The 141,087-nt window shown below is 44.7% G+C and overlaps 5 protein-coding genes across 10 annotated transcripts; 4 read left to right on the top strand and 1 right to left on the bottom strand.

Moving 5' to 3' along the window:
* Positions 1 to 11,656: 11,656 nt before the first annotated feature.
* LOC117346562 (loricrin-like) lies at positions 11,657 to 37,505 on the top strand. Its single transcript, XM_033916338.1, has 10 exons — positions 11,657 to 11,834; positions 13,647 to 13,691; positions 20,514 to 20,591; positions 22,194 to 23,051; positions 27,857 to 27,937; positions 28,095 to 28,175; positions 30,136 to 30,420; positions 31,266 to 31,454; positions 33,080 to 33,164; positions 36,774 to 37,505. Exons 1-9 carry the CDS (start codon positions 11,759 to 11,761, stop codon positions 33,115 to 33,117), a joined length of 1,731 nt encoding a protein of 576 aa, XP_033772229.1. The 5' UTR covers positions 11,657 to 11,758; the 3' UTR covers positions 33,118 to 33,164; positions 36,774 to 37,505.
* On the bottom strand, positions 34,562 to 75,076 carry VARS2 (valyl-tRNA synthetase 2, mitochondrial). Of its 4 annotated transcripts, none has more exons than XM_033916335.1 (30): positions 74,953 to 75,076; positions 72,425 to 72,669; positions 71,317 to 71,398; positions 70,934 to 71,034; positions 68,776 to 68,897; positions 68,492 to 68,558; positions 67,615 to 67,712; positions 67,370 to 67,451; positions 65,779 to 65,898; positions 65,564 to 65,675; positions 64,980 to 65,068; positions 64,737 to 64,827; positions 63,459 to 63,586; positions 59,673 to 59,776; positions 59,503 to 59,584; positions 58,499 to 58,575; positions 58,287 to 58,374; positions 58,091 to 58,196; positions 54,906 to 54,976; positions 54,212 to 54,337; positions 53,301 to 53,405; positions 51,670 to 51,738; positions 51,035 to 51,113; positions 48,159 to 48,286; positions 47,472 to 47,624; positions 45,510 to 45,719; positions 44,816 to 44,927; positions 42,335 to 42,516; positions 41,639 to 41,788; positions 39,099 to 40,327 (listed from the first exon to the last, which is right to left on the bottom strand). In XM_033916335.1, exons 2-30 carry the CDS (start codon positions 72,653 to 72,655, stop codon positions 40,238 to 40,240), a joined length of 3,255 nt encoding a protein of 1,084 aa, XP_033772226.1. In that variant the 5' UTR covers positions 72,656 to 72,669; positions 74,953 to 75,076; the 3' UTR covers positions 39,099 to 40,237. The 4 variants fall into 4 exon arrangements, with proteins under 4 accessions (XP_033772228.1, XP_033772226.1, XP_033772225.1 ...); XM_033916334.1 differs by having other exon boundaries at positions 71,317 to 71,401; XM_033916337.1 differs by lacking the exons at positions 39,099 to 40,327; positions 41,639 to 41,788; positions 42,335 to 42,516 and adding an exon at positions 34,562 to 35,016 and having other exon boundaries at positions 71,317 to 71,401.
* Positions 75,077 to 75,209: 133 nt separating this feature from the next.
* GTF2H4 (general transcription factor IIH subunit 4) lies at positions 75,210 to 94,645 on the top strand. 3 transcript variants are annotated; one of them, XM_033915903.1, is made up of 15 exons: positions 75,210 to 75,486; positions 76,228 to 76,321; positions 78,093 to 78,227; positions 81,040 to 81,144; positions 81,279 to 81,410; positions 81,706 to 81,802; positions 82,701 to 82,789; positions 84,857 to 84,965; positions 85,720 to 85,788; positions 85,930 to 86,013; positions 86,133 to 86,265; positions 87,637 to 87,767; positions 88,812 to 88,859; positions 90,946 to 91,024; positions 92,995 to 94,645. In XM_033915903.1, exons 3-15 carry the CDS (start codon positions 78,109 to 78,111, stop codon positions 93,165 to 93,167), a joined length of 1,368 nt encoding a protein of 455 aa, XP_033771794.1. In that variant the 5' UTR covers positions 75,210 to 75,486; positions 76,228 to 76,321; positions 78,093 to 78,108; the 3' UTR covers positions 93,168 to 94,645. The 3 variants fall into 3 exon arrangements, with proteins under 3 accessions (XP_033771794.1, XP_033771793.1, XP_033771796.1); XM_033915902.1 differs by having other exon boundaries at positions 75,210 to 75,478; XM_033915905.1 differs by having other exon boundaries at positions 75,210 to 75,415.
* A 528-nt stretch (positions 94,646 to 95,173) lies between these two features.
* LOC117346401 (heat shock 70 kDa protein) lies at positions 95,174 to 97,518 on the top strand. Its single transcript, XM_033915901.1, has one exon. The coding sequence runs from the start codon at positions 95,329 to 95,331 to the stop codon at positions 97,267 to 97,269; it is 1,941 nt and encodes a 646-aa protein (XP_033771792.1). The 5' UTR covers positions 95,174 to 95,328; the 3' UTR covers positions 97,270 to 97,518.
* A 24,411-nt stretch (positions 97,519 to 121,929) lies between these two features.
* On the top strand, positions 121,930 to 136,252 carry LOC117346085 (cell wall protein DAN4-like). The gene is made up of 3 exons (XM_033915413.1): positions 121,930 to 122,161; positions 133,915 to 134,033; positions 135,332 to 136,252. Exons 1-3 carry the CDS (start codon positions 121,939 to 121,941, stop codon positions 135,335 to 135,337), a joined length of 348 nt encoding a protein of 115 aa, XP_033771304.1. The 5' UTR covers positions 121,930 to 121,938; the 3' UTR covers positions 135,338 to 136,252.
* Positions 136,253 to 141,087: the final 4,835 nt, after the last annotated feature.

Consider the following 141,087-nt stretch of genomic DNA (forward strand, 5'->3'; position numbering starts at 1 on the left):
CAAAGAGAGGGCGCAGTGACAGCGAAGTTGCTGGATCTCAACGTGTTAATTAGGTTTAATGATGGTAGAACGAGGAGATTCTGTGATGTAGAACGGAGAGATTTAGTGTGATAATAAGGAATTAGGAGTCTGTCAATGAAACTCTGGTTGATTATTTGAGCGAGTTGTAATTTATTGGCCTTAGGCCGGGAGTAAGGTGAAGAAGTAGTAACATAGTAACAAGGTAAATGACGGCAGATAAAGACCTGAACGGTCCATCCAGTCTGCCCATAAGTTATACCCATTTTTTTAAAATACATGATTAGATTAACTTATCTCTTCTTTGATATTTCTGGGCCGTAGACTGTAAAGTCTGGTATTGTCCTAGGTTCCAAACGCTGAAGTTGACGTCCCAGCTCACTCCAGCCAACCAACCATCCCGTTGTATGCAGGACATCTACCATAAAGTCTGGCCAGTAACAGCCTCATGTTCCATATTAGTGGCGTTCCCATTGACGCCTACCCCAGCTCATCCTACACCAGGGATCTCAAAGTCCCTCCTTGAGGGCCGCAATCCAGTCGGGTTTTCAGGATTTCCCCAATGAATATGCATTGAAAGCAGTGCATGCACATAGATCTCATGCATATTCATTGGGGAAATCCTGAAAACCCGACTGGATGGTGGCCCTCAAGGAGGGAGTTTGAGATCCCTGTCCGACACCGAATCACCATATATGGGACACAGACATAAGAACAGGTCTGTCCGATACCGGCCTTAGTTCTTTACTTTACATCCTTCATTTTCTAATTAGAGATCCTCTATGTTTATCCCACGCTTTTTTGAATTCCATCACCGTTTTCCTCTCCACCACTTCCCTCGGTAGGGCATCTACCACCCTCTCCGTGAAGAAGAAATTCCTAGCATTGTTCCTAAGTCTTTCCCACTGTAACCTCAAATTATGCCCTCTAGTTTTACCATTTTTTCTTCTCTGGAAAAGATTTGGTTCTATATTTTTATTGGTTTCCTAAAGTTCAGTCCTTCAAGAGATCTGATCTGATCAGTGACTCGGTATGAAGTGGGAGTAGGAACGTCATTTGGAGGTTCGCAGTTGAAGGGCACGACCAGGAGGTGTTTTGAGACGTATTTCATCCTGGGAGCGGAGGGACCTGTTCGGAACGTATGGAGAAAGCTTAGTTATCATGGAGAGAGAGTGGTTGATCATTGGAACAAGCTTCCAGTGCAGGTGATCGAGGCAGACAGCGTGCCAGACTTTAAGAATAAATGGGATACCCATGTGGGATCCCTATGAGGGTCAAGATAAGGAAATTGGGTCATTAGGGCATAGACAGGGGGTGGGTAAGCAGAGTGGGCAGACTTGATGGGCTGTAGCCCTTTTCTGCCGTCATCTTCTATGTTCTATGTATGGAGCCTGGCGCCATGTCACGCAAGGTTTTGGATGCTAGCATCAGGCCCTCGAAGACACAACGTCTGGCTACAGGCCGATGATAGAGCCAGGGAGACTGGGTCACAGGCAAGGAAGGGGTTTTTTTTAGAAGTCTGATGGCCGTGTTTTGTACACGCTGGAGACGTTGTATATTCTTTGCCGTGAGAAGAAACGCCAGTACGCACACACAAGTAGACACAATTACTTTTTGAGTATCTGGACCAAAACTTAGGAACTCTTTGCCTGCAGACTGATGGAAAATGCAAAGTGTTGCAGATTTTAAGAAGAGCTAAAGACCTTTTATTTTTCCCAAAAAGTATTAGGGGGAGGAGTGAAGATACATGCTGATTAACTGTTTTTGCAATCAGGTTTCTGTTTTGATAATATAATATGTTTGTGTGATATGTTGCAATTTATATCAATGTATCATTGCGCTCCACTTAGAAGGTTGTGATAATGCAGAACAATAAATATTTTAATTAATTAAATAAACACAAGTACGTACACGTACGAGGAAGAGTCCAGATATCTTGGTGGTGAAGGAAAGCAGTATTTCAGGTAGTACAACCTCATCTGCCTCTTAAAATTCAGCTTGGCTTCACCCAAGATCCCTAAGGAGGAGGGCGTCCCCTGAGCTCTCTTACCATGCCAAGAAAAGAACACAGTTTAGACATGCCAAGGAAAATTATAATGAAAAACACAGAATCAAAAGGGAAAAGAAGATAAGAATACAAGAGTTGCCCTACTGGGTCAGATCGAAAGGTCCATCAAGCCCAGTATCCTGTTTCAACAGTGGCTAACCCAGGTCCCAAGTACCTGGCAGAAACCCAAAGAGTAGCAACATTCCAGAGCTGAGATTGTGATGTCATAATGCCTCATTCCACCAATGCCTAAGAGCCAACCTCAGCAGTGATGTAACAATGGCTTGATTGGCCTATACTTGGCTCACATAAGAACATAAGGGCTGCCCTACTGGGACAGACCACAGGTCCATCAAGCCCAGTATCCTGTTTCCAACAGTGGCCAACCCAGGTCCCAAGCCTGGCAGAAACCCAAAGAGTAGCAACATTCCAGAGCTGAGATTGTGATGTCATAATGCCTCATTCCACCAATGCCTAAGAGCCAACTTCATCAGTGATGTCACAATGGCTTGATTGGCCTATACTTGGCTCACATAAGAACATAAGGGCTGCCCTACTGGGACAGACCACAGGTCCATCAAGCCCAGTATCCTGTTTCCAACAGTGGCCAACCCAGGTCCCAAGCCTGGCAGAAACCCAAAGAGTAGCAACATTCCAGAGCTGAGATTGTGATGTCATAATGCCTCATTCCACCAATGCCTAAGAGCCAACTTCATCAGTGATGTCACAATGGCTTGATTGGCCTATACTTGGCTCACATAAGAACATAAGGGCTGCCCTACTGGGACAGACCACAGGTCCATCAAGCCCAGTATCCTGTTTCCAACAGTTGCCAACCCTGGTCCCAAGTACCTAGCTCAGTGACATAGCGAGGGTGAGTGGCACCTGGGGCAGTGGCACCCCTCCCAGACCCTCTTCTCCGCCCCCCCCCCCTCATTCCTTCCCGCCCCCTCTGTCGCACACACCCCCTTCCCCCATATCACTTTAATTTTCCAGGCGTGAGCAACATTACGAACTTGTTACCCTGCATCTTGTCGGCCATCCCTCTGATGTCACTTCCTAGGCGCAGGGCCTGGAAATGACGTCAGAGAGAGGCAACACCGACGCGGGCAGCAAGTTTGTAATGCTGCTCGCGCAGGGCAAATTAAAGGGGTGCGAGGGAAGGGAAGGGGGCGCGTGTGTGCAGCAGGAGGGTCAGGAAGGAGCAGGAGGGCAGAGACGAGGACAGGTGCCGGCACCCCTACAAAGACTGGACCCGGGGTGGACCTCCCCCCCACCACCACCACCTTGTTTCCTACGCCACTGACCTGCCTAGATCCCAGGTAATAAAACATTTTACGCTGCATTTTTTTTTTAATTGAAATTTTATATGGATATGGGAATTTATAAGAACATAAGCAATGCCTCCACTGGGTCAGACCTGAGGTCCATCATGCCCAGCAGTCCGCTCACGCGGTGGCCCAACAGGTCCAGGACCTGTGCAGTGATCCTCTATTTATACCCCTCTATCCCCTTTTCCAGCAGGAAATTGTCCAATCCTTTCTTGAACCCCAGTACCGTACTCTGCCCTATTACGCTCTCTGGAAGCGCATTCCAGGTGTCTACCACACGTTGGGTAAAGAAGATCTTCCTAGCATTCGTTTTGAATCTGTCCCTTTTCAACTTTTCCGAATGCCCTCTTGTTCTTTTATTATTCGAAAGTTTGAAGAATCTGTCCCTCTCTACTCTCTCTATGCCCTTCATGATCTTGTAAGTCTCTATCATATCTCCTCTAAGTCTCCTCTTCTCCAGGGAAAAGAGTCCCAGTTTCTCCAATCTTTCTCTCTCTATATATATATTTCTGTCTCCCTTTCTCTCTCTCTTTCTTTCTATCTCTCTCTATATATATTTCTCTCTGTCTCCCTTTCTCTCTTTCTGTCCCTCTCTACTCTCTCTATGCCCTTCATGATCTTATAAGTCTCTATCATATCCCTTCTAAGTCTCCTCTTCTCCAGGGAAAAGAGTCCCAGTTTCTCCAATCTTTCTCTCTCTATTTCTGTCTCCCTTTCTTTCTCTCTCTCTCTCTCTCTATTTCTCTCTGTTTCCCTTTCTCTCTCTCTTTCTGTCCCTCTCTACTCTCTCTATGCCCTTCATGATCTTGTCTCTATCATATCACCTCTAAGTCTCCTCTTCTCCAGGGAAAAGAGTCCCAGTTTCTCCAATCTTTCTCTCTCTCTCTTTCTGTCTCCCTTTTTCTCTCTCTTTCTTTCTATCTCTCTCTATATATATTTCTCTCTGTCTCCCTTTCTCTCTCTCTTTGTGTCCCTCTCTACTCTCTCTATGCCCTTCGTGATCTTGTAAGTTTCTATCATATCTCCTCTAAGTCTCCTCTTCTCCAGGGAAAAGAGACCCAGTTTCTCCAATCTCTCAGCGTATGAAAGGTTTTCCAAACCTTTTATCAGACGTGTCGCTCTCCTCTGAACCCTGTCGAGTAACGCCATGTCCTTCTTAAGGTACGGCGACCAATATTGGACGCAGTACTCCAGATGCGGACGCACCATCGCCCGATACAATGGCGATGGTGCGTCCGCATCTTTCGTTCTGGTTGTAATACCTTTCTTGATTATGCCTAGCATTCTGTTTGCCTTCTTAGCGGCCGCTGCGCTCTGTGCCATCGGCTTCATTGTCATGTCCACCATTACCCCCAAGTCCCTTTCTTGGGTACTCTCCTTCAATAACATCTCTCCCATCGTATAGCTGTACCTCAGGTTCCTGCTACCCACATGCAATACTTTACATTTCTCAACGTTGAACTTCATCTGCCATCTCGTCGCCCATTCCCCTAGTTTGTTCAAGAACAACGTTACTCGTAATACAACTTAAGTCAGTCATAAAAAAATAAATCCCATCAAGCCCACCTTATTGGGGAGAAAGCTTTGCATTACATAAAGGTAACCAAATTTAGGTCATCAAGGAAGGATACGCATACCCTTCAAGATTAGAAGGCTTAAAATTTTAAACTCCTTATTCAGAAAAAGATTCAAATTATGATACAAAAGGGGTTATTGAGAAGGTTCAAGAAAATACTCTCGATTAGTGGTCTCCAACTCCAACACTTTGCAGGGCCACATTGTGGATTTGGAGGTATTTGGAGGGCCTCAGGAAAAATAGTTTAGTGTCTTATGAAAGAAATGACAGTTTTGCATGAGGTAAAATTCTTTATAGTTTATAAATCTTTCCTTTTGGCTAAGTCTTAATAATAATATTGTCATTTATGGCTAAAGAGACGTATGATCAAGAAACTGTTTTATTTTACTTTTGTGATTACGTTAAACATGCCGAGGGCCTCAAAATAGTACCTGGCAGGCCGCGAGTTGAGACCACTGAGTTAAGGGGAACGGTTCATCTGCTGGCTGGGTTGGAGGGCAGAGGGGAGAACAGGACAATCAAGCCATTGTGACATCACTGATGAGGTTGGCTCTTATTGGTGGAATGAGGCATTATGACATCACAAGCTCAGCTCTGCTTCCCAAAGACAAACGGGATGTCATGGTTACAGTTAAGCCACTGGTCTCCAACTCAAAGCCTTTGCAGGGCCACATTTTGGATTTGGCGGTACTTGGAGGGCCTCAGAAAAAATAGTTAATGTCTTATTAAAGAAATGACAATTTTGCATGAGGTAAAACTCTTTATAGTTTATAAATCTTTCCTTTTGGCTAAGTCTTAATAATAATATTGTCATTTATGGCTAAAGAGACATACGATCAAGAAACTTTTATTTTACTTTTGTGATTACGTTAAACATGCCGAGGGCCTCAAAATAGTACCTGGCCGGGCCACAAGTTTGAGAACACCGCTCTAGTTGAATCGGATCAAAGAAAACAATAATCCTTATCATGAAAAGTTACCAAAAGTTTGCATGGAAATTTCAAGAAAAGCCTGGCGCCAGATTCCACTACCTTAGGTTTCAAGGCAAAGAAAAAGGCCTTTCGTCACGTAGGGTCGATCTCGCTACATCAGGAAATGTTTGGGATTCTAGCACCACAGAACATTGCTTGTTTTTTTGGTTTGATTTGGGTTTTTTAATGCTGCTTATCCTAGGAATAAGCAGTGGATTTCCCCAAGCCAGCTCAATAATGAAGTTGCCTCCACTGGGTCAGACCAGAGGTCCATCGCGCCCAGCGGTCCGCTCCCGCGGTGGCCCATCAGGTCCATGACCTGTGAAGTAGTTCCTGACCATTTTTATAACCTACCTCTACTTCTATCTGTACCCCTCAATCCCCTTAACCTTTAGGAACCTATCCAAACCTTTCTTGAACCCCTGTACTGTGTTCTGGCCTATCACAACCTCCGGAAGCGCGTTCCATGTGTCCACCACCCTCTGGGTAAAAAAGAACTTCCTGGCATTTGTTTTAAACTTGTCCCCTTTCAGTTTCTCTGAGTGACCCCTAGTACCTGTGGAGAAGATGTTTCGATCCCAGGCAGGAATCTCCTTTTCCACATGGACTAAACTGTTGTTACTCTCTGATTGGGGGGGGGGGGGGAGGGGGGGTATCCCTAGAGAATCTTTGTCCATGAATTGACCTTCCTGCCACACTTCTTGGTTGAAAGCTACCAGCCTGCAGCTCAGCCCAATCAAGTCTCTTGGTCTTTTTAAGTCAACAGGCCCTTGGAGTACTGTGACTGCCCTCTGGCTCATAGGGTGCAGACAGGGCTCGGGCCCTGCTCGGTGTAATTAATGCAGCAGGTGTGCGTTAAATTAAAAGGTCAGGGCAGGTCTGTCGCCTTGGTATGTGTGCTATGATGACTTAGAATAGATCACCAAAATACTCATAAACACAAAACACCTCTTTCTGATCCACGGTATTAAAAACCCCACCCCCACACATGGGAAATGATTCCTTTTTTTTGTTTTGATCCGGCAGCGTCCTTCTGATGCTTTGGGCTTCCAGTTCAATTAGAACCAGGACCTGGGATCTGTTTCACGAGCCCTTGTTCACAGGGATACCATATGGCTCCAGAAAAAGGAGGACGGATTGAGACACATGAGTTTGACTTCCATTGCTTTTCAATGGAAGTAAAACCCAGATGTCTCAATCAGTCTTGTTTTTAGAGTAGAGGTCTGCACGGGAACGGGGATCGCGGGAATCCCATGGGTCCTGCAGGGGTCCCGCGGGAATCCCCCCTAACCCACGGGACTCCCACGGGGATCCCCCCTATGGCCCAAAGGACTCCCACGGGGACCCCCCTCTAGCCAACGGGACTCCCACGGGGATGGAAGGCTTTGGAAGCAGGGTTCGTCTATATAATATAATGGACACGTCAGCCTTAGTAAAAGAGGGGGTTTATAAGTTAATTACCTGAACAGAAAACAAAAAAAGGGTTCCACCAAAGAGATTCCACAAGGAAAACAGCAGCACAAACACAAAATAAACTGTGGAATTGATGATCCTGTCAGAAGTAATTGCTGCTTTTTATGGGGACGGATGGGGATGGAGGTAATTCCTTGTGGGGATGGGTGGGGACGGAGAGGATCCTGACGGGGACGGGTGGGGACGGAGAGGATCCTGGCGGGGACGGAGAGGATCCTGGCGGGGACGGGCGGGGATGGAGGTAATTCCTTGTGGGGACGGTTCCTAGAGGTTTAAAAGCAGCAAGACTAAAGATTAGCATCTCCCTAAAAAAAAAAATATCATAGTTTTGAACACTTCCTCCTTAGCTGCTCCCATTGTGGCTAATGAGTAAATGAGGGATAGAACTTGAAAGATCATCCTCAGAAAATCCTCATGCTGCTGACCCAACAGAAAGCATGAATACAGCACAGACAGCTGAAGAATAGATCTTCAGCAGTTTTCACACATATTCACTCAGGGGGTCCTTTTATTAAGGCGCACTAATCGATATAGTGTGCGATAAATGCTAATCTTTAGCACGCCTTAATAAAAGGACCCCTTCAAGAGTGAACGCAGCACTGACAGCTGAAAAACAGATCTTCATCACAGTCCTCTGCAGACATCACACTGAAACATGTAAATCCAGCATGGATGGCTGAAGAATGGATATTTTGTGGGTTTCACACTTATAGGCATAAAGCACGAATACAGCACTGACAGATGAACTGTAAAGATCATCCTCAGAAAATCCTCGTGCAGCTGACCCATTCATACACAGAAAGCATGAATACAGCACAGACAGCTGAAGAATGGATCTTCAGCAGGTTTCACGCGTAGTTACTTAAAGAATGAATACAGCACTGACAGCTGTAAAACTGATCTTCATCACAGTCCTATGCAGACATCACACTGAAACATGTAAATCCAGCATGGATGGCTGAAGAATGGATATTTTGTGGGTTTCACACTTATAGGCATAAAGCACGAATACAGCACTGACAGATGAACTGAAAAGATCATCCTCAGAAAATCCTCGTGCAGCTGACCCATTCATACACAGAAAGCATGAATACAGCACAGACAGCTGAAGAATGGATCTTCAGCAGGTTTCACGCGTAGTCACTTAAAGAATGAATACAGCACTGACAGCTGTAAAACTGATCTTCATCACAGTCCTAGGCAGACATCACACTGAAACATGGAAATCATACATGTAAATACAGCATGGGTGGCTGAAGAATGGATATTTCGTGGGCTTCACACTTATAGGCATAAAGCACGAATACAGCACTGACAGATGAACTGTAAAGATCATCCTCAGAAAATCCTCGTGCAGCTGACCCATTCATACACAGAAAGCATGAATACAGCACAGACAGCTGAAGAATGGATCTTCAGCAGGTTTCACGCGTAGTCACTTAAAGAATGAATACAGCACTGACAGCTGTAAAACTGATCTTCATCACAGTCCTCTGCAGACATCACACTGAAACATGTAATTCACACATGTAAATACAGCATGGATGGCTGAAGAATGGATATTTCGTGGATTTCACACTTTAAGGCGTAAAGCATGAATACAACACTGACAGAAGAGTGAATCTTCATCACAGTCCCATGTGGGCATCACACTGATACATGTATTTTATTTATTTCCATTTCTCACACCTTTCCACCAGTAGTCCAATGACATTTATTTCCAGGTACAGTGGGTATTTCTCTGTCTCTAGAGTGCTTATAGTCTACCCCCCCCCCCCCCCCCCATATACAAAGGTACAGTAGCAGCTGCCGCACTGCAAACTCTCTAATGTCCATTGAATCCCTATGGGTGTCGGAGTGATTACCATGGCCCACCACAATAGTCGCCTTTGTAAAAAGAGGGGCCTAAAGTTTGTGCCTCAGACAAATTGAGGGTTGAGCGGCTTCCTAAGGCCTCAGGGAGTGTCAGTGGAATTTGCACCCTGGTCTCTGACTCAAGCCTGCCGTTGCAACCGCCAGGGCACTTCTGCAGAGCTGAAGAACGAATCTTTAGCAGGTGCTGCACGGATGCCCGTTAAGCATTGAACACAGCACAGATAGCTGAAGAATGGATCCTCACCAGAGCCCTTCGTTTAGCTCCATCTCTGTCTTCTTGCTTGCCTTCCTATGTACATGTGACACTTTTGCCACCCCCCCCCCCTTCCCATCGTCTGCAGCGATGCCTGCTCCCAAGTTGGAGATTTTCTAGAGCTGTACTATATAACGTATTTTATACAAATAATTAAAAATATTATTTGTAATTGTAATTGTAATTTTTGGGGGAGGGTAAAGTGGCTTCCCTATCCCCTCAGAAGCCCACTGAAGTCACCAACCAGACCATATAGTTAATATACAATCGATGTGCTCTGTATTTATGTCATGAAATATTGTTTGTTTCTTGTTATAATCAGCTATCCTTGATATGTGCTTGATTCTCTCTCCTTAGTTGTGGACTGCTATCATGGTATTGTATAAGTAATATTTAATATCTTATTACCTATTGGATATTGTTATGTTTCTTTATCAAAGAATTTCTTTTGATGTAAAATAAAGGTAAATAAATAAATTTTAAAAATATATATATGGTGTCAGGTCAAAAGCGCGCCGGGACAAAGGCGCGGGCAGACAATTGTGCGCAGTGTGGAGGCGCGCCCCGCAGAAAATTACTGTTTTTAGGGCTCCGACGGAGGGGCGTGGGGGGGAACCCCCCCAATTTACTTAATAGAGATCGCGCCGCGTTGTGGGGGCGTTGTGAGGGGTTTGGGGGGTTGTAACCCCCCACATTTTACTGAAAACTTCACTTTTTCCTTGTTTTTAGGGAAAAAGTTAAGTTTACAGTAAAATGTGGAGGGTTACAACCCCCCAAACCCCCCACAACGCCGGCGCGATCTCTATTAAGTAAACTGGGGGGGCTCCCCAACAAAAACCCCCGTCGGAGCCCCTAAAAACTGTAATTTTCTTCGGCGCGCGCCTCCGTCTTGCGCTCAGTTGTCGGCGCACGCCTTTGTCTTTCGCGGGGTTGTCTATGAACCTATATATATATATGATTTGGCCAAATACAAACATCAAATGCCAGTGTCGTAGTAAGGGTGAGTGGCGCCTGGGGCGGTGGTGGCCCTCTCTCGCCCTCTTTCCCGCCTCCCCTGCCACGCACGCGCCCACTTCCCTTTTTCCCGTACCTTTTTAACTCCTCCGGCATTAGACACATGCCCACGTCGGTGTCGGCTCGCCCTCTGAAGTCGTGTCCTAGGCGCGGGTCCTGGAAGTGATGCCAGAGAGAGCGCCGATGGCCGACGCTGACGTGGGCAGCAACCTTGCGCTGGAGAAGTAAAAAAAGGTACAGGAGAAAGCAAGGGGTGCGCACATGTGGCAAGGAGAGAAGCGGTGGGCTGCGCCCTTAGCAAGACAGCGCCCGGGGCGGACCACCTCCCCTTACTAAGCCGCCGCTGATTACAAATAACGGGCGTTGAGCTTACAACATATTACATTACATTAGTGATTTTTATACCGCCATTACCTTGCGGTTCAAGGCGGATTACAGAAGAGGATTTCTGGACGTGTCCAGAGATGTTACAGAGTAGAGCGGGTTGGTTCAGAGGATTAAAATGTTTCATACTGTGTTAGTTAGTCTTCATGGATTTCTTGAATAGCAACATGAAATCAGAGATCAAGTGTTTATTTTAGTAGGATACAGCGCAGAGCCCTGGATTATTTAAAATTAAATCACTATTTGGATAATGTATTTGAGGCACTCCATGGGGACCGAATCAAACTGAATACAAATATTCGATCCAGTCCTGGTTTTGAATTTACATCCCAAGGCAGTGTGGGATTTGTAGTGTCTGATCCCGCTCATTGAAATCAGTTCTGCAGGTCTCATAATGCTCTAGGATGGTGTGTTCAGAAATCCAGGACTGTCCCAAAAACCTCCAGCCTGGAACTGGATACCTCGGTGTCTCTGCATCTGTCTCCATTTCGTTCCCTTTCCGCGTTTTTTGCTTTTCCAGGGCGGATCACATCACAGGCACCTGGAAAAACGAGTCTCATGTAGGAAGCATAGGCAAGGTGACGGGGCGTTACACCCCATGGTGTTTTCTGAAATGTTTTTCCACCCACAGATGAGGAATGGTGAGAGAGCTCACCTGGATCCCAGGAGCTGCACCACGCCTTGGATGCTCCCTCCCAGCACATGGTATATATATATATCATTAAGGGTGAGAGACTTCAAGAGAGTGAAGGCTGCAGACACATACGCCGAGAGGACCAGAAGAGAGGGAGCGAGGATTCAACCAGGACCTCAAGGATGGAGAGCAAACGCCCTCTTTTCAAAGCGATCTCCTATTACCTTATAATTCTGATCCCCTGTTTCCAGCTTTCCTGTAAGTGTTCTTAAATATGAAAGCAATAGACACCCATTGATGTCTCTTATGCTAGGTTAGTCGTCACCTCTCGCTGGCTGCTTTTGGATGCTTTATGACAAGTTAGCAGGTACTAAAAGGGATGTCTCTTATGCCGCAAGAGTTTTCGTATCTTGCTAGCTGGTTTGTCAATATTTTATAATTAGTAAGTACTACAAGGGATGTCTCTTATGCTGTAAGAATTGTCTCCTCTTGGTGGTCGGTTCGTGAGTGCTTTATGATAAGTTAGCAGGTACTAGAAGGGATGTCTCTTATGCTGTAAGAGTTGCCGTCTCTTGCTAGCTGGTTTGTGAGTGCTTTATAATTAGCAAGTACTTCAAGGGATGTCTCTTATGCTGTAAGAATTGTCTCCTCTTGGTGGTCGGTTCGTGAGTGCTTTATGATAAATTAGCAGGTACTAGAAGGGATGTCTCTTATGCTGTAAGAGTTGTCGTCTCTTGCTAGCTGGTTTGTGAATATTTTATAATTAGTAAGTACTTCAAGGGATGTCTCTTATGCTGTAAGAATTGTCTCCTCTTGGTGGTCGGTTCGTGAGTGCTTTATGATAAGTTAGCAGGTACTAGAAGGGATGTCTCTTATGCTGTAAGAGTTGCCGTCTCTTGCTAGCTGGTTTGTGAGTGCTTTATAATTAGTAAGTACTTCAAGGGATGTCTCTTATGCTGTAAGAATTGTCTCCTCTTGGTGGTCCGTTCGTGAGTGCTTTATGATAAATTAGCAGGTACTAGAAGGGATGTCTCTTATGCTGTAAGAGTTGTCGTCTCTTGCTAGCTGGTTTGTGAATATTTTATAATTAGTAAGTACTTCAAGGGATGTCTCTTATGCTGTAAGAATTGTCTCCTCTTGGTGGTCGGTTCGTGAGTGCTTTATGATAAGTTAGCAGGTACTAGAAGGGATGTCTCTTATGCTGTAAGAGTTGCCGTCTCTTGCTAGCTGGTTTGTGAGTGCTTTATAATTAGTAAGTACTTCAAGGGATGTCTCTTATGCTGTAAGAATTGTCTCCTCTTGGTGGTCGTTCGTGAGTGCTTTATGATGTTAGCAGATACTAGAAGGGATGTCTCTTATGCTGTAAGAGTTGCCGTCTCTTGCTAGCTGGTTTGTGAGTGCTTTATAATTAGTAAGTACTTCAAGGGATGTCTCTTATGCTGTAAGAATTGTCTCCTCTTGGTTGTCGGTTCATGAGTGCTTTATGATAAGTTAGCAGGTACTAGAAGGGATGTCTCTTATGCTGTAAGAGTTGTCGTCTCTTGCTAGCTGGTTTGTGAATATTTTATAATTAATAAGTACTTCAAGGGATGTCTCTTATGCTGTAAAAATTGTCTCCTCTTGGTGGTCGGTTCGTGAGTGCTTTATGATAAGTTAGCAGGTACTAGAAGGGATGTCTCTTATGCTGTAAGAGTTGCCGTCTCTTGCTACCTGGTTTGTGAGTGCTTTATAATTAGTAGCTACTATGAGAGTTGTTACCTCATGCTGGCTGGTTTATGGGTGCTTTATGATAAGTTGGTAGGTTCTAGAAGGGATGTCTCATCGACGAGAGTCGTTACTTCATGTTGGCTGCTTTATAAGATAGCTAGGAGATACTAGAAGGTGATGTCTCTTATGTTATAACACATAAGTTACTAGCACAGAATATGGTGGAGGAGATGGCATTTTACCTCATTTGGGAAATAGATGGAAGAAAGTGATTTTTTAGAGGGGAGAAGGAACAGTACAGTTTTATAATTCACTAGATTCCTACCTAAATTAATAGTTTTCCTCTCCTTTCTATCCCCACAGACTCGAGTCCAGTCAGTGTGAAGGTGCTATGCCGGGATCCCAACGGTAAGCAAATTCTCTTAGGGGGGGGGGGCAAGAAAAAAGCGCACCCCCTTGTCACCCCTTGGTTTCATCATTTAGCCAAAGGCACAGATCCATGCAAACCATTCTGAGCTCCCCTGGAAGAACGATATAGAAAATTGAATGAATGCAGGGCCATTATTGGAGTTGCTAAGACCCCCCCCCCCCCCTTCAAACTGTTCTTGCATCAGATTGAGGCAAGCTTGGGGCCCCTGTGGCATGTGGTTCCAGGGCATTTGCCCTGGTGGCCACCCACTAACGCTGGCCCTATTTCTAGACCAGGGGTGTCAAAGTCCCTCCTCGAGGGCCGCAATCCAGTTGGGTTTTCAGGATTTCCACAATAAATATGCATGAGATCTGTTAGCATACAATGAAAGCAGTGCACGCAAATAGATCTCATGCATATTCATTGGGGAAATCCTGAAAACCCAACGGGATTATGGCCCTTGAGAAGGGACTTTGACACCCCTGTTCTAGACATTCTGGCTCCCTGTCCCACAAAACACGAACACCTTCCAGCCCCTGAGGAAGGCTTTTGGGTTTTGAAAGTTGGCATTAACAAGGCCTATGAACAACCTGTAAGTATATTCATATAAACTAGTATTGGAGTGCCTGGGTGGTTCTATATCAGCAAAAACAGGTTAATCCAGTCCTGCTTTTACCCTCACTGCATGCTGGGACTTGTAGGCTCCTGCTCTTTCTAGAGACTGATTTGCATGTCCTACTTCCATTGCATGCAAATACATCTCATGCATATTCATTGTGGCCCTCGTGGACCTTGGTTGCCCACCCCAATTCTACAGAAACGTGGACCACAAGTTCATCAGTGCAACGAAGGTAAACCCGGGACTGGATCGCAATATTCTGGATAACCCAGAACCGTACTCTTTTTATTGCGAACAAAAGTCACCCACAATTCTACAATTCGCTCTTGCGTGAAAGGTCTGGCTTCCCCGTAAATCTCCATCTTTTACCGCAAACGTCGGCTGCTGCTTGTGAAAAATCTGCAAGAAAAGGAGGCGGGGGAGGGGCACCAACGGGCAATCAGTCCAGCGGCATCCTCCTGGTTCCCTCAAGTTGTGGGGCGGAGATGCCGTTTTTGAAAACTCCTTTAGGACGGCTAAGGAATTAATGAGCACAAATTTGGATGTCAAACACTACTTGTGAGTTTGGGCAAGTCGCTTCAGCTCCACTTGCCTCAGGCATCCACTTAAGATGATAAATTCTTTGGGGCAAGCTATTATGTATAAATATTTATCATCGGCATAAGACGCCAGAAAAATAGTCAGTATCCTTATTAGTAATGAACGCAGGTGTGGTTGGGCAAGCCTCTTTTAATTAGTCAGCCTGCTATAACGAGTCTTAGAGAGATTCCAGCTCTCCCAGGACAGGATCCAATGTTCTGGTCTAGAAATTATCAGTCAGGTTTCCAGGTTAGCAACAATGAATATACACGAGAGAAATATGTATGCCCTATCGCCAATATGTACAAAACTATCCCTTGCATGTTCATTGTGGCTATCCTGGAAACCTGATTGGCTGAGTGTGTTCCAAAGGACTGGGTTGAGAACTCTTGATCTGGACAAAATTATTCCCTATTCTTCACTGTCATCATAAGAACATAAGACTAGCTGTACTAGGTCAGACCAATGGTCCTTCTAGGCCGGTATCCTGTTTCCACAGTGGCCAATCCAGGTCACAAGTACCTGGCAGAAACTCAACAAGTTGCAACATTCCAGAATCTCAAAGAGTATGCAAGATTCTGGAACCCCAAATTGTAGCAATATTCCAGAATCTCAAAGAGTAAGCAAGATTCCGGAACCCCAAATTGTAGCAACATTCCAGAATTTCAGAGAGTAAGAAAGATTCCGGAATCCCGCAGCGTAGCAACATTCCAGAATCTCAAAGAGTAAGCAAGTTTCTGGAACCTCAAATAGTAACGACATTCCAGAATCTCAAAGAGTATGCAAGATTCTGGAACCCCAAATTGTAGCAACATTCCAGAATCTCAAAGAGTAAGCAAGATTCTGGAACCCCAAGTTGTAGCAACATTCCAGAATCTCAAAGAGTAAGCAAGGTTCCGGAACCCCAAATTGTAGCAACATTCCAGAATTTCAGAGAGTAAGCAAGATTCCGGAATCCCACAGCGTAGCAAAATTCCAGAATCTCAAAGAGTAAGCAAGTTTCTGGAACCCCAAATAGTAATGATATTCCAGAATCTCAAAGAGTATGCAAGATTCCGGAACCCAAATAGTAGCAACATTCCATGTGGAATCCCCAAAGTAGCAAGATTCCCCGCTACCAATCCCAGAGGAAGCAGTGGCTTCCCCCATATCTGTCTCAATAGCAGACTATGGACTTTTCTTCCAGGAACTTGTCCAAACCTTTATAAAAACCAGTCATGTTAACCTCTTGAAAGTGATTCATCCTCTGTTCAGAGATGCCTTTCCCTCCCATTGCACTTGCTAATTTATTTATATTTTGAATTTTGTATAGGGCTGTACACATTAAGGGCCCGATTTCTGTATGCGGTGCCAAACCAATCAGCGCTGACTAGAACGGGGCTTAGTGCGATTCTACAAAAGTTACATGAACCTTATAGAATCATGCTTAGTGCCAGTGTGTGTCATAACTTTTAGGTGATTTAGGCCAGTGATCTTCAACCGTCGGTCCGTGGACCGGTGCCGGTCCACAAGGCCGGCACCTCCATCAGGCCCAAGACAGTGTTCTTCAGCCGCTGGTCCACGGTAAGATCAACGCGGCGTCTTCGGGCCAGCCCCCTGAGTGCTGCAGTGAACAAAGCCATGGGAAAAAGCTCCTGCGTGTGTCCTGCGCCTGAACCGGAAGCCTTCTCTCTGACGTCATAACATCAGAGGGAAGGCTTCCAGATGAGGCGCGGGACGCGTGCGAGGAGCCGCTGCCCATAGCTTTGTGCACTGCAGCACTCAGGGGGCCGGCCTGAAGACGCCGCGTTGATCGCAACTTGGACAGGCCCAAAGATAACACCGGGGGGCAGGCCAGAAGGCAAGGCACAGCATAGAGGGAGAGAGACAACAATGGTAGGGGGGGAATGCTTTTATTTTTTTATTTAGTGATTGATTTACATCTGCTGTCTGTTCAGGAAAAATGCATTTGTTTCTTTTCCTCTGGGGTTGTACTGCTTGCAGTCTTGCATCTTAGGGTTTGTTTGTGTATATTAGTACTTTTAGTTTTTGATCCTACATTTGCATGGGGTTATCTGTTTTCTAGTAGGAATGAATGTTGAGAAGCATACAGTGTGCTTTGTGTATTTTAATTGTGTGGTTAACCATTATGTGTTGTTAATACGATTATATTGTGTGTGTGTATATATGAAAAATGAATGGAAAAAATGGTGTTACAATTAGTACTTTTATGGGGGCGGGGTCTTGGGCGGAGATTGGGCGGAGATGGGCGGGGTCTGGCCCACGACTTAGCCCAGTGTTCTTCAACTGCCGGTCTTCGGAGCAGTGCCGGTCCATAAAATAATTCTTTTATTTCCGCCGGTCCATAGGTGTCAAAAGGTTGAAGAACGTTGATTTAGGCCAGGGGTGTCCAACCTTTTGGCTTCCCTGGGCCGCATTGGCCAAAAAAATGTTTCTGGGGCCCGCACAAACACGCAAACGCTACAGCAAGACAGAGGAGGGAGCCGGCAAGACAGTAAACACCCGGGGACAGCAGAGGAAAACACTGCATCGCCCTCAACCGGGGCCACACAAAATACTTCACGAGGCCGCTTGCGGCCCTTGGGCCGCAGGTTGGACACCCCTGATTTAGGCCAAGGAAAACCAGGCCTAAATGCCCGTGCCTAACTTGTACGCGCATTGGGTGAATTCTATAACAGTGCGCATAAATTCTAAGAACGCATATGATCCACCCATGCTTCTCCCCTGGCCATGCCCCCTTTCCAGATTTGTGCACTAGACCTGGTGCACAGCAGAATATTTAATTAGCACCGATTAATGTCAATTATGAGGTGTTAATTACCAATTATCAGTGCCAACTAAACTTGTTAAATTGTGCATGAAAATTGGCTGTGCGCACTGATTTGCACATACAGCGTAAGGCGCCATATACAGAACTGGGGGGGAGGGTAAAGCGATCTAGACACCTGACTTACGGCCTCTTTTATAAAGCCGCGCGGCAACGGCCCCCGAAGCCCTTTAAATCTCTATGGGCTTCGGGGCCATTAGCGCAGGGCAGCCGATTGCGCGGTTTTGTAAAAGAGGCCGTTAATTTTTTTTTAATTGGCTTAATGAGCACTGATCATTGAAAGCACCGTTAAAAGCCAATTAGGAAAACATTTTTTTAAAATTAATTAGCCGGTAAGCGCATACCATTTCGAGGTAAGCATATACACCGAGGCACGTACCGGCAACTAAGCATGATTTTTTAAATATATTTATATTCACACAAAGATGATATTCTTGTATTTTCTTAATAACAGAAACTATATGTGCCTTGCCTCTTATAACGCAGAAAAAGACCTCAGTGTTTGTCAGAGAAATATCTGGGAAACTTTCTATAGCAAGTACTTAGTTGCCACAGAGAAATACATCCTTGGTCTCACAGAAAAAACTCCATTGTATAGCTTTAGAATAGTCGTAATCACAATTAGAGCATATCTTCAATATATTTCAACAGAGAAAAACGAGCACTTATCTTATTTTCTTCTGGTATTAAGCAAAATGTCTGCAGTTTACAGTTGAAACCAGGTGCAAATCTACCGCACTCAGGATTTTTCTTTGATATCCCGACAGGCCCTGTTTCGCGCAGCTGCTGCATCAGGGGAATATTTTTTAAATAAGAGCTACCACTTCAATGATTCTCTCCTTAAGATTCTCTCCTTCAATGATTCTTTCTTAAGGAGAGAATCATTGAAACGGTAGCTCTTATTTAAAAAATATTCCCCTGATGCAGCAGATGCGCGAAACAGGGCCTGTCGGGATATCAAAGAAAAATCTAGAAAGGAAAAGTCTAAATGAATTCCCTGAGTGCGGTAGATTTGCACCTGGTTTCAACTGTAAACTGCGGAGATTTTGCTTAATACCAGAAGAAAATAAGATAAGTGCTCGTTTTTTTCTGTTGAAATGTATTGAAGATATGTTCTAATAGTGATTGCGACTATTCTAAAGCTATACAACGGAGTTTTTTTTGTGAGACCAAGGATGTATTTCTCTGTGGCAACTAAGTACTTGCCATAGAAAGTTTCCCAGATATTTCTCTGAGAAACACTGAGGTCTTTTTTCTCCGTTATAAGAGGCAAGGCACATATAGTTTCTGTTATTAAGAAAATACAAGAATATCATCTTTGTGTGAATATAACTATTTAAGATATTCAGCTTGTATTGAAATATCTTTTTTTTTATATACCATTTAAGATGTGTTGCCTTTCTTTTAGAATTTTTTTCATTAGAGCTGGATATGCCAAGTAGGCACACACTTGTACATGTATCTTTATGAGGATTAACCACACTAACAGGTGAGGCAGGCCAGGCGGATATGATTTAAACAAGAAGTCAGGATGCGGACCTGGCATAATTTAGAGATTACTAGTTTTTTAGCCCGTTACATTAACGGGTGCTAGAATTAATTCCTCCCCAGTCCAGCAGCACCCCTTACCTCATCCCCCTGTCTAGTAGTACCCCTTCTCCCTGCCGGGATAGACTCGAAAGAGGAGCTCCACCCCCTTCCAGCAGTCTTGCTGAAGATTTTGATGCAGGCACGTGGTGGTCTGTTGGCGGGCCGGGCTGCTGTGTTCTAGGCCGCGGAACCTTTCCTGCGGGGACAGCGGGCGCCTCGTCTCTGGCCAGCGAGCTCATCATGCACATCTTCTTCTCCCAGACTGGCTGCGGGCTTCAGCCACCTGCTCGTGCCAGCGCGAGCGCCTCTTTCACCCAGCGCGAGCGCCTCTTCCACCCGGCGTTCTGGCGCCAGCTGGGGGCTCATCATGCGCGTGTCATCTGCACCTTGATTTCCTCACGCGAAAGGGCGAGCCTGCGGGTCGAGTTTGCCACCAAGAACAACCTAAGTGCCAGGCGGCGGCCGCGGTGACAGGAGGCAACGCGGAGCCCGAGGCGGGTGCCGGTAGCCCCTCCTCACGCTGGCTGGATGACCTGCGCGCTTCCCCGGTGCAGGTGCTGTGTGTGCTGAGCAGTCCGTGAAGCGTAAGGGATCCGGAGCCGGCAAGCCTGCACATCTCCTTGGGGGGGTCTGCGAGAGAGAGATGCATTGTAAGCGCGCATGCGCACTCCTGCCGACCACGGAACTACAGATCAGGGATCAGGGAACAAGCCGGTAAGAGCATTTTATTATAGCAGATAGGAGGTCCTAAGATTTGATTATTTACAACTATGATACGCCTGTCTCCCATTTCAATTAGCTGTTTAGAAAAAGTACATATCGGATCACAATTTTAAAGAAATGTACATAGCTTTTGAATAGAAGTTTCTCTAAAGGTGAAAGCTCCATGTAGCCTTTGCTAGTTATTTAGGGCTCCTTTTACGATGGCCGCACCAGATTAGCACGTGGTAGCCCCAAAACTACCGCCTGCTCAGGAGGAGGCGGTAGCGGCTACCACACGCTATTCCACGAGTTAAGGCCCTAAGGCACCTTCATAAAAGGAGCCCTTAAAGATAAAAAATTTTGTATTTAATCATCCACGTTATAACCCCTGCCCCTTTTTTTTTTTTTTTTGATCTATCAAACATACTTGTTTGGATAGGATGTTGTCATTTTAAAAAGCCCACTTTCTTTACATTTCTGTACAAACCTATCTCATTTTTTTAGCAGTGGGAAACGTTGATTTGAGCCTGCCGCTGTGCGAAAACGTCCAGATCATGCAGGTGCAGGGTTCCAGTGGCTCAGGTACGTTTTATCCTTGAAGTAGGGAGGGAAAGGGAAAAGGACGGCGGGTATCTGGGAGCAGACAGTAGTGTCGAGGACGGCAAAGAGGGGACGTACCTGCATATAATGTGTACAGCACTAGGTATACCAGTGGTCTCAAACTCAAACCCTTTCCAGGGCCACATTTTGAATCTGTAGGTACTTGGAGGGCCTCAGAAAAAAAATAGTTAATGTCTTATTAAAGAAATGACAGTTTTGCATGAGGTAAAACTCTTTGTAGTTTATAAATCTTTCCTTTTGGCTAACAATAATATTGTAATTTATATGATCAAGAAACTGTTTTATTTTACTTTTGTGATTTTGATAAACATACTGAGGGCCACATAATAGTACCTGGCGGTCCGCATGTGGCCCCTGGGCCACGAGTTTGAGACCACTGATGTATACCTAGTAGCACTAAAGAAATTAATATTAATAGTAACATAGAAACATAGAAATAGACGGCAGATAAGGGCCCACGGCCCATCTAGTCTGCCCACCTTAATGTCCCTCCCCTACCTTTGCCCTGTGAATAGATCCCATGTGCCGATCCCATTTTGCCTTAAAATCAGGCACGCTGCTGGCCTCAATCACCTGTAGTGGAAGACTATTCCAGCGATCAACCACTCTTTCAGTAGTAGTAGTAGTAATCTTGTAACAGGAAAACTAAATTAGATTCCTGGAGGGCACATAGTAGGAGCCTATTCTGTAAAGGAAAGTAAGTGCCAAATTTCCTCTATTAAATACTAGTGTAACTGGGTATATATAGGTGTGAACATTTACATGAACCATAGAGCTGGGGATAAGCACCTAAGTGTGGAAGCTACCTGCATAACATTCTGTAAGCTTATTTGCATAAGTAGGCACCCTGACTATGTTCGGCCCCTGTGTATGTCCCCTTTCAAATATGTGCTAGGCAAATTACATAGAAACATGATGGCAGATAAAGGCCAAAAGGCCCATCCAGTCTGCCCATCCGCAGCATCCATTATCTCCTCCTCTCCTTATAGGCTAAGGCTCTTTACGCCTGCATTGTGATGTCATAGAACTTTATGGTTATAGAAACATAGAAACATGATGGCAGATAAAGGCCAAAAGGCCCATCCAGTCTGCCCATCTGCAGCATCCAATATCTCCTCCTCTCCCTATAGGCTAAGGCTTTTTACGCCTGCATTGTGATGTCATAGAACTTTATGGTTATAGAAACATGATGGCAGATAAAGGCCAAATAGCCCAACCAATCTGCTCATCTGCAGTAACTATTATCTGTTCCTCTCCCTAATGGCTAAGGCTCTTTACACCTGCATTGTGAGGTCATAGAATAAAGGCCGAATGGCCCATCCAGTCTACCCATCCATATCATCCAATATCTCCTACTCTCCCTAACAGATCCCACGTGCCTGTCCCACGCTTTCTTCTGGATATTTGTAGAATAGAGCTTAGGCAGCATGCTAGCATATACATGTATGCTACTAGTTTAAACATTTACATGTGTAACATCTTTGCCAATGTTAGCACCCATTTTATAGAATTGTCGAGTAAATCCTTTTTCTAATTCTCTTCCGTTCTTCATGGGTTCTGCAGGAGTTTCCGGTGGCTCCGCCGGGTCTGTGATGGTGTCTGGAAGCAGTGGTGGATCTCATGGTTCCTTTTCTGGAAGCAGTGGAGGGTCTTCGAGTTCTTCATCACAGTCCATTCAGATAAGTGGTGGTTCATCCTCAGGCTCGGCACAGTTCCCCGGAGGCTCCTCTGGCTCATCACAGGTTATCCAAATCGGTGGTGGATCTTCCGGTTCCTCTGGATTCCAGGGAGGATCATCAGGTTCACAGTTTTCTGGGCATGGTGGAAGACCACAGATTGTCCAAGTTGTAGGTGGATCATCTGGTTCCACTGGAAGCTTTGGAGGAGGATCTTCTGGTTCCTCTGGAAGCTTTGGAGGAGGATCTTCTGGTTCCTCTGGAAGCTTTGGAGGAGGATCTTCTGGTTCCTCTGGAAACTATGGAGGAGGATCTTCTGGTTCACAGTTCCATGGACAAGGTGGCTCAGCACAGGTTATCCAAGTTGTAGGTGGATCTTCTGGTTCCTCCGGAAGCTATGCAGGAGGATCTTCTGGTTCACAGTTCTATGGCCAAGGTAGCTCATCACAGATTATCCATGTTGGTGGTGGAGCTTCTGGTTCCTACGGAAGCCATGGAGGAGGATCTTCTGGTTCACATTTCCATGGCCAAGGTGGAAGACCCATAGGCTCATCACAGTTTATCCATGTTGGTGGTGGATCTTCTGGTTCCTCTGTAATCCATGGAGGATCGTCTGGTTCACAGTTCCATGGACAAGGTGCAAGACCCATAGGCTCATCACAGATTATCCATGTTGGTAGTAGACCTTCTGGTTCTGGATCATCTGGTTCCCAGTTCCCAGGATATTCGGGTGTAGTACACTTGGGTAAGCATTGTCAGAACATATGAGAATGAACAATTCCCCACCCTGGAAATTTTCCTCTTTGGTATTTGAATGAGGAATCTTGCGTTGATGTAAGATTGGGGTGGAGAAGAAAGACAGGGTATATAAATGAACAAGGTGTACAGAAAGCACAAAAATCTCGGGGACTACAGAGTGGATTGGTGGCGGCAGGTACTGTTCCTAATAAAGGGTGGGAGATAAAAGGCTGAGACATCCAATAGAAAAAAAAAATTTAGATGACAAACTTGCACACTTTATAAGAATTCTACTAGTGATAAGGATTATTTCCAATATCAACCACCCAGTTGTTCTGATAAACTGAATATTTCTAATGCTCCTACATGCTAATAACATGCTTGGATAGATGAATAGAAAAAAAAGTGTAGTTACTTACCTGTAACATAGGTTCTCCGATAGATGAATAGAAAAAAAAGGAAGGAAGTACAGTAAGAAGGGGAATTTCATTCTGCTTCTTTCATGAAGGTAAGAGGTCACTAGTGGGGTAACCCTAATTAAAAGGGAGATCCTGATAATAACCAGCATAGGGCAGCTCTCGTGACAGCTACCAATGGTCTCTGCAAGATGAAGTTCAAAAAACATAATAATCATAATAATAATAAACATTTTAACCCACACCTATACCCACAGATCAAAGCAGCTTAAAAGATCAATATAAAATAAAAAAGAAGGGGATTCTAAGGGATAGGTTTTACGTTTTTCCAATAAACAAAAAATTCATGGGGTCTAATAGGGGACATGGGCTGTTCTTGTCTGTTCTGCCCTGTAGCCCTATACATTTATTGGCTCCTTCTTTTGATTTTGCCTTCATTTGGTTCGATTGGGGTTCTTATGCCTTTTGACTGCGCATACTCTAGTCTTTACACCATTATTGTGTTCTTTGATGGTGCGGTTGAGTCTATTGTATTGCACTGTTCACAGCCGCATTGGCTTGCCTCTGTATTTCTTGTATGTTTTTTCTTGTATGCCCTTTGTTCCTCTGGTTGACCTCAATAAACATGATTTTAAAAAAATAAAATAAAATAACAAAGCATCCTAAAAATCCCTAACACATCATAAAGCAATTTACAGGTTAAATATAAAAACATAATGAAAAAAATTGGAAAAAAAATAATAAAATTTTCTCAAATATCAGTGAGTACGTTATAAGAACAACCTCCTCAACCATAGGAAACGGATCATCCTAGCCTTTTAAAGGAAGCCAATGAAGTAACCTCAAAAGTGGTGTAGCCCTATCAAATTTAGACCCTCTTATACTAAGGTGTGCTAAGCGGTTTAGCGCATGTTTAGTGCATGCGAAATCAATGTCTGTGCTAACATGCACACGTTAGCGTATAGCGCGTTATTAGCTCACACTAGTTTCAAGTTTTTTTTATTTTTGATATACCATCTATCAAATCAAATGTCTAGACCAGTGATTCCCAACCCTGTCCTGGAGGAACACCAGGCCAATCAGGTTTTCAGGCTAGCCCTAATGAATATGCATGAGAGAGATTTGCATATGATAGAAGCGATAGGCATGCAAATTTGCTTCATGCATATTCATTAGGGCTAGCCTGAAAACCCAATTGGCCTGGTGGTCCTCCAGGACAGGGTTGGGAACCACTGGTCTAGACCAGGGATCTCAAAGTCCCTCCTTGAGGGCTGCAATCCAGTCGGGTTTTCAGGATTTCCCCAATGAATATGCATGAGATCTATGTGCATGCACTGCTTTCAATGCATATTCATTGGGGAAATCCTCAAAACCCGACTGGATTGCGGCCCTCAAGGAGGGACTTTGAGATCCCTGTACGGTGTACAATGTAAAAAGATTGTAAGGGACAATTAAAATAGGTAAATAAAAACAATGTTTTATCAAATATTAAATACCAGACGAATTTGGCATATCGTACATGAAACAGAAGGAGGTTAGGGGAGGGAAAGGTTGTTTAAAATACATCGAAGTAAAAATTAATAAAATGAATAAAAAAGTATGGTAAATGGGGAGTGGCGAAAAGCATTAGGAGGGGAATTGTCTCAAAAGAGATATTAGATATTGTAAAGCTTCACATGAATGAAGGGGTCAAGTGACTGAATATATATAGTATTAGAGAGAAAAGGCGTCTTTAAAAAGGAAAGTTTTAAGTTTGGCTTTAAATTTTTCCAGGGAGTTCTTTTATCGAACATCTAAAGGAAGGGCATTCCACAGGGAGGGGGCGGTGACTGAAAAAATGGATTTGCGGGTAGTATCGTAAAATAGTTCCTGTATAGATGGAATGGAGAGTAAATTTTGATTATTTGGATCGAAGGGTCCTGGAAGATGAATAAGGTATTAAGAGTTTATCAATGAATGCTGGTTGGTTAAGAGTTTTTAGTTTTAAAAGTGAGGAGGAGTATTTTATAGGAGAGACGATGAGTAATAGGTAGCCAGTGTGCTTTACGAAGAAGAGAAGTGACATGGTCAAATTATTTTTTTATCGCGCGCTAAAAAGCATAGCGCATCTTAGTAAAAGAGGGGGTTAGATTTTCTTTGCCACTGGATTTTGCAATAGTTGAAAGCCGAACCAAAATTTTCTTGAAAAGCCCAAGGTCACGAATGTTACAGTAGTCCAGAAAGAGATAACACAACAGCTTGGACTATCTTGATATATGCACCCTCTACTTGCAAAATCCACCTTAACGAATGTAGAAATTCAGTATCTTATATTAGAGGACCTCAATGATGGAACTTACTTCCAGAGCCAATTTGAATTATATCTGACCCCCAAAACATTTAGGACCAGACAGTGACTTTGTAAGGGGGCGGGGCGCTCTGTCCTGGGCGTCGTATTGCTAAGGGCGTAGCACCCTGCCTCCTCTCCGCCACCCTGCTCCTCTCCTTGCCACGCACGTGCCCCTTGCCTTCCCCCATACCTTTTATACTTCCCCGGCAAGAGGTCGCTGCCCACGTCGGCATCGGCGCTCTCTCTGATATTGCTTCTGGGACCTACGCATAGGAACTGACATCAAAGGGCAAGCCGACACCGACGTGGGCATGCCGCTTACGCCAGAGGTTAAAAAGGTACGGGAAAAGGGAAGGGGGCACGCGCGTGGCAAGGAGGCAGGGGTAGGGGCGCCACTGCCCCAGGCACCGCTCACCCTTACTACGCCACTTGGCCCAGTCGATATCGGCACGGGATGACGCAGTTGAGAGAATGGCTCCTCTAGGACAGATAGGCGCCGGAAACGTAGGCCAGGGTTTTCCAGGCCTACGTTTCCGGTTGCCTATCTACACTGTGAGTCGTGCCTATATAGGTATTTTATGGTGCCTGATGCCTCTTCCGGCGTTAACCACACCCATAGTGGCGTTATGCACAACAGAGCGCCTACATAGACACAATTGCGGTACCTTTTATTTAAGTGCTGGTAGGCGCTTTAATTTTAACATTTTTCATCATTTTAAATGGCGTTTCTCAATTAACTCAGGCGCCGGTAGGGGGATGGGTGCTGCCTAAGGTGGACTTCCCCCCACCCTACCCCACTCTCCCCTTATTACGCCACTGATAGACAATATTGTTATGTCTTATTAACCGATAGCGCAGAACACAAATATCATAAATAAATCTTTTGTAAATCCTCAAGTGAAACAAAAGATCACAAAGCATGCATAACCCCACCACCACCACCACCACCACCACCACCACCACCACAAAACAAACAAAACATTTTTTCCAACTGTCCAGGCTGAAGATCCAGATTTAAATTTGAGTCAAGGGCTGCTCCACGACTTTAAATACAGGTCTTGTAAGGCGATATTGTACCTCCCATTTCAGGGTCCTTCTCGCCCATAGTCCAAGCCTCTCTTCGATCCTCCAACCAAAATCTGCTTTCAATTCCCTCGTCAAGGCACATCAATGCCACGAGAACCAATATCTTCTCAGTTACGGCCCCCTCACTTTGGAATTCAGCCCCCTGCTACTTAAGAGAGATTAATTCCCTAGACAAATTTAAATCCAGTTTAAAAGCATTTCTTTTCAAAGACGCTTTTGAAATTCGGTCGTCCCTTTAAGGATGTTTTGAATTTTTTATATTAGTTATGGCCATTCTGACCTTTCTATTTCGTTTCCCCTCCCCTTTCGTTTTTCCCATTTTTATGTAGCTCCTCTCCATCTCCCCTCATTCCAGTATGTCATGTATACTTGTTTGTCTTTGTTTTAATGCCCTGTTCTGTTTTCTTTTATATAATTTTAATTGTTGTAAACCAAAACAAAAAAAAAAAAACGCTTTGAATTTTGATAAGGCGGTATATCAAAATTTTAATAAACTTGAGACCTAATGTTCCCCTCTAAGTCTAGTTTGAGACAGTGAGCATTTAACCACTCAAGTATTTTATTTTAATATTTATTTGTAATATCATAGAACTCCCTTAATGTAAAGGGATTATCATTTGAACTATCACCCACATAGATAAAATAAGTAACTCCTGAGGCTTATAAGAACATTATGCAGTGATAATTAAGGGCTCCTTTTATCAAGCCGTGCTAGCGGTTTGACGCGCGTAATAGCACATGCTAAACCGCGGGATGCGTTAGCCGTTACCGCCTCCTCTTGAGCAGGCGGTTTCTGGCCAGCGCGGGGGTTAACGCGCGATGAAAAAACGCGCGCGTCAAACCCGCTAGCGCGGCTTGATAAAAGGAGCCCTAAAATTTGAGGGAGGGAGGGTGAGTGGGGAAAAGAGATGGTAGAATTCTGGAAGTCTCCGGGAGGTAAAGAAATGTGCCCCATTGATGCATCTCATTCTTTTCATCTAGGAAACATGAAACTGGAAGATGTTCCCGTCTCTATAGGTTGTGACAAAGTGAAAACATTTTCTCAAGGTTCATCTGGCACAGGTATGTTTCTGACCGGGAATGGTTGACCATGAGGTGACTGCTCTGCGACTGTGGTCCTGGGCCTGGCCTGGGAACGGTTGACCTGCCATTATGTACTAATGCTGTGACGGAGCTGACTCACGACATCCCACAATACTCGGTATTCTCTTTCTTACAGGCGTTGCTGGAAGTGGGGGCCCTCCACCCTGCCTGAAAGATGAGAAAGATGAGAGTTCCAGCAGCTCAAGCTCCTCCTCAGGTAATGGGGTACCTGCTTTGCATAAGTACTTCTACTACTACTATGAATTATTTCCAGAGCTCTACCAAACATACGAAGCACTGTACAGAGTCAGGAAGGAGACAGTCCCTGCTCAAGAGAGCTTACAATCTAAACAGACAGGACAAACAGGATGTCATGGTTTCTGTTAAGGGGAACGGTTAATCTGTTGGCTGGGTTGGAGAGCAAAGGGGAGTACAGGACAATCAAACCATTGTGACATCACTGATGAGGTTGGCTCTTATTGGTGGAATAAGGCAGTATGACATCACAATCTCAGCTCTGCTTCCCAAAGACTGAAACTTTTCACTCTACTACTATGAATTATTTCTATAGCGCTACCAGATGTGCACAGCGCTGTACAGAGTCACAAAGGAGACAATCCCTGCTCGAAAGAGCTTACAATCTAAACAGACACTTACAGGCAAACAGGATGTCATGGATACAGTTAAGGGGAACAGTTAATCTGCTGGCTGGGTTGGTGGGCAGTGGGGAGTAGGGTTATAGCAAAGAGGTGGGTTTTCAGTCTGCTTTTAAACAAAGTAAGGGAAGGGGCTTGGCGGACAAACTCTAGTAGTTTATTCCAGGCATAGGGGGCAGCTAGCTGAAAGGAACGAAGTCTGGAATTGAAAGTGGAGAAGAAGGGTACAGCTAAGAGCTGAGAACAGAGTTTTCTGGGAGGTGTATAAAGAGAGAGATTGAGGGGCAGCAGAATGAACACACTTGTAAAATAGTCCTGTCACTTTTAGTGGGGTCAGAAAGCAAGACAAGCAGTCTAGTAGATCCAGTACGGAGGAAGGAATGGGGTAGTAAGGGGAGGGGGGGACCATCCGCCCCAGGCGCTGTCATACTGGGGGCACTGGCACCCCCTCTTCCTCTCCGCTCCCCACTCCTCCCCCCTGCCACACGCGCACTCCTTCCCTTCCCCCCGTACTTGTTAAACGTCGGCGCGAGCAGCCACCAACTTGTTGCCCGCGTCTGCTTCGGCGCTCTCTCCGACGTCATTTCCGTGGCTCGCGCCTAGGAGGTGACATCGGAGGGAACACCGAAGTCGACACGGGCAGCAATTTGGTGGCTGATCACGCCGAAGTTAAAAAGGTACAGGGAAGGGGTGTGTGCATGAGGGGGGGAGGGGCGCTGCTCATCCTCGCTACACCACTGGGAGGAAGATAAAGAAGTAGACTTTTTAGAGTCCAAATACATCTTTATTTGTATATATATAGTCCTAGGTATTAAAAATTGATGCCGGACATGGCCATGCTTCGCTGTACATAGGCTGCGTTAGGGGCAATGAAACCACAGACTTCACCAACTGGCAAGCAATATTTCCTCTCCTGGGTCAAAATGTGCAGGGAAATGGGAACGATACCTCGAAGCTCAGAACTTAACGTTGGCGTTAGTCGGTGAGCCACTCTGCGCAGAATGTTCAGCGGGCTTTAGCATGGGAAGCAGCACGCGCACCAACGGTGGCTGCAAATTAACATATGCTAATGAGGTCATTTGCTGTTACCCTCCAATGCTCCGAGAACAGTGCACAAACGAACCTGCTCTTAATGCTGAAAACCTACTGGCTCAGAGCTGGCGTTGGACAGTTTGAAGAGACGACTTCTTTTGATTCTCAGTTTAAAATCTGCTGGTTTGGATTTTTTTCAGACAGTGGCGCCCCCCCCCCTCTGCGCCCTCCCCCCACTCTTCCATGCCCCACACTCCACACTCTCCCTTCCCTTTCGTACCTCTAAATCTTCGCCAGCCACAAGTGGCTTTTCTCCAGCATGCTCTTTGCGCCAGCTTTGGATGTTCCATTTACAGAATTTGGGCTTTAGTGCACATAAATTCCACAATTTAATTTTCAGTTAGTAAAATTACCCTGTGGCCTTTCAAATGAAGTGGTCTGTTTGAGAAATACCACCCAGAAAAACAAACTCTCCGTCTCATTACACAGGTTCTTGGGGAGGTACCGGTTCCTCATCTGGTTCCAGGATTATCCAAGGCTGTGGTGGAGTGTCAAGCTCCTCTGGTGGATCGTCAAGCTCCTCTGGTGGATCGTCAGGCTCCTCTGGCGGATCCTCAGGCTCCTCTGGCGGATCCTCAGGCTCCTCTGGCGGATCCTCAGGTTCCTCTGGCGGATCCTCAAGCTCCTCTGGCGGATCCTCAAGCTCTTCTGGCGGATCCTCAAGCTCTTCTGGGGGATCTTCAAGTTCCTCTGGGGGATCCTCAAGCTCTTCTGGTAAGTCTAGTTCATTTCAGATTTCTGGGGGATCCTCTGGAATGAACCAAGTCTCAAATACATTTCCCATACTAGGATCTTCCCAAGTCTCCCTAGCACTCATTGATAGACCTTAATACTTTTAAAACCAGCCCAATGGATTCTGACAGGCTTCATCACCTAGCATATCCCCTTCTCTATTTTCCTCCAGGAGTTTAGCATTGTTCCTTCCCAACTCCCACCACCACAATTATCGCCACACCACCACCATCACCTGCTTTCTCCATTCAACCACTACTGGCTCTCTCCTCTGCCCTTGTGTCCTACACCCCCAAAGGCAGTAGCGTACAGAGTGGGTCCCTTAAGCACCAGCCTCCTCCAACACAAACTTCTTGTCGGATGGGGGAGGCACATGGCAGGCCTTTAGCCCTTGCAGGTGGTTTTTTGAGTCCTGTGCAGCAGCTGTCTTGTTGGCTGTGCTGCCCTAAGCAGATGCCTAGTGTTGTCTAGATCAGTGGCTCCCAACCCTGTCCTGGAGGACCACCAGCCAGTCAGGTTTTCGGAATAGCTCTAATGAATATGCAAGAGAGAGATTTGCATATAATGGAGGTGACAGGCATGCAAATCTGCCCCATGCATATTCATTAGGGCTATCCTGAGAATCTGACTGGCTGGTGGTCTTCCAGGACAGGGTTGGGAACCACTGGTCTAGATGTCTAGTGCTCTACTGGGTGTACAGTAGACACTGCTGAGGAAATGTCTTTACCAGTGTAGTTATGGTGGCAAGTTCTAGGAATCCAGCAGGCAGTCAGGACCTCCCACATAAGCAATCCTTACAGTTCCAAATGTTCTATCTCCATACACAGGTTCCTGGTCTGGAGGATCCTCTAGTTCATCCGGAGGATCGTGGGGTTCTAGTCAAAATTCCGGTGGATCGAGTCAAGTCCACATCTCTGGTGGATCCTCTGGCGGTTCCTCTGGCTCTTCTGGTGGATCAAGTCAAGTCCACATTTCTGGTGGATCAAGTCAAGTCCACATTTCTGGTGGATCCTCAGGTACTGTCTGGAATAAATCACGTCCCAAATATTCACCTTTGTGAAACACTAATTTTTTCTGTACAGAATTTTGCCTTAGGTGTGTAGTATCGGGAGCAATCGTATCTTAGTTCCACCAAATTGAATGATAGTTTTCTAACATGCTCCCAAGATCTTTAAGATTAGAGCTTTATAATGTGTATCTATGTTCTTCTGAGGGTTCATGGGCTGCGTGGTAGGAGTTGCTAGTAAAGGGGGAGGGACAGATTACCCCTGGCGCAGTCTTCCTAAGGGCACAGCCCCTCTTTTCCTCTCTGCCCCCCGCTCCTCTCCTTGCCGCGTGTGCTCCTTGCCTTCCCTCGTACCTTTTTTTACTTTCCCGGCACGAGGTCACTGCCCGTGTCGTCATCAATGCTCTTTCTCGCATCACCTCCAGGACCCGCACCTAGGAAGTGGCGTCAAAGGGCGAGCCGACACCGACGTGGGCATGCTGCTCACACCTGAGAAGCGGGAAGGGGAAGAGTGCACGCACGTGCGGCAAGAGGAGGGCGGGGGAGGGGTGTCACCAGCCTGGGTGCCGCTCACCCTACTACGCCACTGCATGGTAGACCTATAATGTTTATCTAAGATTATATGACACATTTCTTGCGAATGTCTAAGGCTTCCGTGAAATTAATTCTGTTTTTGTCACTGGCGCCGACAGTCCAACAGCCCAGAAAAAGGTTTACAAATCCTGCTGATTGTTCCTGCTCTGATCGCTATTACTCTGTTTGCATTGTATTCTTATTGGATTTTATTATTAGGTGTCATTATTGATCAGAAGCTTAAGTACCATGATCAAATTAGTGCGGTAGTAAGAGGTTGTTTTCATAGGCTACATATGATTAGATTATTAGCTCCTTTCTCGATAGGTCTTCCTTGAATAGTCTAATTCATTCACTGGTAATATCAAAATTAGACTACTGCAATTCGTTATATAAGGGAATTACACTGAAAGAACTAAGGCGACTGTAAATAATTCAGAACATAGCGATAAAAATCATCACTAAAACTAGAAAATTTGATCACGTAACCCCTTTCCTTCAAAAAGCTCACTGGTTGCCCATAACATACAGAATTACCTACAAAATAGCTTTATTAACTTTCAAAGTTCTAACCGGCAGTGAAGGGCTTCGATGACGGTACCGGAGTGAGCTTTGATGGAGACTCCAGTAGATGCAACCTAAGCACAGTACCGGGCAGAGCTCTGGGTTTCTGGCCCAGAAATATCTAAGAAAAGGGACAATTTAAATGATTAATTTTATAGAGCATGTATGCTTCGGAGACAGGATGAACCATTCTGGTCTTTATCTGCCATTATTTACAATGCTTACTGGGGGGTTTTTCCTGCTTCATATTCAGCTCTGAATTTTTTACTTTTGCCTACTAAAATTGTTGGGTTATTATTCTTCCTCCATTGTGTTTTGATTTATTTTATAGTTTTAGAATTTTTGGTGATCTAGTAATTTTGTTTCTAGTTTGTTTGATAGTTTATCTTACCCTAAATGTTTTTTTTATGGTTACCTATCTAGAATTTCAGATAGTGTGAGAGAAAAATTTGTAATAAAACAAATAGAAACAAACTTTGTCTTATTTTATTTCCACAGGGAATAATCAGATACAGATATCTAGAAACCGTCCTTAGGTCAGCTTTGCTCCTTCAGGACGCCAGTGCTGACTTTCAGAGCTCAGGTATGATACTCCTCCAAAGCATCCAAGATTCAAATATCGTGTGACAAGACATGGACTGGGAACATTGATCATGAATGGGAAATGAATGACCGTACACCAGGCACACAGGGGTGGGCAACGAGGGCGGCAATCCAGTCGGGTTTTCAGGATTTCCTCCAATGAATATGCAAGAGATCTATTTGCATACAATGGAGGCAGTGCATGCAAATAGATCTCTAATCTAATCTGGGATTTATGGGTCACACTATGCTTACATAGGTTCAAGGCGACTTACAAAACAGAATATGGAGAACTGTTTAGTGCGATACAAGGATGCTTAGGTATACCTTATAGCATTAGGACGCTCTAGAGATGCATGAGGCTAAGATCTTTGGGAATTATTGAGATAAAGATGACATATCATTCAATTAAAGGGGAGTTTGATACAACTCCAAGATGTTGCGGGAGGTACAGCAAAAGAACATTTGGGGGAGGAACATGTGCAGCGAAAGAGCATGCATGGTTAGAAGCAAGTCATGTGGTAGGTAGAGTCTGTTACAGTCATTCTCCAGTGTTAGCAGAGTACTTGGATTCTGTGGTGATATTAGGATGAAGAGCGGTACCATGGGCCTATTTCTCTGAGAGTCGGTTGTGTTTGAGTCTTGTTTGGCGTTGATGGATGTTGGATTTAGTTGCTGGTAGAGTCGAAGAGAAGGGTCTTTAGTTTCTTGCGACACTTGGTGTACTTAAATGGTGGTTGGGAGGTCGTTCCAAGCTTTCACACCAGAGAATGTGAACATTGAGATTCTCTTTCTCAAAGGACCCTCAGCCACAAGAGGGCATCCGCTCAAACTCAGGGGCGGGAAATTTCATGGCGACACCAGGAAATATTTCTTCACCGAGAGAGTGGTTGATCCTTGGAACGAGCTCCCGGTGCAGGTGATCGAGGCAAACAGAGTGCAAAAATTTAAGAGCAAATGGGATGCCCATGTGGGATCCCTTAGAGGGTTAAGCCAAGGGAGCCTGTCACCAGGAGTGGGATCCCTAGGATAGTAGACTTGGGGGGTGGGTCAGTAGAGTGGGCAGACCTGATGGGCTATGGCCCTTATCTGCCGTCATCTTCTATGTTTCTATGTTTCTAATATATGTTTATGCTCGAGATTTTTTTTTTTTAATTCTTTATTCATTTTCAAATTTACAATAAGTGTAACAATATATCCAAACAAATTAACAATAAATATAACACTTAATAATCATCAATGGTACAAATAATATGCTCTTATCTCCCACCCTTCCCACCCTTTCTTATCATATAATCAATACCTTATACAATATGTAACAATAAATTTACCCTCCCCTCCCCCCTCACAATCAAACTTGTAAATTTAAGGGAAAAAAAAATAAAATAAAATGTCATCTAATCGGTACAATACTTTGTAAATGGCTCCCACACATCCTGAAATTTCCTGAAAAAACCGCACTGTATTGCAATAAATCTTTCCATTTTATAAACATGACATAAGGAATTCTCTAAGTTAGGAATATAGTCCACACAAGCAATTTAATCAGCGAGAAGCTTCTTTTGCCCGCTTAAATCACTTTAAATATCCAGCTGCAAATTTATCTACCGAACCACTGTTTTGTTGCTGTGTGTGGCATCTGCCCGCCTACTGTGTTTAAACCTGTGATAATGAAAACAGAGGAACTGAAAACCTTTAATACTACTTCCACCAAAGAATATGTCATTTTAAGCGCTTATTGAAGAGACGGTTGTTCTGTAAGATGAAAATATGGAAATGTAAGCCCATTGTAGATGTTTGAGTGCTGGTCGCTGATTTGTCTCTGTTTTAAGTGTGGACTGCGTATGCATTTGCTGTATAAAGTGGGATACAAATGAACAAACTCATGAATACACCGAAAACTTCCACTCTCATTGCTCCTATTACCATAAAAAATATCCCTCTACAATTAGTTAACAGTATAAAAATTTTAGGGGTGACTTTTGACACTAAACTTTACTTTCATGATCACATCAATAGCATTGTTAAAACTACCTTTTATAGACTACGTAAGATTCGAGCAATTTCAAAATTTTTATGTCCAAAATCATTAAATATTCTTATCCACTCGCTGGTGATTTCTAAATTGGACTATTGCAACGCACTCTTTAAAGGATGTTCCGCCACTTATTTCTGTCAAATGGGATGATCAGTGACACTCAGAAAAGCACATAGACAATATAAAGCATAAACAATAACACTTTATTATACTTATATATATAGATGAATATAATAATAGAATAACATCACCGAATCTCAGGCAAACACTCTTCCTTCACAATTGGGAATCCTGCAATTGATAGGCGAGTAGACCCGGGAGACTGTCCCTTTAGCCATCTTGGATTTTGTCCCTGGAGATGTCTTGGATTCTAATGTTAGGGTCAGAATTCCGGTCTTATATAGGATACAAACTGCGGAGTTCATAGTAAAAGCATAAACAGCTGGCCCTGCTATTTTGTTCTTTGTTTTGACAACACCTAGGTCAAGGAGGTGTTGAAGAGACCGGTTTTCCATCTGTCCTTTTGATGTTATCAAGGAGGTGTTACAGAGACTTGTTTCCCATGAGACTGGTTTCCCATCTGGCTTTACTGATGATATTTGAGCGACACGCAGTTAAAGGAAGTCAGGATGTCAGAGAAGCAGGGAGGTGTTGAAGAAATCAGTTTCCCATCTGGTTTTCCTTTTGATGTTGTTTGGACAACATTCAGGTCAGATAAGCAGACTTGAGGAGACATATTACGTAGTTTCAATTACCCCCTGGTCATAGGCATAACAAAGGAATATCATTGAATGAAATCAAACGTCTTCAAATTATTCAAAATGTTTCTATTAAACTTATAACTAATTCTAGAAAGTTTGATCATGTTACTCCTCTTTTAAAAAGATGCACATTGGCTCCCAGTCACTCATCGAATAACATATAAACTTTGTTTGCTTACTTTTAAGTCTCTTCTCAATAAAACTCCAGCTTTTATATATAAACTATTAATCCCCTATAATCCAAGTAGAACTTTAAGATCTAATGAGCAAAATTTACTAACCATTCCCTCGCTTAAGATCATCAATACAAGACGGCAGTTTATCTTTTCAGTTACTGCCCCTCAGATCTGGAACGCCCTTCCAATTTTTCTACGAAATGAGCATGATCTGGGAAAATTTAAAAGTAATCTAAAAACATTCCTTTTTAAAGACGCCTTTGGTATTTAATCCATTAATCCTTAGACCGATGTTTTAATTATTATATTATTCTATTATTTGTCTTCCTCATGTTTTTTTCCCTTTTTTGTTCTACTTTTCCATCATGAATTGTATTTCACACCCCTTTTTTACCTTATGTTACGAATATGTTGAACCGTTTTTAATACTATGTTATTATTTAAAGTTAGTATGGTGTTGTTTCCCCACTGAATGTATTTTAAATTGTACATCGCTTTGAATTATGATTAAGCGATTAATCAAAAGAACCATTAAACTTGAAACTTGAAAACTGAGCAAGGCCAGCTCAGCCGCTTGCTCAAATTGAACCAGACATATCGCCTTCTAATTATGTTATTTTCTTGTCTCTCCGCAGGGTTTGCGTAGCTCCTCACAGACTCTTTCCACCTAGTCTGCTGCTAAGTTTAAAGGAAGGGCTCTGAAAAAACAGAAAGGGGAGCTGGCACGCCTCTTTTCTTTGAAGAACAAAGTTTAGATGTTAAATACAATTTTGAACAAAAGGATTTGGGGGGTTGGGTGGGGGGAGGAGGGGTTTCTTTGCTTGATCAATGCTCCCTCAGTTGGGGGGAAGGATGATAAAAATGAATGATTCCCTTAAACCCACGAGCGCTCCCCGTCTTCAGCCCAAGCATCCCTCCCACCCCACCCCCGCCCTATCACAGAGGTTTAACTATGCTCTTGATCCCTGCTGCAGTGCCAAAAAAAAGTCTGCAGAATAGGTGGGAGCAGCGTTGTGGGTTTCCATGGACCACTGAAGCTCTGTGAGCTGCTAGCAGATGCTCGTGGTCAGAGAAGGGGGCAGCCCCCTGCATTGAGTTCTGTTCTTTTGTACGTACACAAATATCGAGTTACACTGTAATTCAGCTTTATAATCAGCAGGAGGCGCTGCTTCTCGATCCTCTCCTACAAGCAAGACCTGGCGAACCAAGCTTTCAGGGTTACCAGCTAGAGAATGACACGGTGACAAAATTCATCACTGTTCCCGTCCCCGCGGATAACCACGGGAAATAATCCTATGTCATTTTCTAGTGTTTATTTCAACCTCAGTCCTTCTACACCAGCATTATTCAAAGCAAAGCTTGCGGGTCAGTGGTTGTGGCCATTCATACTCTGATTCTTCCCTCTCTCCTTAAAGAATGACATGAAGATGGTTTCCCGCGGTTATCTGCGTGGACGGGAACGGTGATGAATTTTGTCACCGTGTCATTCTCTAACCAGCATGAATATTTATTTATTTTAAAAATGTATAAACCGTCTACAAACGAGGCGGTTTGCAGAGTACGAACATAAAAACTTAGGAAATGAACATCACAAAGCAAAATCTTTAAACTGCGGAGTAATAGCAAGCTCAGGGCCCCGTCTGCAGGACCTCCGCCCAGGCGTGGGCAGCGCTGTGATGACATCACACGGGCGCGCGACGCCACTGCGGCGACATCCACGCCCTCCAGACACGGCCCCGGATTTACTGTGCCACGGCTTCAAAACGTTGGTCGACACACTGGCCTACAGCACAGAAGCACTGCACCGTCGATCTGTCTCTCAGGCGCATTATTCGTGGTGGTGATCCTGAAAATCAGACCGGCTAGGCTCGCTTCCAGGAGAGGACGGAGAAGCACCGATTAAAGGCACTCAATGTGCTCCCTATAGCCCAGGTTGTTTGGCAGTGTGCCGCTGCCCAGCGGCGCAGTAAGGGTTAAGCAGCGCCCCTCCCCCACTGCATGCGCGCCCCCCCTTCCCTGTACCTTTTTAACTTCTCCGACGTGACCAGCAAGCCCACGTCGGGGTCAGCTCGCCCTCTGACGTCACTTCTTAGACGCGGGCAGCAACCTCAAGCCAGGGAGGGGACGGCAACGGGTGAACGGCAAGGAGTGGAGGAGGGGGCTACACCCTTAGGAAGACCACACCCATGGCGGACTACATCCCCTCCCCCTACACCACTGCTGATGCTCCGGTGAGGGAGCATGGCTTTCTACAGACTTCACCAGCGATTCCTCCCACATGGTCGCCCACAGACTCATTAGCATATGTCACACCTAAACTGAGTCACTTTCCAGCTCATGCTAGGGCAGATTTGTCCTTAATTGTCAAAGGTCTGACCGACCACACAGCACAATCCAAAACGGTTCATAGACAACGGCGCGAAAGACAAAGGCGCGCCCAGACAATTGAGCGCAGCGCTGAGGTGCGCGCCGCTCAAAATTATTGTTTTTAGGGGCTCCGACGGGGGGGGGGGGGTTGTTGGGGAACCCACCCCCACTTTACTTAATAGACATCGCGCCAGCGTTATGGGGGGTTTGGGGGGTTGTAACCCTCTACATTTTACTGTAAATTTAACTTTTTCCCTAAAAAAATGTGGGGGGTTACAACCCCCCACACCCCCCACAACGCGGCGCGATGTCTATTAAGTAAAGTGGGGGGGTTCCCCCCCCACGCCACCCCGTCGTAGCCCTAAAAACATTAATTTTGAGCGGTGCGCACCTCCGCGCTGCGCTCAATTGACTGGGCGCGCCTTTGTCCCGGCGCGCTTTTGACCTGACACCATCCAAAACACATACACACACAAAGCTTCCCTCCTACCCTGCGCTACCCATGGTGTCGCTTCCATCCAAAGATGCGTGTTTTTGCGCTTTGGGTCAATTTCTTGTTAATAAAAAGATTTTTTTTTTTTGCTATTTTCAGTTTGTCAGGAATCTTATTTTTATTTAAAAAAATGATGTCTTTATACACAGTGATAATTCTTTGCACTCCAGACATACAGAACAGGAAGTATATAGCACACACGGCTTTAAGCACAGTGTAATTCAGTCCTAAAGCACTCCACAAATTTTATTTATTAAAAAAAAAATGTATCAACCCCCTAGATCCAGGCGGCATTGCAATAATAATATGCACAGAATATGACAAACGGGACTTTTACAAACATGTTGGGTTCCAGGTGAATAATCGCATTTTAAACAGATCTTTACACTACAATTCATCTTATAACCAGCATTCAACATTTCGACTTTATTGAAATGCTTCTAAAAATAGCGTTTCAAACGAAGCCAAAAAGGACTACTTTTTGGATACATTAGGTTAGTGGGGGGGGGGGGGAGTAGTGGAACCATCTTCTGGCCACCTTATCCGTCAGATGGCAAGCATTCTCAGTGGTAAGAAAATTGCAGACCGAAGGATCACGGGATGGGCAGGAAAAGGGGGAAAGACTCGAGCACAAGACGGCAAAGTAACTTTTCACAGAAACAGGGAGTGACAACCTGAAACAGCCTCATGGGTGGGGTGGGAAACAAGTATTGCATCTGGATTCAAGGCATCCTGGGACAGGCACCGAGGATCCTCAGTGGTGAGAGAGTCTGGGATGGGCAAAGCGGTCGCTTAGCAGCGGGGGGAGCAAGAGGTAAAGCTGGAAATCCTACAAATTTTGTAGGACTGCAGGAAGGAGAGACCTAATGAATCGAGGCGTTCCTTTTACTACGCTGCGAGAGTTTTTAGCGCGCACTAAACCCGCGTTATGCGGTTAGAACTAACCCCAGCTCAATGCAGCTTAGTAAAAAGAAGCCCTAGGTTTTTGACTGCACCCACCGTGTGCGTGTCCACTAATCCCCCCCTTTCATTTCCCCTTCAATCTTCTGCCTGAAGAGATCAAGTCAAAGGAGAAACTGCTATCCAGAATACGTAAAGCGCCCCACAGCCGAGCTTATGACGCCGCTGTCCCCGTTCTCTCCTGGTCACTGGCCTAGTCCGCAGCCACCTCCAGGGCGACTCAGAGCTCCAGCGGAGGGAAAGGGATTTATGGTTGCATCTCGCTTGGATGGCCATCGCTCACGTCTTCTCTGCTGTGGTGGCCGCCGTCAGAGCCAGAACCTCGATGGCCCGATCCAGTCTGGTCAACTCTGCCTGCAGCGCTGAAATCTTAGGAGGAAATAAAGGGGGCAGAAGAAAGGGGAAAAATGATGACAGATAACTATTTAAGAACAGGTCTCATTTTATGCATTGACTACTATTATTTCTATAGCGATACCCGCTGTACAGAGTGAGAAAGGAGATTATAATCTAAACACACAAGACAGATAAACAGGATGCAAAGATACAGTTAGGGGGAATGGTTAATCTGCTGGCTAGGGCAGGGGGGAGTAGGATTATAAATTGAAGTCGACATCAAACAGGTGGGTTTACAGTCTGCTTTTAAACAAGGTAAGGGGGTGTGGCGGACAAACTCAGGTAGTTCATTCCAGGCATAGGGGGCAGCTAACTTCCTCCCTCAATTGAAGAAACCTTTCTAGCAATCAAAATGACTGCTCTATGCAGTAAAAAGTGAGCCAAGTATAGGGCAATCAAGCCATTGTGACATCACTGATGAGATTGGCTCTTATTGGTGGAATGAGGAATTATGACATCACAATCTCAGCTCTGGTTACAAGAGACTGAAACGCTTCACACTAAGGGAGGAAATTATCAGTAGGGGCTACTGTTAAGATGTATTGTTTTAGCACTAATTGTCGCTTTTTTAATAAATGAGACCCTGTGCTAAAGTAGCATGACATGGTAAAATAACCCGTCTTAATGACAGCCTATGTTGATAACGTCCCCCCCCCCTTAATTAAAGAAAAAAAGGAATGTTTCTAGAAATCAAAATTACTGCTATATGTAGTAAAAGTGAGCCAAGTATAGGGCAATCAAGCCATTGTGACATCACTGATGAGGTTGGCTCTTATTGGTGGAATGAGGCGTTATGACATCACAATCTCAGCTCTGGTTACAAGAGACTGAAACGCTTCACACTAAGTAGAAATGTTATCGACATAGGCTACCGTTAAGAAGTTATTAGGTTCTATTTTATGCAATGAGGCCTAGTTACTAATAACTAGAACTGGCAGTAAAAACAATTTTTAGCAGGAGCCCTTGCTGCTAAACAGAAGGTTGAGGAGAAGAAATATGCACGAGAGGGAGTGGCACTGAACATCTCAAAGTAACATAGGGTAGTATAATTCCCTCGTCCCACACATACCCCAAAAAATACTGCAGGTGCTAATGCTGACTTGGTCCCCTCCCCCACTGTCAATATGGCTGCTTTACCCCTTTGCCTCCCCCTCCCACGCCCTCAAGAAGGCAGTGAGTGCACACAAAATTGTTATAAAGCAGTCAAGTCTGACTGGAAATCTCTCTTGAATGCAAACAGCCAAGCGCCCCCTTTCCCTCAGACCGCCAACGCTTCCTGCTTACCCTCTGTTCATACTCCGCCTGCACTCCTGATGAGGTCTTCTCGCTGCAGCCCTCCTTCTGCGTCAGCACTGTAACCTCGGCCAGCTGGCGCTCTACCTTTTTCCGCTGGGACTCCAGCCTGGGGAGTTCCTGCTGAGGGTCCACCAGCCCCTGTCAAACAGCACAACCAGGTGGAGGCGTCAATAAACTGGCCAACAATCACCTCAGGCCAGGCCAAAATAAATCACTAATCCTTCCCCATCCTTCACCCTAGGGGCAGCCATGTTTGGCAAAAAAAAAAAAAAAGAGATGCAAACTATTTCACATGTACGCACACTTGAGTCTGACTGGTTCCAGACAGTATTGCCCTTTGTGACATCACAGCAATGAAAGCCAATCAGATGGCAGAGGGTACAGCACTGCCCTTTGTGACATCACAGCAATGAAAGCCAATCAGATGGCAGAGGGTACAGCACTGCCCTTTGTGACATCACAGCAATGAAAGCCAATCAGATGGCAAAGAGTACCACTGATAAGACCTCTAAGGCAAGATGACCACAATCAAAGATTAAAAAAAAGAACTGAGATGACAGAGAGGAGACATATAAAAGAGACCGACTGAGAGAGACGTCCTGATGCCCATGGATAAAAACAGGTAGGATACAACAACCAAACAAGTCCTTCTGGAGAATCCACACAGCCCTGTCTCACACTGACCTGCAAACCAAGGAAGACATGCGTGTCTGCATTCACCACACCCACCGCACAGCCTGCAAGAGCGGTTGCCTCTGCCGGGTCTTGGAAAAGCTCCAGGGCCCCCGACTGCGAGAGAGTCAGCAGGGGTGTCTGATACTCCTGCAGCACCCTGAGAGCGCTCTCATCAGAACAGGCCACGAATACTGGGGGGGGGGGGGGGGGGGATGAGAGAAAACAACCAGAATCAGAGCTGCCAACTTCCAGCTTTAACTATCGGCAAAAGGAAGCGCCAGGTGGCGCTTTAACAGAGAGCGTATGGCATCACTGGTTGTGGTTGGCGATAGGCACAGAATATTAGAACAACAGATTTCTGGGAGTTATTCAGCAATTTCTAAGAGAGGACGACTGTCAAAAGTCATTTATAGAGCTAAATCAGCTGAGATGACTAAGTTACCCAGTTCCAGGCTGGAGACATTTTGGCCAGTCCTGGTTTTGAAAAAACACGCCAGATCTGTATGGGATTTGTAATGTCTGACCCTGTCCATTGAAATCAGTATCACAAGGCCCATGATACACCAGGATAGGATGGTCAGAAATCCAGGACCGTCCCAAAACCTCTAGCCTGGAATTGGATAACATGGTGCCGCTGAATCAGCCATATGGGATACACATGTGGGATCTCTAGGGGGGTAAAAATGTAGATGGGATACACATGTGGTATCTCTAGGGGGGTAAATTCAAGGGGGTGGGGTGGTTAGAGTGGGCAGACTTGATGGGCTATGGCCCTTTTCTGCAGTCATCTTCTATGTTTCTATGTGAAAAAAACTGCCCTCCGCTAAAAAAAAGGGTGCAATTTGAAAAATGCACATACATTCAGATATTATTAGGAGGCGGCATTCCAGTGACCTATTGAAGCTGGGGGAGAAAAATAATATGAATAATGGCATTACACTTCTCCCTCAATATTCGCAGGGGGTTAGGGGCAGAGCCGGCCCGCGAATATTAAAAAACCGCAAATAATATTTGGGCCGGTTCTGACCGACCCCCCGCCTTCCCCCGGAATCCCGGACCTCACCTTAAAGCCCCCTGAGACTCCCCGGAATCGTACCTGGTGATCTAGCGAGCTTTCGGGGCAGGAGCGATCTTCCTACGCTCCTGTCCCGTGCAGATCACTCATAGGAAATGGCTGCCGTGAGCTCCCGTTGTAGTCTCAAGATATGTTACAGTAGTCAAGTAGACTCAGTACGAGGGATTGGACTAGGGTTCTGAATGCCGCTGTATCGAAATAAGCTTTAATGGATCTGAGTTTCCAGAGAGTGAAAAATCCCTTTCTGATCAAGGAGTCCACCTGGTCTCTCGTGGTTAGGCCATGATCCAAAGTTACACTTAGTATCTTTAAAATCAGAAAAAGTTCTGTTTTCTCTATAATGGAGGTTTCCAAACCCCCCGAACCCCCCTCCAACAGCAGCGCGAATACTAACCAATAAAGTGGGGGGGGGTTGCCACCCCAAACCCCCCCGTCGGAGCTCTTTAAAAATTACTTTTTCCCCCACGCACTTCTGTCTTGCGCCAAATTGTCGGCGCTGGGTTGTCGGTGCGCTGGCGTCTTGCGCGCCACTGACTATGAACCAGTCATGCAGGTGCTGGCACTGGTTATCGGCCTTCCTGCCTCACTAAAACAGCCCTTCCCTTCCCCCCATCATCAGTCAAAACCCCCTTCCTCCCCAGAACATCCCTCCAAATTCCCCGCCCCTCCCCCCCCCTCTTCTCAGATTTACCTCAGCTCCCTGGTGGTCCAATGGGGGTGTTGGGAGAAGGAGCGAAGCCCCACTCACTCTTGCTCTTTGTGACTGCTACAAGAGGTCGTGTCAGTCATTTTCTTCAGTCAGCCACAAAGGCTTCACGGACCACCAGGGAACAGAGACGGGCCTGGGAAGGCCAATCTAGATTGGAAGAGGTTCTGTCATGGGCTGGGGGTAGGGAGGTGAAAGAGAAGGAAGGGACTCGGAGATTTCCGGAAAACCTTTAAATATGCAGGCCCAACTGATATTCGGCCGGGTCTCACATAACTGTCTTATGCAGACTCCAGTTGAATATTGGCCTAGAACTGCTAGCAGATGGGTACATTAGCCCTAGATATTCAGTGCTCGTGGTCACCTGTTGGCCAGCACTGAATATATGGGGGAGGGGGGTCACGTAACCAGCGACAGCATTTTTTTAAAAACCCTGACCACCACCAGCCAAATATTGGGAGGTAGTACAATGGCCAGATGTCAATACCGCTTCCTTATAAATAGGCATTACAGAGAGATACCTGGATTCTGACTCTTTTGCGAGCTCTTCCAGTCCTATTCCTCGCTCTCCTTTCTTTTCCTAATAAACTAAATACCCATTTACTTTTTCTTGGTTCGCAAATATGGGAGTCGAGCGTCCCGCTAATATGTCATGCCAACGAGACAACTGGGACAGCGCAGAAGGGCTAAGCACTCCTCTCATACTCACACGGCGGCCGTGCCTTTGTCAGCCGAAAGGTGGCCCTCAATGACCTCACCACGCGAACCACTTCCTGGATCAGCTGGAAATCGGCCTCCGTCTCGGGTCTGCACCAGTGGACCTTTCCAAACACACAACATAAACCACAAAGCGTTCTCAGCACGGCAGAAACCCAGCACAGTTGTAACAAAAACAGAGCAGACACAAAATATCAAAGTCGGCCCTGGATTTGCCACCAATATTTCTATGAGACCCCATAGTTCAAAGATATATTGTTGTAAATCTGTATGTCAATGCGGATCCTAACCTAATTGATGTAAACCGCCTAGAACTCGTCGGGTATGGCGGTATATAAGAATAAAATTATTATTATTAAATTATTATTATTCAGTTACAATCCCTGGCTTTAAACTCCTTGCATCTAAGATGCTTACTCAAGACAATAAACTCTCTGGGGCAGAGATTCACTTTACCACGCTATTATTTAAGGGTGCCCGATACTGCACAGTGAAAGGCTGTTGTATTACGGTGTCTAGCACCGGGGTGGATGCTCATGGGCTTTGAGGGTCACAGCCTAGCTGAGTTTTCAAGATTCCCACAATGAATATGCACGAGACCTTTTTGTAGGGTTACCAGATTTCTAAATGAAAAAGAGTGAACAGGCAAACAGGACACTGGATATGAGTTCTCGAGGGATAGTTACCAGTTGGCTAGGACTGGGGTACTGGGCCACACAGATGCTGGGGGCGACGTCCAAGCCCCGCCGTGGAAGGCGCTGCCACAGCTCCTCTGTCAGGAAAGGCATGAACGGGGAAAGAAGGCGCAAGCCAAGCTCCGTGCACCAGTACAGGACCTGTCGGGCCTCCTCAATCCGAGGGAGGTCGGCACCCTGCAGCACTGGCTTCACCGACTCCTGAGAGCAGAGCGGGACAAGACGGAAAGACGAGAGAGGGAAAGAGTGAGACAAGAGAAAAGAAAGGGAAAGAGTGAGACAAGAGAAAAGAAAGGGAAAGAGTGAGACAAGAGAAAAGAAAGGGAAAAAGTGAGACAAGAGAAAAGAAAGGGAAAGAGTGAGAAAAGAGAAAAGAAAGGAAAAGAGTGAGACAAGAGAAAAGAAAGGGAAAGAGTGAGACAAGAGAAAAGAAAGGGAAAGAGTGAGACAAGAGAAAAGAAAGGGAAAGAGTGAGACAAAAGAAAAGAGTGAAACAAGAGAAAAGAAAGGGAAAGAGTGAGACAAGAGAAAAGAAAGGGAAAGAGTGAGACAAGAGAAAAGAGTGAGACAAGAGAAAAGAAAAGGAAAGAGTGAGACAAGAAAAAAGAAAGGGAAAGAGTGAGACAAGAGAAAAGAGTGAGACAAGAGAAAAGAAAGGGAAAGAGTGAGACAAGAGAAAAGAGTGAGACAAGAGAAAAGAAAGGGAAAGAGTGAGACAAGAGTAAAGAAAGGGAAAGAGTGAGACAAGAGAAAAGAAAGGGAAAGAGTGAGACAAAAGAAAAGAGTGAGACAAGAGAAAAGAAAGGGAAAGAGTGAGACAAGAGAAAAGAGTGAGACAAGAGAAAAGAAAGGGAAAGAGTGAGACAAAAGAAAAGAGTGAGACAAGAGAAAAGAAAAGAAAAGAGTGAAACAAGAGAAAAGAAAGGGAAAGAGTGAGACAAGAGAAAAGAAAAGAAAAGAGTGAGACAAGAGAAAAGAAAGGGAAAGAGTGAGACAAGAGAAAAGAAAGGGAAAGAGTGAGACAAGAGAAAAGAAAGGGAAAGAGTGAGAAAAGAGAAAAGAAAGGAAAAGAGTGAGACAAGAGAAAAGAAAGGGAAAGAGTGAGACAAGAGAAAAGAAAGGGAAAGAGTGAGACAAAAGAAAAGAGTGAAACAAGAGAAAAGAAAGGGAAAGAGTGAGACAAGAGAAAAGAAAGGGAAAGAGTGAGACAAGAGAAAAGAGTGAGACAAGAGAAAAGAAAAGGAAAGAGTGAGACAAGAGAAAAGAAAGGGAAAGAGTGAGACAAGAGAAAAGAGTGAGACAAGAGAAAAGAAAGGGAGTGAGACAAGAGAAAAGAGTGAGACAAGAGAAAAGAAAAGAAAGGGAAAGAGTGAGACAAGAGTAAAGAAAGGGAAAGAGTGAGACAAGAGAAAAGAAAGGGAAAGAGTGAGACAAAAGAAAAGAGTGAGACAAGAGAAAAGAAAGGGAAAGAGTGAGACAAGAGAAAAGAGTGAGACAAGAGAAAAGAAAGGGAAAGAGTGAGACAAAAGAAAAGAGTGAGACAAGAGAAAAGAAAGGGAAAGAGTGAGACAAGAGAAAAGAAAGGGACAACAGGAAACAGAGGTGAGGGAGAAGGAAAGAAAAGTTATAAATAGAAAATAAAAAACAAAACAGAGGTGAAAAGAGGAAACCAGTTAAGATTCATTTTAGATCAGGGGTCTCAAAGTCCCTCCTCAAGGGCCGCAATCCAGTCGGGTTTTCAGGATATCCCCAATGAATATGCATGAGATCTATGTGTATGCACTGCTTTCATTGTATGCTAATAGATCTCATGCATATTCATTGGGGAAATCCTGAAAACCCGACTGGATTGCGGCCCTCGAGGAGGGACTTTGAGATCCCTGTTTTAGATGATAGGCGAGAAACGCAAAATGACAGTACACAGTCTTCCTCCCTTTCCCCACCACTTCTTACCAGATACACATCACAGAAACTCTGCAGCCAGAATTCACGAATGGCAGAAGTGACCCCCTGCAGCTCGAACTCTTCAAATTTTTGCTGGCACTCGTCCACCGCATGGTACAGCCGACTGCACACCCAACGTTCAATGGGCGACTCTGGCATCAACTGGTGGGATGGAGGACGAAGAGACAGAGAGATAGGATTGAAGTCTACAAAATGCTGAGTGAAGTAGAACAGGTACAAGTGGATCGATTTTTCACTCTGTCAAAAATTACAAAGACTAAGGGACACTTGATGAAGTTACAGGGAAATACTTTTAAAGCCAATAGGAGGAAATTTTTTTTTCCGCTCAGAGAATAGTTAAGCTCTGGAACGCGTTGCCAGAGGATGTGGTAAGAGTGGATAGCAAAGCTGGTTTTAAGAAAGGTTTGGACAAGTTCCTGGAGGAAAAGTCCATAGTCTGTTATTGAGAAAGACACGGGGGAATCCACTGCTTGCCCTGTAACGGTAGCATGGAATATTGCTACACCTTGGGTTTTGGCCAGGTACTGGTGACCTGGATTGGCCACCTAGGGAACGGGCTACTGGGCTTGATGGACCATTAGTCTGACCCATTGAGACTATTTCTTATGTTCTTACACTCTCCTGATCAGTGAACAGAAGCAGAAGTGCACGTGGGGGGGGGGGGGGGGGTCTCACCTGCTCTATGGGCCAGGGCACGAACCCATCCCCGAGAGCTGCCAGGGTAAACCTCAGGGCATTCCAAATCTTGTTGCAGAAATGCCGGGCGGTCTGGACCCTAGAGATGTCCAGGTTAATCTCGTCACCTGAGAAATGAATATGGAGAGTCATAGAGGTTTCATTTCTCTGTACCAGAGGTTTCTAAATTACAGCCTAAAGAGCCCCCAACCTGCTTGCACCTCTGACCCCGGTGTCAGGTCAAAAGCGCGCCAGGACAAAGGCGCGAGCAGACAACTGAGCGCAGCGCGGAGGCGCGCGCCGATGAAAAAGACTGTTTTTAGGGGCTACGACGGGGGTATGAGGGGGGAACCCCCCCACTTTACTTAATACAGATCGCGCCGCGTTGTGGGGGTGTTGGGGGGGAAGTTTGGGGGGTTGTAACCCCCCATATTTTACTGAAAACTTAACTTTTTCCCTAGGGAAAAAGTTAAGTTTTCAGTAAAATGTGGGGGGTTACAACCCCCCAAACCCCCCACAACGCCGCCACGATATGTATTAAGTAAAGTGGGGGGCTCCCCAACAAAACCCCCCCGTCGCAGCCCCTAAAAACAGTCTTTTTCTTTGGCGCGCGCCTCCGTCTTGCGCTCAGTAGTCGGCGCGCGCCTTTGTCTTCCGCGTTACTGTCTATGAACCCTGACCCCTGGTGACCCTGCATGGTGACAGGCCTATCAGAGCGAGCCTTAAGTTTCCTACCTCACCTTCTTGGAGACTGAGAAAGACTGGTTTAGGAGAGGGAGCCTCAGCTAATATAATACAACCAAAGGTTTTGGTCTCAGTATCCACCTGCTGGTCATAGAGAGAGTGTGGCGCAGTGGTTAAAGCTACAGCCTCAGCACTGTGGAGTTGTGGGTTCAAACTCCCGCTGCTCCTTGTGACCCTGGTCAAGTTACTTAATCCCCCCATTGCCCCAGGTACATTAGATAGATTGTGAGCCCACCAGGACAGACAGGGAAAAATGCTTGAGTACCTGAATAATCTCATGTAAACCGTTAGAGCTCTCCTGGGAGAACGGTATAGAAAATTGAATAAATAAATAGTGAGATATAACCCATCAGTAAAGAACTGTACCGGTCTAGAGGGTGCTATAGCACACTAATTCCACATGGTGGCAGCAGCGATCTTGCTGCCATGACTTTAGAAACATGGGACAAACGGAAGGCAAGAGATTTTTGAGAGCCCGGTTCATCAACACCCACCATGGGGGGAAAAAAAAGTGAGATCCAAAAGAAAGGGTATATAAAAAAGAGCCCATGTTTATTGCAAACAGATCATCTAATCAAGCTCAACACTGCCTCGGTGTGTGTGCATGACTCGACATGGGCCCTGTTTTGTCAAGGGTCTCCGTGCATGCCCTTAGTGGAGACGGCGGAGATCATATTACTAGGGATACACACAGGGGGGGAGGGAGGGTTCGATGATACTCGGGATAGGCTGGATCAGCCGACTGTGGCTCGCTTTTGGCAGAGTCCAACTACACCCAATTTGACCTTCATGAGGGAGAAACTAGGCTGGGTGTGTGAGAGGCCTTATTGACGCGGAAATGGCAACAATATCTTGATATTTGGGGCTGATACTTGGAAGCGGAGGGATTGGATTTGGGGAGTACTATTCTGGAATGATTTTGCTGGATTTGGGGATGGTTTGGGAGCAATACCTGTTCCTGGGATTCTAATATCTCCTATTTTTATATTTCAATGTTTCTTTGGTTCTCTACAGGGTTGCTGTACTGTTACAGTTATTGAGTTTTTGAAGCCATTTGTCTGCTGTTAATTGGGGGTCGGGGGGGGGAAACATTTTGCAGTGTATTTGAGGGTTGTTTTGGTTCATCATTGGGTTTGAAGGTTCTTCTGTCGCGTATCTCTTTGTTTTTTTGCTGTAATGATGATTGCGTGTATTGTTTCTTATTATAATAAAGAATTACAAAAAGAATCTCCATGCACTAGGATGATGTTGAAAAGAACATCAGCTTGAGTCCAGAAAATACAGCCTGCTACTACAGGGTCATACAGTAGGCCTGGGGATGGGGGAGGGTGCAGTGGGAGCTATCTGTGGTTCCAATGTAGGGTCATGAAATAGTTAACTGTTGTTTAAAATATTGCTCTGGCCTACATAGCTGAAAACAGTGTATAATCTATTGACTGCATCTGCCTGAAATGTATGTCCCTGCCTTACCACATTGTAAGCTGAATAGATAAGAGTTTGAGCCATGATGTGCCCTGCCCTTCTGTACATGTAACATTTAGACCTGTAAGATTTAGATAAGCAGAGAAATGAGTTAGTTTCCTATAGGACTATAAGTTGTACCCCTGAATCTATCATAAGTGCTGGCTTAGGACCAATAATAACTGTAGAAAGTTATAGAAGTAACAAATGAAAATTGTAGTTTTTGCATATATTAGTTTGCGAAAAGGGCATAAAAGTCCATGTATTTCCTGTTTCTGACACTCTAGTAGGCAGGCTATTAACTGCACTAGAGTCCCGGCATGTTGTGAATAAAACTCTTGCACTTTCTTCACGCCTCTGACTTTGTGTATCCAAGTGACCTTTCACCAGGAACGGGCTTCCTCGTGTCAGGCAGGGGAGAGGAACGTTCATGTTTGCAATCTAGGCCAGTTTCGTCCAAAACCAAGTAGCAAATTTTGACTGTCGTTTCGGTTTTGGCCGAAACTTGAGGGGGTGGAGAACCCTGGTTTCGGTCACTCTCTAATGAAAATCTCACAATGAGAATGTTCTTTCCCTTCAACAATACTTTATGAAGACGAACAGTTCATTTCTGAACATTACCATTCAGGAGCTCTGCAAAATTTTCGGCCTATAGTGAACGCTGCCCTTACCTTGGACCTTATGGGTGCAGAGGGCAAATCTCAGCGCATCTGTCCCACACTCTGGAAGCCCATTTGGGAAATCTTTCCGCTACAATGCAAGGAATACCAATGAGGGTGTTTTCCAAAACGTTTGAGTAGCTTTGCATCAAAGAAACCCTTTTTTTGGTGAGAGCCGAGTGTTACGATACACTGGCATACAGCAATGAACACCATAGAAACATGATGGCAGATAAAGGCCAAATGGCCCATCCAGTCTGCCCATCTGCAGTAACCATTATCTCTTCCTCTCTCTATTGGCTAAGGCTCTTAACATTTGCATCTCCTCTTCCTATAGGCTGAGGCTCTGTGCACCTGCATTGTGAGGTCATAGAGCTGCCCATCCGCAGTAACCATTATCTCTTCCTCTCTAAGAGATCCCACATGCCTATCCCAGACTTCCTTGAATTCAGACACAGTCTCTGTCTCCACCACCTCTTCCAGGAGATTATTCCACACATCTACCATTCTTTCTGTTAAAAAGTATTCCTTAGATTACTCCTGAGCCTATCACCTCTTAACTTCATCCTATGCCCTCTGGATTTAAGGAGACAGCTTGCCCTCTGCACAAGGAGATTTAAAGGGAAAAGACAGAAAGGCAAACTCACCTGCCCTTTTTCAGCTACTGCAATTTCCCGGGGATCTAGGTTCCCATCACGTAACTTGTCCTGCAAAGTCTGCAAAAGAGAGCCGAGATAAGGGTCCTAAAACACGCTCTGCTCACAGGAGATGGAGCAGATAAAGAAAATCCTCCATGACACTGGAGATGTGCAAGGAATTGATCTTCTCCATCGACAAGCAGGATGAGTCAGCCAGACCTGGTGACATCATCTGACTGCGCCATGGAAGGAAGTGGCTTTCTTACAGCTCAGAAGGGCCTTAATTAGCAATTCTGATGATGTGTTTGCCCCTTCTCTAGGCTGGTCCACCCTACCTAGGGTTAAAAAAACATGACACTTTGGGGAGGGGTGAGGGGGGGATTGTTCTCTGTTTTGATCTTGTTTTATACCTTTAAGTCTCCATGAAGGAACCACGCGTGTGACTTATATTGTCTGTTTTATCCCTGATTTTGTTGTTTGGTTGTGTTTTGTTTTGGAAATTCAATAAAATATATATATTTTTTAAAAAAGGACACCTGGCTCTGCCCCCCTCTGCCCCCAGCCTCCACACGAACTGCGTGCCTGCTTCCCCGAGCTCAGGGCCATGTCTGGAAGGGCCTCTGCGCATGCATGCGATGTCATCACGTCAACTTGTGCACAGAGGCCCTCCAGACGCAGCCCCAAGCTCAGGGTCTTCCAAACCTGGACAAACTGCAGAGTTTTGGACAGCCTTCCAGGTTTTCCCAGACATCTGGTAACCCTAACCCTCCCTGCTCTGTTTCATTTTTTTTCTGCCCTGCCTAAGGAGCAGAGACAAGTGAGCCAGCCTAGAGAAGGGGTTAGTACAGGATCAGAAGGGCCAATTAGAGCCCTTCTGAGCTATAAAAGAGCTACTTCCGTCCTTGGCAGCGTCAGATAACATCACCAGGGGCAGGATTCATTAAACCTCCAAACTGTGCACGATCCGTTTCCTATTGTATGCCATTGTTTTGGCTAATCAGAGACTTTCCTAGACTCCTCCCTAAGGAAGTCCCTGATTGGCTGAGGTGCCCCGGCCCCTCCAAAGGGAGGAGCCTGAGGCGCATCAGCCAATCAGTGCCTTAGGCCTCTCCTTGTGCATCAGATGATGCGCCGGGGCGGGGCCTAAGGCTGCTATTGGGGCGGCGGCTGAACAGAGAACAGGAGGACTTTCCTCCTCCTCCCGAAGATTTTCAGCAGCGTAGGAGCAGGAGGAGGATCCGGGCACCCCTCCTGCTCCCGAAGATGGGAGTCTGCCTCAAAGGAGGAGGGACCGGGCACCCCTCCTGCTCCCAACAATTGTAAAGGTACCTCAGCAATTTTTTTTAAATGTTTCATTTTTTGGCCACTGTTTGCCGTTCCCAATACTTACTGCTCACTGCTTTAATCACACTGCATCCGTGGATTTGTCATAAGCAGCAATTTAACCTGTTCCCGAAACTGGCTGACAACCCCAGGGAGTGAGGGTAAAATATTTTCTAGCTATCACGGACAGGCCGAGACAGCCCTGCTTTTAAGCTCCACATTGCACAATGCATGGGACTGAAATTCCCGCTTTGCTTAGAAAAATTAAATTACAGATCGAAAGTCAGGCAAAGCACCATATAGCAGCGACTGCGTACCTGCAAGGAGACCCCTGAGATCACATCAAGGGGGTCCACAATGTTCCCCAAAGACTTGCTCATCTTCCTGCCATGGGAGTCCCGGACCATGGAATGCAGGAACACCTTGTAAGGAGAGAAGGAGCAGGGCAGGGAGGGAGGGGAGGGGGAGAGGGATGGAAGAAGGACGGGAGAAATGAATCAAAATCATGGAACAGAAAAAGTCCGACATGAAAACACTGGATCAGACTAAAAGGTACACCACGCCCAGCATCCCATTTCCAACAGTGGCCAGTCAAGTCACAGGTTCCTGGCAAACTGGAGCAACATAATTTTGCAAAATTAGAAACTGTTATACAGTAAAGACTATGGAAGGAGAGGTTAATATGCGGCGTGTTTTAAGTGGCTACGAGTCGCTCCATCCTGCTTAAATCACGCTGAGCAAGCCGTCCCAGATTTTCAACAGCAATTAATTGCACTGTGCTGCTGAGAATCTGATGGGTCCTCCGTGGCATTGTCCGGTTAGTATCAGACAGAGTTAGGGCAGAGCCAAAAAATATGTGGACACCAGCAATATGACTTGCTGGTAATCCACATACCTAACCAGGCAGATAGGACTGCATAAAAAAAAAAATCACCACATCTTTGTCTGGTTAAGTGTCTGGGTGCCAAAGTATCCAGTGGCTTTAAAATTGGGCATTAAAATAAGAGACCTTATTTTAAAAACAGGTATGATCAGCAAAGGTCATTAAAAATGTAAAGACTGCGTGTTTAATAACATTGTCAGGGGGTGTACATGCTAGGAGGGGAGGGGTGGGGTGGGAAAGCCTGTCAGGATTTGTGCGTGCTGTTCTGGGGCGAGATTTTCACATATCAACATTGGCTTTGATCAACACTGGGCTCACTGCTCAAGTATCCCTCGGTTGCTATACCTGAGTAAAGGGTAACTGCCCCGTCAGCTGCTCCCCCAGCATCACCATTCGGGCCACCCAGAAAAAGAGCAGGTCACTTCCTGTCTCCAGCAGGCTATTAGGATAGAACGCTCTCATGTCAGCTGTCTGCAGAGAGAGAGAGAAGAAGAAAAAGTACCAAGAGCTGTGACACCTGCAGATTCAGGTTCCAATTCCACCCCTGCCTTCGATTCTCACTGGAAGGCACAAAAGGAACAGGATTCGGAGTATGCAGTAGTAGTGAAAGGTCCGGTCCCTGGTGACAGAGCAGTGGCGAAGTAATGGGGGAGCAGGGGTAAACCATGGGTGCCATCTTGGTGGGGGCGCCAGCACCGCCCCTCCCAAGCCACACTTGCACCCTTCTCCTCCCTCCCCCCCGCCTCTTTAAATCTTCACCAGCACGAGCAGCTTTTCCGGCCTGCTGGCCTGGCTCCCTTATGAAATCACTTCCTGGTCACAGGGCCAGGAAGTGACTTCAGAGGGAAAGCCAATGCCGGTGCAAGCAGCAGGTTGGAGAAGCTGCTTGCGCTGGTGAAGAGGTATTGGGGGGAGGGAAGAGAGGGCGTGAGTGCGATTGGGACAGAGTGAGCAAGGGCTGATTTTTGCCTTTTTTTGCGCCTTTAATTCTGGTGTATCGAAGAAGATGGAAGAGGATACCACGCTGGCTAGTACTCACCGCTTGAGGCCAGCCAAGCATTGCGAAAGGGAAGAGCCCAGAGGAGAACCAGGTGTCCAGAACATCCGTGTCTTTCATGAAAGAGAGAGAGATACATACACAAATTACATCATACAGAGCAGCTTGGATTTCAAAGGATAAAAGTAAAGAGGTGCCAAAGTTTTGTTCTTAAAGCTACATTTCTCCCTCCGTATTCGCGGTTTTGATTATTCACGGTTTTTCGCTTGCTGGCTTCTCCCCCCAGAGCTGTGGAGTCGGAGTCGAGGAGTCGGAGGAAATTTCAGGTACCTGGAGTTGGAGTCGGAGTCAGAAGTACAAAAAACTGAGGAGTCGGAGTCGGAACATTTAACTACCAACTCCATTTTTGAACTTGGCATACCAATCACAAGCGATTCTTTCAGCTATAGCACCCACTATATACACAGGTGGTGTCGAAAATGGTGGTGTCTCTCAACTTGACATTCCATTTTAACGATGTGAAAATTAACCAGTGCTGTGGAGTCGGAGTCGAGGAGTCGGAGTCGGAGTAAATTTCAGATGCCTGGAGTCGGAGTCTGAAGTACAAAAAACTGAGGAGTCGGAGTCGGAACATTTATCTACCGACTCCACAGCCCTGCCTCCCCCCCCCCCCCTCCCACACACAAATGATATCAGCTTGCATAGAGAAATCACCGATTCCAAGCGTTTACAGAGAAAAATTGCTGATTCTCGGCACTTTCGTCACCGTGTTTTGCCTCTCCTTCAGGAACAGGCCGGGTCTCCCGCCATGTTATTCGCGGTTTCACCATATTCACGATGGTTTTTTTAATAGAAAACCGCGAATAACATATGAAAAAGTTATTCGCGGGTCTGTTAATCCCCTATCACCGCGAATACGGAGGGAGAAGTGTACACTGTAGAAATGGGTGGAAGGACTTCAACACTCAGAAGAGGATCTCCACAATGGTGTGGTGGAAGCAGTGGCGTAGGAAAGGGGAGAGGGGGGAGGTCCGCCCCAGGCGCCCTCTTGGCGAGGGCGCAGACACCCATCCTCCTTCTCCACCCCCACTGCCTCGCATGTGCGCCGCTTCCCTTCACCCGCACCTCTGCAACATTCCTGGTGCGAGCAGCAACCCCCTAACCAACTGTCGTACCAGCGGCAGCGGCTCGTCCTCCGACGTTGCTTCCTAGACCCACGCCTAGGAAGCGGCGTCAGAGGAAGAGCCGACGCTGGCGCGGCAGCAGCTCGAGGGTTGCTGCTCGCTCCAGGAACATTACAGAGGCGCGGGGATGGGGAGCGGCAGGGGAGGGGGGCGACACCGCACCGGGCACTTCTCACTCTTGCTGCGCCACTAGGCGGAAGCAGAATGACGGGTAGAAATCCGGTTCAGAACTGTGGGAAATTATTTCGGAATCTTACCAAGAGCCTCCTAAGTGGGTACACAAGGCACAGACAGAGAGCCATCCTAATTTTAATCAAATTTTGGGGATCCGGAAGGAATTTATTTCCACTGCAGTTGCTGACTTTATTGGGAGCGTCCCTTCAGAAGACCCCAGAAAATCTGGAAATTAGCTCATTCAGAACCTCACTTTTTTTTTTTTTTTTTTTTTAAAGAAAACCTTATTTAATAGCGAAATGTGGTTCGTATTTTGATTCAATAGCCCAAAAAGGAACCTCCTGTTATATTATGAAGGAAATACTTGAGATTGATAAAAAGCTTGAGAGGGTTAGACAATGGCTGAATTCCAACATGCTAGCCTGAAACATACAGAAAACAAAATAAACTTGAGTGCCTCTTTTACTCTGGATAATATCCAATTTCCTTAAAATTTGTAACTTCCTGGAAATGTCAGCCATCTTCAATTGTAATCCGCTTAGAACTGCAAGGTACAGGTGGAATTGAAGTCTCTAATGCAATGTAATGTAATGTAACTTCATTAAAAATACTTGGAGTCATCATTGACGATAAACTCTCCTGTCACGAACACATATCAAATCCTGCTTTTATAGGTTACGAACGATTTGCTCAATTTCTACGTTTCTGAAGCCAAAATCGTTAAATATATTAATCCACTCTTTAATTATTGCAAAACTCGACTACTGTAACTCTTTATTAATAGGTATTACACAAAAAGAAAAAAAGCGCCTTCAGATAATTTTGAATACTGCCGTTAAACTCATCCACAACGGTAAAAAAATAGGATCACGTAACACCTTTTCTGATTAAATCTCACTGGCTCCCAATTAACCATCGTATTACCTTCAAAATTTTACTTTTAGTATTCAAAACCCTTTCCACTACTGAATGTCAATTCATTGATAAATTACTTATCCCTTATAGTACTTCGCGTTCTCTCCGGTCGACTAATCAAAAGCTTATAGTCCCCTCTTTGACATGATATGATTTCAGTGATGGCTCCGCAGCTTTGGAACGCCATGCCTCAGCATTTAAGTTTTCTTTTTAAAGATGCTTTTAATCTTTAAATTATGTTTAAACTTTATATTCATTTTCTTCTTTGATTGCACTTTTCTCTCCCTATTGTTTTCTCCATACATGGTTCTCCTCTGTACTTTTAAAACACTAAATTATAGTTCTGTTCCCTCTTACCTTGTGTACTAGTCGGTCTGTAAGTCTATTTGTCTAACCCATTATTCTAGATTTTAAATTGTATGTCTAAACATATGTTTATATTTTTATCAATTTTTTACCTCGCTTAGTAAAACTAAATAAGCCATTCATCAAACTAAAATAAAACTTGAAACTTAATCCATCTGTGAGCAGAGGGGGATGCAAACAAAAGGAAAGATTTTTAACATATTTGGGAACCCTTCTCGAAGTCTTTAACTATGAGATTGCAAAGTGTAATCCTTCATATTTCAGACGAGAAACAAAACCCGGGGAGAGGGGGGGGTTGTAAGGAGACTGGATACCTGGGAGGGGAGGGTGGAACAAGGTGGGGGAGAATTTGTTCAGATGATGTATGGTTCATTAACGTGTTCCGTTTGTTATAAGACAAGCGAAGTCATGTTGTGATTAACTTTGACTATGGAACAGAATTTTCACCTTCAATAAAGGAATTTAAAGTGATAGGATATCATATTACATGGGTTTTAACTTGAATATAAAAATTTTAAGTGATAGGATATCATATTACTTGGGTTTTAACTTGAATATAAAAATGTACATGCACACACCCCCACACACCTCTCACCAGCCTGACTTCCTCTTCAGACGTCCCTCGTGCCCCTGCGGCCTTCTTCCGAGCCTCCTCTTCGGTCCTCCCCACGACCCACAACGCCTCACTCTCCTCCTGAATGCACAGGATGAAGACGGACAAGGTTACAACCAGCCAACGCTATGACAATTGGCAGAAAGCGGCGGTGAGAAGCAAGGTGGTTACCGTCTCTGGGTCGCAGGACACAGGCGTCAAAACACGATAGGCTGGGATCTGGTGACCCCACCACAGCTGCCGGGAGACACACCAGTCGCTAAAAGAAAAGTGAGAACGTTCAAAGTCGCTGCAAAGAATCATTGTGGGTTTCACACATGCCAAGGAAGTGCCGCCAGCTGGGCGCGAAGAGAAGAATTTCCGTACAGGTTCCCACGTCTCACCTGGCATTGCTCAGCCACGTTCTCCATTTTTTCTCATGGAAGCTGGGTATAAGTTTCAGCCTCCCAGACTCCACAGCCTGCAAGGGGTGAAAGAGGAAACAGATTCCTAGCGGCATCTCACAAGTTATAACAATTTTAGATAAGATTCCTTGTGATTGAGGCTTATATAATGGTATTTGCGCTCAAAAAGTGCATTGGTGGCAGACATAGGATTCGAACCCGAGTCTGCATGCACCACAGTCATAAGCTCTCTGCACTAGGTCATCAGAGAGATATGGTGCAAAGGTGGTATTGGGGCTTGGATCTTTAGGGGAGAGTGTGGCACAGTGCGTAAAGCTACAGCCTCAGCACTCTGAGGTTGTGGGTTCAAACCCACACTGCTCCTTGTGACCCTGGGCAAGTCACTTAATCCCCCCACTGCCCCAGGTACATTAGATTGTGAGCTCACTGGGATAGACAGGAAAAATGCTTGAGTACCTGAATAAATTCATGTAAACCGTTCTGAGCTCCCCTGGGAGAACTACCGGTATATAGAAAATTAAATAAATAGTGTGAAGAGTTTCAGCCTCTGATAACCAGGGCTGGTATTATGACATCATAATGCCTCATTCCACCAATAAGAGCCAACCTCATCAGTGATGTCACAATGGCATGATTGCCCTATACTCAGCTCACTTTTACTACATTTTGATTTCTAGAGTGGCGCAGTGGTTAAAGCTACAGCCTCAGCACCCTGAGGTTATGGGTTCAAACCCATGCTGCTCCTTGTCACTTAAACCTCCACTTCCCCAGGTACATTAGATAGATCGTGAGCCCACCAGGACAGACAGGGAAAATGCATGAGTACATGAATAAATTCATGTAAATCAATCTGAGCCCCCTTGGGAGAATGGTATAGAAAATTGATTAAATAAATTGTGGTTCTGTAATCTCAGCAGTACACTGCCATAAAGGTAGTAGTGCAACTGAAGTCTGAGCTCTCAGACTTCCTTTACGTGTCTCACCTCCAGGGCTCTGCCGGCCATCTCCTCACAGCGGACAAACCACTGACTCTTCTGCAAATATTCAATCACATCTCCAGATCGGCTGCAGGAAGAAAGTACAGCAGCAGTGAGAGGGGTCCGAGGGTGGAGGGGCATTGGGGATTACAGAGAGGGGAGCAGACTCTTGTTACCTGCACAGGGGCAGCACCATAGGGTGTTCTTGTGCCCCTCGGTAGAGGCCCTTCTCTTTCAGAGCTAAAATCACTTTTTCTCGAGCCAGGAATCGCTTCACTCCCTACAGAAGAAGGGCAAAGAACAAGAAGAAACAACATTGGGGACTAAAACAAACTGCAGAAAGTATTTTTTCCATGCAGTGCAAAATGAAGGTTTGGACAAGTTCCTGGAGGGAAAGTCCACATAGTCCATTATTGAGAAAAACATAGTGGAAGCCACTTCTTACCCTGCGATCGGTAACATGGAATCTTGGTACTCTGGGATTCTGGAATTTGTTACTCTTTGAGATCCTACATGGAATCTTGTTATTCTGGAATTTGTTACTCTTTGAGATCCTACATGGAATCTTGGTACTCTGGGATTCTGGAATTTCTTACTCTTTGAGATCCTACATGGAATCTTGGTACTCTGGGATTCTGGAATTTGTTACTCTTTGAGATCCTACATGGAATCTTGTTATTCTGGAATTTGTTACTCTTTGAGATCCTACATGGAATCTTGGTACTCTGGGATTCTGGAATTTCTTACTCTTTGAGATCCTACATGGAATCTTGTTATTCTGGAATTTGTTACTCTTTGAGATCCTACATGGAATCTTGGTACTCTGGGATTCTGGAATTTCTTACTCTTTGAGATCCTACATGGAATCTTGGTACTCTGGGATTCTGGAATTTGTTACTCTTTGAGATCCTACATGGAATCTTGGTACTCTGGGATTCTGGAATTTGTTACTCTTTGAGATCCTACATGGAATCTTGGTACTCTGGGATTCTGGAATTTGTTACTCTTTGAGATCCTACATGGAATCTTGGTACTCTGGGATTCTGGAATTTGTTACTCTTTGAGATCCTACATGGAATCTTGGTACTCTGGGATTCTGGAATTTCTTACTCTTTGAGATCCTACATGGAATCTTGGTACTCTGGGATTCTGGAATTTCTTACTCTTTGAGATCCTACATGGAATCTTGGTACTCTGGGATTCTGGAATTTCTTACTCTTTGAGATCCTACATGGAATCTTGGTACTCTGGGATTCTGGAATTTCTTACTCTTTGAGATCCTACATGGAATCTTGGTACTCTGGGATTCTGGAATTTATTACTCTTTGAGATCCTACATGGAATCTTGGTACTCTGGGATTCTGGAATTTCTTACTCTTTGAGATCCTACATGGAATCTTGATACTCTGGGATTCTGGAATTTGTTACTCTTTGAGATCCTACATGGAATCTTGGTACTCTGGGATTCATTACTCTTTGAGATCCTACATGGAATATTGGTACTCTGAGATTCCAGAATCTTGCTACTATTTGAGTTTCTATCAGGTACTTGTGACCTGGATTGGCCACTATTGGAAACAGGACATTGGGCTAGATGGACCATTGGTCTGACCCAGTATGACTATTTTTATGTTCTTATGTTCTGTGGAATCTGTCAGAGGATTTTTATTTTGTTTATTTTTATTTTAGTATTGATTGATATACTACTTATAGCCTAAGTGGTTTCCTTATCTGTCCTGGCTAATGTACCTGAGGCAATGGGGGGATTAAGTAAGTTGCCCAGGGTCACAAGGAGCAGCGTGGGATTTGAACCCACAACCTCAGGGTGCTGAGACTGTAGCTCTAACCACTGTGCCATCATGTTTCTATAATACTGCTAAGAAAAGACTTCTTCATACAAGAACAATAATTTGAATTTGAGACTTGAAAAACAAATAACTAGAATTTTCACATACATTCAGAATAGGGACCTGCTAAAACACCTAAAAGCTAAGTGGGAACTTTTTTCCCCCGTCTTTGCCATCGAAGAAAATATATATATTGTTTGAATAGCACGTTTATTTAAGTTTTTCACCTAAGTCAAACACAGTGATGGGACGGTGGGTTCGGCTATAGGGGCTAAGGCTCTTGGTGGGGCCACCCTATTCTGAGTGTATGTGAACATAAGAAGCGCCATCTCCGGATCAGACCTTCGGTCCATCTAGTCCGGCGATCCGCACACGCGGAGGCCCTGCCAGGTGTACACCTGGCGTAATTTTTACTCAAAAAAATCACCAACAAATATTCAGAATAAAGCTGCTAATAGTGGAAGGAAACAGGCTGAAAGGCAAGTAACTAACATGGAGAAAAAGACCTCAGTGTTTCAAGGAAACAACCAAGAAACTATATGTTCAGTTATAAACTGCCATACAAAACACATCCTAGGTCAAAAAACTCCATTGAAGAGATTCATAAAGATACAGTTTAAAATACACACGTTAATCTGCCATTTTCCCGTGGAAGATTTTTTGAAGCAGTTGCTCTTTTTCTAAAGATATTCCCCTGACGCAGCCACTTGGCGAAACAGGGCCTGTCGGGAATACTGAGTTCATTCTTTGAAAAGTGTGTCTGGTTCCGTATTGGAGCAACGGATATTTATTTCCACTGCTTGTGGGAGATGAATGGAAGATAAGTGCAAGTTTTTACAGTTTTTTTGCTGTTTTTTTTGCAGTTTAACTTGTGTATTTTAAGCTGTATCTTTATGAATCTTTTCCATGGAGTTTTTTGACCTGGGATGTGTTTTGTATGGCAGTTTATAACTGAACATATAGTTTCTTGGTTGTTTCCTTGAAACACTGAGGTCTTTTTCTCCATGTTAGTTACTTGCCTTTCAGCCTGTTTCCTTCCACTATTAGCAGCTTTATTCTGAATATTTGTTGGTTATTTTTTTGATTTTTTGGATATTCAGCTTGTATACTTTTTAGTAATTTTTACTCATCCATATCCTTCTATGCCTCTCGTAAGGAGATGTGCATCTAGTTTGCTTTTGAAACCTAGGACGGTCGATTCCGCAATAGCCACCTCTGGGAGAGCATTCCAGGTGTCAACCACTCTCCGAGTGAAGCAGAACTTCCTGATATTCGTCCTGAACTTGTCCCCCCTCAGCTTCATTCCGTGTCCTCTTGTCCGTGTCAAATTGGACAATGTAAATAGTTTTTTCTGCTCTATTTTGTCGATTCCTTTCAGTATTTTGAAGGTCTCGATTGTATCCCCTCGCAGTCTCCTTTTCTCAAGGGAGAACAATCCCAGTCTCTTAAGTCGATCCTCGTATTCCAGTTTCTCCATACCCATTACTAGCTTTGTTGCTCGCCTCTTTACCCTTTCCAGCAGTTTTATATCCTTCTTTAGGTTGGGATACCAATGTTGGACGCAGTATTCCAAGTGGGGTCTGACCATTGTTCTATAAAGCGGCATTATGACCCTCTCTGATCTACTCGTGATTCCCTTCTTTATCATGCCCAACACTCTATTTGCTTTCTTTGCCGCCGCCGCACATTGTGCTAATGGTTTCAGGGTCCTATCTATCAGGACACCCTAGTTATTTGTTTTTCAAGTCTCAAATTCAAATTATTGTTCTTGTATTAAGAAGTCTTTTCTTAGCAGTATTATAGTTCATTTTTTTGACTTCTTAGGCCTTTAATATTTTGATATAACACACCTCCCTATTATCTTTATGTGATTGATCATGTTTCTATAACCATAAAGTTCTTTGACATCACAATGTAGGTGTAAGGAGCCTTAGCCAATAGGAAGAGGAGATGCAAATGTTAAGAGCCTTAGCCAATAGGGATAGGAGGAGATAGTGGATGCTGCGGATGGGCAGACTGGATGGGCCATTTGGCCTTTATCTACCATCATGTTTCTATGTATACTGTAGAAAAAAAAAGTGAGGTAAAAAACACAGCAAGAGAGATTGCTCTGACCTTCAGCCAGTCCCCACAAGCCTCTGTCATCTCTCCATCCCCCCCGATCACCGAGATCAGTGGCAAATTGTGGTCAGCCCCTATCTCGTGGTCCATAAGGCTGTGTGCCGGTGTGACCTTCACTGCACCTGGAGATGGGGGTGAGGAGAAAAGAGAGGCAGAAGGTGAAGGGACATGTATCATGTATCTTGTAGTTTTCCTTAGGCTGTGTTTAAAGCTGTAAATCCAGACACTGTTTGCCTTCTCTTGCTGAAATACTACAAGGCCATTTTATGTTTGAGAGATGTGTGTCCTTATCTTGTTGTGAAGTGAAATCAATTGTCTTCGCATCTGTATTTGTAAGAAGCTTTAGATAACAAAAAGTGTCTGCTATGCAGAGCACCCTTTGGACTTCAGCCTTTAGATAGTAAGGGCTTGTTATTTCTTTTAAAGTTTCATGTGACCTGTCACCATATATGGTTTGTATTTACGTCATATGCTGACAACACTGAACCATGTAAAATGATATAAAAAGGATTGTAGAACATTCAATAAATTGGACATGTTTGGGAGATCTGTTGTCTCTAGGATATTGTCCCCAGATGCATCTGACTTACTAATGACAGAGTGTGTGAGGCAGTAATTGGGACCAAATCTCTTTCAGAAGGGTAGAGATGGGCACAAATGATCAGAAAGTCTTTATATGTTGGAGTAAATGGCTTTTGATATGGAAAAACAAAGACCAAAACAAACAACTTACTAGCTGGAATTTATTTTCTTTATGCATTTTTACTGCAGAATGAAAATGGATTGTAAAGCTAAGAATGTGTTTTTTTCAGTAAGTAATAAACTAACATTACATCCTATTGTCTGAAGTAGCCATTGAAATTGTTGATGAAAACAAAACGGCATGAATGCATTTTGCCTGATCAATACACACAAACACTTTTATCTTTCCACTCTGCCACTTCATCACTGGATTAAATAAACTTACTCCAGCATCAAAAAGAAAATAGGAACTAGACTCCTATGTGATCACAAAATGAATTACAGGTGGGCAGGAAATAGCTGCCAGCAGAGATTAAACTAGCCTCGGGAAGAATTAGAATTGTGTACAGTAGTGTACTAGTATCTAGAGGGCAAAACACATCCTGAGCTTTGGAATCTATTGATGCTCTGCAGTACCTGTTTGGAAAAGAAAGCAACTTCTTTAAAACCAGCTAAACCGCCCCGAAGCTGATAGGCTGGCTGAAAAGCCACATCTGAATGCTAAAGTCATGGACCTGTTTGCCCTCTTACCAGTTCCGAGGCTAGGATCCACTCGGGGATCTGCAATCACAGGTAGCAGGCGGTTCAAGAATGGGTGCCGGAGGCGCCTCCCATGGAATGCCTGGAAATTTTTGGTCGTGCAAAAAAAAAAAAGGAAAACAAACCAGGGGAAAATAAATAAGACATTGTAATATCATTTTCACAGAACCAACCTGCCATAGAAAATATTTGCTTTGCTTTCAATTTCTTGTTGATAATAGCACATTTTCTTACCAGATAGCGGGGATCCTCAGGATGAACAGCCACTGCCGTGTCTCCCAGCATAGTCTCTGGGCGTGTGGTGGCCACAGGAATCTCTGTGTCTGCATGAAAAACAGTGGCAGGGATACAATCCCACACAGACACCATAAAAAAGGGACAGAGGTCATTTCCAGTAGGAGGAGCTGTTTATGATCATAATGCTTGTCCCATCTTCATCAAGGGAAGGTCTCTTTCCAGTATGCTTTGTATCCCCCCCTCCAAAGTAGTCTTCATTACGTCTGTTCTGGTCCCCAGTTCAACTCAGTAACATTTCCCTCTAATAACCAATTTTCAATCTGCATTGGTCACATACAAAGCAAAAATCTCTCACCCATGAAGTGCTGTCGCCATCTGCTGGTCACTATGTGAAGAAGTCCAGGTTCCTTCTTTCTATACTAATCCTTTCCCTGCCCTCAGCAATTACTGTATCTGTGTACTGCTCCTGCCTCTCCACCCCAGCTCCCTCTTTCTCTTCTCAGAAGTTCCTTTATGTGGTCATTGCCCATGCTTTCCCCTATACAAACCAATAAAAGTAGGTTTGGCTACAAGGCACTCACCCTCGTCTCCTTCCACCTCGTATGCAAATGTCACTAGTTCTCCAAAACGGATCTTCTCCTGGTATCCTGGCACAGAGAGATAGGTCTTGCCGCTGAGCTGCTTGCTGTCCACCTACGGTAAAAAACCCAGGACAGGTAACGTGGATAGCTCAATAGCCCAGACTCACAGCAAAGGCTTCTGGAAACACACTCCAAAAACAGGAGCCAGCTCGCACCTCGATGTCCGAAATTGCTGACCTCAGGGTGCAGGACCAGTTCACGAGTCTCCGGTGGCGGTACACCAGCCCAGCCTCATGCAGTCGCACAAATGCCTCGGTCACAGCTGCGGAGAATCTCTGCAAAGGAGAGGGCGGGAAGAGAGGTGGCGAGGTTACCAAGACAACAGGGAAACATTCTCAGCCCCAGGTTTAAGAATTGGACTAGAAAATAAAATGGTGTCAGGTCAAAAGCGCGCCGGGACAAAGGCGCGCCAAGACAATTGAGCGCAGCGCAGAGGTGCGCGCTGCTCAAAATTACTGTTTTTAGGGCTCCGACAGGGAGGCGTGGGGGGGGTAACCCCCCCACTTTACTTAATAGACATCGCACCGCGTTGTGGGGGCGTTGTAACCCCCCACATTTTACTGAAAACTTCACTTTTTCCCTGTTTTTAGGGAAAAAGTTAAGTTTACAGTAAAATGTGGAGGGTTACAACCCCCCATAACGCCGGCGCGATGTCTATTAAGTAAAGTGGGGGGGTTCCCCAACAAAACCCCCCATCGGAGCCCCTAAAAACAGTCATTTTGAGCGGCGCGCACCTCCGCGTTGTGCTCAATTGTCCGGGCGCGCCTTTGTCTTTCGCGCCGTTGTCTATGAACCAATAAAATGCCTGAAGCATGCAACTCTGTTCTGACCCAGCTCTGAATCAGCTGCACTTTTTAATCCAAAATTTAATATCCTAAAATTTCTAGAAGGAGAAAAAGAAATCTTCAAGAAAGAAACCGTACAATAAACTGTGTGAATTTTCACCTTTAACATTAAAATGTACCCTTTATAAAAGGCAATTCCATAACCGAGTATGTGCAGACACAAGCACTTCGCTATTCTATAAGGCCCGGATTCTCTAAACAGCACTGGGTTTTTTTAGGCGCTGGTAGGCGCCCAAGCTCAGTAAAAAAACGCCATTTAAACGACATTTTGAGTTTCAAGGTGTCTAACAAACCGGCACCAGAATCGCGCCTTCATAGGCGCTTTAAGCAATCCTAACACCACTGTGGGTGTGGCCAATGCCAGAAGTGGCATCAGGTGGCCTAAAGCACCTACGGAAGTGCAATTCACATCAAAGATAGGCGCCGAAAAAGTAGGCCTGAAAACCCCGGCCAACATTTCCGGTGCCTACCTTTGCCGGAGGCCTAATTCTGTAACCAGCACCATCGCGATTGGCGGACGCCAACAACTGCGCCAGTTAGAGAATCCGGGCGTAAGGGCACACGTTATGTGCTATAGCGCAAACCAGCAAAGGGCGAGTATGCGTAGACAGGACTTGGGAGGAGCAAAGGGCAGAGCTGCCACTTAAGTGCTGCCCCGAGGCATATCCATTTATCCCTGCCATTGACCCAGTGTAAATAGGTGCACCTATATTTAGGTGTGCCAATACAGGTATACACTCTAGCATCAGCAATGGAATTCAGGTGCCCAGAAGACATTATAGAAAAGGTGCTTTTCACGCAATATTGGGGTGCCCACTAGAGGGCGCCCAGTTATAGCACTATGAGTGAAAGTGACAAAGGGGGAGGTGGAGCGGACCCCTTGGCCCCTCTCAGTACTTACATCATCCATGGTGAAGCATGATCGGTCCCACTCCAAAGATGCCCCCAGGGTCCGGAGTTGGTGGAATATCTCCCCCCCTTTTCTAAATGTGGAAAAAGTAGAGAGGTGTGTTACAGAGCAGAAGAGAGACAGAAAGAACACTCAAGCATCTCAGGAAAGGAAGTTTCCTTGTTTTTATCTCATTCCCCCTTTCTTCCCACACTCTCACAACATATATATAACGAAATTTTTTTTTTTTAACTCACTCCTCCTTCCATCTCCAGACCTCACGCAGAAAGTCCTCCCGATTCAGATCCTGGCGCAGAATGCGACGATCCTTCCACAGCTGCTTCTCCACCACAGCCTGGGAAGTTATATCAATCGGTAAACACCATAAAAATGTAAAGACTGCTTGTTTGATAAAGTTCTTGTCAGGGTGTGTGCACACTAGGACGGGCGAGGTGGGAAGGATAGTCAAGATCTTTGTGTGTTATTCTGTTGTGAGAGTTTCACATATCTGCAATACATCTTCCTTGAAACTGGGTCCTCCACTAAAGTCTATCAGACAGCTGTTCCTATTATAAACCATTTGCTATACCTGGGTAAAGGGTAACTGCCATGTCAGCTACTCCCCCAGCATCACCATTTGGACCACAACAGATAAAGAACAAGGAGAAATTAGGTTCTTACCTGCTAATTTTCTTTTAGAGAATGACACGGTGACAAAATTAATCACCGTCCCCGTCCCCGCGGATAACCGCGGGAAACCATCTTCATGTCATTCTTTAAGGAGAGAGGGAAGAATCAGAGTATGAATGGCCACAACCACTGACCCGCAAGCTTTGCTCTGAAGAATGCTGATGTAGAAGGACCGAGGTTGAAATAGACACTAGAAAATGACAAGGGATTATTTCCCGCAGTTATCCGCGTTGGCGGGAACGGTGATGAATTTTGTCACCGTGTCATTCTCTATTTTCTTTCTTTTAGTCTCTCCTGAATGGCACAGCTCTGCTGGTCTGGAGAGACACTTAAGAAGTCACTTTCCGCTTCCTGCAAGCTGTTAGTTCAGAACTCCCACAAAGACACACCAGACCTCTCTAAAGCACCTTCATCTTCTCTCCCAATCCACTGCTGCTGACCCACCTGAGTGGCAATCCCGGCATGGTCAGAACCTGGAATCCATAGCACCTTCCAACCCCACATTCTCCTCCTGTGGGGAACAGATCGGAGCAATCAGCCTCTTAATCCTCTGCCAGCCCTGCACCCTACTCCTGTAACGAGCAGGACAACGCAATCCATCCTTTTAACCTCGGCGACAAAGAGTTAATACCACAAACGAGGCGGGCAGAACCCTTTCAAGCTGTGCCCATTCCTGCCGGTGCCGGCTGAAAATTGACTCGAGAGGAAACCTCCAGCCCTTAACTCACCAGCGCACCAGCGAATCCTCAACAGCGACGGTGAGGGCGTGGCCAAGGTGCAAGGCCCCCGTGACATTCGGGGGCGGGATACACAGCACAAATGATCCATCCTGCGCACGTGGAAGCCGGCTCTGAGAAAAGGCAGAAAAGGAAGACAGCGTGTAAAAGGATTCTATTCAGCAGGTCTGACTGCCTGCCGCTGGTATTAAACCTAAATATTCAATGCCAGGTTGTTTACGGTGACCAGCATTGAATATCCAGGGAGGGGGGTGGGATTTGGCTTCTAAACACTTAACCGGTTAAGCCGAAATTCAGCGGTTGACCATTTATTTTATTATTTACATTACATTACATTACGGATTTCTATTCCGCCTATACCTTGCAGTTCAAGGCGGATTACAAAAGAGTTGACTGGACATTATCCAGTGAAGATACAATTTTTTTTGTTGTTTTTTTTACAACAGAGGAGAGATAGCTAGATAGATTCCGAAGGGACTTACAAATTGGATAGTAAATTGACAGTACAGAACTGTGTGATATAACAAATAGATTACAGTTAGAGTAGATAAGATTACAATACATTTCAGGGATCTGTTTACTTGGTAGGTGTTTTGGGGAGAAAGAGGTTTTCTATGTGGGGGGATTTTTAGGGGAGAATTTATCTGGGGGTATGGGGATGGGGGGGGTTTAAGATATTTACATACCAATTAAGTTATAACGGTTAAAGATAGGACTGCTATTCGTACGGTCCTATTTAACCGCTAATCTTATCCGGTCCGGCGCCAAGTATCCATACCTAACTGGATGAGTTGCGCGACACAGCCAGTTGAGCAGTAGGCACTAACCGCGAATATTCAACAGAGATAACCAGTTATCTCCTATAGAATGGTTAGCTACCAAAACACTATTTAATGGGTCAGCGGCTCTTTCTGACCGCTTAAATATCGCTGAATATGGAGGATTGGGTGGGTGTCCCTTCAAGACTCCTGAGACTAAGGATTGGTGGACCTCCTAACTCATTTCCTTATGGAACAGAGCCTGGGACGGGAAAGTGGGAAGCAAGGCAGAACCTTGAGATCTAATGAGCAAAATTTGTTGACCATTCCTTCACTTAAGGTTATTAATACTAGACGGCAGCTTATCTTTTCGGTAACTGCTCCTCAGACTTGGAACGCTCTCCCAATTTACTTACGAAATGAGCAGGACTTAGGAAAATTTAAAAGTAATCTAAAAACATTTCTTTTTAAAGATGCTTTTAATATTTAACAGTTCTTAAACCAGCTATTTTATTTTATTGAATTATGTTCTGTGGTTATTTGTTTCCCTATTGTATTTTTCCTTTGTTTTGCTTTTCTTTATTAATTGTATTTCAAACCCCTATCTTACCTTATGTAATGAGTATAATGTATTAGTTATCTACCCAATGTTATTATTTAAAGTTTGTACTGTTTTGCCTCTATTTGATTATATTTTAATCTGTTCATCGCTTAGAATTTGATTAAGCGATCAATCAAGAAAAATATTAAACTTGAATGAACCACATCAGACACCTAGAAGGAACCCTTCCCACTGCAGCTCTTTGTAGCTTAAGTCTCGTAAGTGACTAGACTAAGATCACACGGAAAAAGAGGAGTCAGCTAAATTCCAAATCCTTCCCCTTCTGCTCTGCTGAAAGAAACATAACCAGCTGTTTATCCAGAGGCAAAACACGAAATTCACAGATCTGGTGGCAATTTATGGGGAAAAGGGACAAATGAACTAGAGCCTGTTTACAATGGATCAGAGTTGAAAGGCACTACAAAATCCATGCTTCCCTCCTTATTTAATGGCCAATTTATTTTCCTTTGATACTTTAATTTCTGAACCAACCAAGATTTTCATTAAGGATGGATCATACAGTAGCTGCCGTGCACACATAAATTATCTAAATGGAGTATTTCTATTCCAGCAACATTAATTACGGAAAATAAACACAGCCTGAGCTTCCTCTTCCAATGCCACTGTGCAGTGTCCAAAGTGTGAAAATAATTTTGTTTCGGCTACTTAACTCGGCAAATCTATGTCAGAAACCACAGGGTCATCACCAAGAAGTGTCATTTCATAAATGGATGTGTCCATCACAAGAGAGAGGGAAAATGCTAAGATTAATTACAGAAGATGTGTGTACCTGATACTCTGGTTTGAAGAAGCCCTGCTTTACCCACCAGGGGTACCAGGCTGCCTCAACATAGCGAGGACTATAAGAAGTAGGTAGGGGAGCCGAGATATCTGTGAAAGAAAAGAAACAGAGGCATACAGTCACAGGACAGCATCTCGCAAAACTGCTCCAGCCACACCCTACCATTTATTCATCTCATGATGCACTTATGTACGGTAGTAACGAAAGGATTCTCCTCCCAGATCAAGAACAGGAGTCAGAGAGGCCAATCCTTGCATCCACCACCCTTTCTGTGAAGAAGTATTTCCTCAGATTACTCTTCAGCCTATCATCTTCATCCTATGTCCCTCGTTCCACAGCTGAAAGATGGAAAGGATGGGCAAGCAGAGTACCTTTCTTCTGTCCCGGTCCAGTTGGTACCTCATACAGTACCACCTCTTTCTGCGTCCAGGCCTTCCCTTGCCCTGCTGACTCCTGCTGAAAGAAAGAGGAATACCTTGAATATTTTGTGCAATTCTGGTCGCTGCATCTCAAAAAAGATATAGCGGAAATAAAGAGAAGGGCAATGAAATTATAAAAGAGATGGGGCAACTTCCCTATGAGGAAAGGCTAAAGTGGCTTCAGCCTGGAGACGGCTCAGGGGAAATATGAGAGAGGTCTATAAAATAATGAGTGGAGTGGAAGGGGGTAGATGTGAATCGATGTTTACCCTTTCCAAAAATATTAAGACTAGGGGGACATGCAATGAAGCTACTAAGTAGCAGATTTAAAACAAACCAGAGAAAATCTCTCTTCACTCAACGTATAATTAAATTATGGCATTCATTGCTAAATAATGTGGTTAAAGCAGTTAGCTTAGCCCAGGGTTTTAAAAAGGCTTGGATAATTTTCTAAAAGAAGTCCATAAGCCATTACTAAGACAGACTTGGGAAAATCTGCTGCTTATTCCTAGGAAAAGAAAGCATAAAATCTGTTTTACTCCTTAGGATCTTGCCAGGTACCTGTGACCTGGGTTGGCCACTGTTGGAAACAGAATACTGGGTTTGATGAACCTTTGGTCTATCCCAGAACGGCATTCTTATATTCTTATGTGAGCCCAAGTATAGGGCAATTCAGTCGTTGTGACATCACTGATGAGGTTGTCTCTTAGGCATTGGTGGAATGAGGCATTATGACATCACAATCTCAGCTCTGGAATGTTGCTACTCTTTGGTACAGTAAGGCAACTCTTATGTTCTTATGATTCTGGGACACAGCACACTTAAAACATTCCCATCCAGCTCTTTTCTCATTCTTCACACACCACCTCTCTCCTTCCCTCTCATCAGAGAACTATCATTTACAGCCTCCCTCCTTCCCCTACTAGGTTCTCACCACATACAAGCTTTGATCTCACTCCTTAGCCGTCCAGTTCGTATCAGGGGCTCTTACCCTACAGCAGATTTCCCACACACACACACACACAATTCAGTCCTCAGCAGGGAAATTTCACATACTCACCTCTTGACTCTGAGCGATCCTGGCCTCCAGGGATTTCTGTTTCTCTCTCAGTCTCTTCTCTTTCTGCGCTTTGTTATTCTGCCGCAGGTTTACGGCTCCTCTTCCACCCTCAGCCTGGTCCCCGGGGGCCCCTGAGCTGTAGGCCCTCGAGCAATAGCAGCCAGTCTTTCCCTGCAGGGGAAGCTGAAGTGAGCTCCAGCCTCCTCTGGGAGCAGAAACTAAACGAAGCATCTCCAGGGTGGAAGCTAAAGAGAGGAATTTAAACAGATTACATCTCACTTTTCTGTTCTATGATCTTGGCTCCAAACTTGCTGCATGTTTCAGATTTTAAAGAGCTTTGAAGGCAGCCTGGGGATAAGGAACAATAAAAAGAACAATGGGAAGTCAGTCCAAAATATCTAGTTACTGCAAAGTGGTGAAACTCTCTTCCCCTCCTATGACAGTTTCCATAAATGCCTGAAAACCTATTTGTTTGTAACATATCTCATTCACGCTAACATGATTTTGTAAAGGTTTTATAACCTATTTGTCTACAACAGTGGTCTCAAACATGCGGCCCACCAGGTAGTATTTTGAGGCCCTCGGTATGTTTACCATAATCACAAAGTAACATAAAATAGTTTCTTGATCATATGTCTCTCTAGCTATAAATTACGGTATTATTATTAAGACTTAGCCAAAAGGAAAGATTTATAAACTATAAAGAGTTTTACCTCATTCAAAATTGTTATTTTTTAAATAAGACATTAACTATTTTCTCCAAGTACCTACAAATCCAAAATGTGGCTCTGCAAAGGGTTTGAGTTTGAAACCACTGGTCTACAAGATACTTCTTTCTCTTTCACTCGAACAAATGAGCAGATTTACTATGTTTTATGTTTTGATTTTAATGTAAGTCCATAGTCTGTTATTGAGAAAGACAAGGGGAAAGCCACTGCTTGCCCTGTATCAGTAGCATGGAATATTGCTACACCTTGGGTTTTGGCCAGGTACTAGTGACCTGGATTGGCCACCGTGACAACAGGCTACTGGGCTTGATGAGTCGTTGGTCTGACCCAGTAAGGCTATTCTTATGTTCTTAATATAAGATTGTAATTCCTGGTGATGGCCAACCTCTTATTAATGTGGAAATCACACTGAACTCCTATTGGGGTATATGAATGATTCATAAATGTATTTTTTTTTCCTGTAACTGAATGTCCATTTAAACCACAGCAAGATTTATTTATTTTTTCAATTTTTAGCTTGCTCTCTCAAAGGAGCTCAGAATGAGTTACAAATCAGATATTCAAGCATTTTTCTTATCTGTCCTGGTGGGCTCACAATCTATCTAATGTACCTGGAACAGTGGAGGATTAGATGACTTGCCCAAGGTCACAAGGAGCAGTATGGGGTTTGAACCCACAACCTCAGGGTACAGAGGTTGTAGCTCTAACTGCTATGCCACACTCTCCTAGGACACCAACAGGAAGCTGTGCAGAGACAAGGACATCAGTTACAGAAAAACACATACAGCCAGCTACTGATGGCCACCAGTCACAGATTGGTTGTTATGATGGTTCAGGTGGGCTAAGGTGAGAGGGAGATATACAAACCAACTCCTGCACACCCAAGTAACCACTAATTTAATTTTAACCAAGGAGATATATCACTGTGGAGAATGGGGCTGTAAGAAATTTTCTGAGTGAATAAGTGGCATACAAGTGATAGAGGCAAAGGGAAGAAAGAAGGCCTGTAAACAGGGAAAGGACAACATGGGGTCAAGAGGAGATGGAGTGTGATCAACATGTGATGACTAAGGAGTGTGGGAGCAAAAGGGGGTGCAGAAAGAACATGTGGGCCAACTAAGGAGGACTGAAATAAGGATAGGAGGAGGGGTGGATTGGGGAAGTAAAGTGGTAAGGAGATGAGCATGGAAAAGTGAAGCGAGGAGAGTTAGGGAGATGGGGAGTGTTTATGCAAAGCTCATGTCATGCACAAAGTTCATTTGAACACAAATGCATAAAAGCTGAACTAAGCCTAGCACACTTTATTACATTGCCCCCACCACTCTAAGCAGGGTGAAATCTCATGACTGCATGTACCATATAAAAACAACTCCCCCTCCCTCACTTTCCTGCTTACTTGGGGGGGGGTTGTTATGCAGTGACATAAGAAAAACCTTGGTTTGATTCATATTTTGTAATGTTGCATCTATGCAACCATATTTAATATATCCGATTACACATGCTAATTTTGGTCTTCCCTTTCAACTACCCTTTGAGATACTGTCACCCATCTCCTTGGGTTTCATAACCACCACAAAGAGCATTCTGGGAGTTACAACTGGTATGTGGACTACATGTCCCATAATGCAAAGGAAATAGCTAGGCCATTCCACACACTCCCGAGGTCGGTGCATGCTGAAGCTGTGAGGGGGACAGAAGAGGTGTAATTACCTGATTCCACCCCTCCCCCCCCCCCTCGCATTGGGTGTTATAATGCTAGAGGCAAAATAGCCCTCGCTTCTCTTTCCCTTCCCCCCTTACCCCTGCAACATGATCATAGATGCTGCATCCCAAAGAGCAAAGCGGCAATCGCGAGACAGGAAGAGAATGGAAAACCCAGCAGCCTATAGACCACGCGGTGTTTTCCTTAAACGTCACAGAAAAAGGGCAGAGTTTTATGTTCCAAGCCTCGCTCTGATTAAGGAACCTCCCCCTCCATTGTTGAGTCAGCCTGCCTCCTTCCAGATATCCAATCAGCTTGGCGGTTTCTACAGTAGGCGCGGCTGGAGGAGGGTGTCAGCCAGAACGAGTCTTGGAACGCATGGCCTCTTCCGGGTCTCTGTTCCCATGGTGGGAGCAGGGGGTAAAATCGGTCACAAACTGAGGATTTGGCCGTCTGAATGGTCTCCGATCACACAGATCCGAGAGCTCCTAGAGCGGCTGAGAAATCCCCACGTCCTTAACTACCTTTGGGGTGTGGAAAGAGACGAGGTGGTGGGACAGGGTATGAATATCAAGATCCCACCATTACCCCGAGGACTCTACATAAATCCTGCTGCAGAGCGTGGTATGATGGTTAGAAAGCTACAGCCTCTGCACTCCGAGATTATGGGTTCAAATCCCGCCCTGCCCCTTGTGACCCTGGGCAAATCACTTAATCCCACCATTGCCCCAGGTACATCAGATAGATTGTGAGCCCGTCGGGACAGAGAGGGAAAATGCTTGAAGTACTTGTATATGTAAACCGCTTTGAGTGTGGTTGTAAAACTACAAAAAGGTGCTATACAAACCCCAATCCCTTTCTCCTTAGCTTATTTTCTCCAGTCCTGACCTTATTGGTTTTCTGCTAACGTGCATAAGTTAATTCCAAAATCATTTTCCTGCCTTCCCTTTATCGAGGGAGCTTAGGTTGAGTGGCTAAAACTTCTGCCTTTGGCACAGATTTTTAATTCCTTTGCTTACTAATTCACCTCAGCCCCTTCCCCCCAGTCTATTCCAGTCTGTGCAGGGGCCCACTCTGGTGCAACATTTACAACTGATTCTCACAATTGGGAATTTCTAAGCCTGGGTGCTCCACATCCAAATTGTTTTTTTCCCCTTCTGCCCCTATGTCATCACATCCCATACTTCAGCTGGATTTATTTATTTATTAACCACCTTTATGAGGAGATTCACCCAAGAATAAGTCAATATAAACTTAAAATTTTGTTAACAGTAGTAAAAAGACCAAATCAAAATGTTGTGATTTGGAGGGAAAGATTTCACTTTTTGTTTGAACAGGCTGTAAAGTTTCAAACTGTTTCATTCTTTTATTAGCAAAGAAAACTACACAGGATGTGACTCTGCAAACCTTTCATCCCAAAGGACTTGTTACTATTGAGGTGAAGGAACTGCTTTCTTAGCTGAGCTGGTAGGTTGTCCTAACCTCCTTGTAGATTAAAAATTGCCCATTCTGACTTCCTTACAAACTAACTTATTAACAGTGCTCAGTTCTATCACATTACAGGCAGTCCCCAGGTTAAGAATGAGTTACGTTTTTAAAGCTGTTCTTAAGTTGGATTTGTATGTAACTTAGAACTTGTAGATTGTACAGTTCTTGCTGCTTACTTCTGCTTCCAGCTGACAAAAGGGCCAACTGTCCTTACCAGTGTTCCCTCTAAGGTACAGCATGCACAACCACACACTGTTCTTAATGTGGCCATGCATCATTCCTGAATCTGCTACAGGAGAAGTGTAGGAGTCTTTACCACTGGAAACACTGCTCAGTGAAATCAAATGAAGTTGCAACTGTGTTCTTAAGTACGAGTCATACTTAAGTCGGGTGTCTGTTACTCGGGGACTGCCTGTATTACATTTATGTCTTTCCTATCATAAATCTTCTGCGTGAGTTACATAAGAAAAACATTCTCATCATATGTATTAGGTGCCATCAGCAGTGTAATGGGGTTTTAAGAAAGGTTTTTCTGACTAATAATGGCTTTGCTAATAGGAGTCAGGGCTTGATATTTTCAATAGCCTGTCTCTTGCGAGCTCTTCAGTCCAGAGGAAGGATACTAAAATGGTGCGTGGTTTTCGTTATAAGACATATGGGAACAGACTTAATAGATCTCAATATGTATGCTTTGTAGGAAAGGCGGGAGAGGGGAGATGTGATAGAGACGTTTAAATACCTATGTGATGTAAATGCACACGAGTCGAGTCTCTTTAATTTGAAAGGAAACTGCAATGAGAGTGCATAGGATGAAATTAAGAGATGATAGGCTCAGGAGTAATATAAAGAAATCCTTTTTTACAGAAAGGATGGTAGATACGTGGAATAGTCTCCCGGTAGAGATGGTGGAGACAAAGACTGTGTCTGTAATTTACTTAAATCGTTGTAATGTAATTCTCTCGGTAATGTCCTGAATCTGATCTCTTTTAACTGTAATCCGCTTAGAACCGCAAGGCACAGGCGGAATAGAAATCACAAATGTAATGTACTGTAATGAATTCAAGAAAGCGTGGGACAGGCAGATCCTCTTTGGGAGAGGAGGAGATAGTGGACAGGCCATTTGTTCTTTATCTGCTATCATGTTTCTAAGTTTCTTTATACATGAGAAGGAGCAAAAGAAATGTGCCTCCAAATGTTTCCCAGCCTATGACTTTTCCTTCAAATTGTAGGTGAATCTGTCTTGACTAAGTTCTCAGGAGATCCCTTCTACCTTGAGGTACTGTGACTTGGTTTCTGAAGTTAGACTTTAGACAATTTGGTTCCTTGTAGTTTCGAATACACATGGAAGAAACTGTGTGTGTGTCCCAGGTTGCACTGGGACTGGACAATCTAAAACTACAGCTGGCTATAAGTCTCTTTTCAGAAACTAAGTTACTTCCGTTGCTTATTGGGTAATTCCATGTCAACTGGTCCAGTTTCAAGGAGGGTCCACACTCGACCTCTTCCACGGACACAAAAAAAGTGGTCCAACTAAAGGGGCCTCTTAATTCTGGGCCTGGTTGAGATCATGCCCCAAAACTTTGGATATGTTCATTAGAGGTCCCAACGTATCCCCTGAAAATATTTCAGCAAATTCTGAGATGGTGGAGTGGGGACTTGACATGGAATGACCCTATTCATTGTCACAGGCAGCTGAGATTTAAAGTTCCATTCTTCCACCTGCTGACCTGCTCTTCTCCCTTATTTCCAGCTTTCATGTGGGCAGGATGAAGCTGAACAGAGTGCAGTTAAAGTGCAAGAACTTACATGAGTTTCTGCAGGAGCTGACCCCAGCTATCCTCGACCGGCTCTATAACCACCCAGCCACCTGCCTGGCTGTCTTCAGGTGAGTGGCGAACCCCAGGCAGTGTCCTCATGCTCCTCAGTGGTTGATGTAACTACAGGAGTGCATGATGAGAATGGACTACGTGTCCCATAATACAAAGGGATGAGAATACAGCTGGGAATCAGGAAATGCCTTGCATAATTGCAAGGTTAGATTCCACCTACCCAAGACCACGTGACATCTTGGAGGAGCCCTGGGATTCAGCCCTATTCCAGCCTTGCTGAATTCTATAAGGGTAGTATGTGGCACAGTGGTTAGAGCTATAGCCTCAGCACCACGGGGTTCTGGGTTCTAATCCTATGCTGCTCCTTGTGACTCTGGGCAAGTCACTTAATCCCCTATTGCCCCCAGGTACATTAGATAGAGTGTCAGCCTGCCAGGACAGATAAGGAAAAATGCTTGAGTACCTGAATGTAAAACCACTTAGGCTATAAGTGGTATATAAATACATTAACCCTTTCAGGACCATAAGGATCGTAGGCCAATTTTTGTGGTTTTGACGGCATTTTTATGGTAAAAAGAGCTTGCAGATGCCAAAAAATTGATTTTTTTTGTGAAATATCATTATTTTTATTTAAAAAAATCACACTTCTGGCTTATGGACAGTGTGGCAAGTGAATCTTCTCATCAATCTAGCAACGACGCTAATGAATGAATGTCGGAACCAGTTTGTTTACATAAAGGCAGTATCATATGGAATCCGTACATATCAAATTTAGAACTGTAGACTATCCCAATCAAAATTTATAGGATTTTAAAGTTATGGGACAAATATGTCCCTTGGTCCTGAAAGGGTTAAAACCTTGAATTGCAAGTAACTTGCTCTGTAAGTGTTTTGCAAGACAAGCAAAACATTTTATTAAATTTTAACTTGATATACAAGCAAGGTCTTGCAATACAAGTACAAATAGTATACACACGTCACATCATCACAACTGAGACGATGGTTCTTCTCTCTCTGACGGTGTCAGGTCAAAAGCGCGCCGGGACAAAGGCGTGCCCAGACAATTGAGCGCAGCGCGCGCCGCCGCACCGCTCTAAATTACTGTTTTTAGCGCTCCGACGGGGGGGGCGTAGGGGGGGAACCCCCCACTTTACTTAATAGACATCGCGCTGCGTTGTGGGGGCGTTGTGGGGGGTGGGGGGGTTGTAACCCCCCACATTTTACTGAAAACTTCACTTTTTCCCTGTTTTTAGGGAAAAAGTTCAGTTTACAGTAAAATGTGGAGGGTTACAACCCCCCAAACCCCCCCATAACGCCGGCGCGATGTCTATTAAGTAAACTGGGGGGGTTCCCCAACAAAACCCCCCGTCGGAGCCCCTAAAAACTGTAATTTAGAGCGGCGCGGCGGTGCGCGCTGCGCTCAATTGTCGGCGCACGCTTTTGTCTTTCGCGCCGTTGTCTATGAACCCTCTCTGACACTGCGGGAGCGTAATGACTGTTCTAAACATGCAAGGCCTTACAATACGAGTATATACAGTATTTTGTATCAAAGGTTTTGGGTGGTGGAGTTTCCATTATTTCTTATGGGGAAATTCGCTTTGATATACGAGTGTTTTGGATTACAAGCACGTTTCGGAACAAATTCTGCTCGCAAACCAAAGTTTTACTGTACTAAAAAATAAATAAGCGTTTGACTGGTAGACCATGGTACGCCCTCTGCCCTGTCAGCATCATCTGGGGTGGTTCTTAAGCATCTCTCTGTAGGGACAGGTGGCCCTTTGGGAGTGTCAGGGGCTGAAGTAAGCTTTTGGGGTTAGTGAATGGGTTATTATGATAGTATTTTAAAATTTAACTTGATGCTATTACTTATATATTTATTTTTGTAACCCATCCTTTCCTTCAAATAAAAGAAGGGAATGGAATTAAGATTAAGCTTGTATGATGTAAACAGCAAAAATAACATTGTGTGAAATTATGCAATTTCCTGTTAATTGAGGTTAATTTTTCTTTGCAAAGCTTTGATTCATAAGAACAGGTAGATGTGAATTGCTTGTTTACTCTTTTTCTAAAATACCAGGACTAGGGGACACGCAAAAAAGCTACTAAGTGGTAGATTTAAAACAACCCAGAGAAAATATTTCTTCACTCGACGAGTAAATTGAACTCTGGAATTTGTTGCCAGAGACTGTGGTGAAAGCAGTTAGCTTAGCCAGGTTTAAAAAAGGTTTGGATAACTCCCTAAAAGAGATGTCCATAGGCCATTATTAAAATGGACTTGGGGAAATCCACTGCTTATGCCTAGGACAAGCAGCATAAAATCTGTTTTACTCTTTGGGTTTTGTCAGGTTTGTGACCTGGGTTGGTCACTGTTGGAAGCAGGATACTGGGCTTGATGGACTTGCAGTATGTCCCAGTATGGCAACTTATGTTCCACTCCACTCAGTATTTTATAGACCTCTATAGTATCTCCGCTGAGTCATTTCTTCTCCAGGCTGAAGAGCCCTAGCTGCTTTAGTCTTTGTCTTTCCTCACAGGGAAACCATCCTATCCCTTTTCTCATTCTCTTTACCTATTTTACTGTAATTCTGCTATATCTTTTCTGAGATGTGGCAACTAGATTTGTCCAGGCAGGCAGAGTGGCTGAAGTGGTTTGGAGCTACTGCTAATAGCAGGTTGCAGTGCTGAGGGCATGTAACAAAAAAAAGAGCAGAATGTCAGCAAACCTTGAGATGTAGCAGTGGTGCCCTGCCAAAAAAAAGCTTAAGAGACTCGCTCATAGATAGATTGTGCGGTCTGAGAAATTATGAAAAATCTGGAGGCGCTCCAACCCCTCCCTTTCCCTGATGTTTTGATGCTTGGTATTTACAGAGAACTGCCGGGATTGGCCAAGAATTATGTGATGCGAATGCTCTTCCTGGACCAGCCCCTCCCACAGGCCACAGTGGGCTTGTGGGTGAAGAAAGAGAACCAGAAGTGAGTATAGGAGTAGAGCTATGGGGACAGGCATCTCTTTCAGTGTAAGAGTGTCATAAAAGCGCTCCTTTGATTTCCAGGCAAGCATAAACTCGGGATAAGAGTAACAGATTTTCTGTTTGTTGCTGTTGCAGGGAGCATGAGGAGAATACCCAAGTTCTGTCTGGCCTGCGACTCTGGCATACCCAGCAGCTACCAGGGGGGCTGCAGGGGCTCATCCTAAACCCTATCTTCAAAGAAAATCTCCGTGTGGCACTGTTAGGAGGGTAGGTTGGCTTTTTTCTGCACACAGGCCTGTCAGACTCTAAAGAGGAGGAACATGTGTTATCCCCTAGGTATCGAGTCTCTGTGCAAAGGTAATGAGTTGCTGCTGCTGCTGCTTTTTTATTTATGAGTGCAAGTCCTGCAGGGTGGCAATGGCAGATGAAGCTCGGAGTGTGTTCTTTCTTTTGGCAATATTTTGCTTTTGTGAGTGGTGGGGTTGCGTGTGGATTGTATTCAGTGATAGTTTTGCCACCGTCCCCTTGTTGAATGAGATTTCTTGAATGTATTTCTTGGCAGGGGAAAGGCGTGGGCGGACGACACCAGTATTCTGGGTCCAGACAAGCACGCCCGAGACGTGCCCTCGCTGGATAAGTATGCTGAAGAGAGATGGGAGGTATGAAAACCGTCCACGTATCACAAGATTCTCCATCCCCTGATTGCTCAAGAGATTTCATCCTCCTGCTTTCACTTGGTTGATATTTGTGGCCTTGTGTTTTTATTCATCTGTCTGTCTCTGAGGTGACCTTAAAGAAGAAACTTTAACAGTTTCAACATATTCCATGTCTTTCTATATACCGGGTGCCCACAAAAACACTCCTTGATTTTAAAAGGTTACAAAACCAAAATTTATTGGAATATTCTTTCACCTTTGAGACTACAGTTTCATCAACTCATAAAGTTTCATGTGGTATCTGTTAATTACATAATACTCGATGTGCGCCCCACCTGTTACTTGGCAAACATCGATGCAATAATCGAGCTCGGACCGGACTCTCCAAAGCATATCTGGCGTGATCGCGTTGATAGCTTCAGTGATGCGTTCCTGCAGATCACCCATAGTTGCGGGTAGCGGATGTGCGTACACTATCTTTCACGTATTCCCCAAAGGAAACAGTCACAAACAGTAATGTCCGGTGATCTCGGGGGTCACTTGAGGAACACCTGGTGATTTTGTCACGTCGCATTGTCTAAAGGCTGTAACTTCTGCACCAATCGCAGCTTATAAGGGTGAAAGTGCAAGCGATTGTGTAAGATCTTGCTAACCGTGCTTTTGGGGACTTGTAATTGCTGTCATCTTATTTATAAACATATTCCAATAAGTTTTGATTTTGTAACCATTTAAAATCAAGAAGTGTTTTTGTGAGCACCCCGTATATGTATATGTATATATATATATATATTTTTTTTTTTTTTTTTTTTTAACTAAATATCAGTCATCAGTCTAAAAATCCAGATATGATTCTGTCACTCTGTCTTTCATTTCTTCCCCTCTCCCTCAAACACACTTTCAGGTGATCCTCCATTTCATGGTAGGCTCTCCCAGTGCTGCCGTGAGCCAGGACTTAGCGCAGCTCCTGATCCAAGCTGGCCTTATGAAGAGGTGAGCAGTATGCAGAAGAGCCAGTTAAGTCCATGTCTGAGAATCCTGGGAATTTATTTACAAACCGTCTCTGATAAACATCAAACACCTTGGGCTCATTTCTTGAGACGTGCCAGAGGGATTTCCCATTGCACGGTCTGGCTTGGAAGCTCACTGGCTGTGGCACACTGAAGAGGAGGCCTGGCCGGCATCGTGGGAATTTGTGTTGCAGCCCTCGGGGCTTGTCAGGATTTCCATAATGAATATGCATGAGATCTATTTCCAATAAATAAATCCAAACTCCAGTGAAGAATAATCTTATTTGCATTCCAACCACAATCAGTAACAGAGGAAAAGCTTTGAAAAACCTCCAAAGTTACCATTCATTCAACATTGGTATAAATACTGTGCTAGGATTAGTAAACCAAGCAAAATTCTTTAAAGAGAGTGCACTCCCGAAGGAGGTGGTGGAGAAGAAAACGATGACAGAGTTTAAACAAGTGTGGGATAAACAGAGGATATCTAATCAGAAAATAATGGGTATACATTGAAGGAACTAAGGCCAGTACTGGGCAGGCTTGCACGGCCTGTATATGAACATTCAGTTGAGGACAGGCTGGGGAGGGCTTCAATGGCTGGGATGGTTAAGATGGGCTGGAGTGATCTTTGACGGAGACTCCAGTAGATGGAACCTAAGCACATTAAACGGGCAGGGCTCTGGATTTCTGGCCCAGAAATCTCTTAAGAAAAAGGACCAATTAAATTAATTTATGGAGCGTGTATGGTTGGGCAGACTGGATGGACCGTTCGGGTCTTTATCTGCCGTCATTTACTATGTTAACTATGTAAAAATATGAAATAGTGCTTCTCTGAATAACAACCCGCTCTGTCATTCAGGGTCAGCTTTCTTTAGTCAGCACGACTTAAAACTGCTCTTCGCAGCCGGCAGTGGCCATCGTTTCACATGAAACGACCGTTTCATCAGGGCACTTTAGCGATAGCAATATCGAGTTGTATGTTGGAAATACAAAAAAAATGGTGTCGTAGTTTGCTTTAAATTAACAGCTGTGTCTAGACGTCCAGAGGATTTTCAAGGCCAATGACAGAAGCAAGTAGAGGAGCTAGTATAGAAACATAGAAAGATGACGGCAGAAAAGGGCTGTAGCCCATCAAGTCTGCCCACTCTACTGTCCCACCCCATTAAGTCAGAGTGCTGCTCGACCCACGTAGAGATCCCACGTGGATGTCCCATTTAGTCTTAAAGTCGAGCACGCTAATGGCCTTGATCACCTGCACCGGTAGTTTGTTCCAGTGATCCACCACCCTTTCTGTAAAGAAATACTTCCTGGTGTCACCACCAAATCTCCCTCCTCTGAGCTTGAGCGGGTGCCCCCTTGTGACTGAAGGTCCCTTAGGAAAGAATATGTCGTTTTCCACCTCGACACGACCTGTGACGTACTTAAATGTCTCAATCCTGTCACCCCTCTCCCTGCGCTCTTCTAGAGAGTAGAGCTGCAACTTGCCCAGTCTTTCCTCGTATGAGAGACCCTTGAGTCCGGAAACCATTCTAGTGGCCATTCGCTGGACTGACTCAACTCGAAGTACATCTTTACGGTAATGTGGCCTCCAGAATTGCACACAGTACTCCAGATGAGGTCTCACCATGGTTCTGTACAGTGGCTCTCTCCTACAGCCAAGTGGCAGCATTTGCTTCCTATGGCTTCTGAGGCCTTTTCCTCCATTACTGATTGTGGTTAAAATACAAGTAAGATTATTCTTCACTGGAGCTTGGATTTATTTATTGTATTTTGATACGCCAGTCCCTCTATTATAATAGGGTTTGAGATCTATTTGCATACAGTCAAGGCAGTCTCTGTAGATAAAAATGCATGGAAATCCTGAAAACTCAACTGATTGTGGCCATGAAGGCCCAAAATCGGCATCCCTGGTGTAAGGGGGACTGCATGCAAATAGTTCTAAGTCGAGGGACGCGATTCCCTTTTAACAGTGCTGTATCACACATAGTGGGGGAGGGGAGCTCATAATCACTTTTCTATGATATTCCCCCTCCCTTCTCTCTCACCACAGTGAGCCCGGGGAGCCTCCCTGCATCTCCTCGGCCGGCTTTCAGTTCCTGCTCCTGGACACATCCTCCCAGCTCTGGTACTTCATGTTACAGTACCTCAAGTCTGCTGAGGTGAGTGTGCCACCCTCCCCCCTCCTTTCCCAACTCCAGCTTCTTCCTTCTCATCGTGAACCACTCCTCTCTCACAGCCCACCGTCTCCCACCCACACACACAGGTCTAGCAGCACACTCACAAGAAGCAGCTTACTCTGAAAAGGAGAGAGAAGGGCAGAAGAGAGGCCCTTGTTGTGGGAGCAGAGGGGAAAAGGAGTTAGAAAAAAAAAGAGCATCGGGGGGGAGGGGAAGGTGAGGGGACAGAGGGAAGGGAAGAAAAATTAAGTGGAGGTGCAGAACAAAGCTCAGATGGTTGGGGGGGGAGGTGAAGGAGATACCTAGCAGATTACATTTAAGAACTGAACCTCTCTTATCCATGCTGTGCCTTTTACTGTTGAATGCTGTTATTTTCTTCCTTTAGTAGTCTTTTCTAGAAGGTTCAGGGATTTAAATTTGCAGACAAAAGATGTAACTGCTTCACTCTTGAAAAATGCTCCTCCATTTGTTGTATTGTATCGTTGAGGGCCAGGAACATGAAAGTGCCTTCTCTGTGCCCCTGGGGAAGTTCAGAACATGAATCCCCCCCCCCCAAGCTTGGAAGGCTGTTGACTCTGCGTTCTCTTTGTTTCATGGCGCGTGGGGAAAGGAGAGGTAGCCTCCTGCATAATTGTTTATAATATCTCTCCTCTCTATGTCTTTTCCTATACCCCTCTTTCCCTCCTCTCTATGTCTCTCCCTATACCCCACTTCATGCTCCCTCCATCAACCATAGTCTCGTGGGATGGACCTGGTGGAAATTCTCTCCTTCCTCTTCCAGCTGAGCTTCTCCACCCTTGGAAAGGTGAGGAGCCCTCCTCAGTTGTGTGTTGTAGCTTGCATGATGTATACTATATGCATGACATGTTAAGTCTTGGTATAAGTATTGTATACGAATATGCATCCATAATAACAAATGTTTCTCTTTCTCACCCCCTTCTCATAGGATTACTCAGTAGAAGGAATGGGGGACTCTTTGCTCACTTTCCTGCAGCACCTTAGAGAGTTTGGCCTGGTCTTCCAGAGAAAGGTAAAGACAAGAGAATAAGAGAATGCCAGCCTTCGTCACATCTGTGTTTTTGAGGGAAGTTTGCATTGCTGCTGCACATGCCGTATCTTGAAATCTGCACCTTTCCTCCCTCCCCCCAGAGAAAGTCACGACGGTTCTACCCCACCCGACTGGCCATTAATCTGGCATCTGGCATCTCCGGTACCTCGGTGGACATCCACAACCAGGGCTTCATAATCATGGAAACTAACTATAGGATCTACGCCTACACAGGTGAGGAATTGGAGGCTGTTTACCTTCTCTCCTTGTCCGTTGTGGGGTGTCTTCACAAGCCGTCTCCTCCCCTGGGAGGTCTCTCTTTAGCACTCTGCGCCACAGCCTCAAGGAAAGCAAACAAAATGTTGGGTATCATTAAAAAGGGTATCACGACCAGGACAAAGGAAGTCATCCTGCCACTGTATCGTGCAATGATGCGCCCGCACCTGGAGTACTGTGTCCAGTACTGGTCGCCGTACCTCAAGAAGGACATGGCGGTACTTCAGAGAGTCCAGAGAAGAGCAACTAAGCTAATAAAGGGTATGGAGGACCTCTCATATACTGACAGACTGAAAAAGCTGGGGCTTTTCTCCCTGGAAAAGCGGAGACTTAGAGGAGACATGATAGAAACCTTCAAGATCCTGAAGGGCATAGAAAAAGTAGACAGGGACAGATTTTTCAAATTATGGGGAACCACAAGTACAAGGGGGCACTCGGAGAAATTGAAAGGGGGCAGGTTTAGAACAAACGCTAGGAAGTTCTTTTTCACCCAGAGGGTGGTGGATACATGGAACGCGCTTTCGGAGGCTGTGATAGACCGGAGCACATTACAGGGCTTCAAAGAAGGTTTGGACAGGTTCCTAGAGGATAAAGGGATTGAGGAGTACAGATAGGAGTAGAGGTAGGTTATAGGGATAGTCAGGGACCACTGCTCAGGCAATAGGCCTGATGGGCCGCCGCGGGAGTGGACCGCTGGGCTAGATGGACCTCTGGTCTGCCGCAGCGGAGGCAACTTCTTATGTTCTTATGCTCTTTCTTTCTCATGCAATGAAAACCAAAGGAAAAGGCTGCAGAGACCATGTACAAAGCGCAGGATCTTTTACTGAAGTAAATCCAACGTGGTGATCCCAATGTTGGTTCTCGTATATGAAGATGCAGAACCCGACACGGTCCGTGTTTCGGAGAAGCACACCTTCTTCAGGGGTCCGGAATGGATAACATCTCACTCGTGGAGAACCATGGCATCAAAACAGGGTGCAACAAATCAAGTGCCGTGAAATTCTGTCCTGCTACTACATTCTTGATTTGTTGCACCCTGTTTTGATGCCCTTGGTTCTCCACGAGTGAGATTTTATCCATTCCGGACCTCCGAAGAAGGCATACTTCTCTGAAACACGGACCGTGTCAGGTCCTGCTTCTTCACATATGAGAACCAACATTGGGATCACCACGTTGCATTTACTTCAGTAAAAGATCCTGCGCATTGCAGATCATCTCTGCAGTTTTTTTTCCTTTGGTTTTCATTGCCTGACTTCTCACTGCAGACCAGTTGGATTGCTTCCTTCTGTTTTGCTCTCTTTCTCACGTCGTGCACCTTTTTTTCCCCAGAGTCGGAGCTGCAGATCGCATTGATCGCCCTCTTTTCGGAGATGCTGTATCGCTTCCCCAATCTGGTGGTGGCTCACTTGACGAGGGAAAGTATTCAGCAAGCCATCGCCAATGGGATCACAGCTGAGCAGGTGAATACCCAGGAGGCAGCAGCAGGGAAGGAGAAAGCAACAGATTTGGCTGTGGAGGAGTTCAGCATCGGTGCTCCAACGTTTTTAGATTTCTCCTGGGTGGGGGGAGGAAAGTTCTTACATAATTTTATTAGGAAAGTGTAGCGTGTGCTCAATTTTCAAAAATTTTAGTTTTTTGTTTTTTTTTAAATATCTTTATTCATTTTCAAAAAATTACAACAAGTGTACAACAACCAATCAGAAAGACCTTAAATCATCACTTGACATTCTTATTTATATTATTCCAAATAAATAATTATATAAAGAAACCCATCCCACCCTCCCAGATACCAATTTATGTTACTTCAAATAAATTCTTATATAAGAAGCCCCCCCTCCCACCCATATACCAATTAATAACAATTGTCAATTATAATCAGCGAATTTTAGTTTTTTATAAACTACAGAAAGGCTGAAGGTAATAAGATTCTGGTAGTGCAAAGTTTTGGTGTTCAATTCTCTTCCAGGAGTCCTTTATCAGCCCTTCTGGTGGGAAGGTGTGGCTCACTGGTAGAGCTGCTGCTTGTGCCTCTGCACCCAGAGGCTATGAAATCAAATCCCAGTGCTGCTCCTTGTGACCCTGGGAAAGTCACGTAATCCTCCAGTGCTCACCGCTTTGAATGTCCTTAGCTTCTTTTTTCTTATGCTGAGGTTTGTATCTCAGGGAGGAGAGACAATATCCCCCCTGCCACTCTTAAATTTATAAAGGACATCAGACATACTGGGACAGGTGTTTTTTTTTTATTAGCAGTTGATCTACAATTTCAGAATATCTTTACATTTAAAATAAGAATGAAATGTTAAGCTCCTCAGTGCAAGCTGATGATATCATTGAAGCGGTGGAGCAGGTTTTTGAGGTGTGTCTCTTCCTTTCAGAGTTAGGGAGGTGGATTATTGGAGTGATGAGTGGGGGTGGAGAGAGACTATTATTTGCAAGGACAAAGCAGGGAGAATGAGTGGAGTGAGAGCGACTTGTAACCTTTGACCTGTTGGTTACACCTGTAGGTGATCCACTTCCTGAGAACCCGGGCCCATCCAGTAATGCTGAAGCAGGTGAGCGGTTCTGGTCTCTATGGCCGTTTCATTATATTACCTGTGGTTGGGTTGTTGTTTTTTTTGTGGGAGGGGGAAGGGGTTGCACTCAGAGCCACAGGGTGAGAGGCTGTTGGCATGAGTCAATGGTCTCCAATACGTGGCCCCAAAGTCCTCCATTGCGGCCCTCAAACAGTTGGCTAAAATGGTCTTCAAATCCTGGAAATACATTAATTTCAATCTTGTCTACTTTATATAATAACTGCTTACAATCTCTTAAGTCCATTACTCGGTGTCTCATTTATGGATTTGCTACTGTTGACAATCCAAAATAAAGTGAAGTGTTGTAGAATCAATATTGATATTAATTTCAATGTTTTAATAACCAATCTGAACAAGCAGCTCAAGGCAGTTTACAAAATTAGTAGTATGTGTAAACTTGACATTTTTGGGTGGTCCTCGGAGCTTTCTTTTATACACAATGTGGCCCTTTACATAAAAAAGATTGGAGACCACCGGCATAGGACATAAGTTAGGATTATTAGATAGCTGGGTTTGGGAATATTACTTGATGATTTTAGGGATGTTAATAATAATAATAATAATAATTTTATTCTTATATACCGCCATGCCCATCGAGTTCTAGGCGGTTCACAATAATTACATTAGGATCCGCATTGACATGCCGATTTACAAACAATGTTTTGGGTTTACAGGCAATGTATTGGGTATACAAACAATGTATTGGATTTAGAACACCTTCTGCCGAACATGGCTGAAGAAGAGGGAGTGGGAAGTAGAGAAGGAGGAAAGCGGTCAATAAAGGGGGGGGGGGAAGGGCCGAACGGGCCGATTTACCATGATTTATTGGATTTACAACAACTTTAGCCGAACTTGGCTGATGAAGAAGGAGGAGGGTAAGTGAGCTGGAAGACAGCGATCAATGAAGGGGGAGAGGGGCGGGCGTGTGGCCAGGTAATTCCGGAGAGGGGGCGTTAAGGGTGATTGATGAGGTTTGGAGTACCATTTTGCAGGTATAACACACGAGAATCCCTCTTACATAAGAACATAAGAATTGGCGCTGCTGGTCCATCGTTCCCAGCAGTCCGCTCACGCGGCAGCCCTTTGGTCAAAGACCAGTGCTCTAACTGAGTCCAGCCTTACCTGGGTACGTTCCGGTTTAGCAGGAACTTGTCCAACTTTGTCTTGAATCCCTGGAGGGTGTTTTCCCCTATAACAGACTACGGAAGAGCGTTCCAGTTTTCTACCACTCTCTGGGTGAAGAAGAACTTCCTTACGTTTGTACGGAATCTATCCACTTTTAACTTTAGAGAGTGCCCTCTCGTTCTCCCTACCTTGGAGATTATCCTGCCTTGTTCCAAACCCCCGCTTTGAGGGGCCAAATTCAGAAGCCACCCTTCAATATGTCAGCCACACAATAGTGTGGGGTTAAGAATTTTACAATTTTATACCTTAAAAAGTGGACGTTCGATATTGTCTTTGCAAACAGATATCAGTAGCAAATATGCTGTTTTGTTCTCTATAGATATTTGTCAGAATGCAAGCGTATACTTTATTGCAGTGTTTGTAGATCACATGGTATATTGTTAACAAAAACCTTTAATTTAAAGCCCAAGGTAAGTGAGAGAAGACACCAGGAATTTGTCCAAACCTTTTTTAAAACCAGATAAATGTGCTTAAGTTTATTGTGTTGCCTTCAAAATCTACTAACAGCAATTCCAGTAGTGGTGAAAATGTACACTTGAATGAGGAAATATATTGTAAAATCAAAAATATAACTTCCCTCTTTAGCTAAATTGGATTATCAGAAGGTAAGCTTTGTATAGAGCTTCCTTCATGAGAAACTTCTCTATGAAGTTCTGATGATGATCCGACAGTACCACTTTCTCCAAGCTAATATCTTTGGGTGGGTTTGCCTTTAAGATCTAGACACACCAAGGATTAATTCTGTACACTTTCAAGGGTATGAAGGGGGAGGGGATTGCCAGCATTTGAATTGGTTCATTTCTGCCCCCTTTTTCTCCCTGCCACCCTGATTCCTTCCCAGGTGAAGTCATCTCATTCTCGCTCTCTTTGTCCTCTGCAGACCCCAGTGCTTCCCCCCACCATCACGGACCAGATCCGCCTCTGGGAGCTGGAGAAAGACCGACTATGCTTTTCAGAAGGTGCGCAGCAAGAGTTGCAGCTTAACTTGTACTTGGAAATGAGGTCAAGGGATACTGCTGCTGGCGTGTATCTTCAGGAGAGCTATTCCCCCCCCCCCCCCCCCCCCGCTTATGCTATATACCGTATACACTCGAATATAAGCTGACATTTTTGGGCCCAAAAAAGGGCCCAAAATGGGGGTCTCTGCTTATATTCAGGTCATTGCCTACCCGCCCTCCTCCCTGTTGCAGGCCTCCACAGGGCCTGCCGCAAGACCTGTCTCCCGTCCTGGCTGAATCCAAACCCCCCTGCCTGAAAGGTACATGGGGGAGGTGGGAGGGAGGTGTGGATGTCAATTTTGGCAGGCACAGGAGGCAGAAGGGATTCCTCCTGTCCTGCCCACTGTGAGGTCACCGAAGAGATGGGAGGGGGTTTTGGATTTGACGGGAGACGGGGATCCCTCAAATCCTGGACTGCCGGATCCTGCCGCAGGCCAGGTGGAGGCCTGAAAGGCATTGGAGGGAGATGGTACAGGGCAGTGAGGGATTGGGGACAGGGTGCAGATCCTGGCAGGGCACTTGAATATTAAGCCCCCGTCTTATATTCGAGTCAACTTTTTTTTTTTTTTTTTTTTTTTTTTTTTTCCTTTTATGGGGGTCTCGACTTATATTTGAGTATATACAGTAAAGTACTGAAATGGAAGCTACACACCAAATTGGGGTTAAATGGCAGTGAGGCAGGTAAGGGTTCTAGTGTGTAATGCAAATAGATGTTCTATTTAAATGCTCGCTTTATTGAGTACTGTCAGTTAGGCCCATGACTGCTGCTTTTAGGCTCACCCATATGTAGCTTCTATAGAGCAAGTGATCACATTTTAAATCTAGGTGCATTATTGCCAACTTAAGCTGGCATTCTATAATTAGGCACGCAAATTTGCCTTTATAGAGTACTAATTTAGTGCCCAGAATTTAGGCACATAAGAATGTAAGAGTTGTCATACTGGGACAGACCACATGTCCATCAAGCCCAGTATCCTGTTTCCAGCAGTGGCCAACTGAGGTCCCAAGTACCTAGCTAGATCCCAAATAGTAAAACAGATTTTATGCTGCTTATCCTAGGATTTCCCCCAAGACATCTCAATAATAGCCTATGGGCTTCTCTTAGGAAATCAGCCAAATCTTTTTTAAACCCTGCTAAGCTGACTGATTTCACCACATTCTCTGGCAACGCATTCCAGAGTTTAATTACACATTTTGTGAAGAAATATTTTCTCTGGTTTGTTTTAAATCTACTATTTTAGTAGCTTCATTGCATGTCCCCTATAGTCCTAGTATTTTTTGGAAAGAATAAACAAGCAATTCACATGTACTGTATTTTATAGACCTCTATCATATCTCTCCTGAGCTGTCTCATCACCAGGCTGAAGAAACCTAGCTGCTTTAGCCAAATCCTTTTTATAATTTTTGTCACCCTTCTCTGTACCTTTTCTAATTCTGCTCTATCTTTTTGAAAATGCACTGATCAGAATTGCACACAGTATTCAAGGTGTGACTTCACCATGGAGCGATACAAGGGATTATAACATTCTTATTTTTATTTTTCGTTCTTTGCCTGATAACTTTCTATTTGCTTTCTTAGCTGCCGCCACACACTGAACTGAGGATTTCAGTGTATCCTCAATTATGACACCTAGATCCTTTTCCTGGTGGTGGTGACTCCTAATGTGGAATCCTAGTTCATGTAGCTATAATTTGGGTTCCTCTTTCCCACATGTATCACTGCACCTAAAGTTAGCATCCTTTTATGTATAAGAAAGCCAGATAGAGCATGCAAAGTGTTTGGCCAATGCTATATACTGCTATATATAAGATTAGTAAGTTGTGTACATATTGGGGAGGGGAGAAGAGGCAAGAGGGAGGATTTTCCTATTTAATGCTACTTCTAACTTTATTCTTTTGGCATCTCTTTAATTTCCATCTCTCCTGCCCAGGTGTTTTGTATAATCAGTTCCTATCTCAGGTAGACTTTGAGCTCTTGAGGAATTATGCTCGAGACCTGGGGGTCCTGGTCTTTGAGAACCCCAGCAAGAGGTTGATGGTGGTGACTCCCGGGGGTCATGCCGACGTCAAACGCTTCTGGAAGCGCCAGAAGCAGAGTTCCTGAGAGTCCTTTATGTTTGGAGGAGGGGGGCTCATGTTGGAACCTGATCTGGAAGGACAATACAGCTCAACTCCCCCTTACCTCATCCTCTGCCCCAAATAATATGGGCCTGTACAAGCTAATCGCGCTGGATAATTCTGACAGCAAGAAGACTGCCGTACGAGGCAGAGGGGGAAGAAGCATCCTTCCAGCAGTCTTGAAGAGCAATAAGACAATTTCACAAGAAAGAGAGGCCACAAGGGAGTGTGTGCTCGATGCTACTTGTGAGACTGTAGCATTTGAGCCCCTGACATGGGTGAGAAATCTGGCCCTAGTTCATCCCCTTCCCTTGGTTGTATCTGACCTTTTTTAACACTCCAGCAAAGGGCCAGATTGTAAATAGTTCTGAAAAGGGTTAAATAAAAAGAGACCTTGGAATATGTCTCTAATTAATGGTACATGTGTATTTTAACTCTGTATTGTAATATAAGTTTGTATCATGGCTCAGCAAGAGACAAGTCTCCTGTATTACACAGAGCAAGCTCATAGCCCTGAGAGAAGATAGATCTCTCTTTTTACATGTCATATAGGAGCACAGCCTGAGTAGTTGGTAGGTTTCGTTAGCCAAGTCTTAGGGTGGCAGTGCTGGGATGCATCCTCCTACTCCCAGGATTGACCCTAAGTAGGGTTACCAGATGTCTGGGAAAACCTGGACGGACTTTCCAAAACCCACAGTTTCTGAGCATGTACGGATGATGTCACACGCATTCACGTATGCGCAGAGACCCTCCAGACCTGGCAGGAAATAAGAGTCATGGATGGATGAGGATGGGGCAGGATTTTTTTTTTTTTGCTTTGGATATGGTAACCCTAAACCCTGAGTGAGCAGTAAGTGCATCAGAGGCAGGGGTGGCCAAACTCCAGCTCAAAATTGACCCTTGGCATTGTTTAACTCAGACCTTAATTTTTCTTTTTTTAAATATACCAGAAGTCTGTCAGTTTACCAGCCCATCTTGCCCAGAGTCACAAGGAGTGGCACTGGGATTGAACCTGAGCCATAGGATGCACACACAAAGGCTAGAGGTCTCCTCTATAGTGACCTTTGTACACCCCACATCCTTTCTCTATATCACTGGCAGCAGAGGGTAATCCTCTTACAGCCAGAGCCTACAGAAAGAATTCAGTTCATTCTAGCCCTCCCAGGTTCATTGCAGGCATTAAAGGAATGTGCAAAACTTGGGCAGTAAGAATTACTGTAAAAGTAGTAGCAACGTTTAATTATTCAGGATTGTCTTGTAAAAAAATTTCAATAAAGATACAGGAACTTTAATTTAAAAAAAAAAACAAAACTGCCTCTTTCCAAGACAGTGACTGATTTCCTGGGGCCAGAGAGGCTGAAATCCTCTGAAAAACAGTCTAAGCTCGAGCCTGAGGCAAGAACCACTGCAGAACTCAACACTTAACTCCCGCCAAAAGTCACAGACCGTTCTGACACTTCAAAAGCGGGAGCGCTAGTCAGTGATTGGCTGAAAGGCAGAGACGCTTCCTGAAATTTCCAGGAGGATTGAGGCGAGCGCCTCTACCCAGCTCTGATTGGCTAAAAGTTAGAGACGCTGCCTGAAACTTCCAGAAGGATGGAGGAGACCGCCTCTACCCAGCTCTGAGTGGCTAATGGGCAGAGACACTTCCAGAAGGGAGGCAGGCCCTGCCCGCCTCCGCCGAGCACCGATTGGCGAAACTCTAGAGATGCTTCTTGAAACTTCCAGAACGGGGCTGTAGGCGCCCGCCTCTACCGAGCTACGATTGGCTAAAGATTACAGATGGTTCCAGAAGGGAAGGGATGGGACCGTCTCTGCGCAACTCTGATTGGCCAGTGCACACAGCACTCGCCTTAACTGTTGATGGTTGCCAGGGTATCTGGGAATGCTGCGTCCCGATTGGCCGGTATTTTCAGCCGCGAGAGGCGTCTGTAGGCGGGGTTGTTTCGCTAACCAAGCTCCGCCCTCTCCATTGGCGTCTGTTTGTTTAAGGCAGCGCCGGCAGTATAAATAGAGGAGCACAGGGTGAGAAACCAGCAGTCAATGATAGACGCTGAACGGAAAAAGGCGAGAAAAAGCTAACGAAGCTCCTGAACAGATTTTCAGCAACTTGCGATTCAGACTTCAGACGCATTGAGAGAACCGAGATGTCTGCATCTAAGGGAGTAGCAATCGGCATCGACCTGGGCACCACCTATTCCTGCGTTGGGGTCTTCCAGCATGGCAAGGTGGAGATCATTGCCAACGACCAGGGCAACCGGACCACCCCCAGCTACGTGGCCTTCACTGACACCGAGAGGCTGATCGGAGATGCCGCCAAGAACCAGGTGGCCATGAACCCCCAGAACACCGTCTTCGATGCCAAGAGGCTGATTGGCAGGAAATTTGAGGACAAGGTGGTACAATCTGACATGAAGCACTGGCCCTTCCAGGTGGTGAGCGACGGGGGCAAGCCCAAGGTGCAGGTGGAGTACAAAGGAGAGATGAAGACTTTCTTCCCAGAAGAGATTTCTTCCATGGTGCTGACCAAGATGAAAGAGACTGCTGAGGCTTATCTGGGGCACCCAGTAGCCAATGCTGTTATCACTGTGCCAGCCTATTTCAATGACTCCCAGCGCCAGGCCACCAAAGATGCTGGGGTGATAGCCGGACTGAATGTGCTGAGGATCATCAATGAGCCCACTGCAGCTGCCATTGCCTACGGCCTAGACAAGGGTAGCCGAGGAGAGCGCAACGTCCTCATCTTTGACTTAGGCGGTGGCACCTTTGACGTCTCCATTTTGACTATCGATGATGGGATCTTTGAGGTGAAAGCCACAGCGGGAGACACTCATCTGGGTGGTGAGGACTTTGATAACCGCATGGTGAATCACTTTATGGAGGAGTTCAAGAGAAAGCAAAAGAAAGACATTAGTCAGAACAAGAGGGCAATCAGGAGGCTGAGAACAGCCTGTGAGAGAGCCAAGAGAACCCTGTCATCCAGCACCCAGGCCAGCATTGAAATTGACTCCCTCTATGAAGGAATTGATTTCTACACCGCCATCACCAGGGCTCGCTTTGAGGAGCTATGTGCTGACCTTTTCAGAGGAACTCTAGAGCCAGTGGAAAAAGCCTTGCGAGATGCTAAGATGGACAAAGCTCAGATCCATGACATTGTGCTGGTTGGGGGTTCGACCCGCATTCCTAAAATCCAGAAGCTGCTGCAAGATTTCTTCAATGGCCGTGAGCTTAACAAAAGCATTAATCCTGATGAAGCTGTGGCATATGGTGCAGCTGTACAAGGAGCTATCCTGATGGGGGACAAGTCTGAAAATGTGCAGGATCTGCTCCTCTTGGATGTGGCACCATTGTCCTTGGGTCTGGAGACAGCAGGAGGAGTGATGACCACCATCATTAAGCGCAACTCTACCATCCCAACCAAGCAGACTCAGACCTTCACTACCTATTCAGATAATCAGCCTGGTGTCCTGATCCAGGTTTATGAAGGTGAAAGAGCCATGACCAAGGACAACAACCTGTTGGGGAAGTTTGAATTGTCTGGAATCCCACCTGCTCCCCGTGGTGTTCCACAGGTTGAAGTCACTTTTGACATTGATGCTAATGGCATCCTGAACGTTTCTGCTGTGGACAAGAGTACAGGCAAGCAAAACAAAATCACAATCACCAATGATAAGGGCCGGCTGAGCAAAGAAGAGATCGAGAAGATGGTGCAGGATGCAGAGAAGTACAAAGCTGATGATGATGCCCAGAGGGGAAAAATCTCTGCCAAGAACTCCCTGGAGTCCTATGCCTTCAACCTGAAAAGCACAGTGGATGATGAGACTCTGAAGAGCAAGATTAGTGAGGAGGACAAAAGGATCATTGTTGAAAAATGCAACCAGACCATCTCCTGGTTGGAGAGCAACCAGCTGGCTGAGAAGGAGGAGTATGAGCACCAACAGAAGGAGCTGGAGAGGGTGTGTAACCCCATCATTGCCAAACTGTACCAGGGTCAAGGTGGGATGCCAGGAGGCATGCCAACCAGCTGTGGGGCTCAATCCCGCCAAGGTACCTCCAACACTGGCCCCACAATTGAGGAAGTAGATTGAACAGGCTGATGGACATTATAGGGACTGATTTCTGTTTTGATACTTAATTTATGATGACATCTATTGTATTTAGGTTTTATATGATTTGATACTGTGTATTAAAGTTCTCATTTGCACACATTTTTTTCTATTCAATTGTTTTCTACACTATCTGCTTTATTAATGTTAAAAGAAATTATTTCAAATCGCATTAATAAAACCTTTAAAATTTTGATCCTGGAATCTGTGAGAATTTTTTCACACTGTATTTTTAATATTTAAGGTTTTTAAAAGCATAAAATAAGTGTCTGGATATAGTGGAGACTGAACGTATGTTTTTGTATCTGAAAACATGCATTTGTTACAAATTAGAGGCTTCTATTGGGGTTCGAACCTTGTCACTTGGGTTTATTGACTTACTGTATACCAGCGGTTCTTAAACCTGTCCCGGGGGACCCCCAACCACTGGGTTTTCGAGAGGTCCCTAATAAATACGCTTGAGGCAGATTTCCATATAACAAGTGACAGGTATGCAAATCTGCCTCATGCATATTCATATCTTGAAAACCCAAATGACTGGGACAGGCTTAAGAACCACTGATTTATACCATCTGTTTTCCTTAAAGAGGTATGTGTAGTGTTTTTAAACTGGGGTTTCAAAAATAAAATAAAATATGGTTGTTTTTATCTTACCCTGTTAAAATACATGTTGCTTCCTGAGCTGATAGCAGACAGCTACACTACTTCTTAATCTTTTCTATATTCTACACTGAAACTGAAGACCTCTGTAGAGATATGCATAAAAGAACATGACTGGCCCTGCCTCTAGGTGGGACTAAAGAGCAGCATTTACAAACTTTCCCTACCATCCTGTGTCCGTTGCTGTCCTACTTTTTTTCAGACTTTGACCCTGTAGGGGTGTTCCCTGTTTGTCTGGACAGAGGTAGGGCAGCAGAAGTGGGAGTAGAGGAGGGAGAGGCTGGGGTTAAGGATTGGAAAAGGAGAATTGTCCACTTGTGGGAAGATTAGGGAAAGACAGGGAGTATGGCACCCTGGGGAAGAAGAGGGATACTTGAGACCTGGTGGTTGGGTATGGAGGTGAAAGGAAGAAGCTGGACTACAGGCGGTAGAGCCTTGGGCTGTCAGGTTTTCCAAGAACATAGATACCCTGGACCAGCCCTATAAGAGTGTTCTGCTCTGTGTCGTTTACAGTATAGTTTAAGAAAACGGTGAGTTCAAAAAAGCGTGAGATGAACTCGGAGGATCTTGAATTAGAAAATAATGCTAAATATTGAAGAACTAAGGCCAGTACTGGGCAGACTTTGCACGATCAGTGTCTGTATCTGTCCGTTTGGTTGAGGATGGGTTGGGGAGAACTTCGACAGCTGGGCTGGTTTTGATGGGCTGAAATGAGCTTTGATGGAGTATTCAATAGATGGAACCTAAAACACAGTACTGGGCAGAGTTTTGAGTTCTAGCCCAGAAATAGCTAAGGAGGAAAATTTAAATTAAATCAGTAATTTAAAGAGAGGGGTAAGGTTGGGCAGACTGGATGGACCATGTCGTCATCTACTATGTAAGAGAGAGAGAGCCAAATAAAACACTTAAGGAAAAGTTTTGTTCAAGGCCACATGGTAATAATGGGTAGGCTACTTCCAATATTACAAGTATCTCAGAAAGGTTTTTAGGTGGGATTTGCATATGGCGAGAGGCAGCATGATACACTAGTTCAGGAGAACTAGCATCATTAAGCTGTAAGTGTATTCTGCCATTTGCACTTATATACAATATCCATGTTTAGTACATCAGTGCTCTTAAATACCAAAAAGCATCTCAAAGGTTTGAGTGTCTGCTGTATGAATCCAAGATCACTGGTTAAAAATATATTTGTTACACACCCTGTTTCTGTAGTGTGACTGGCATAAGGAGATTAGGATGTGTTCTCTCCTGTGCTTATGTAGACCAGACAAGTCAACTAGTCGCATGACATTAGCTTCCGGAAGAATGCATGCAGAGTTTTCAGAGAGAGAACGAAATAATGGTTACTGTGGATGGGCAAACTAGATGGACCATTTGGCCTTTATCTGCCGTCATGTTTCTATAACAACAAAAGAAAAATAAAGTACATTTTCATTGGAACAATGTCACACATTTCACTAGCTTTCAAAAGCCAAACTGAGCTTTGCAATCCATTATCCATCGTCCCACTAGGGAGAGATAAGGTAAAATGCTTTGGTTGTACTTCAGAAAAGTGGTTTTGCTGCAGACAAGCAGGAGATGGAACATGGCCAACAGAGCATGGATCCTTGCTCCAGCCCCTTCTCCTCTGACTTTGTCAGGTGCACACAACCCCGGAGCATAAACCAAGGCACTCCAAAACTCAAAAGTATCAATCTGCCATGGCACAACAGGGGCCCACTCCAAAGGTAAGAGCCCCCAAATGTCCTTTCATATGGACCTTGGTACTATGGGGCTAGTGCCCTCCCCTTCTCTGCTGGCAGCAGCATTCTTTCCCAGCTCTGCCTCTCCTCACATCTTAGAGCTCTCTCTACCATAAGGCCAGGGCCCCTTGCACTCTTTGCAACTTTTTCAGTAGTTTTTAGCTGATAGCATTGCCTTACTGCAGCAAACCTCTCCAACCATAGCAGCCGCCTGTTCCCCCACCTACGAATCTCCAGACCCCTGTGCCCCCCTCCCCCAGCCTCTCTGCGAGATGAAATCTGGTGGTATTTGAAGCATTGCAGGCTGGGTTCAAAGGACACATTGTAAACAACCTGCTTGTAAATCCACTCCTGGTAATACCCATTCCACATCAAACACAATTGAAATGCTGATGCACTCACTCCCCCCCCCCCCAGCCACTACACTTCATGTGGCACAGTAGTTAAAGCTACAACCTCAGCACCCTGAGGTGGTAGGTTTGAACCCACCCTGCTCCTTGTGACCCTGGGAAAGTCACTTAATCCCCCCATTGCCCCAGGTACATTAGAAAGATTGTGAGCCCACTGGGACAGACAGGGAAAAATGCTTGAGTACCTGAATAAACTCATGTAAATTCTTCTAAGCTCCCCTGGGAGAACAGTATAGAAAATTGAATAAATACATAAAAATTATTTCATTTTCTATCCCTTTGTCCCTAAAGAGCTCAGAACGGGTTACAGGTCAAACATAAACAATAAACAGTTAAAAGGTTATGATTTGCTATAACTACAGTACAATTTTCAATATCAGTTATTATTCTAACTTGATACATACAAGGGGTTTAATACCAATTATATAATATACAGGTTGCAATTTGCCATAGTTATCCTACAGATTAAATGCAATTTCTTATTCTAACTAGTCATGTTACCATCATATACTCCGATAAAACCAAAAACTGGATACAGATGTTCTGGAGATAATTTATTAAACACTGACATATTAAAACCATGAAAATTCAATTAAAAAAGTACAATGATAAAAAATACTGTGATAAAAATCCAACAGGACCCTACATGGTCCGTGTTTCAGCGAACACGCCTTCCTCAGGGGTCCAATGGTTTGCAACCTCACATATAAAGAATTGGACTGAAAACAGTCTATTGTCTTTAAACGTGTGAGCAAAGAACACCGCAGACAAACTGAAGTAGCAAAAAAAATGCTATGTGAGGTTGCAAACCATTGGACCCCTGATGAAGGCGTGTTCGCCGAAACATGGACCGTGTAGGGTCTGGTTGGATTTTTATCACTGTATTTTTTATCATTGTACCTTTTTAATTGAATTTTCATGGTTTTATATGTCAGTGTATAATAAATTATCTCCAGAACATCTGTATCCACAGTTTTTGGTTTTTGTTTTCATCGGTGGATTGTTTTCACTGTGGATCATCGGGTCTCCTCATTTTTCTTTGTTGGGCAGACTAGATGAGCCATTTGACCTTTATCTGCCATCATGTTTCTATAACCATAAAGCCCTATGACCTCACAATGCAGGGGTAAAGAGCCTTAGCCTATAGGAAGAGGAGATGCAAATGTTAAGAGCCTCAGCCAATAAGGAGAGAGATAATGGTTACTGCAGATGGGCATTTTTTTGCTCCTTCAGCTTGTCTGCGGTGTTCTTTGCTCACATGTTTAAAGACAATAGACTGTTTTCAGTCCAATTCTTTATATGTGAGTTTGCAAACCATTGGACCCCTGAGGAAGGCGTGTTCGTCGAAACACGGACCATGTAGGGTCCAGTTGGATTTTTGTCACAGTATTTTTATCATTGTACTTTTTTAATTTAATTTTCATGGTTTTATATGTCAGTGTTCAATAAATTATCTCCAGAACATCTGTATCCAGATGTTTACATCGGTGGATTGTTTTCACTGTGGATCATTGGATCTCCCCATTTTTCTTTGTTGTACCATCATATACTCCCCCATCCCAGTCATATCAGGTCAGGGGAAATAAGGATACTATGTTACCACATCCAGTGCGTGAATTTAAAAGGGGGGGGGTGGCCAGGGGTAGATCGCAGATGTTCCAAAAAGTTATGGATCACCGCATAACATAGGCGCAGTCGACACATTGTCACTAAGCGTGATTCTATAAGGTGCGTGTAACTTTTACAGAATCGCGTTGTACTAGTCAGCACTGATTTTTTTAGGCATCATATACAGAAGCCAGCCCATCATGCGCATGTTACACATATTTATACAAAACTCACACACACCGCTGCGCGCCATATGCATGGGCGCACTAAACCGGTGTATTTTTACTAAGAAGTGCTCATTGCAAAATGAACGCGTTTGTAAGGCTTTTTTCGTTTTAGGTTTTGTGCCCGCAGGAACGTAAATGAAAAGCCTATAATAAACAAATGTTAGTGTAGCAATTAGCTCATCTTAGAAAAATAAATCACTATAACAATTATATGCCTGGGCTACATTATACCAGTTTAGTTTTACATATGTGGATTGACAATTTGGGCATGTTATATGCATAAAAATATGGTAATTGGAGCTAAATTGGCATTCATTTCCCATTATCAGCATTAAAAGCTACTTGGCGCTAACGTGAAGTTACATGCAAAAGTGACTTACACCCCTATATACTATAAACTTACAGACAAATTCTGTACATGGCATTGAAAGTTGGCCATGTATATCAGTGTGTAGCTCAACTTGATTAAGAGGCTTAATTAGTGCCGAATTGTCAATTAACATCTCATAACTGATACTAATTGGAGTTAATTGAAAGTTGCGTACAGAACTTGGTAGGCGCACAGCAGAAAGTGTTAGGCATCATATCTAATGCGTATACCTAGAAGGGGGTGGATCCTAGGCACGGTTTTTAAGTTATGCGCAAGTTTTTCGCCTATGCGCCGATGTGCGTATAACTTAGGGGCAGGCATTTAGGCCAAGATTTCCTTGGCTTAAAATAGGTGTGCCCAGTGGTGTACTAAATGGGGGATGGGGGAGGCGGTTCGCCCCGGGCACCGTTTTGTTGGCGCCAGTACCCCTCTTACTCTCTGCCCCACTCCTTCCCATTCCTCCCCCCCCCCACAGTGCGCACGCCTTCATTTTCCACCACCATACCTCTATCTCTTCGCTGCTCACGCTAGCGTCAGCTCTCCCTCTGATGTCACTTCCAGGTCCTATGCTCAGGAAGTGACGTCAGAGGGAGAGCTGACGCCAACGCGGGCAGCGAGTTGGTGATGCTGCTTGCGCCGGGGAAGTTAAAAGAGGTATGGGGTAGGGAAGGGGTGCGTGCGGCAGGGGGTGGAGAAGGAGCGGGGAGGGCAGAGAAGAGAGCAGGAAGGGGCACTACCACCCCTGGCACCTCTCACCTTTGCTATGCCACTGGGTGTGCCTAAAAGTTATGATGCATGCCGGCACTAAGCTTGATTCTATAAGGTGCACATATCTTTTATAGAATTCTTTGCTCGGTGTGTAATTAGATTCTGAAATGCGTTGCCAATAAATGTGGTAAAAGAAGTTAGCTTAGCAGGGTTTAAAAAAAGGTGTGGACAAGTTCTTAAAAGAAAAGTCTGTAAGACATTATTAAGATGGACTTTGGGAAATCCACTATTTATTCCTAGGATAAGCACCATATAATCTGTTTTACTTTTTTGGGGTCTTGTCAGGTACTTGTTACCTGGATGGGCCACTGTTGGAAACATGATGATGGACCTGTACTCTGTCCCAGTATGGCTACTCTTATGTGAGCCAAGTATAGGACAATCAAGCCATTGTGACATCACTGATGAGGTTGGCTTTTAGGTATTGGTAAAATAAGGCATTATGACATCATAATCTCAGCTCTGGAATGTTGCTACTCTTTGGATTTCTGCCAGGTACTTGGGACCTGAGTTGACCACTGTTGGAAACATGATACTGGGTTTGATGGACCTATGGTCTGTCCCAGTATGGCAACTCATATGTTCTTATGTGAGCCAGGTATAGGACAATCGAGCCATTATGACATCACTGCTGAGGTTGGCTCTTAGGCATTGGTGGAATGAGGCATTATGACATCACAGTTGCTACTCTTTGGGTTTCTGCCAGGAACTTGGGACCTGGGCTGGCCACAGTTAGAAACAGGATACTCTACCCCATATGATATTTCAATGTTCTCGTCTCATAGTATATTGGGGGTAAGGTTTGGAACACCATTTCCGCCATATTAAAGATTCACGAACCATTACATCTCAAAATTATTGTACTTGGACAACTGGTTCTCACACAAGATATCTCAGAACCCAATGTGTGCTTGCTCAATATTCTATTGTTTTGGGCTATCAAAAATATATCGCATTGCTGGAAAAACTTAGACAAAGTAGAGTTCAATGGTATGGTGGAGCACAGTATGTATTACTACCAAATTTGAAAGGATGATCGCAGAAAAACATCATTCCACCAGCTCATTCCTTAAAATCTGGAGTCCTGTCCAAACTTACTGCAATTTAGACCGCTGACAAATAGTCATTCAGAGTATACTGCACAATATACCTTGTTCATCATCATATAAAATTAATTTTAAAAAGAAACAGGATACTGGTCTTGATGAACCCTCGGTCTATCCCAGTATGGCTACTGTTATGTTTATTATACTAGGGCATAGAATTATCCCCTTGCTATGGACACATACGAGTTTATTTTTCACTTCAATCTGCCACTTCAACTTTCCCAAAGGCGCCCAAAATATCGGTGCCGCCTAAAACAGTACCATTTCTAGAATCATGCTTAGCCTGTGTGTGCCGCACAAGAGGCGCACCTTTTTAGGGCAGCTTAACCAAGGCTTCAATTCCTAAGTTATGCGCGGATCGGGAGTATTCTATAACAAGGCCTGTAACTTGTTGAAATACCCACAATTAGAGAATGACACGGTGACAAAATTCATCACCGTTCCCGTCCCCGCGGATAACCGCGGGAAATAATCCCATGTCATTTTCTAGTGTCTGTTTCAACCTCGGTCCTTCTACACCAGCATTCTTCAAAGCAAAGCTTGCGGGTCAGTGGTTGTGGCCATTCATACTCTGATTCTTATGTGAGCCAAGGATAATGAAGCCATTGTGACATCACTGATGTGATTGGCTCTTAGGCACTGATGGAATGAGGCATTATGACATCACAATATCTGCTCTGAATACCAGAGACTGTCATTCTGTAGTATCTGTTTCAACCTCAGTCCTTCTACACCAGCATTCTTCAAAGCAAAGCTTGCGGGTCAGTGGTTGTGCCCAATTATACTCCGATTCTTCCCTCTCTCCTTAAAGAATGACATGAAGATGGTTGTTTCCTGCGGTTATCCGCGGGGACGGGGACGGTGATGAATTTTGTCACCGTGTCATTCTCTACCCACAATTTACCTCTGTCCATGCCCCCTTTTCAAATTCACGCTCTATAACTGGCACATTCTTTTTATAGGATCGCGCTTTCCGAGTTGTGCGCGGAACTTTTAATTAGAGCCAATTAACATCGATTACGAGTTGTTAATTGCCAATTATCAGAACCAGTTAGGCCAATTAGTCAAATTATGCACGGACAACTTAAGGCAACGTATATAGAGAATTTGGAGGATAGTGAATAACTTCAGAGACGCCTTGAAAAACGTGCTGAGTGGTGCCCGTGACGGAATAATTTGTTATTCTATTTATGCAGCTGCCCACACTCCAGGAGGAAATGTTTATCAGCGCTGCAATTAACTAATCCTCCAAGTATGTTTATTTTGCAAATATTTTTAATATTTCAGCAAATTCTCTTTATTGTTCTTACATATTACTCATTTGTCTTAAACAATTGTTTTCCCCTGTATAGTGTAAGACAGAAAGAGGATATGCCAGACTGAGTCAGACTGCCCCAGGGGTAGGAGGGAATGGTTTCTATGAATGATAGAGAGAGAGAGATAAACAATGAGATAAGGAGACAGACAAAGAAGCTAAGATAGAGAGAAAGGGAGAAGGCAGGCACACATAGAAACTGTCTGAGCCACTAGGCTTTTGGCGAGGTGGCTGAAGGTTCCCCTTGAGGCCTGTGAGTGGCTGGGAAAAAGCCCGCTGGTATCTAGTGGATGGTTATTCTCTGAAATTATTTTTATTTGATTGAAAAAGCCAAAGTATAAAATCAACTGAATACATTTTGCAAAACACAACAATTACTAGGAGAAATCCATATAACCTCTCAGGTCTCAATCGACACAATGATCCAACAACACCTGCTTTTGCACTTAGGTACCAGTAAGCCCCTTTCCTCTAATATTCTCTCGTATTTTCTAAATAAACAATCTTAAGGTGGCCAAATAGGTTGAAAAGGTGACGGCGAAAGCTAGAAGGATGCTAGATTGCATAGGGAGAAATATGGCCAGTAGGAAAAAGGAGGTATTGATGCCCCTTTATAAGACGCTGGTGAGACCTCATTTAGAATATTGTGTACGATTCTGGAGGGCGCACCTTCAAAAAGATATAAAAAGGATGGAGTCGGTCCAGAGGAAGGCTACTAAAATGGTGCACGGTCTGTATACTTTGGAGGAAAGGCGCGAGAGGGGAAGGTATAATAGAGACATTTAAATACCTACATAACGTAAAAGTGCATGAGTCAAGTCTCTTTCATTTTAAAGGAAACTGCAAAGAGAGGGCATAGGATGAAGTTAAGAGGTGATAGGCTCCGAAGTAATCTGAGGAAATACTTTTTTACAGAAAGGGTGGTAGATGCGTGGAACAGTCTCCCGGAAGAGGTGGTGGAAACAGAGACTGTGTCTGAATTCAAGAGGGCCTGGGATAGGCACGTGGGATCTCTCAGAGAGAGAAAGAGATAATGAGTACTTCGGATGGGCAGACTGGATGGGCCCTTTGGTCTTTATCTGCCATCATGTTTCTGTTTCTATAACCATAAAGCTCTATGACATCACAATGCAGGTGCAAAGAGTCTTAGCCAATAGTAAGAAGAGATGCAAATGTTAATAGCCTTAGCCAATTGGGAGAGGAGGAGATAGTGGATGCTCTGGATGGGCCATTTGGCCTTTATCTGCCATCATGTTTCTGTTTCTATAACCATACATCTCTATGACATCACAATGCAGATGCAAAGAGTCTTAGCCAATAGGAAGAAGAGATGCAAATGTTAAGAGCCTTAGCCAATTGGGAGAGGAGGAGATAGTGGATGCTCTGGATGGGCCATTTGGCCTTTATCTGCCATCATGTTTCTGTTTCTATAACCATAAAGCTCTATGACATCACAATGCAGGTGTAAAGATACTTAGCCAATAGGAAGAAGAGATGCAAATGTTAAAGAGCCTTAGCCAATTGGGAGAGGAGAAGATAGTGGATGCTGCGGATGGGCCATTTGGCCTTTATCTGCCATCATGTTTCTGTTTCTATAACCATACAGCTCTATGACATCACAATGCAGGTGCAAAGAGTCTTAGCCAATAGGAAGAAGAGATGCAAATGTTAAGAGCCTTAGCCAATTGGGAGAGGAGGAGATAGTGGATGCTCTGGATGAGCCATTTGGCCTTTATCTGCTGTCATGTTTCTATGTTTCTATTGCCACCATAGAATAATATGCATCCCATTTTTATCCTTTCAATGATTTACAGTAATTATGAGGTCCTAATTGCTCATTATCAGTACCGATTAAGCTTTTAAAATAATTAAACTCCTCCCCCTCTTATACTAAGCTGCGGTAGAGGTTTCTACCACAGCCTGGAGTGCGTCGATCTAGGCGCCTAATTTTAGACATCTTTTGTAGAATCCGGGCCAAGGAGTCCACGCCTGGTGTTAACACAGATCTCCAGTCGCTTTTGGAAGTTCTTAGCAGCCTTGACGATGGGTCCCTGTGGCGGGCTGACCCAAACCATATGCAGCGCTTCTTTGAGTTTAGCGGTTTGCGGCTTTGGGCGGAGCTTGTGAAAGGCCTGCAAATTTGCACCCCAAGGGGTTTAGGTCCAGGGAATCCGGAGGCCGCAGGTCCTTTGAAATATAATCTGGACAGTTTTTTCTTTTGTATTTTTAATTTCTTACCTGCTGCGTCCTGCAATTTTGAGCGAGTTACAAAATACACTCGTAATTTAAAAACATACAAAATCAATAAACGACATTCTAAAAACAAGCCACTACAATACTAGAATCGAGTGTAAATAACACAGCCATCCTTTTCAACAGTGCATCGACTCGTCACGCCCGACTGCATGGATAATATCGCTCAAAGAGTATACCGTTTTAATCAATTTCCTGAAATGAATTAAAGAAGCGGCCCTTTTAACTCCAAGCGGCAAGGCGTTCCAAAGCAGAGCCCCCCTGCACTGTCGCTGTCGAATGACGCTGGCACGTTAGTTTCGCTTGCTTCAGAGTTGGAACTTCTAAGTAAAACTGTTCACCCGAACGTAATGTTCAATTTTGCTGGTATAGAGTAAAGAGATCACTCATCGCTACCGGCTACTTAGTCTGTCTCAGCTTAAAAATCAAACACAGCACTTTCAACTCGATTCGCGCAGATACAGGTGGCCGATGAAATTAACTAAAATCGGTGCAATGAGTTCAAAAAAGGGTTTTAGCGCCGGCAGCGGCGGTAACCACTCTGACGCTCATAGAATTCCTATGAACGTCGGAGCAGTTTCTGCCGCTGCCGGCGCTAAAACCCGCTCTACGCATCAGTAAAGGAGGGGGATTTATGTTGTGTGCGTTGTATTCTGTAAGAATTCCTATGAACGTCGGAGCAGTTACCGCCACTGCCGGCGCTAAAACCCACGCTATGCATCAGTAAAGGAGGGGGATTTATGTTGCGTGCGTCGTATTCTGTAAGAATTCCTATGAACGTCGGAGCAGTTTCTGCCGCTGCCGGCGCTAAAACCCGCTCTACGCATCAGTAAATGAGGGGGATTTATGTTGCGTGCGTCGTATTCTGTAAGAATTCCTATGAACGTCGGAGCAGTTACCGCCACTGCCGGCGCTAAAACCCATGCTATGCATCAGTAAAGGAGGGGGATTTATGTTGCGTGCGTCGTATTCTGTAAGAATTCCTATGAACGTCGGAGCAGTTACCGCCGCTGCCGCCGCTAAAACCCTCGCTCCACGTTAATAAAGAAGGGGGAAAATTAAGGGCTCCTTTTACGAAGGCGCATTAGCGGTTTAACGCGCGTAATAGCGCGCGCTAAACCGCCAGCCGTGCTAGCCGCTACCGCCTCCTCTTGAGCAGGCGTTAGTTTTTCGGCCAGCGCGGGGGTTAGCACGTGATTAAAAGTCGCGCGTACTAAAGTCGCTAACGCGGCTTCGTAAAAGCAGCCCTAAATAAAAACACATTTTTTAATACTAGTTGCTTGTACAAGATTTGGATGTTGTGTTTTTATATTTTCTGCTTTAAGTGTCCCCTGAGAAAGGCATATTTATATGCCGAAACGTGGATCCTCGTTGGCATGGACTTGTATAGAATAATTGGACATCTTCTCTTGCCTGTTTTTGGTTTTATGCTTCCATAGTAAGGCAAGTTTTAGGCCTCCTTTTACGAAACTGCGATAGCGGTTTCTAGCGCGGAGGGCCGCGCTGCTCCCGACGCTCATTGAGTTCCTATGAGCGTCGGGAGCAGCGCGGGCCATTCAGCGCGGCTCCCCGTGCTAGAAACTGCTATCGCAGTTTCATAAAAGAGGGGGTTAGTCTCTTATTTGCTTTCTTCCTCTTTTACTAACTCGTAGCGTGGGATTTAGCACCGTCTTTTCAAGAAAAGACTAAAGACACACCTTTTCCCCTTGTAGTTACGAACGCTATCCACGGTCTACCGCTTCCCATTTATTTCTCCCTCCAACTCTGACTACACTGTGCAACAGAGGTTTTGGGGCATGAATTGTAGAGGTTGTTCACCCTCTCCAAGGTAGAGAGAACGAGAGGGCACTCTCTGAAGTTAAAAGGGGACAGATTCCATACGAACGTAAGGAAGTTCTTTCTTCACCCAGAGAGTGGTGGAGAACTGGAATGCTCTCCCGGAGTCTGTTATAAGGGAAAACACGCTCCAGGGACTCAAGAGAAGGTTGGACAAGTTCCTGCTGAACCGGAACGAACGCAGGTAGGGCTGGTCTCGGTTAGGGCACAGGTCTTCGACTTGGGGGCCGCCGCGCGAGCGGACTGCTAGGCGCGATGGACAACTGGTCTGACCCAGCAGCCACAATTCTTATGTTGTTATGTTCTTATAGTGATTTGGGGGGTCGCTGAATTCAAAACAGACCTTAATTTTTTGGTATTACCCTCTGATTTTTGGCAAAAGAGCATTATAACATTTTCACTATATTTTCTAATGCTTGGAGTAAATGTTATAACAATCTCTGAAATATTAAAACAGTTTGCCTCAAATTAGATTTTTAAGCTAAAGTGAGAAAAATGCATGGCATTGAAGAATGTAATTGAGAATTTTCTGGGGAATAGGAAGGCACCAGATTATGTCCAAATGGTGGAGACGATGCTTAAAGCATTCTGGGATCTCTGTGGTCTCCCAACCTAAAGAAGGATATAAAACTGCTGGAGAGGGTGCAGAGGTGAGCAACAAAGCTAGTAATGGGTATGGAGAAACTGGAATACGAGGATCGACTTAAGAGACTGGGATTGTTCTCCCTTGAGAAAAGGAGACTGCGAGGGGATACGATCGAGACCTTCAAAATACTGAAAGGAATCGACAAAATAGAGCAGAAAAAAACTATTTACATTGTCCAATTTGGCACGGACAAGAGGACACGGAATGAAGCTGAGGGGGGACAAGTTCAGGACGAATATCAGGAAGTTCTGCTTCACGCAGAGAGTGGCGGACACCTGGAATGCTCTCCCCGACGAGGTTATTGCGGAATCGACTGTCCTAGGATTTAAAAGCAAACTAGATGCACATCTTCTTATGAGAGGCATAGAAGGATATGGGTGACTACAAATTTTTCCCGTGGAAGATTTTTTGAAGCAGTTGCTCTCTTTCTAAAGATATTCCCTTGACGCAGCCACTTGGCGAAACAGGGCCTGTCGGGAATACTGAGTTCATTCTTTGAAAAGTGTGTCTGGTTCCGTATTGGAGCAACGGATATTTATTTCCACTGCTTGTGGGAGATGAATGGAAAATAAGTGCAAGTTTTTACAGTTTTTTTGCTGTTTTTTTGCAGTTTAACTTGTGTATTTTAAACTGTATCTTTATGAATCTTTTCCTGGAGTTTTTTGACCTGGGATGTGTTTTGTATGGCAGTTTATAACTGAACATATAGTTTCTTGGTTGTTTTCCTTGAAACACTGAGGTCTTTTTCTCCATGTTAATTACTTGCCTTTCAGCCTGTTTCCTTCCACTATTAGCAGCTTTATTCTGAATATTTGTTGGTTATTTTTTTGATTTTTTTTGGATATTCAGCTTGTATACTTTTTGACTACAAATTATGCCAGGTGTACCCCTGGAAGGGCCTCCGCATGTGCGGATCGCCAGACTTGATGGACCGAAGGTCTGATCCGGAGATGGCACTTCTTATGTTCATTTTCTCCCCTCACATCTGGATTTTTCCCCCGATAATCTTGGTAGTGTTGGTGATGAGAACGGGGAAAGGTTTCTCCAGGATATTGCTACAATGGAGAAACGATATCAGGGCAGATGGAATTCATCAATGCCGGCTGACTATTGTTGGACATTAATTAGAGATGCTCCTAATCTCGTTTATAAACGCGCTTCAACGGCAAAACGATTCTAGAAAATAATATTTGTAGAAACTCTTAAATCGGCGCAACGCCTTACATTATGACTTCTCATGCTATAAATATTTGCGATTTGCTCAAAAACTATACGTGATAGGAGAAAACAGGTTATTTTCATACACAGGAGGTCAAATTCTATAAAGTAAACCTCATTTTCTTCTTCCCTCAGAAAAAAAAGTTAAAATTTGTTGCACAGTGCTATTTATGTTAAATCTGCTCACTTCTAATCTGGAGACACGAATGTATTCCTTCTTACTGTAAGCCGTAATGATTCCCTGTTGGAAATTGAGGGATATAAGAAGCTGTAATGTATTGTATTGTATTAAATCAAACTGAACTAAACCATATCTGCTACTAAGCCCTTAATTATAAAGAATCATAAAACTATCCCCAGAGAACAAATGTTCAGGCGAGAGGTATGTAGAAAACCACATCATCATGGAAATGGAGTGAGGAAGTGAGAAGGAGATAGAAGCATGCAAATTCTGTCTGGGATTCCGGGCTCCCCTCCCTGTTCGTCAAGGCACACCTTGGGGAAAAGGAAAAGGGCAGAGATGCTTGTGCAACCGAGCTGGTAGTAGGGCTTTAAATACAGCAGGTCGGACTGCTCTGATGATCAGACTTCCTCCGGCACTGGACTCAGGAAACGCGCTCCTCAGGAGTCAGGGGTTCCACGACAAGGAATTTCAGTACCGCAGGACGATGGCACGACCACGGCGCTCCCTCCACAGCGTGCCCTTCCCAAGCGCTTGGCTGCTCCTGCTCGCATGCCTTCCGGGTAAGTCCTGGCCATCGCTCTCTTCACCCTGGCATCCGATGTGTTGTGGGGGCAGCGGGGGAGGCATGGGGAAATGGGGGTGATAGGAGCGAGATGGGGGGAGAAGGGAACTGCTATTCCTAATACTGATCATTTCTATAGCGCTGTTAGACGTACGCAGCGCTGTACAGTAAAACATTCAAGAGACAGTCCCTGCCCAGTAGAGCTTACAAATCTAATCAAGCAGACAAACAGGACAAGTAGGGGGGTTAGGGAGTTTCTCGCGCCTGGGTGCTTTACAAGTGAGGGGGGAGGGGGTTAAGCGTTAAAAGCAACCTCAAAAAAAGTGAGGTTTTGAAAACAACTTTGTTTATGGAGGCTTTTAATTATGCACATTTGAGATGAGTTTGTTTTGTTTATTTGTATGTTTTATATATTATATGATAATTATTTTTGTATTTTCTAAACCGCTTGGGATTAAGCAGGTTAGAAATATTTTAAATAGATAAAATAAATACCACTTATCATTTCTAAAGTGCTGTTAAACACACACAGCGTTGCACATTAAGTTTCAAGTTTATTTACGTTTTGATATACCGTATCTTATAAAACATTCAAGACACAATCCCTGCTCAGTAGAGCTTACAATCTAATCAAATAAGCACCCAGGACAAGTAGGGAGTCAGGGAGTTTCTCAGGCATGGGTGCGAGTGGGGGGTTAGGAGTTACTCTCTCAGGCCTTAGGTGAGTAAAAGTCACAATAGGGTGATATTATTCAATAAAGCTGTTATATCACTTACTGATCATATTATGGGGGTGATTCTCAGAACCGCGCGAGAAGGGGGCAAAAATCTGTGGTAGAGAATGACACGGTGACAAAATTCATCACCGTCCCTGTCCCCGCGGATAACCGCGGGAAACCATTTTCATGTCATTCTTTAAGGAGAGAGGGAAGAATCAGAGTACTGTATAATTGGGCACAACCACTGACCCGCAAGCTTTGCTTTGAAGAATGCTGGTGTAGAAGGACTGAGGTTGAAACAGACACTAGAGAATGACAGTCTCTGGTATCCAGAGCAGATATTGTGATGTCATAATGCCTCATTCCACCAGTGCCTAAGAGCCAATCACATCAGTGATGTCACAATGGCTTCATTATCCTTGGCTCACATAAGAATCAGAGTATGAATGGCCACAACCACTGACCCGCAAGCTTTGCTTTGAAGAATGCTGGAGTAGAAGGACCGAGGTTGAAATAGACACTAGAAAATGACATGGGATTATTTCCCGCGGTTATCCGCGGGGACGGGGACGGTGATGAATTTTGTCACCGTGTCATTCTGACATTTCCCTTTGAAAGTGCCTGCGGAAATTTGCTCCTGCTATTTCGGCGGCAGCTTCAGTCAGCAAAAAAAAACAACCACAACACGCTTTGTTTTGAAAATGCAAAACTGTGCGCACCATTCCTTCCCCCACCCCGAGAATGCCCCTGAGAACATGTGGGGGATGAGCTGCTTTCAAAAAGTCCTCATACCCAGGCAAAAAGCCATTTACAAAAGTGAAATACAGTAGTTTTTCGATAGTGCCAACCCTATAGTATTAACAGAGATGTCATAGTAACCTATAGGGGTCCTTTTATTAAGGTGCTAAATGCTAAGGAATCCATTATATTCTACGGACGCCTTAGCATTTAGCATGTGATAATTTTTAGCATGCGTTAAATTGGTTAGCACGCCTTAATATTAACCCCTATAGTAACATAGGAAATGATGACAGATAAAGACTTGAACAGTCCATCCAGTCTGCCCATTAGTTATACCCATTGCAAACACAGGACATGTAATTATTTCACTTTGGATTATTATTCAATAATTAATGTTATTGTATAGTTTGGTAATGAAAGCAATTTGTTTAGCAATTAGAGGATAAGGAAGAAGTGCTGTGAAATTACTAAAACTAGTGGCAGTGTTGTGTTTTTCCTCTCTTCCGCTTCTGTGGTGTCTTTTCCATGGTTCCGGTTCAGAAGAAGAGAAGAGAGGGAGAAAGACAAAAAGAGAAAAGAGCAGGATAGCTACAGATCCCCATACACAGCAACTATAGGCTCAATAACACATGCAGAAAGCAGACAGACTCTCATCAATAGGGATAACAAATTAGAAATAAAAATCTGCAAACAAAAACTGATCTAGAAAGCCCAAAAAGTCAGAATCTGCATGTAGTACAACTCCGTAGAAAGGGAAAAAGAAATGCAAAATCAAAAAATATCAGGGAGGTACCTTTCCCAAAGAGAGAGAGAGAGAAGGAGGGAGGGAAAGAGAGGGTTTGAGAGAGAGGGAGAAAGAGAGGGTTTGAGAGAGAGAGGGTTTAGGAGAGAGAGAGAGGGGGGGGGAAAGAGAAGGTTTGAAAGAGAGAGGATTTGAGAGAGAGAGAAAGAGGGATGGAGGGAGAAAGAGAGGGTTTGAGAGGGAGAGAGAGTTTGAGAGAGAGAGGATTTGAAAGAGAGAGAGAGAGAGAGGGGGTTTTAGAGAGAGAAAGAGAGATAGGGTTTGAGAGAGAGAGAGAAAGAAAGAGAGAGAGAGAGGGTTTGGGAGAGAGAGAGGGAGAGAGAGAGAGAGAGAGAAAGAGGGAGGGGTTTGAAAGAGAGAGAGGGTTTTAGAGGGAGAGGGAGAAATTCAGAGTTTCCACAAAAGAATGAGAAGGGAACTCTGCCTAATTTGTACTTCCAAGTGTCTCTCTATCCTATATATTTTATGGAGTTCCCCCCTTATCCTCCTATTTCTCATACGTTAGTACGTCTTGTTAATGTTGACTTGCTTTGTTAATTTGTCAAATCCTCTTACACCGCTTAGAAGTACGATAAGCAGTATAACAAACCTTTATGCGTGTGCGGACGTCGACGTGAAGAGGCGCGGAGAGAAGGAGACGCTTAAAATTAAAGTTTCTAGGCACCAGGCACTATAAGTTTTGAGTCGAATAGACTTGAATCACGAAAAAAAAGAGAGAGAGGTTTCTTAAAAAGTCGGTGATAGAAATCGGTAACCGCTAAGGGCTCCTTTAACTAAGCTGCCTTAGCGTGTTTAGCGCACGCTAAAGCCACGCTACGCGGCTAGACCTAACGCCAGCTCAATTTAGCGTGCGCTGTTCCACGCGTTAAAGCCCTAACATAAGAACATAAGAAGCGCCATCTCCGGAACAGACCCTAGGTCCATCAAGTCCGGCGATCCGCACACGCGGAGGCCCCGCCAGGCGTACCCTGGCATAGTTTTGGTCCCCATATCGTTCCAAGCTTCTCGTAAAGAGAAGTGCATCTAGCCTACCCCTACCCATGTCACTTCATGCCACTCATAAGGAGATGTACATCTAACTTACCCTTAAATCCTAGAACGGTGGATTCCGCAATTACCTCTTCTGGGAGAGCATTCCAGGTGTCCACCACTCGTTGCGTGAGGCAGAACTTCCTGATATTTGTCTTGAACTTGTCCCCCCTTAGCTTCAGCCCATGTCCCCTTGTCCGTGCCACATTGGACATTGTAAATAACGTTTTTTTCCTGCTCTATTTTGTCGATTCCTTTCAGTATTTTGAATGTCTCGATCATATCCCCTCGTAGTCTCCTTTTCTCAAGGTTAGTAAAAGGAGCCCTAAGTCTCCGACTTACATTTCATTCAACGTCTGAGCCGGTTTCTGAGATCTTTTTCCTCTCTCCCAACTGTAATGTGCTGCACAGTAATAATAATAATAATAATAACTTTTATTTGTATACCGCAATACCACAAGCAGTTCAGAGCGGTTTACAGAGGAAGAGACTGTACATATACAGCGATGTTACAGAGAATATTGTCAGTTACATTGGTAACAAATTTCAATTACATTAGTGAGCCGAAAAAGGTTAGGTATAACCGGAAATATGTCGGAGATACAGCAGGTAATTCAGTGATATGGCAAGGTAGGAAGGAGTCAGAGAAATTTATCAAAGAGGTAGGTTTTGACTGATCTCCTGAAAAATTGGTAGGAGGTTGCCCTTGAAATGAGGGTCGTTAGACAATTATTTCATTTGCCAGCTTGGAATGACAGTGTTCTATTAAGGAATCTCTTGTATACTAGAGGTCTGCACGGGAACGGGGATCGCGGGAATCCCCCCTAACCCACGGGACTCCCACGGGGACCCCCCTCTGGCCCACGGGACTCCCACGGGGACCCCCCTCTAGCCCACGGGACTCCCACGGGGATAGAAGGCTTTGGAAGCAGGGTTTGTCCATATAATATAATGAGCACGTCAGCCTTAGTAAAAGAGGGGGTTTATAAGTTAATTACCTGAACAGAAAACAAAAAAAGGGTTCCACCAAAGAGATTCCACAAGGAAAACAGCAGCGACAACACAAAAGAAACTGGAATTGATGATCCTGTCAGAAGTAATTGTTGCTTTTTATGGGGACGGGTGGGGATGGAGGTAATTCCTTGCGGGAAAAGGTGGGGACGGAGAGGATCCTGGCAGGGATGGGTGGGGACGGAGAGGATCCTGGTGGGGACGGGCGGGGATGGGTGGGATTTCTGTCCCTGTGCAACTCTCTATTGTATACACAGCCCTTCAGGGAGGGGAAGGCAAATAGATAGGCACTACGTGTGGTTCTTTTGGATTAGACAGGTTGTGCTTTTGCCTCTTGTTCCATCGATTACTGATGCATGTAGACCTGTCTCAGATTTCCGAAAGAAACCAGCATTTTCTGTTCAGGGTGCAGCACATGGAGTGACGGAAGAGAAACATGTCAGGACAGGGGCAGGCACAACCCAGTTAGGTTTTGACGATTTCCATAATGACTGTACACGAGATTAATTGGTGCGTGTTGCTTCTATGGCATGCCAATAGATCTCATGCATAGTCACCGTGGAAATCTTGAATTCCAACTGGGTGATGGCCATGGACGAACCTTGGTTTCCCACCCCTGGGTTAGGAGGATCTCTGTCTGAGCGCTGGGAGCTGATTTCTTGCAGGATGAATAAATACTGCAATAAAAGTCCTGGGGCCACTGGAGATGGCAAAAGGCAGTCTTGCACAGTGTTATATCTCCTATATTCTACAGGTGCCTCATATTTATTTATTGAATTCATTTTCTACTAGTGTTTAAGCCCGTTACATTAACGGGTGCTAGAAAGCAGCCCCCTTTCCCTCTCCCCCTCCAGTTCCTCCCTGACTGTCTCTCCATGGCCCTTCCCCACAAAGCAAAGCTGTCTGCCTCCCAGCACACCCCTCCCCAAAAGCAGCCCCTTTTCCCTCTCCCCCTCCAGTTCCTCCCTGACTGTCTCTCCGTGGCCCCCCTTCTGTCTCCCCAAGCAAAGCTGTCTATCTCCCAGCACACCCCTCCCCAAAAGCAGCCCCTTTTCCCTCTCCCCCTCCAGTTCCTCCCTGACTGTCTCTCCGTGGCCCCCCTTCTGTCTCCCCCCATCTCCCCCAAGCAAAGCTGTCTACCTCCCAGCACACCCCTCCCCCAAAGCAGCCCCTTTCCCTTTCCCCCTCTAGTTCCTCCCTGACTGTCTCTCCGTGGCCCCCCTCTGTCTCCCCCCCATCTCCCCCAAGCAAAGCTGTCTACCTCCCAGCACACCCCTCCCCCAAAGCAGCCCCCTTTCCCTTTCCCCCTCTAGTTCCTCCCTGACTGTCTCTCCGTGGCCCCCCTTCTGTCTTCCCCTCCCTAAGCAAAGCTGTCTGCCTCCCAGCACACCCCTCCCCCTGAAGCAGCCCCCTTTCCCTTTCCCCCTCCAGTTCCTCCCTGACTGTCTCTCCATGGCCCTTCCCCCCCAAGCAAAGCTGTCTGCCTCCCAGCACACCCCTCCCCAAAAGCAGCCCCCTTTTTCTCTCCCCCTCCAGTTCCTCCCTGACTGTCTCCCCCCGTCTCCCCCCAAGCAAAGCTGTCTACCTCCCAGCACACTCCTTCCCCAAAGCAGCCCCCTTTCCCTTTCCACCTCCAGTTCCTCCCTGACTGTCTCTCCATGGCCCCCCTTCTGTCTCCCACCCCGTCTCCCCCCAATCAAAGCTGTCTGCCTCCCAGCACCTCCCCCAAGCAGCCCCCTTTCCCTTTCCCCTTCCAGTTCCTCCCTGACTGTCTCTCCGTGGCCCCCCTTCTGTCTCCCACCCTGTCTCCCCCCAAGTAAAGCTGTCTGCCTCCCAGCACCCCCCCAAAGCAGCCCCTTTCCCTTTCCCCCTCCAGTTTCTACCTGACTGTCTCTCCGTGGCCCCCCTTCTGTCTCCCCCATGCAAAGCTGTCTACCTCCCAGCACACCCCTCCCCCAAAGCAGCCCCCTTTCCCCCTCCAGTTCCTCCCTGACTGTCTCTCCATGGCCCCCCTTCTGTCTTCCCCTCCCTAAGCAAAGCTGTCTGCCTCCCAGCACACTTCTCCCCCCGAAGCAGCCCCCTTTCCCCTCCTGTGAGAATTTTTACCTGCATGGGACACCTGTAGCACCGGCACGACACCCTCCAGCCACTCCTCTGAGCTCAAACTTCTTAACGCGCCGCCAGCCTAAACACTTGAAGATGCTGCCCGCAGTCTGGCCGGCTCCCTTAGTCCCTTGCCACCCCCCCCCCCTCCAGCGGCCGCAGCACTCTAAACATGCTGCTTCGCGGCCTTCTACTGCCCTGATTTGCTCTGCCGTGTCCCTGCTGACATCATCAGAGACGCGGCAGAGCAAATCAGGGCAGTAGAAGGCTGCAAAGCAGCGTTTTTAGAGTGCTGCGGCCGCTGCTGGAGTCAGATTTGTCGGGACTGTGGGAAGGGGGGCAGCGGCGGCAAGGGACTAAGGGAGCCGGCCAGACCGCGAGAAGGGAAGGTGGATGGGAGGGTCAGACCGCGGTGGGAGGCTCAACGGGGGTTCTGATGTGCCGGGGAGGGGGGTGGGCGAAGACGAAGACGAACTGAAAAGAACCCTGCGCACTGTTAGCCACGGACCTACTGATCACAGATCAGAGATCACGGAAGCACGCAAGGAGTGTGCATGCGCAGCGTGATCACGTGTTAACGTGCTGAACGTGCACATGGCCTTTGTTCGCCAGGCGCCATCTAGGGGCGCGCTGAATTGTCATTGCGCTCAGTTATCGTTGCGCTCAATTGTCTCGCGCTCCGTTATCGTTGCACTCAATTGTCTTGCGCTGAGTTATCCTTGCGCTCAATTGTCTCGTGCGTTATTGTCTTTGTGCTGAGTTGTCTTCGCGTTTTTGTCCGCGCGCGATTGCCTTGCGTGCAATTGACCTGTCACCTTATTATATAGGATCCCGTTCTCCCCAAAGAGCTCAGAACGGGTTACAGGTTGACATAGTTAAAGTACAAGTTTTTATCCTAATTTGACACACAGTACTAGGGATCTAATACCAATATACATCATGGGGTCCTTTCATTAAGGTGAACTAACTGATTTAGCGCAGGCTAAATGCTAAGGCATCCGCAGATTATAACGGATGCCTTAGCATTTAGCGTGCGCTAATCTTTAGCTCACTTTAATTAAAGGGCCCCAAAATGCAGTTTACAGGATAATTCAACATAGTTATAGTGCAAGATTTATCAATCTACATTTTTAGAAACATGACGGCAGATAAAGGCCAAATGGCCCATCCAGTCTGCCCATCCGCAGTAACCATTATCTCTTCCTCTCCCTATTGGCTAAGGCTCTTAACATTTGCATCTCCTCTTCCTATAGGCTGAGGTTTTGTGCACCTGCATTGTGAGGTCATAGAGCTGCCCATCCGCAGTAACCATTATCTCTTTCTCTCTCTGCAATGTCTACATAACTTTTGGCTCCGTCTTTGGAACATTCCTGGTCTCTCTTGTACTTAAATAAATCTTAGTTGTATATTATTTTTAAATTTGATCTTATTAGCTATTTATATACCACCTATCAGGTTATCTAAATGGTTTACAATCAGGTACTCAAGCATTTTCCCTGTGTCTCTGTGGGCTCACAATCTATCTAATGTACCTGGAGCAATGGAGGATTGAGTGACTTGCCCAGGGTCACAAGGAGCAATGTGGGGTTTGAACCCACAACTTCAGGGTGTTGAGGCTGTAGCTTTAACCAATGCGCAACTCTAGAAATCAAAATGTAGTAAAAGTGAGCCATGTCTAGGCCAATCAAGCCATTGTGACATCACTGATGAGGTTGGCTCTTATTGGTGGAATGAGGCATTATGATGTCACAATACCAGCTCTGGTTATCAGAGGCTGAAACTTTTCACACTATTTATGTATTCAATTTTTCTGTACCATTCTCCCAAGGGAGCTCAGAATGGTTTTGTGAATTCATTCAGGTACTCAAGTATTTTTCCCTGTCTTTCCTGGTGGGCTCATAATCTATCTAATGTACCTGGAGCAATGGAGGATTGAGTGACTTGGCCAGGGTCACAAGGAGCAATGTGGGGTTTGAACCCACAACCTCAGCGTGCAGAGGCTATAGTTCTAACCACTAGGCTACTCCTTCCTCCACATATTTTCATACTTTCCTTCCTTCCTTTTGACACCATTGTATTCCTTTATATTGTCACAATAAATGCATTCACCAGTGGGAAATTTCAAGAACAAAGCATATATGTAGCCAAAATCTGATGATTATTACATAAGTGCTTTTTGACCTGACTGTTTCATCTTTTTTTACATTTTTACAGATTCTATGGCCATCACCACGCCGGCACCCATACGTGAGACGAGCAACACAACTATATTAAGCACATCAAGTGACATGACCAAATCAACTACGCCTATGTATACTATGAGCAGTGCCACGAGTGGCACTGTTGATATAACTACCTCCACCAGTGACATGACCAAGGCAACCATGCCCATGAATAGCACAACCGATCCAACCACACTGAGTGGCTTGACCAATGTGACAACGAGTCTGAGCGGAATGACCAATGCAACTACATCCATGAGTAGCACGGGCAACTTGACCACACCAAGTGCCACGGCTAAATCATCCACACTCATGAATAATGTGACAAATGCAACCATGCCCATGAATAGCACAACCGATCCAACCACACTGAGTGCCTTGACCAACGTGGCAACGAGTCTGAGCGGGATGACCAATGCAACTACATCCATGAGTAGCACAGGCAACTTGACCACACCAAGTGTCACGGCTAAATCATCCACACTCATGAATAATGTGACAAATGCAACCATGTCCATGAATAGCACAACCGATCCAACCACACTGAGTGCCTTGACCAACGTGGCAACGAGTCTGAGCGGGATGACCAATGCAACTACATCCATGAGTAGCACAGGCAACTTGACCACACCAAGTGCCACGGCTAAATCATACACACTCATGAATAATGTGACAAATGCAACCATGCCCATGAATAGCACAACCGATCCAACCACACTGAGTGGCTTGACCAACGTGACAAGTCTGAGCGGGATGACCAATGCAACTACATCCATGAGTAGCACGGGCAACTTGACCACACCAAGTGCCACGGCTAAATCATCCACACTCATGAATAATGTGACAAATGCAACCATGCCCATGAATAGCACAACCGATCCAACCACACTGAGTGGCTTGACCAATGTGACAACGAGTCTGAGCGGAATGACCAATGCAACTACATCCATGAGTAGCACAGGCAACTTGACCACACCAAGTGTCACGGCTAAATCATCCACACTCATGAATAATGTGACAAATGCAACCATGTCCATGAATAGCACAACCGATCCAACCACACTGAGTGGCTTGACCAAAGTGACGAGTCTGAGTGGGATGACCAATGCAACTACATCCATGAATAGCACAGGCAACTTGACCGCACCAAGTGCCACGGCTACATCAACCACATTCATGAATAATATGACCAACGCAACCATGTCCATGAGTAACACAGCCAACCCAACCACACTGAGTGGCATGACCAATGTGACCACAACTACAAGTGGCATAGCTAATGCAACCACCCTCACAAGTAGCATGACTAGCAAATCCACAGCCTTAACTGGTGCTACCACTGGTAAGTGGATTCCTATTTTCACCTTCCAATAACTGCTTGCCTATTTTGTGCAATTCTATTGTGGTCCTTTATGGTGGAGCCAATTAGTTTGGCACTGTTGTATGAGGCCTTCTTTGGTCACTGGTCTGGGTAAATATGGTAGGTTGTTTTATTCTGCAAAGAGACTTTAATGAGTTAGGAATTACCGGGAAAGGAATGGAAAACAAAGATGAAAATGTTATAACGCCATTGAGTCGCTCTATGGCGTGGCCGCACCTCGAATAGTGCGCAATTCTGGTTGCTGTATCTCAAAAAAGATATAGTGGAATTCAAAAAGGTACAGAGAAGGGTGACAAAAATGATAACAGGATGGAACAACTTCCCTGTGAGAAAAGACTAAAGCGGCTAGGGCTCTTCAGCCTGGAGAAGAGATGGCTCAGAGGAAGATATGATAGAGGTCTCTAAAATACTGAGCGGAGTAGAACAGGTAGAAATGAATCGCTCGTTTACCCTTTCCAAAAGTACAAGCACTAGGAGGGGCATATGTTGAAGCTACTAAGTAGTAGATTTAAAACAAGCCGGAGAAAATAGTTCTTCACTAAACGTGTAATTAAACCCTGCAATTCGTTGCTTAGCAAGGTTTAAAAAGGTTTGGATAATTTAAAAGAAAAGCCTATAATCCATTAATTATTAAGATGGACTTGGGGAAACCCACTTCTTATTCCTAGGATAAGCAGCATAAAATCTGTTTTACTCCTTGGGATCTTGCCAGATACTTTTGGCCACTGTTGGAAAAGGATACTGGGTTTGATGGACCCGTGGTCTATCCTAGTATGGCAGCTCTTATGTTCTTATGTTGATAAATAACCCTTATAATAGGGCACAGCAGGGTTACCAATCTCTGCAGATAAGTGATCTGTCACAGGATATTCACCTGTTAGATTCATTACATCATTGTCCCCTACTGCATTAGGGTTAAGATCGCCAATTATTTCCAGGTCATCAGAGAGAGGTCGAGTTGATCCTTTTTCAAAAAGTACATAGACTAGGGTACACTCAATGAAGTTACATGGAAATAATCAGAAAACAAATAGGAGGAAATAGGTTTTCACTCAATAGTTAGTTATAGCAGTTAGTATATCTGGGTTTAAAAAAGGTTTGGACAAGTTCCTGGAAGAAAAGTCCATGGTCTGCTATTGAGACAGACATGGGGGGGGGGGGGGGGAGAAGCCACTGCTTGCCCTGGGATCGGTAGCATGGAATCTTGTTAGGCTGGGATTCTGCATGGAATCTTGCTATGCTTTGGGATTCCAGAATCTTACTACTATTTGGGATTCTGCATGGAATCTTGCTACGCTTTGGGATTCCATAATCTTACTACTATTTGGGATTCTGCATGGAATCTTGCTATGCTTGGGGATTCCAGAATCTTACTACAATTTTGGTTTCTGCATGGAATCTTGCTATGCTTTGGGATTCCAGAATCTTACTACTATTTGGGATTCTGCATGGAATCTTGCTATGCTTTGGGATTCCAGAATCTTACTACTATTTGGGATTCTGCATGGAATCTTGCTATGCTTGGGGATTCCAGAATCTTACTACAATTTCGGTTTCTGCATGGAATCTTGCTACGCTTTGGGATTCCAGAATCTTACTACTATTTGGGATTCTGCATGGAATCTTGCTACGCTTTGGGATTCCAGAATCTTACTACTATTTGGGTTTCTGCATGGAATCTTGCTACACTTTGGGATTCCAGAATCTTACTACTATTTGGGATTCTGCATGGAATCTTGCTATGCTTGGGGATTCCAGAATCTTACTACAATTTCGGTTTCTGCATGGAATCTTGCTACGCTTTGGGATTCCAGAATCTTACTACTATTTGGGATTCTGCATGGAATCTTGCTACGTTTTGGGATTCCAGAATCTTACTACTATTTGGGTTTCTGCATGGAATCTTGCTACGCTTTGGGATTCCAGAATCTTACTACTATTTGGGATTCTGCATGGAATCTTGCTACGCTTTGGGATTCCAGAATCTTACTACTATTTGGGATTCTGCATGGAATCTTGCTATGCTTTGGGATTGCAGAATCTTACTACTATTTGGGATTCTGCATGGAATCTTGCTATGCTTGGGGATTCCAGAATCTTACTACAATTTCGGTTTCTGCATGGAATCTTGCTACGCTTTGGGATTCCAGAATCTTACTACTATTTGGGATTCTGCATGGAATCTTGCTACGCTTTGGGATTCCAGAATCTTACTACTATTTGGGTTTCTGCATGGAATCTTGCTACGCTTTGGGATTCCAGAATCTTACTACTATTTGGGATTCTGCATGGAATCTTGCTATGCTTGGGGATTCCAGAATCTTACTACAATTTCGGTTTCTGCATGGAATCTTGCTACGCTTTGGGATTCCATAATCTTACTACTATTTGAGATTCTGCATGGAATCTTGCTACGCTTTGGGATTCCAGAATCTTACTACTATTTGGGATTCTGCATGGAATCTTGCTACGCTTTGGGATTCCAGAATCTTACTACTATTTGAGTTTCTGCATGGAATCTTGCTGCTCTTTGAGATTCTGCCAGGTACTTGTGACCTGGATTGACCAGTGTTTGAAACAGGATACTGGGCTAGATAGACCATTTGTCTGACCAAGTATGGCTATTTTTATGTTCTTCTGCCCAATGCCTCTACGGATTATAAGTTAAATAAAGCGTCATGGATACCTTTGGGCAAAACCCAGGCATCCAGATGATCCCCTGATGCAACTCTAGATGACAATGATGTCATAAGTGATCTCACACAAGGCATGAACCAGTCAGATCTGTCCTCAATATGTCATTGGTGGCCCCCACCCCACATATTTTGCACACTCTCATGATTTCACCAGCTAATAGAGATAGGGTTACCAGATTTTACTTCAGTAAAATCCGGACCCCCTAGACCCGCCCGCCCAGTTCCACCCATCCCCATCCCCTTATGCCCAGTCCCACCCCCAATCCCACCCTAGCCTTATCCCAGCCCCGCTACCTGCTTTCGTTGGGCAGGAAGGCATCTGCGCAAGCGTGGATGCAATGTAATGACATCACACGCGCGCACGTGATGCCCTCCTGCCTGACACGATTTCGAGGAAGCTTTTCAAAACCCAGAGGACCTGTCCCGGGAAATCCGGACGTCTGGAAACCCTAAATACAGAGTATCGGTATTATTTATCCTTTTGTATAATTCTAGGACTAGGGAAAAGTTCATAAAACTATACTTAAATCTTTTATTGATTTTCAATTTAAATTTCAAGTATTACACTTGTACAGAAAGCAATAATAGGATAGATATTAAATACAATGTAAATATTACTCATAAGTTAATAAATTTACTATTTATGCTCAAGTCCTCAACTTGGATCCAAGAATCAAGAAAAAATGGCAAAAATAAAATTACTAATAGTTACAAAAGAACTGAAAGCTTAGCACTGAAGTGAGGTCCAATAATCAAATTATAGGGCTCAAGGGTTGCTTACATTCAGACGAGACATTGCCACAAAATTGGATAATTGGGATGGTTCAAAAAACACATACTTAAGAGTATGGTAATAGAGAATGACACGGTGACAAAATTCATCACCGTTCCCGTCCCCGCGGATAACTGCGGGAAATAATCCCATGTCATTTTCTAGTGTCTATTTCAGCCTCGGTCCTTCTACACCAGCATTCTTCAAAGCAAAGCTTGAGGGTCAGTGGTTGTGGCCATTCATACTCTGATTCTTATGGGAGCCAAGGATAATGAAGCCATTGTGACATCACTGATGTGATTGGCTCTTAGGCACTGGTGGAATGAGGCATTATGACATCACAATATCTGCTCTGGATACCAGAGACTGTCATTCTTCAGTGTCTATCTCAACCTCAGTCCTTCTACACCAGCATTCTTCAAAGCAAAGCTTGCGGATCAGTGGTTGTGGCCATTCATACTCCGATTCTTCCCTCTCTCCTTAAAGAATGACATGAAGATTGTTTACCGCGGTTATCCGCGGAGACGGTAATGATGATGAATTTTGTCACCGTGTCATTATCTAGTAACACACAATACATTTACACGGATGTCTTAAATAAAAGGTCGCCCCCAAAGATATCACCCCAGGTTTCAAAAGAAGAAATTCACGGCGGCGCCTCTGCGTCTCCCGTGCCAAGTCTGGAAACATTTGTATTCTGTAACCAAGAAAACGTTTTTGTCTATTTTTAAAGTAAAGCTTTAACAACCATGTTTTATCAACAGGTAAAGCTAAGGTAATAATCATAATGGCTGATAATGCTAAATCTTTCTCAGATGTCTCTAAAATTTGTGAGATATTTAAAGGTTCTTGGTCTGAAGGTTTTTCTTTTTGTTGTTGATCTTGTCCTTTATCAGGTAAATAATAAAAGTTCATAAAACTATCTGCTATCTCCTTTAGGAATGTTTTAACTGTGGGGAGTAGTTAATTGCTAATTTATTGGGGTGTTGTTAATATGATCTCACGTCTTATAAGAGTTGCAAGTTGGGGGAGAAATGGAGTGTGTTTGTGTTTAGTGGCGTGCGGTGAGAGCTTTCAGGGGATTCAGTGAATCCCCAGCTCTACAGCCCTGTTTTTTGTTTTTATGTTTACTTTTTGCTTGATGCAATTTGAATTATTGACTAGGCAGCCTACTCAACCAGTCAAACTACATCAAACAAAAAAGTAAACAAAAATAAAAGCAGGGCTCTTGTGCTGGGGATTCTCCGACCCCCCTGAAGGCCCCGACAGTACTGATCCGAATTTGATTGGCTGAGCAGCATCTGCCTGTTGCCTGCTTGACCAATCAAATTCAGAGCAGTGCCCTCAGGGCCTTCAGGGGGTGGGGTGAATTCCCTGAAGGCCCTGACCGCACTGATTGTGCTGTTTTTAACTAATTTTGATTTTAATGCTATCTGAAGGATCCCTAGCTAGCTGACATACCTGGGTCACGGTGTATATGAAAAACTCCATCTTAGATCAGTGGGTAGTAAAACTAAAAACAGCAACCTGTGACTCCATTTCACTGCTCTGAGAAATCACGTATGCATGCAGGCCTGTTCTATGTATCTGTCTTAAGTGCCTGGCACGGCAAGGAGGCAATAGGATGTTAGCCTTGATGTATAGATTATAGGATGGATTTATGGTTTTGTTTTTCTCTCTGCTGTTACCTTTTGGCCAGAGCTGGTTAGAACTGGTTTGAACTGGTTAGGACACTATATAACTTTGGTGTCCGAGATCCTCAGGGTCTTCTGTTTATGCAGCCAGTTCTGCCCAGAAGTCCAGCATATATGCTTGTTTAATAAAAGCCTTTTTAAATCTCTTCAGTCTCTGGCTCAAGTCTCTGCACTACTAAAGGAGGGCCTTATCTTAAAAGGTACCTTCATTTGGCGCAGCCGAACAGGGACTTGATCTACAGACTTGAGCCTGTTTGGCACGATCGTCTCCCTCGGAGGATTTCAAACCTTGCCTCCTACGAGACCCGTAATAGCCGGCATTAACCTGGTGGTTGACCAGGAACGGTTTTCTCGTCGAAGACAACGGATTGCACCTCGAGAAGGAACGAATCGGTGGAGATTTCTGGCTCCTGGTTTTGTTGTGCCGGTACCGGACCTGTCTTGGTAAGTGAGAAGTTGATTCCTTCTCTATCCTGTCTCTATCTCTTCTGTCTAGTAACTTCTTAATCAGTTGTGAAGCACAGAGAGGTATATAGGATTCTGGTTTCTGGAAATTGGAACTTTTGTTGGGTGCATATATAGATTGTATAATATGGGTCAGAACACCATCGAGCCCCTTCAGATCATGCTTAAATATTTTACAACTGCCTTTTCTGGCGATTATGGCGACCCTAAGATTTTTTATTGTTTTCTTCATCCTTATTTTTATTGTTGTCAAAGGCTTAGTATTTGGAATATAATCAACTTTTTGTCATACTTGTCAAATTAAAAAAAAACAAAAACAAAAGCTCTGGGGACACCTGACAAGACACAGAGAACGAGAAATTGGTGATGTTGAGAAATTACCCGGGGAGATGGAAATAGCATTTAGGTTGGAAACCTGGGAAAAGTTGGTAAAGCAAGCCAGCATGATTGTTTTGCCGAAAGTTGCAGACAGGATAGTGTAAGTTGCTTAACAGGGTAAAATGCATGTGGATCAAGACAGAATTAAGAATGTGAGTTCGCACTGATGAACGAGAATAAGGACTGTGATTTTAGATATATGTTGCGTGCAGTGGATTTGTTACAGACAGTGAGTAATTTAAAGAAAGTTGAGCCAGATAGTTTACGTGTTCTCGCAGTTGTCAAAGTGGTGTCTGCTGGTAATAAAAAAAGAAAAAAAAAAAAGCAACCGTTTGTCAGACATGTGGGATTTGTGTTTGGCACATCCCTGCCTTTGTATCCCAGTGTTGGGGGATTTAAAGTACAAGACTAACAATGATAGAGGTTAAGTATCCATATTTTTCTGAAAATTGAAATATTTGCTAAACATGGGCTTGATAATTCAAGTTCAAGTTTCAAGTTTTATTATTATTTGATGAATCGCCTATACAAACATTCTAAGCGCTGAACAATTAAAAAAAAAAACCAACAACATTTTAGAGGACAAACAATTTTAAGACACAAGTACAAAGTTAAATAATAAAGTTTTTAAGAGTTTTATAAAAGAGATAAGATCTTTTTCTTTTCTGATGTACAGTAGCAGTGCATTCCACGTTTGTGGCGCTGTAACAGAAAACATGTCATTTCTTCTTGTACCCACAATTTTTAAAGAAGGTACAGTTAATAAGTCTTGTGATGATGATCGTAGAGAACGAGGGGCATAATAAGGAATGATCATTCTAGACATGAATTGAGGCTCATTGAAAGCTAGAACTTTAAAAACCAAGAATAATATCTTAAAAGTAATTTGGTGGCTAATAGGTAGCCAATGGGACTTAATCAATAGCGGTGTAATGTGGTCAACTTTTTTTTTTTTTTTCCCTTTATGAATGAGTTTTATTGATAACGGATGGATTGAGATTACTTCTTTTGTGCTAACAGTCTCCCTTGCTTTCCCGTATTGTGTCTTTATCCTGGTGTTCTTTATGAATTCTTTCTTCCCATGCATGTTTGTATAAAGTGTTATTATCAATCTGATTCTAAATACAATTGGAAACAGAAATACCTTTAAAATAAACTTGGTAGCTCAAACTCCAGAGGAAGGGGGTAGTTATTATGTAAGGACAGTGCAGACTAAAGTAGCTACATCTAGTCTGCAGCAGTGCCCACTCCTCAGAGTGTAGCGGGACCCAGGTGGCAGACAAGGGTTCCAGGTCTGCCTGCAGGGAACATGGCTAAGTGACCTCAGGGGTGGTGTCACGTTAAAATGTCTCTTCTTTGTCTTCGCAGTCATACATACAGAGCTGTTCTGGACCTGTTACAATGAGCCTTTTTCTACCCAGAGAAGGAGGACAATGTTCTGCTTTCAGTAACCTTGAAATGACCTTGCACTTAACATTTAACATGTTTCTTTTTTTCCTTTGAATTGACATTGCCATACTTCAGAATACCTCTATATTTAACATTGTACACTGTATCTTACTTTACCTAGTAAGTTTTGCTTATTTTTCAAGATTGAAGCACACCCTAGCAGTTGCGTCCCTGTCTGCCTTATGAATGTAATTGGCAGGGCACCAAGCCAGAGTGATCACATTCTTACGTTTTCTCTTTCGGATGTTCCAGTAACCATTAATAGATGCCTTTTATGATTATGTGATTATTATGCCATGTGTTATATCGCACTTTACTTTGCCACTGTGTGCACACAATTATGATTCGTGCTATGATGGACGTTTGTTTTTGTATAACTGTGCATTTCTCTGCAGATCTAAGTTCAGCTCTGAATCCTTGCCAGCTGGAAGAAAAGTTTCACGCCTTTTCTGTTTTCTATGTTTGTTTATGCCCTGTAATCTTTGTGTTGTCTATCTGTTTGGTTTGTGGGGTACCCCGGGGAAACCAACTATACCATTGGCCATTTTTGGAGATTTTTCTCTCCCTTTTTGCATTTTTGTTTTTTTCCTATCTAAATTGCCTTTCTAGCTGTTCACGCCCACGCTGCCCTCTGGCGCCAGCGCTCCTTCCTCACCTCCTCTGGATCCCCTATCCAACACCACCAACTCATCCTGGACCTTTTGGATGCTATCCTGCTACCCTCCAAAGTTTCTATCATGCACTGCTGGGCCCACCGTCGCCTCCGTGATTTCATCAGCCGCGGTAATGCCTTGGCTGACCGCTCGGCTCGCCAGGCGGCCCTCCAAGGTCCGCCCACACCCCCTCTTCTGTTATCCCTTTCCTCCCCTCAACCTTTCCTTCATTCCCTTTCCCCCCAGTACACTGACCCCGAGCGCAAGTGGGCCACGCAGCAACCTGGCCATTGCACCCTCCCATCCGGATGGATTACTATACCCTCCTGTATGTTCCACAACTCCTGGCCCTCACTGTTGTCCAACGTGCACACGATTTTTCTCATGCCGGTAACCCAGCCCTCCGCACTCTTCTCCGACAGAATTTCTATATCCCGAATCTCTCTCAACTCATCTCCCATGTTCTGCTCCGCTGTGTCATTTGCCTCCGACACAACCCCTCTTCTGTCAGACCCTCCGTTCCTGGCCACCAGCCTATCGGTTCACACCCTATGCAAGTCCTCTCTACTGATTTTACCCACTTGCCCCCCTCCCATGGGTTCCGTTACCTCCTGGTTTTCATTGATTCCCACACTGGGTGGCCAGAGGCCTACCCAGTGTGCACAGAGAAAAGTAGGGAAATAGTAAAGGTTTTACTCCATGACATCATCCCTCGCTATGGCCTGCCCCTAGTGATTGGCAGCGATAATGGCCCCGCCTACATAGCTGTACCCCAGGTAAACGCAATCAGTTGTCCCCATTTGAGCTCATGTATGGCCGACCCCCGCCGATAGTCAGTCTAGACCCCGAGTCTCTTGAACAGATAGGGAACGCTATCACAGACGCAGAGATAAAGCAACTAGGAAAGACCATTATGAAATTACAGAACTGGGTCATTTCTAGAGCCCCGCTGCCAATTACAACCCCTGTTCACCTCTACAAACCTGGGGATCAAGTGTGGCTGAAAGTATGGAAGAAAGAACCGCTGAAACCCCTTTGGACAGGGCCTTTCACTGTCTTACTTGCTTCCCCCACAGCTGTCAAATTGTCCCGCTACGAGTCTTGGATTCACTACAGCCGTGTGAAGCCCGCTGCTGAGTATATTTGTGAAAAAGGGCCTACTGACCTTCAACTGAAAATCACGCGGCTGCTCCACACTCTGGAAGAGTAATCACGCACGTCTGATCCGGAGATCTGACAAGATATTTAATATGAACTCTGTTGTATATTTACTGCTTGTGATTTACGTCTTGCCAACATTGTCCATGTCCCCTACCCCTCCCACGCCTGGGTGTGCCCCTTGTGTGGCACTAGTGGACAATGGGGGCAAAACGGAAAATGTTATTAGATTTCAAACTAATTATGAGTGTAAGGGTCAACTAGTGACCCCTGTATGTATATATAACAAGGTTGAATATTCTATATGTAATAATGGAGATTCACAGATCTGTTTCGACCCCAAAGCAACTAATAGGGATACTTGGATAGAGGTCAGGTCAGTCTGGGATCAGGGCCCCCTGATTCAACAAACCCTGGTCACTAATCCCTATGTCCCGGCCTCAGTCCTCTTTGATGCTTGCCATGCCATGGACAAGAACCCCACCTTCCTTGGACGTTGTGGTGCCCTAGCATGGAGGAGGGAATATATGCACAACGATAAATACATGTGCCTGGCGGGACAGAAGCCGTCCCACTGTGAAGGGTCTTCCGAACACTACTACTGTAACTACTGGAGATGTGTATCCTGGGCTACTTGGGGTATGACCCGACTGCCTACCACCCGAGCCATATTATCCAAAATGGGTGACTACCTCTGACTGTGGCCTCCAGAACTGTAACCCACTTAACTTCACTATCCTACAGCCGTTTAAATGGAACCTCGATGATAGCCTCCGGAAAGCTCGCTATCTTGTGGGCCTACAGATATATGGTAAGGGCACAGACCCTGGTACTGTCTTACACATCAAACTCGTTGAGAGACACCGGATCCCTGAACAACACAGCATTGTGTTTCCCGACTTTTATGAACATATGAAACTTGACCAACAAGACTTTGTGCCCTCTGCCACCACCCGCAACCTTTTCATACAGTTCGCTGAAACCATAGGAGCCACCTTAAATCTGACAAACTGTTATGTCTGCAGGGGCACCCAGCTGGCCCCTGAAAAACTCCATTCTGGCAAAACACTGCATACAGCATCTCGGACCATCCTTTACCACTCGTGTTGGACACCTGCAGTGCCAATCCTTATGGACTAAAAACAGTACCTCTCAGCCCGGATGGACTTATTGGACCGGAGATCCTAAGTTAAAAATACCCAGACGATGGAATACTACTGGCAATGCTACCACATTAAATGTCTACCTCAACCTGCCTGCTTCTGCCCCTTGGGCTGCACCAGAAGGATACTACTGGATCTGTGGGAAAACGGCATACCCCACTCTACCCTCAAATTGGACTGGCACTTGTGTTCTGGGCACTATCAAACCAGCCTTCTTCCTCCTCCCGTTATCCGAAGGAGAACATCTGGCTGTCCCAGTATTCGATCAACGGGCCCGTTCTGAAAGAAGCCTGGAAATTGGTAAATGGGAAGACACTTGGCCCCCGGAGCGCATCATTGCTGTCTACGGTCCTGCTACTTGGGCTGATGATGATATATTTGGACTTAACTCACTGACTGATTGGGCCTCCAAACCGGGACTCTTAAAGCCCTCACCATAATTTTCCTGGTATTCTCTGTCATATTTTGTGTTCTTCCTTGCCTGTTACCATGTTTATTGAAAACCCTTAACCGTACTATTAGGACTACGATTGACAAAAGTACCACCGCCCTAGTCCTGGCCCTTTCCTCCTATCACCCAGTCCCCACCTCTGATACAGATGGCCCTGACCTCCCATAACCCAGCTAGTCAGCTAGCCTACAGAAGAAAAGTTGGGAATGAAGGATCCCTAGCTAGCTGACATACCTGGGTCACGGTGTATATGAAAAACTCCATCTTAGATCAGTGGGTAGTAAAACTAAAAACAGCAACCTGTGACTCCATTTCACTGCTCTGAGAAATCACGTATGCATGCAGGCCTGTTCTATGTATCTGTCTTAAGTGCCTGGCACGGCAAGGAGGCAATAGGATGTTAGCCTTGATGTATAGATTATAGGATGGATTTATGGTTTTGTTTTTCTCTCTGCTGTTACCTTTTGGCCAGAGCTGGTTAGAACTGGTTTGAACTGGTTAGGACACTATATAACTTTGGTGTCCGAGATCCTCAGGGTCTTCTGTTTATGCAGCCAGTTCTGCCCAGAAGTCCAGCATATATGCTTGTTTAATAAAAGCCTTTTTAAATCTCTTCAGTCTCTGGCTCAAGTCTCTGCACTACTAAAGGAGGGCCTTATCTTAAAAGGTACCTTCACTATCTACATTTATTTCTTTTGTGCACTTATTATAGTGGCTTGAGGCACCATTTTTATGGAAAGACATAAATAAATCAAAGGTTAAATTAGCTCAGAAGTGGTAAAATTTCAGGCAGCATGTGGAAAAGTTCTGACTTTTGAACGATCTGTTCCTCTAGGCACCACCAACCAGCAAGCAGAGGCGACGGAGACACTACCATATTGGGGGATTATCCTCATCGCCTTGGCTGTCATATTTGCGTTTGCTGGAGGGGTCTTCGTCATCTGCTTTTTCTTTGTAAGGATGGAGAGCATGTGCCTGGATGCGGGATGAAGGGAGGGGCTTGAAGGTTGACAGTGGGAGGGTCTTAAAGTTCTACTCGTCTTCCTATCACAAACCAAACTGACTGAAGCTCCACATATTCCTCTGAAACCATGTAGTGATCAGAAGAGGAAATGACAGGACAAAGGGGAAGCAACCGGCTTGCACCCCATGCTACAATTTAACCTCACCCTTTCAGCTCACCTTTCCTCTCTGCTTCCAACAAAGATGGCCGTACTAATGTCACAACTGCACTATAAACATGGCCAACAGCAATCAATACAAATTAGTCTGATGCTTTTTGTTTAAGGCATAATTGTTTTAAAAAAGGCATGCTACGGATGAAATTGCTGTATTTTTATGTATACAGGACTGAATTCTATAGATTGCACCTAAAATCAGCTCAGAACCCCCCCCCCCCCCACCTAAGTGCTAGTCTATAAATGATGTCTAAAGTTAGGCTCAGCTTATAGAATAGCGCTTATGTCTGGGAGTCACGCCTAACTTTAGGCATGGCCATTTGTACCAACAGAAACAAGGTGCAAACTCTAGTGCCTAGAGTTAAGCGTGGACACCCCTTAGTCTATAATTGCATGTGTAACTTTGAGAAACACCCCCAATCCGGCCATGAACCTCCCATTTACACACTCCCATTTTGGTGCCGCATGTAAATTTTAGGCCTAAATTTATACGCATATAGTAAATTAAGACCAATTAATGCTAATAATTACTAGTTAAAGAAGACAATTATTAGGGTTAATTGACTCATTCTCCAACTAAGCTGCGCACACAAATCGAACGAATGCCCAAATTTGCCAACGCAACACAAAGCACCATTTAGAGAATTTTGGTGATAATGTGCCCCCCCCCCCATGTATAATTCATACATGCATATAATGGGAGTGTGAGGGAGCAAGCTGTACTCCCTCACTGAGATTGCGATTATGCCAATATTCAGCAGAGGGCACAGGTTCACTAAGATGGCAGTGGAGCTATCCTCCAGCAGATGGCGCTAAACCATCGGGGAGGAACTCAATCAGGGAAGAGTTTATAAGCCTAGAGGGGAGTCAGTCAGAGAGGACCCTGAGCGAGAGAAAGAGAGGTCAGCATGCAGAGGGTAGACATGGTTTGTAAAAAAAAAAACCATATATACATAATCCATGTGTTATATATATAAAAATATGACACCATGGCTGAAGAATCCCGAATGGTGTAGATTTTTCTCTTCAGAGTTCAACTGAATTTTGAAAACCAATTTCTTTATTTCTTTACAGATATGATAGAGATGGAATGCCCCTGATTTCTGTTTCGACTTTCTGGTTGATACCTTGGACTGAGCAGTATGTGTTCCTTCCTCTTCAGTAAATCCGTTTTTGGCCTACTGAAGCCTCAAGCACCTTGTACAGTGATACAGAAACAGATGAGCTTACTCAGTACTGCTCTGCCATGAGTGCTCCCTGTGTGGTGGACAGAACTATGACACCTGCAACTCTAGGGTCCAATCCCACTTCTGACACCAGCATTCCATTTTATGGCCCTGAGCAAGTCTTCCTGCACTTAAAGTTGGCAAGAAGGTTTTCTGGGGGTAAAGTTATTGTGTTATACATGCTAACAGCACTTTATTATCAAAAGGTGTTAGTTATTACACTGCGAGTACCTGACGATCCTTCATTTGTCTTTTCTGCCTAAACAATGAGCTTGATATTAAGTAGGATGTCTGGGGAATAACCATGAAATGGGCTTTGTGGCCTATAACATGAGATGACAATGTTATCAAGCACTAAGTTGGCAATTTTATGAACTGGTAATCACATTTGGGTGCAAGGGACTTAGACACCTTAGACAAACCTTCAGTCTCATGCCCCTGTCAATTCACTTTCAACTTCCCAGACACCCCTCCCACCGAGATTTTAATAATTAAAGTGAACAATCATGTTTAACCCAATATAATTCCTTCCAGAATGATCCTGTAAAAATGCATTAGACATCAGACTTTTAAATATTAAAAGCGCCAGTTCATGATTCTCTGAGTTGGCATGGCAACCAGGATCTATCTTGTTTTGACTGCAGTTGCTCTTTGTCTCCCCCTTTCCCCTGAAGGTGCTGCCCGGACAGCCTAGTTTGTCTAATGGTTAAGCCAACCTGGCTTTGCTGCAGAAGGGAACATCTGATGTTTCAGAGTTATTTCCTGTGTAGGTAGGGTTGCCAGATTTCCTCTATGAAAAAAAGAGGACACCTGGTCCCGCCCCACCAGCCCATTCCGCCTCCAGCTCTGCCGCCCCCCCCCCCCCCCCCCCCGCCTCTCACACGGACCTCCCTGAGCTTGGGACCACATCTGCGCATGCACAGATGCCCTCCAGAAGCAGCCCTGAGCTCGGGGGACTTCCAAAACCCAGATAAATTGCTGGGTTTTGGAAATACCCCCGGGCACTCGGACAGCCCTCTAAGTGTAGGAGCCAGCTCTGTGGGAGCTGTAGGTGCTTGAGCACCTCTAATATTGAACAAACTCTCTGGCAGTGTCCAGGGATGCCTAATTTCCATTCCCTTTGATATTCAGCCAGCAGTGGACAGAACGTTTACCCTCTATTGCCTCAGGTGCCAAAGTTAAATTGTGAGCCTGCCAGGACAAATAGGGATAAATAATTAAGAGTACCTAATTACTATTCAATGTATTGTAAGCTGCTTTGGGCGAATCTCTTCATGAAAAATACGTTTGTTGTCCACTGCTGGCGTTAAACCTGGATATTCAATATCGAGACATATCTGGTTGCCAGCATTGAATATCCAAGGGTTTTTTTGTTTGTTGCTAAGATGTGAACCCGTTAAATTGATATTCAGCACTGACTGGTTACGTTCTTAGCGGTTAAAGTTTAAACCGCTATTTATGTGGTCAGATTTAAGCGCTAAACTTACCCAGTAAGGCACTGAATACTGGTGCCTAACTGGATAAGTCCCCCCCGATATAACCGGTTAGGTGGTAGCTGCTCACTACAAATATTTAGCAAAATAAATCCCTGATTAAACCCCGCTGAAGATTCAGTTAGGCATGAATAAGCTACTCAGATTTAACCAGTCAGCAACGGTTTCTGACCAGGTAAATAGTTTTGAATATCAGCCAGATTCAGTTTAGAACCCCCAGTCATTTTGAAAAGTTGTCTCTTGTAAGTGTAAGATTAGAAAACTGACTTCTCGTGACCCCGGGATGGAAGGGTACAACCTAAACCTGTGTGTGATTTTACAGACAGGAAGGCCCGGATTCTCAAACCGCCCCTACCTCCGTTAAAAACACCGTCCAAATGGTGTTTTTAATTGAGATTTGAGGTGTGTACCAGCGCCTAGAAAATCGGCGCTGGAATCGCGCCCTACCTAGGCGCTGTAGGCCGCCAAACGCCAAAGTAGGTGTGGCCAATGCCGGAAGTGGCGTCAGACAGCCTCGGATGCCTGCATGGGGAATGATTCATGCGACGAAAGGTGCCGGAAACGTAGGCCTACGTTTCCGGCGCCTCTCTTTCGCGCCGGCGTGATTCCGAAACCGGCGATGATGCGCGATTGACACACGATCAGGCGCCGGTTTGAGAATCTGGGCTGAAGTGTGTGCACAGTGCACCCAGCGGTTGTGCTTGCGGTATTTCTGCTGGAGCAGAACTGTAGAAAGAGACAGTTTATAAGATTGTGAATTTATGTCATTCTGGTATTCATATGTTGCTGAAATTGTAAATTATTGTAAATTATTATAAATTATTATATATTTCCTAGCTACTGAATTCATTATACATGTAGAAAATATAAATAAATTATATTTATTACTGATTTTTTTGGTGGTTGCAGTTCTTTTCCCCAAAATATTCAAATAGCACTGTTTCTTTAATACACTGTCTCGCCAACTTTTCCAAGCTGCGGCACTTGTAATAATTCTGATAGCGATTAACTATTCCCCACAGTCAAATCATTCCTAAAGGAGATAGCAGATATTTATATGAACTTTTCCCTAGTCCTAGAATTATACAAAAGGATAAATAACTACCGATAATCTGTATTTAAGGTTTCCATTCGTCCGGACAGGTCCTCCGGGTTTTGAAAAGCTTCCTCGAAATCGTGTCAGGCAGGAGGGCATCACGTGCGTGCGTGTGATGTCATTGAGTTTCATCCATACATACACAGATGCTCTCCTACCCAATGAAAGCAGGTAGTGGGGGCAGGGCTCGCGTGCATGTTAGTTTACGGAGGCATTAGCGTTTAACGTGTGCTAATTCGATTAGTGTGCTAAATCGATTAGCGCACCTTAGTAAAACAGGGGGTTGAATTTTTTTTTAATTGGTTAAATGGCATGGTAATTGACCACGCCATAAAAACCCAATTTAAAAAAAAAAATTATTTTAATTGATAATTGAAGTTACGCAATGATATCCGCGTGGCACCTAGTGAAACCTAAGTCCAGGTGCTCTTCAACTCTTAACGACGCCTTCCTGAAGAATAGGTGTGGTTGGGGGAGGAGAATAGGCTTCAGTGGCATAGCGAGGGCGGGAGGCACCTGGGGGAGGTGGCGCCCCCCTCGCCCTCCCTATGCACGCTCCTCCTTCCCTTCCCCTGGCCCGTACCTGTTTGGCATCTCTAACTGGCTGCCCGCGCCAGTGTCGGCCCTCCCTCCCTCCTTCCTAGGCGCAGGACCCTGAAGTAATATTTGAGGCCGGTGTGAGCAGCAGGATGGAGCTGCTGCACGCCGGCACAGAGCTAGAGGTGCGGAGGTGGGGAATTGAAAGTGCATGCGTGGCTGCGGAGGCATCTGGGGCGGTCCGCTTCCCCGTGCCCCCTTACTACACCACTGATAGGTGTGACGTCGCTAGGGATGCAAGATAGGCGCCGGTAAATTAGCAACCTAGCAACGCTTAAGGAAGTTTAGGCGCCGGTATGATTCCATACAGGACGCCTAGTGGTTGATTGACGATCATGCGGAACAACATCTAAAATAGAATCTGGCTCTTGGCGCTGTCGCACAGATCCTGTTGACTCAAAGCAGAAGGTGCTAGAGCGGGTCTTGACAAATTTTGATCTAGGAGCCAGCCCCCCACCCCCCAAAAAAAAAAAAAATTAGGCGACAGCACTTTCAAAGCTCCCTCCGACATTGGGTTTTCTCCACTTAAATGTGCTATCGCTCTTTCCTGTAAGGCAGCCTTGGGCCGTAGGCCCTTTTCTGCCGTCATATTCTATGTTTCTATTCGCTACAGAGGTATGATAGAGGATAGTTCTCGAGGGTGGAAGGGATCATGATTGGGCAGACTCTGCCGTCATATTCTATGTTTCATTGTGCAATTGGCATGCCACCACCAGTGCAGGGTGGGTGTTAGAATTGTGCGTTAAACCGCCTGCCGCGCTAGCCACTAACGTCTGCATTGAGCAGGCGTTAGTTTTTTAGCCGGCCGTGGGGGTTAGCACGTGATGAAACGTCCGACGCACTAACCCCGCTAGCATGGCTTGATAAAAGGACCCCTTAGTTGAGGTGAGTGTAATAATAATAATAGCGTGAGTGTAATAATAATAATAATAGTTTATTTTTATATACCGCCATACCCGGGAGTTCTAGGCGGTTCACATCAATCAATCATAATACATACAGTACAAAATTTAAAATTGAAATCATCTAAAATTTCAGCAAACATAGAAACATAGAAAATGATGGCAGAAAAGGGCCACGGCCCATCTAATCTGTCCACCCTAATGGCCCACCCCCTAACTACCTCCATGAAGAGATCCCACATGCCAAATAGAAACATAGAACATGACGGCAGAATAGGGCCATGGCCCATCTAGTCTGCCCACCCTAATGGCCCACCCCCTAACTACCTCCATGAAGAGATCCCACATGCCAAATAGAAACATAGAACATGACGGCAGAATAGGGCCACGGCCCATCCAGTCTGCCCACCCTAATGGCCCACCCCCTAACTACCTCCATGAAGAGATCCCACATGCCAAATAGAAACATAGAACATGACGGCAGAATAGGGCCACGGCCCATCCAGTCTGCCCACCCTAATGGCCCACCCCCTAACTACCTCCATGAAGAGATCCCACATGCCAAATAGAAACATAGAACATGACGGCAGAATAGGGCCACGGCCCATCCAGTCTGCCCACCCTAATGGCCCACCCCCTAACTACCTCCATGAAGAGATCCCACATGCCAAATAGAAACATAGAACATGACGGCAGAATAGGGCCACGGCCCATCTAGTCTGCCCACCCTAATGGCCCACCCCCTAACTACCTCCATGAAGAAATCCCACATGCCAATCCCATCTTTTCTTAAAATCTGACACGCTGCTGGCCTCAATTACCTGTTGTGGAAGATTATTCCATTGGTCAACCACCCTTTCGGTGAAGAAATATTTTCTGGTGTCGCCATGAAATTTCCCACCCCTGATTTTCAACAGATGCCCTCTTGTCGCCGTGGGTCCTTTAAGGAAAAAGAGATCCTCTTCCACCTCGATACGGCCCGTGACATATTTGAACGTCTCGATCACGTCTCCCCTCTCTCTGCGTTCCTCGAGTGAGTACAGCTGCCCAGTCGTTCCTCATACGGAGATCCTTGAGTCCTGAGACCATCCTGGTGGCCATTCGCTGAACCGACTCAACTCTCCGCACATCTTTTTGATAATGCGGCCTCCAGAACTGTACACAGTATTCCAGATGGGGGTCTCACCATGGATCTGTATAAGTTAAAAGCTTACAGTGGAAAGATACAAACAATTTAAAATGAGATAAAAATTATTAAGTAAATAATAAGATACATTAGGATGCCAGTCTGTTGAATAATTGGGGTTTTATTTGTTTTCTAAAATCAAGATAAGAGGAAGCTTGTAACGCAATTTTGACAAGCCATGTATTCATGTAGGTTTATTGAAAAATTTATTCAGGGTGATATATTATAAATTTTATTGAAATGGGTCATGTTTTGACAGAGTTATGCAGAAAACAGCTTTGTACAGTTTAGGGTTTTGTTTTTTTATTAATATATGGGTCCTTTTCTTAA

The sequence above is a fragment of the Geotrypetes seraphini genome, chromosome 12 (genome assembly GCF_902459505.1).
Source record: "Geotrypetes seraphini chromosome 12, aGeoSer1.1, whole genome shotgun sequence".
Taxonomy (NCBI): domain Eukaryota; kingdom Metazoa; phylum Chordata; class Amphibia; order Gymnophiona; family Dermophiidae; genus Geotrypetes; species Geotrypetes seraphini.

Coding starts and splice junctions, on each gene's coding strand:
- LOC117346562 (XM_033916338.1), top strand. CDS start 11,759: ATGGAGAGCAAACGCCCTCTTTTCAAAGCGATCTCCTATTACCTTATA. Junction 11,835..13,646: donor CCCCTGTTTCCAGCTTTCCT/GTAAGTGTTCTT, acceptor CTATCCCCACAG/ACTCGAGTCCAGTCAGTGTG. Junction 30,421..31,265: donor GGGATCCTCAAGCTCTTCTG/GTAAGTCTAGTT, acceptor CTCCATACACAG/GTTCCTGGTCTGGAGGATCC.
- VARS2 (XM_033916334.1), bottom strand. CDS start 72,655: ATGCTTCGTTTAGTTTCTGCTCCCAGAGGAGGCTGGAGCTCACTTCAG. Junction 68,898..70,933: donor TCTTCAAACCAGAGTATCAG/GTACACACATCT, acceptor GCCTTTTCTCAG/AGCCGGCTTCCACGTGCGCA. Junction 65,069..65,563: donor CGAGGTGGAAGGAGACGAGG/GTGAGTGCCTTG, acceptor TTTTTCATGCAG/ACACAGAGATTCCTGTGGCC.
- LOC117346401 (XM_033915901.1), top strand. CDS start 95,329: ATGTCTGCATCTAAGGGAGTAGCAATCGGCATCGACCTGGGCACCACC.
- LOC117346085 (XM_033915413.1), top strand. CDS start 121,939: ATGAATAGCACAGGCAACTTGACCGCACCAAGTGCCACGGCTACATCA. Junction 122,162..133,914: donor CTTAACTGGTGCTACCACTG/GTAAGTGGATTC, acceptor CTGTTCCTCTAG/GCACCACCAACCAGCAAGCA.
- GTF2H4 (XM_033915903.1), top strand. CDS start 78,109: ATGAAGCTGAACAGAGTGCAGTTAAAGTGCAAGAACTTACATGAGTTT. Junction 86,266..87,636: donor TAGGATCTACGCCTACACAG/GTGAGGAATTGG, acceptor TTTTTTCCCCAG/AGTCGGAGCTGCAGATCGCA. Junction 91,025..92,994: donor CCGACTATGCTTTTCAGAAG/GTGCGCAGCAAG, acceptor TCTCCTGCCCAG/GTGTTTTGTATAATCAGTTC.